The sequence below is a fragment of the Microtus pennsylvanicus genome, chromosome 7 (assembly GCF_037038515.1).
Source record: "Microtus pennsylvanicus isolate mMicPen1 chromosome 7, mMicPen1.hap1, whole genome shotgun sequence".
Classification (NCBI taxonomy): Eukaryota; Metazoa; Chordata; class Mammalia; order Rodentia; family Cricetidae; genus Microtus; species Microtus pennsylvanicus.
Window position 1 is genome coordinate 92,392,399 of NC_134585.1, and position 144,179 is coordinate 92,536,577.

A 144,179-nucleotide genomic window follows, 5' to 3' on the forward strand; every position below is an offset into this window, starting at 1 on the left:
GGTATCGTATATAGGCCTTGATCCATTTAGAGTTAGTTTATTCTTTTATATGTGGGCATCCAGTTTTCTCAGCCTCATTTGCTGATGATGTCATCTCATCTCTAGCATCTGCCTCTGATATCTTTGTCAAATACAAGATGACTGTATTCATTTGCACACACATTTGGCTCTTTGATTTTGTTCCACTGGTCTATATGTCTGTTTTTGTTCTAGGATCATATTGCTTTTGTTATATTTGTCTCTGTAACAGGTCTAAAAATCCAGAATGGTGCACTCTGAAGGTTGTTTTGGATTATGGGTTCTTTTGTGGTTCCAAATAAACTGTAGAATAGGTTTTTATTTTTTCATTTCTGTGAAGAATGAGATAAGGATTTTGATTTGGATTACCTTGACTGTATAAATAAGTTTAGATAGAATTAACTTCTCATAATATTATTTCTACCAACCCATGGGCATTAGATGACTTTTCATTTTCTGGAGTCTCTCTAGATATTTTTCTTCTTCAGAGATATAAAGGTTTTTTTTTTATTAGAGAAGCATTTCATCTCTTCTGTTTAGTTTAGTCCCAGATATTTTATTTTTTGAAGCTGTTGTGAATAGGACTGTGTCTATGATATATTTCTCTGTGTGACTTTTACTAGAGTATAGAAAATTGATATATTGATTCTTTTGTAAGTAGATGTAATATCCTGCCATTTTGTTGAAATAATAATTTATAGTTTTCTGGTGAAATTTTTGGGATATTTTTGCATAACACCATATCATTTGTGAATAAGGATGTTTTGATTTATTTTTTGTCTATCTGTATACCTTTAATTTTCTTATGTTGCCTTATTACTCCAGCTAGTACTTTAAGCTTTAATGAAATGTAGTTGAGTTAATGGATAGACGTGTCTTGTTCCTTATTTTAATAGTTTCTTCGAGATTTTCTTTATTTACGATGGCATTTCTTGTGTGCTTGTCATATATAACTTTTACTAATGCTGAGATGTGTTACATCCATTCCTAATATCTATATCACTTTTATTGCAATATTTTCAGTAATGAGTTGTTTTATCTTCATCAGATGTGTATACTAGAGATTTGTTTTCTGTCATCTTAAAGTTTTATGTCAGATAGGATACATTGAATTATTTCAGTCTTTCTGAAAATCTTAAGATTTAATTTGTGTTCCAGGATGTGGTCTATTTTATAGAAGTTGGGCTGCTATGTAGCATATATATAGAGATTTATAGATATATAAATATAAAATATGTATTATTATATATGTATATTATTGTATGTGTGCATGTAAGCACTTATATACATATGTGTGCGTAACATTTGGTGTTTGAGTGGAAAATTCCATAACTATCATTTATTAAATATATTTGATGCATGGTCTCATTTAATTCTCATGATTCTCTGTTCATATGCCTTGTTTATGGAAGAAATTTGAATTTTAAAAACATTTAATATTAGTGGGTTGATGTTAATCTGTGTATTTAATATCAGTAGTAGGCTTTTATCAAGTTTAGTGGGACAGAAACATAGCTTTGTACACATATTTTTGGAATGTAATGTCTTGCTGTTGATTGTTTCCTTTATTGGAATGAATTGTGCTTTACTTTTCAGAATAGTTTTAGTGGAAAATTTTCTTTTGCCAAAGTTTAGTTTGTCAGATACTAGGACAGTTGTACCTGTTTGCTTCCTGCTCCCATTTGATTGGAATATTTTTTCTATATTCTCATCCTAAGATGTTGCCGAAATTTGAGAAAGTTTTCTTCTATGATTATGTTGAAAACATGGTCTATGTCATTGTCCCAGAATTCTTTACTTTTTCTGTGCATATAATTTGAAGATTTGGTCTTTCCATGGTCCCACAATTCTGTCATATTCCTTTCCTAGACTTTCAAAAAATTTGATATTTTTTTATCATGTGGTCTTGTTCCTTAACTTTATCTTTGAGTCCTAATATTCTTCTACTTAATAATCTACTTGCAAGTCTTTCTCTTCAGTTTTCTAGATAGGTTACTGAGTTTTTCAATTCAATCTTTTTGTTTCAGTTTGAAATTTTTCAACGTTTCTCTTCATTAAAGTTACTTCTCAAATCATGTATTGTCTTCATAATTCCATTCAGCCTTGAGCATCTCTCTGGCATTTATTCTCTTTAAATTTTTCCTCCTTAAGCTTATTCAGCTGTCTCTTTGTGCCTTCTAAATTCCTTGAATTATTTGGTGAAGTTTATTGTTATTATTTTTAAGTAATTTCCCCCCCCCCTCTAGTTCATCTTGGTAATTCTCAGTGGAAAATATTTCCATAGGATTGGTGCATATGAAGGACATAGTGTCTTTCTTTAACCTTGTTATTATGATGAAATCTGCACATGAGAACTTCTTATATGGTTTGTGTGTCTAATGTGTAAATCGCAGAGTTCTCTGACAAACAGGATATACCACTTGTCTTGAACCTGGAGGTTAGGAAAGGCTCATATTGGGCTTACAAGCCTGGATTGGGCTGTTTGTATAGGGCCAGACATAGGCATGGGAATTGGTGAGGATGAAGTTAGGGTTGAGTCAGGTGAACTCACAAGGTAAGCCAGAGAGTAGGATGTGTGGGCCTTACTGAGTCTGAAGGATGGACCTGACCCAAGCAGCTGAGGGCAAACAGATTGGGATAGAACTGTGTTGGATAGCAACATTAGGTTATTTGTGTTTCTGCACCATGTGCTTGGGCAAAAGAATCTGGGAAGTATGCGTTTTTTAGACTGAGAACTTGTTGGACAATTAAGGGCTCATCCTTGAAGAAGACAGATTATTTCTCTCTCAGTATCTTTAATTATAGGTTCCAGAGATTGAAGTCAGGGTGTCAGACTTACAGTAGGCACGTTTATCTGTTGAGTGTAGGCAGATTTTTCCTGTTTCGGCAGCCACTCTCAAAACACCACTCAGAAACTTAACATTAATTGTAAATGCTAAACCAATAGCTCAGGCTTCTTACTAGCTAACTAGTTCCTTTTTATTGACCCATATTTCTTATCTATGGTTTTCCAGGCAGCTTGGTACCTTTTCTCAATACAGCATACCTATCTTGCTTTACTTTTCCTCTGCTGGTGTCTCAAGACTCTGCAGTTCTCTTTCCCAGCATTCTCAGTTTGGCTCACCTATCTACCTTACCCTGTTCTGCTATTGGCCAGTCAGCTTCTTTATTAACCAATTAGAGTAATACATATTCACAGTGTACCAAAGGATTATTCCACAGCAGCTGAGTCATCTCTCCAGCCCAGAAAGTGGTTTTTATATGAAAATGTTATCATTGTTCCTCACTGGTAACTTTACTAATACAGTCACCTGGTGTTTTCCCTTTTTTATTCAAAAGCCACAAAGCAAGGATGTTTAGTTTGTCAGACTAAAGCCTGCGAATAGACAAACAAACCACTACTATCCTGGTTGCAGTGGTACTCAGTGAGTGAGGTAGGAAATTCAGCTTCCCAGTGGCACTTGTGGATTCTCCATGGGAAGTGCTGGTCCCTTAAGACAAATTTGTTCCATTGATAGAAAAATATCAGTAACATTCAGAAAGAAGTGGGTTGGTGTGAGTATGAGGCCAAATCATTCTCTTCTTCCTATAGAGTTGACTGAAGGCCAGATGGGAAGGTAAAAGTGTTTGACATAATTTTCTATGACTCACTTAGAAGAGAAACCTAGGAAGGCACCCACCTCTGCCTCCTTTTTCCCTGGCATTAAAGATATGCACCATTATATCTATCTTATTTTGGGATCTTTATTGGAGTGCGGAAGGTGGACATGCCTAGACAAGTTGATATGGGTATTGATTGTGGAGGCCGGAAGAGGGCAACAGCTCTCATGCAGCTGGAATTGAAAGCAGTTTTGAGCTTCTAAATACGGGTTTGGAACCTAAACTCTGAACTTCTATGAGGACAGCAAATGCTCCTAAATGTTGAACCATCTCTCCAATCCTGAAACTGGATTTAAATCCTGCCTCATATCTATTCATTAGTGGTGTAAATATGCATTAAATAATGGTTCAAAATGTGCTAGATATAATTTTGTAATATATATATGATGCTAAATCTATGTTTAAAGAAATAAAATACTGCCGGGTGGTGATAGTGCACACCTTTAATACCTACACTCAGGAGACAGAGGCAGGTGAATCTCTGTGTGTTGGAGGCCAGCCTGGTTTACAGAGTTCCAGGACAGGTTCCAAAGCTGCAGAGAAGCTGTGTCTTGAAAACCAAAATAAAATGTACTTAGGCCATATGTAAGCTTGTATAATGTCAAGCAAACAAGAGATAATTACCATAATGGTAGCAGAAGAAAATATTATTTATGTTTCTATATCTGTACTTATATCAGGGAAGCCATTGGTATTTTCATTACTAATAGTTCTATATGTTTGTATTAAGATATCTTTATGGAAATTATTAACTAATCTTATATGATTGCCTATATAAAAATCATTCTTCTAATGTGTATTGGTGAAAGTAAATTTGCTAAGTGTGTCAAAATATTTAAAGATGAGTATAAACACAACTCAGTTGACTAAATTCTAGTGATAAGTAAATGACAACATTCAAGCAAACCTAGGGCCATATAAAAGCATTCATGTGGACACATACATCAACTCAGTGAAGATAAAAGCGAAATATTAACAGAAAATATAGGCAAGGATTATATTTCCAGATGTTGGGATTATAAAAAGCTTTAGTATGTACCATTAAAACATCCATCTCAAAATCAAATGTAAAGATTTTCTTTGTAAAATCTAGTTTACTTTACTGATTGCTGAACATTCAATATTTATTACAGTAAGTGCCATGATACATCAGATGAATCAAATATAGTCCCATAGTAAAAAAAAGTTTGTTGAATACAAAAGAGACCTTCTTGCACTGGTCAAGATATCTACACAGATTATATATATATATATATATATATATATATATATATATATCAATAAAATAAAGATAAACTACCATTTACTAAGCTAATCTGAATTTTTATTTGTAACCCAATTTTTTAAAAAAATGTAAATTTATATTATGTAAGCACTAGATAAACTAATATTTATATCTATACCTTAACCTAGATCTCTCTACTTGTCATCTATCTGTCTGTCTGTCCGTCTGTCTGTCTGTCTGTCTGTCTGTCTATCTATTTATACATGTGTCCATTTATCTATATAGATATATAGTCTATCAATTCATAATTAAAATAGTAAGAACATGATGAACAAATTACTAAAGCACATATAGAAAAATATAATTAGTAAATAAGAAAACTTCAAATTTCTAACAAAGAATCTAAGAATAAGTTATTGTCCTTGCCAACTAAAAATAACATATGCATCTATTATAAACATGATAGCTTGGGAGATTACAAAAGAATTAAGTTTTGCTGGATTTACGTCCTGGGCCTCTTGTTATATTAGGTCTTATATGAACTATTTGCCTGCCTCAACCTATTTTTGCAAATCTAGCTATAAAATTTTCTTTTGGGGATTATGATAAGAAACTAACAACATAATTTTCGTCTTATTCGTATCTTCTAGTATTTACCACATTACTGAGACTCACACATTATGCTTCTTAAGTAAATAATAAATGGATGTTGCTATGTATTGAATCTATGTGTCCACTCAAAAGGCATCGTATCAGAATTTGTGCTTTCTATAAACTAGCCTGTTGACAGAAGTTTCTGTTCCACCTGATCCAACAACCAATCAGTCTCAAAGAAACACACTGAGGCCTACATTAATTATAAACAGGTTGGCCTTTTAGCTCAGGCTTCTTATTAAGAATTCTAACATCTTAAATTAGCCCATAATTCTTGTCTGTGTTAGCCATGTGGCTTGGTACCATTCATCAGTGAGGCATTCTCTCTTGCTTCCTCTTGGTCTGGGTGACTACTACAGACTGAGCCTTTCCTCTTCCCAGAATTCTCCTATTCTGGTTGCCATGCTGATACTTCCTGCCTAGTTACTGGCCAATCATCCTTTTATTAAACCAATACAAGTGACAAATCATTACAGTGTAGAAGATCATTGTCCCACAGCATCCCCCCCTTTTTTGTTCAAAACAAGAACTCTGAATCTAATCTCCTTCATTTAGCTTTTCCCTGACAATTATCAATAATAACTTGTAACCAACACTCTAAACAAAGATAAACACCCATAATCTACTTTTTGGGAATGTGGGCATAGTTTTCTAGGATACTTCCTGCTGATTGGGGGAGCTAATAATCTTATGGGAACCTAAAGAAAATTTAGGATTATGATCAAGTGTTGACTTGAATATTCTGTGAGGCTTGATCATTTCAGCCAGCAGTCTTGAGGCTGTTGGGGATGCAGAACTCAGAGGAAACTCCAGCAGAGGTCCTCTGACGTGTTGGATCATCTGGGCCATCTGCTCCTACTGGAGATTTTTTAGGGAGTCTTCCTTGATTTTTCTTAATCCAGAATGAATTCACAGCCTCTCAGTTCTTGTGGAAACAAAAGCAAAATCTCTTCTCCAAAGTAACATATCTGTTGACTTAAATTTTGAAATCAAGGCATTTTCAAATACATATGTTGGATTAATCCAACAACATTTATAATCAAATGTCTTTTAGCAGCTGTTGCTTCTTCCTCAGCTGTCAAGCAATTCAAAGACAACACAAAATCATACAGTATCCCGATTCTCTGTGTATTTTCTATCTTTACATAGCTTTATTTTAAACTCTATTTCTTTTTCTTTTATTTTTAATTATTTTTTTTTTGAATAACGGTTTCTCTGTGTACTTTTTGTTGTCCTGGAACTCACTCTGTAGACCAGCTTGTCCATGAACTAACAGAGATCCGCTTGCCTCTGACTCCCGAGTGCTGGAATTAAAGGTGTGTGCCACCACACTGAACTACTTTCTTTCTTTGTTTCTTTCTTTCTTTTTTAAGGACTTTATTTTTTTCTTTCTTTTATATCTCAAGTCTACATATATTTTAATACACACTGTAAACTGTTTAGAGGGTGTTTTTGTTCTTCTGATTCTATCTTTATTGTATATCTCTCTTTTTTATGACCATGTGAGTCTTTAATTTGAGAAGAGACATGGCTAGAATTAAAGCCGTGGCTCTGATGGCTGGATCCACTCCATTCCTTAGTTTTCTGAGTGTCTAGCTTCATGGTGGAGGTACTGGCGGGAGCCATGTTTATTGCCACAACTCTATGGAGTTTCAAAGCTCCTCCCACCACCAAAAAGCATGCTGTCAGCTGTTCATAAACACCATTTAAGTATTTTGTGGCAGGGCCTCTTGAAAGAGCTGCAAGGTTTTGCAGCTAAAGCTAGTCAGGAGGCCTCTCTTAAATGAGATGTGCTTTCCTTTAGCAAACAGAGCCCACCTGAGAAAATTCTGCTATCAAGAAGCCGTGCTTAACTCTGTTCTTTTGTGTACAGATTTTCCTACAGCACTTAGCCAATCTACAGCTCCACAAAAAATAAAATAAAATCTATAGGACAATGTCCAGGACCTTAATTAACTAGTGATTTCATAGCACTCTCTTCTCAATCCTCAGTCACTAACTGAGCTCCCTGATATTTTTAGATTTCCTGTGGGCTCCACACAGTAGTACCCCTAACATATCCAGGGGAAACATAAGTTTCTCCTACTTCATGGTTTCACGTCTTCCTCGTTTCTTAGCTTTGTCCCATTTTCTCTGTCAAGATTGTCCTGGAAAATGAATGGCTATCTTCATTTACAGCTGTTCTCAAAGCCAAATTTAAAAAAAAAAAGAAAAGAAAGAAAACATAATAAAAGTTAAAATGATTGCTGTGGTGAATATCTCTGAGCAAGGAACTGTCTAAGCATCTATGTCTATAATTAAGGTTGATTCCTAAAGCTGGAGGTCAATGAAAAAAAGGCACTTCCTGCCCATCCTGAGGACTTGAGTTCAAACCCGGGAACCACAGGCAGAGGGAAAAATAGACTCCTTCAAGTTGTCCTCTGCTCTCCACATATGCACCATGTATGGCATGCATAAGTGTGCACATACATAAACAAACAAATGTAGTAAAATCATCTTAACGTAAAAATTACATTAAAATAGCTATTTTATTTCTGCAGCCTGAATGGAACAAGACTGATTACATGTGGATAAACAATCATGAAAAATGTAAGGCCAGTAGGAAAAATGTAATTCATAGTTACCCATATGATTTTTAAATATTGAAAAAGAGACTATTGTTAATAATAATGTATAACCATATAATATTTTAATTTGTTATTAAAATAATTTCAATTCTAGCAATACTTCCTCTAAAAACTTTGTCTTAAAAATTTATCCTAATAGGTAGCACTTTATACAAAAGCAAGTTCAATATAGAACTAAGTACAGCAGAGGAAAGTTAGGAAACTTATAAATACATCAAGTTAAAACTTACCAAGTGTTGTTATGTACAACCTCTTGAACTTTTTGTGGCCAGTTTGAAAGATAGACATGAGTGGCTTATCTATATTTAAAAATCTACTGTGTTTAAGTTTGTTCATATCTATCCATTTTGGCAGCATTTTGGGGCAGCTTATTAAACTTTACCAGATTGAGTTAGAAAAATTCAGAAAATGTAAAACACATACATGGGCATAACCATGGTCCGATAAACATAAAGTATAAAGTGTAAAATTTATGACTTCTGCACTGCTATGCCTGTCACCTTCCCCAAGGGTTAAGGGCTAACAGCTTGAGAAGTTGGTAGAAATCATAAGAGTACAATATTCTACAATATTGTTCAAGTACATGTCTGTTGATAGGGATTTAGGTATCAAAATGAGATCAAACCTTTGGGATGACTGGGATACGATGACTTTCAAACTTGCTTCAACAATAGCTACAATGGTTTTATTAAAGATGCAAAGTACACAAATCAGCAATGTCAATGCAGACCTAGATTAAGGTTGGTAAAGTAATTAAAATAATATCAAATAATTTAGATAATTTTTATAATTGTTGTTAAGCAATCAAAAGAACAATAAAACCAGCACAACTTTAATTATCCTTTGACAAGGATATATATATATATATGTAAAACATAATTGGTGATGAAAGAATTAACCTTAATCGCCAGATCAAATTTATGTTATTAAAAGTAATGTTCGCGTTTTAAAAAAGCCTCCCATTATCAGATATCAGGTTCTGAGGAATCGTTATTGCTATGATTACACAGCACAAGAACACTGAATCACGTAAAACTGCCAAGGTAACATACTTTAAATGATATGATAAACTTACATGACATTAAGTTATCTTTTTTATTGTGTGAATTTGAATAATTATAACTAAGAAGCAATGTTCCAAGAGAGGTAAAGTCTAGCTGTAAAGATAATACTAGAAAAATAAAACATAATAACCATAAAGGGTAGTTTATCATTGAGGATGTCAGACAACATACATAAAAGTGGGGAAATATGTTGACATATCAAACCAACAAAGACCATCAATCCAACTCTTAGAAAGTTCCTTATGCATCCTGGTTTGCAAAAGGTTTCTCATCACATTTCCCATGGCTGACTCTATGACTAACAGTAGCAACTAGAGATACTAAGATGCATGTTTGCTCACAGAGAACAAAAGAAAGGGTAACTTTCAGAAACTCTTCTCCCCCAACCAAGACTGCCTGGCTCAGGATTCTGAATATTCTCAGTGCCTGCCTCTGATGGAAACGCACACACACACACACACACACACACACACACACACACACACACACGCAGTGGGATTCGTGTTAGAAGTACCAGTCCCACTCCTAGAGCTTTCTGTAAGGCACTTATATGAAATAACTGAGCTGTCAGGAGAAAGAAGAAGTTACAGTCTCTTCAAACAGAAAGGTTTATGCTTTCATGTCCATTCACAGATGAGGGAAATAAAATGTACTATTCAAAGGTCATTTTCCAGTTGCGTAGTTTATTGTCAGAAGCTGCTGCCAAGTAGTACATGATTCAGATAGCTCAAATGCATGCTCATAACTGAGGGTTTCTAGGCAACAACTTCAGTGGGACAGTGAGCACACCGCATGGCCTGTTAATCTAGGCCACCTTTAATCTCTTTCTTTATATAGTTTCCAAACATCATCTTTGAGCATAATTCGTCATCTGATCACATGACACGGGCATTCTCAAGTGTAAGTGATGGAGACATTTGGATCAAACAGTATAACAGTCCATTATAATACTGGGCGCAATAATTGCTTCTTTGGATGTGGTGCTTAGACACACAGTCAAATTACTTGTACACATAACAACAAAATATTTTTTTAAAAGAATGTTATCTAGTCTTCTTTAATTATAACATATATGTGGTGGTTTGAAAAAGATGGCTTTCATAGGAGCATATATTTGAAAACTTGGTGTTTGGAACTCTTTAATAGGATTAGAAGGATTGGAGGGTGTAGCTTTGTTGGAGAAAATAGGTTACTTGAGGTGGGGTTTGAGGTTTCAAAGACCCATGCCAGACACCCCCTCTCTCCTTCCTCTCTCTGCTTTTGCCTACTCAATTACTTTTCCAGCACATGCTTGCTATACCTACCACCATGCTTCCACCATGATGACAACTTAAATTCTGTCTTTAAAACAATTACGTTGATCGTGGTGTCTTGTCACAGCAATATAACCATGACTAAGACAAAATGTGAGGCTCCCTAATCACTTGGATCTTGGGCAATTCTAAAAGTACTTAAATGGAAAACAAAATACTGATGTGAGTTTACGTCAGTCTCCACTGACATAATATTTTATTCTATGCCATTATCTTAGCTGCATGGTTTTTTTTCCTCTTATGTAAGTGTCCAAGAATAGTAGGCAAACTAGGCTTCATATCACCCAGAGACTGACTGTCTCCTCCAGGATATTGCGCTCATCTGCATAGTGAAAGTTAATGACCATGCCCCATGCCCTCTAGTGGGAAACATGAAGAATACAAAGGTTCACTTGTGCCAGAAGGATTAGTCTGGAGGTGGCCTGCTTGCACTTTATCATGAGAATTCAGTCATGAGTTTGCTGTGGCCATCAAAGTGGTGAGAAAGAATAGCCTGTGACCAAGTCACTCACCTTGGTTTTGATTTTTTATTTCTGTGGAGGAAGTACAGAACTTATATCAAAGGACAATCTTCGAGACACCTTTTATAAACTTCAACCTTTCAAGTTTATTTTCATACATCTGAATGTAGGAAACCAATTCACCATGAATATATATTTGAGAAATAAAAACAAATATGGACTCAATAATGGATTATTGCTTAATTTATAAGCAATTTTCTTAGATGTGAAAATGCTCTTCCATATAGGCTCTAAGAAAAGGTTGGTAGCTATTGCTCATTTCAACTTACAGGATCTCCAATCATTTAGGAAACAACCCTCTGAGCACATTTGTGAGGGAGTTTCTGGATTGAGTTGTTGTGGTAGAAAGGCCTGCCCTAAATGACTAAATGCACATGATATCATTGCACTGAACGTGGTCCCAGACTGTGTATAAAAACTAAACAAGATGAGCACCGCCATGCATTTCCCCTTGCTTCATGACTGTAGACTCAATGTGATGAGCTGCCTTCGTGCCTTCCCCTGCATAATGGACTGTAACACCAAATTGTGAGACGAAATAAATCCATCCTTAATGCTTTGGTCTGAAATTTTGGGCATAGCAATGAGAACTGTTAAAATGTTAAAATAAAAGATTTTTATAAATACAGAAAACTGAAACTAAGAAGTGGGTCTACTGTTATGATAAAACTGACCATGTGATTCTTAGTTTTTAGAAATGTGTAAATATATAATTTGTATTTTAATAAATAAAGCATGTTAGAAGTTCAGAGAGTAAACCAGCCAGGCACTGGCTCTTACCTCTACCTCAGTGTGAAATGGTGACCCAGCCTCCAGGATTCTCAGAATGAGAGCTGTCTCCTCCCTTTTTATATTCCTCTCTAGGGCTAGGATTAAAGGTATGTACCACTACCTCCCAGTTTCTATGGGAAACTAGTGTGGCTACTATGATTAAAGGTGAGTGTCACCACTGCCTGGTCTGCAAGGCTTATCAGTGCAGCTGTTTTACTCTCTGAACTTCAGGCAAGCTTTATTTATTAAAATACAAATAAAATATCACTACAGAAGTGGTTTGCTGCAAGAATGTAGAAGATTTTGGAACTTTTGCCCAGAAGAGATCTAAAACGCTTTAAGTAGAGCTTAATGGGTCATCTGATGGGAGTTCAGGAGACCAGAATGCAGAGAGAAAAGCAGGTAAGGTCCATATCGTGAAGTTTCAAAGGCAAATACGGACTCTACCTGGAGCTGAGTTTGAAGCTATTCACAGTACAATCTGGCAAAGAATCCAGCTTCATTTACCTCACTGTCCTGAAGCTTGAGTGAGGCTGACTCTAAAATTGACTAATTTGGTGGAAATTTCAAGACAGGGTAGTATCCAAGCTGTGCTGTGTTTGACTATTGCTTTCTGACTTTATCAAGAACTTTAGAGAAAAAGAAAAAAATAAAACAAAGATTTGCAAAAAATGCAGAAGAAATAAATTTAATAGTGCAGACAAGTCAGATGTGAAAGTAGCTCTAATTATCAAAGAAGTTAGCATTGTTAAAGGGAAACCTGCATCCCTACAGTAGGACAATAGGAAAGGTTTTCTGAGTGCCATCCATTAGACCTTACCTTGTAAAAATATCAATTCGTTAGGAAGGAAAGAGGGAATCTGAGAAATGGATCCCTACTGTTATACAAACATCCAGGGAAGTCTGAATGGAAACAGCACAATACAGCTAAAGTCGAATGAGGACGACTGTGTCTCAAGCTGGCAGCAGTGATGTCAATATGATACTGGTTTTATACACATGATACATAAAAGAATGAGGAGTAGTCATGGTTATAGTTTCAGAAGGCCACTGGTGGCCAACAAACATGTGGTAGGACCAGATTCTGCATGAAGGCCTTGAGGGACCACTGGGTTAATCTGTGAAGCTGAAACAAAGTTTTAATGGAGGCCCCACCCAGGATGTTGGAAATGCCAGAACCATGAACCATCTCACATTGAAATCTGCAGGTATAAAGTGGAATTGGCTCTGTGTACCTGAGTTGGGCAGAGCTGGAGGGGTGTACCTAATTAATTTAAGATCTTTACAGCCCACATGATTCCATAGTGAGCCCCAGATGATTGATGGGGAGCTATAAGGTTTGGTATTTCACCTGCTGAATTACAGTCTTGCATTGCTTCATTCTTGCTATTCTTTGATGCCACGCCTCTCTGTAAAACTGGAAATGTTTACTCTGTTCCATTGACTGTCGAGGTTATATAATCTTGTTTTGATTTTATAGGACCTGGCGCTACCGAGGTTGCCTGAGTTTCAGAAGAGAACATGCAGTTTCACCTTTGTGCAGCATCAGAGCAGTTGGAGACTGTTGAAACCTTGAAGCTGAACTGAACGTGTCCTGAATTAGGAGAGCACCACGAACCCACAAAGATGGGAGGAGAGATATGACTTTAAAGGGATATTTCTTATTGTAAATTTCCGAAGTGGTGGACTTGTGAGAGTTCAAATTGCTAATTTGATTTCATTGGGAATCAGCTGAGAGACAGGTGCTTGGGTAGGTACATGGGGGCATTTTGGGGAATAATTTAATGGAAGAAAGGGGGCCTTCCCTCATAGAGGTAGTCCCGATATAAAGAGATGCATGGAGAAAAGCAGACCTCCTGTGTTCTCACTTCTTCCTTGTGGGTGTGTCTGTCCCCCTGCTGCTACCTTCTTCACCATCTGAATCCAGCTTCTCTGAGTTCCAATGTGGACTGGAGACCAGCAGCTCTCCAGAAATCCTCCAGGCATTCCGTACCATATTCAGAAGGCTGAGACATCCAGTCTCATGGACTAAGTGGCTTCTCCAATCTTCAAAGAGCCATTTTTAGAATTCCTAGTCAATTATAGGCCATTCTGGTAAACTTTTTCTGTAGTATATGCATCCTATTGGTTCTGTTACTTTAAAAAAAAAAAACACTCCACCAACACAGGGTAACAATTGCATTGCTTATCAAAAAAATAATGCAAAAATTTTATTATGCTTTAAAAATGAGTGTACCCTACATGGATGAATCATCTAACTCCTCAAATAGCCACCATTATTCGCATCATGTGCCAGGATTCAGTCAGCTGTGGCAACAACTTCAAAACAAATACTTTAAAAACACAAACCATTTAAAATTTTCTGTTTCCCTTCCAACCTAAATTATTTTTTAAAAAGCTTGCTCCTCTCCAATATAATTGAATTTAGAAATTTAAATGATTGTATCTGTGAAAAACATCTTATTACATCTGCAACCGAAAAAGTAAACTAGGGCAGATTCCCTCCACAAAAGGTGGAATGAGGAAAAGAATGAAATAATTAGGAAAGTATGCTGAGTGGAAAATTGTGATGAGACATTCCTCTTGATTTAAATGTATGTGCATGTGTGGCGGAGAATGACTGGAAGCTGAAAGGATGCCAAAGTCAGTCAAAGAGAAAGAGAGAACATAAAGTTAGTTGGGTAGGGAGATGAGGAAGATCTGACCTATGTAATAAGGGATGAAGAGATCAAGCCCAGCTACAAGCTTTCCTCTTATGGACTTAGCATTCAAAGTGCTGGAAAGTATTATCACACCACCATAGAAAAATGTATAAATCTCACCCAGCTACCAACTCGGCAACCTACAATAGAGACCCGCCTGCAAGATATACTGCCACAATAGTAACATAAATATTATGGGAATAATAAACTACTTTTCAAAAATTTGATTTAAGGCACAGTCATGAGATTGAACCTACATCTGACACTGATGATGAGGCTCAGAATCTGGGGCTAGATAATGCTGCTACTTATTCTGATGAATGAACATAGCGAGTGATAAAATAATTCCTATTGATAGATTTCTATGCCCATAGATAATTACATCACAACCTTCATCAGAGATACTTCTTATTTCAATAGACGGAAATTAACACAATGACCCACAACTGGACAAGGGACATAGCATGAAAAATCTTAGAACACTATGGAACGTCTATACCAAATCTCTCTCCTCGGGGCTCAGGGACTTCTGTGGAAGAGGAGGCCCAAAGCCTGGAAGAGGTAGATGAGGGGGATGACTCCAAGGGAACTATATCCATAGCGGCTGCAGGGAGAACAGAGGACGCCCTGAGTAAGTGTGTGCAGTGCACATGACAGACGCACACCAACGTCCCCATTACCGCAGACTCTGTTGTGGACTATTATTTTAAGATGTGTTATCTTTGTTTATGCTGTGGAATATAATTAAAAATTTAAAAAGCAACTGAAGGGGGGACAAAACAAACAAAAAAAGTCAGGTTACTGCAGAGAATCTGTTTCTGTCCTGACTGCTCTCCTCTCCTTTTGAAACTTTGTAAAAATTTAATGTAATACATTATCATTGTGTGTGTGTGCTTGTAGGGTAGGTCAAAGGACAGCCATCATGAGTTGGTTCTCACCTTCCACTGTGGCATCTGGGGGTTGAAACTCGTCTCACTAGGTTTCACAGCCAATGCCTTTATCCACCGAACCATCTCCTCTGTCCTTTACTGTTCTCTTTATGGTATACTAGAGGTTTGTTGTTGTTGTTGATGATGCTTTATTGCATTTATTTATTCATTGCTTGCTTATTTGTGTGTGGAGGTTTGAGGACAGCTTGTGAAAATCAGTTCTATGTCCACAGCATTTAGTTCCCAGGGAACAGACTCAGGTCATCCTGTTTGGAAACAAGTGCTTGCACCCACTGAGCCATCTTACTTGCTGAAAACCTATTGTAAAAGGAGGCTTTTCTCTGTCCAGCCCTGTTTTGCAGCCACTTCCAAATAATCACTCTAAGGCTTATATTAATTATAAATGGTTGGCTGATGGCTCAGACTTATTACTAGCTAGCTCCTACATTTATATTTACCTGTATTTCTTATCTATGCTTTGTCACGTGGTTCATGGCTTGTTACCTCATTTTCTACACATCTTGTTTCCTCGGAGGCTGGCTTGTATCTTCCAGACTCTGCCCTTCTCCTGTATCTCTGCTGTGATTTCTCACCTGGCCTTATTCTGCTTTTCCATAGTCCAAAGAAGCTTTATTTATCACCCAATGAGAGCAACACATATTCACAACATACAGAAAGACCATCTCATAGCAACTTATTTTTCCTGTGCATATGCCACTTATAATAGAAATATTTAAAGTTTGAATGTATCTTTCTTTCCTTGAATATCTAGCATAAAAATATTCAAGAATGATATTAAAATATTTTCCCTTGAAATAGCAGAATTTTAATTATTTTTTAAGTGGCATATGCACAGTGATTGGTGAACACATTTTGCCATAATAATAACCCTGTGCTAAATTTTACTGTTTGTGAGCTATTAAGTCATGTGACTTTCTCCAAACTAAACAATTTCCTCTCACTGGAGTCTTGCTGCCTTTCCTCTCAGTTAGGAAACAGCCATTTCCACCTCAGCTGTGATCTCTTGCAAAATCATCATCCAAGTTTGTTTCATTAACTCTTTACATCTCCTCATGGAGCGCAGAGGAGAGTCATGAGATCCTCTCATGTATCCAGCCACTCCCTATCACCAGGAGTACACAATTTTGCCTTAATTTAATTGCACATGGCCTGGAGCGTGGGATAGAGTATATATTCTAGGGGAGATACGGAGAGGGAGCTTCCATCTATGTGGCTACATAAAAGCTCTCATCCATACTGGGTAAAGGCTTTCCAGGTTTAGTCTATAACCATGATTGCACCCACAGCAAGCAACCCCCACCTTATGCTCTAAACTCCATTTCCCTGGTCATCTTTTGGCAGAATCATGCCTCAACTTGTCATGGGGACTTTAGGAGAGGGTTAGACTCTGTTTATATCTCCCCCTGGGATGGAATTTTAAAAGTTCACATTTATTGCCTAACTATTTTATATATTTTTCATAACACATGGATCCCTTTTGAAGTATATTCTTATATTCTTAAATGCTATTTTATTAACTCTTTGAGAATTTCATATACTATATCTTGATCATATTCACCTGTCCTCCAACACTTTACACATCTATTCTTACTCTCACCCCTTCCACTCACCTAACTGTAACTTTTCTTTATATATGCCCCTACCCCAAGCCAATCGAGTTTGTGTTGCCCAACTAGTATTGGTTGTGAGGCCTAACCTGGAGTGTGTTCAATCTAACTGATGGTCAGAGCACTAAAGAACACTGACTCTTCCTCTTTCGGGAGCTAGTGTTAGTGTTTCATCATATTTTTATGCCTCAGTATTGGGGCTTTTGTTGTCCTGAGCTTGATCTTATCTATGTTGACACAATGGCTTTGAGTTTCTCTGTGTAACTGCCCTGTCCTGTTGTGTCTAGAAAGCACTGTTTTTTCCATGTTAACATACATGTTCTGGATTTTACAATATTTCTGTTTCCTCTGCCACAACCATTCCTGAGGAGGTTGTGGTTATACATGTCTCATTTATGAGTGGACACTCTAAAATTTCTTCTTTACATGTTAAGCAGTTGTCTGTTAATTGACATCTACTGAAGGAGAATCTCCAGTGGTGAAAGTTGGAAGACACACCAATGATCCCAAAGTAGTCTTTAAGGCTTCCTTCAAGTATTATAAACTAATTTAGAATTTTTTTCATTATTCAAAATGCGTCCCAGCTTCTTTGGAGAGTCTACATTCCTATGGACAATAGGATTACAATTTGCCTGATCTGACATGTCTTCTGAAAATTCAGAATCTTTGTGGTTGGAAATCTGTATTGTATGTAGAAAGATGTGCCAACAGACAGATTACAAGTTCAACAGGAAAATCTGTAGTTTTGTTATATTTCAAGATACTCTAGAATGCTTGGAAAATATTCTTAGCAAAATTTCACAGGGAGAAGAGACCTATCTGGACGTTCTTCAGTGCCCTCTCATTTGCTTTCATCACATTGGCTTGGCGCTGAATTACCAGGCAGAGGCTACAGTGACCTATTATGATGAAAAAGGATTCTCAAGGAAAAGATGGCTCATTTTACCAGTTGCATCATTTGTTATTTTGGATTTTAAAGGCTTTAAAAGTCACAAATGAAGATTGATTGTTTAGTAAAAAAAATAATAATAGTTACAAGCAGGATTTTAGACAGGCGGGGCTAGCTGGATTTACAAGTTGGTAAGGAAACATTTGAGTGGCGGTTCCTTTCCTTATCCCTTAAGACTAACCACATAGACTAGTATTTCCTCTAGGATAGCATTGGGTTCCCTTTCTGGGAGAGCCGCCTGACTGTTTAAAGGTGTGCCTGCTATGCCATCACCATCACTCATTTTAAACAAGTTCCAGGGAGAGTAAAACTCCACTGGCTCCAAAGAGATCATCCCAAAACTCTGGACAGAAAGAAGTCCCTGTTGCTGGAGAGCTCTTTGGTAAGTCTATGGGAATAGGGACTCAGGGGCATATTGGGATAGGAAGTTGAAAAATTAAGAAAAGAAAGACTCATTAACCAGCCTCATAATTCAAGAAGATATCTGGATCAATTTAAGGACCAGAATGGGCAGAGAAGAATAAGTTATTTGTAAATAACTTTTTTCTTTCAATATTGCAAACAGGTTGTTTCACAGACCGGAAATAACTATAAATAAAAATAACTGTTACAAAAACAGGTTAGAGATACAGCCTTGAACAAGAAAATGGGACTCATCAATCAGTCTCTTATCGTGAAGAGGGGATTTATATAAAACAAGATGTAGTAATGAGATAGACACTCCATTTTACAGTGGATTCCTGGGAGGTAGAACCCCAGAAATAGATGAGTTTATAGGCAGTTCTGAGAGAGGAAGCAGGGACAAAGACTCAAGCATCTGTTGAATCTGTCTTCCAGCGCTCTGAGAAGCTGCTTTCAGCGTTGGAGCTGCATCTGCAGCCTAGAGACCCTGGGAAGCAGACTGCCATGGGTTTTGAATACTAGAGGCATAGGGCATACTGGGTGAAAATGCTTCTGGTGGGGAGGGGACCACAGGCCCTGGCCAGCTAGTCCTCTCCTCACATGCTATAATTACAGCAAATGCTATGCTCAGTCTTGAGAATGACAAGGGGTAAAAAGAGAAAGTGGGTCAATCAAAGCCAACTTGAAGTGATTATTGCAAGGTTAAAATTTAGAGAGGGTGGAGGAATGGCTTCTTGATCCAATGCAGTTGCTGTTCTTTCAGAGGATCAGAATTTGATTCTGGGCACCCACATCAGGTAGCTCAGAACTGCTGATCACTCCAGCTCCCGGAGATCTGGTGCCCTATTCTGACCTCTATGGGAGTAGACACATGTGAGTACATGCATACACACAGACACACATGCAGAAATAAAAGCAAGTCTAATGTTTAAAAGATTGGATTGGGTAAGGAAGATGAGTCTGAAGCTAGACTAGACTGCTGGAAATGGCTTCTGAAGCAGTCTTCGATAACATTACAGGGCACAGGGCTCTTGCTGTAGGGAATAATGTGATGGATGAAAAGTGACTTTTGGTTTAAAGAGCTGGACTTTTGAGAGTGCCATGCTGACATCTGACAATTGAATGCAGTAATAGAATTTATATCACTACTTTCTACTTCCATCTTCAATTTTCCTTGTCAAAATTTCAATGTAAGTTATAACTTAATGTCTGCATAAGTAAAAATGGGTATCTTCAAATTGTATGTTCTTAGACTTAGGATTAGTAGTCTTAAGAAACTTTCTGTTTGGGGACATGGCTCGGTGGAAGGGCACTTGTCTATCATGCGCATGGGTCTGCTTTTGATTTACAGGACTGCAAACAAACAAACAAACAAACAAATAACTTTCCAGCTCAAAAACACTGTTATTTTATGAGTATGATTCATAAAATGTATGTGCCCTTTACTATGCTTGTCTATTCATAGAGTACTAATGACTGTCTTCTTGAATGCAATTTTTTTAGAGACCAATAGTGTATTTTAACCCTACATCTTATTCAATATGGGACTAACATCTAAATGCTATGCTGTAAATTAAATATATTATACACTGAAACAAAAACATAAGCTCGAAACCAGGACACATGTCATACAAAATATTGAATATCCTTTCCCATACATTCCTTCCCTTAAACGGCATTGTCTCTGTTAGGAGCTGATCCCATGAAAATTATTAAAGATACATTTTTCTAATGAAGTAATTTAGGGAGAACAATGAAAGTACTGGAAAAAAATTAAACCAAAGTGGAAAGAAAGTTAGATATATGGATCAATGTTATATAAAGGTCAGAAAATGGCTTCTGAATGAGTGTTTAGCTGGAATTTGAAAATGATTAAAATGATTATGGAATTTCCAAAGCAGTATGGAAAGAAAGTTCAAGGGAAAGAAACAGATTGATGAAAAGGAAAACCAGGCAGAGGTGCTGCATATGATGCCAGCTGAGAATTGTCTAAATATTCCCATCACAGTCATTGAAGATTCTAATACTCATTAGAACACTTTTAGAAAGAAACTTGCAATAGAATTTATTTTTTCTCATTTATATTAAATTACCATTAAAGTAAGTGGAGATTCTGGTTGAAAACTTCTGTCTTCCTTTAATTGAAAGCTGTAGCCAATTGGTATTTTAACTGTGCTTATTTATGAGATTTTTAAATAACATAATTCTTTATTGATTCTTTGGGAATTTCACATCATGAACCCGAATCCCTCTCACCTCTCCATCTCTCCATATCCTCCCTTACCATCGCAGCATCTGTTCTCCAAAATGAAAGTCCCCCAAATTAATTAAAAACAAACAAACCAAAACACTTCACTCCTTAAATTGTTTCAACACTTCTTTATTCATCCTCTTGGCATTGGGAGATACCTTGTGCCACGTATTATATATACCCTTTTATCCAATCAGCTACACCCACAAATGTTCATCACTGGTCTGATTCAAGGTCTCTGGCACACCATCATCCCTGGACCCTCACTGAAACTTCCTTGGATTTCTTGCTGTTGCCGATAGTAATGGAGAACTTGTAGCTACCGTTCTGCAGGACCAGTCCCTTCACACGTTCCAGCAGGTCACAGATTGGGTAGATGTTAAGGTGCACCACCCAGGATGTGGGTCTGGGTGGTAGCTGAACTGGTCAGTCTGAGTCACTGGGACTGCTCCTCAGGCAAGATATTTAGGCAGGTCTCCTAGGTCCATACTATTGGGACAGGCTCTCCCTGCTTATGTTGAGAGGTGGAGCCATCTCTTTGGAGTGTGGGAGGGGGCAACTCTCCCACCATGGGTGAGCCCGGTTCTTATGCTGCAGTGTCAAGTGAAGGGAGGGGGGCAATTATCCCAGGACCAGCAAGGAATGAGGCCTCCTTAGCATGGCCCTTGGATTTCAGCACACATGGTTCTTATGACCTCTTGTGGTAATAGGCACCATGGACATCAGCACAGACCCCAGCTGAAGCAGGACCATGGACACAGACATGGCCTTAGGCAGCAGCTTGGGATCTGGATGTCACCATGACCCTGGATGGCAGCACAGGTCACCCAAATAAGTTTGGCCCCAGTAGCAGGATGACCATTGGACACCAACATGGTCTTGGGTTACTGACCTGATACAGGGGATCTTCATGGCCCTCAGTGATAACAGGAGCCATGGACATCACTGCAGACCTTGGATGTAATAGGACCACAGACCCGGACATGACCTTCAACAGCAACCCTGTCCTGGATGACACCATGGCTCTGGGTGACTGCAGAGGCCACTTAGATCAGTGAGGCACCAACTTGGCAAAGCCCTTAGACCAGAGAGGTCAGAGGTTGTGTCCTAAACCCCAGATATCTGTGTGGTCTTTGGTGGCAACATGGGCTTCAGACATCAACACAGACCCTGGCTCTAGTAGATGCAGGGACTATGGGATTATTTTTCCTGAGTAAATTTCTAAAGATGACTAGATGAAGCAATGAAGAGAACTGGTGAAAATTTCCACGGTGAACAGAATTGTTACACAGTTGTAATAAAACCTTTCCAAGATCATCCATCCCAAACCAATGAGTTTTTAAAGAACTTCTGTTAGATTTTAAAACACTCTCTGTGTGTATGTCTGTGTGTGTACACACACACACACACACACACACACACACACACACACACGGGTGTGCCTGTTAAACACATTTTTAGTGGTAACGAATACTATATTGGGAAAGAATTTAACCTCATTTGGAACCAAACTGCCTGATCTAAAGTATGCTTCATTTGCTGTGGGCAGGTTGGTTAATCTCCCTGGGTATAAGCTTCCTTTTAAGTAAAAAGCAGATTAAAATAAATCGTACTCAGTAGGATGTTGATGAGAATAAAATGATTGCTGAGCCAGTCCCTACTACCTACCAGCAGAGTGGTATTCACTAGTTGTTATTTTTGCTATATAGTATGTAAAACCAACTACTGATGTAAATGTCTGTAACTAACCCCGTCCCCAAATCTCTGAAGTGTGTTTATAAACCCTAAACATTAGTGTTTCATTATCTTCCTTTTTTCTTCCTGGAGTTACTAAAACCACAGATGTTAGACTGCAAAGCCTATTCTAAACATTTTCAGGATTCTAACTGATTCCAATATTACACACTTCTGCACTTGACTTTCAGTTTTCTGAAAGTTTCCCTTTGCCCTCTTTTTAATTTTGTCAGATTTGTGAAATGAGTGAAATTAGCAGATATTAATCCTTACCCCATTATTGCCTCTGCAAGCTATTGGCCTTAAATGTTTACCTATCTTGGTGGCTTACTGAACCATCTGACCTAGAGATCTTCTGAGTTTATATTGTGAACCATTTATTCTACTCTTTAAATTACTGCAAAGATTACCTGGTTAAGTATTTCTAAAGACATGAAACTATATAGTTGAAAATTTGAATCGTTTTATATGGAGACGAAAAACTAGAACCTCCAAAGACTTGTGACTGTTCTTTTATGTCCACCAAATCTCTTCTAAGTAGCGCTGCTTTCAGATAAACTAACGCCTCTGTGGTTTTGCCAATCTCTGTTTTAATTGCCTCATCTCTTTCTAGTAAAGCATTCATAGGCAGCAATCAGCAGAAAACATTTCCTCATTTGAGTGTGTTATCTCTTCCTGTTCTGGCACCATTTAAACAAGAGATGGCACAAACAACACTACCAATGGGAGATGAGATTTTAACTTAAGCAAAGAGTGATTTAGGAATTTCATGACAAATAATTAAATTTACTTGTTAAGAGATTAAGTCAGCAGAAGAAGTGAAAGAGAGACAAGAAAGACTTGAAGGGGAGTGACTTCTATCCAAGGGCAGCACATACTTTTTTTCTTAAATCTTGATGGAGTATGATCAAGGATAGAGAATATGGTAATATTTAAATGTAGTAACATTAAAATTATATCTAGTCTCCTTTTGATTTACAGTGGCATATAATCAATAGCAGAATAGAAAAATGATCACAAACTTTTAATCACACAACAATTTACCAAATAGCCAATGAATCATTGAATCAATAAGTTGTTTTCAATCTAAAGACGAAGATGAAACATATATAAGCAGCACAAGATATCTGGTAATAGATGTTCTATATGAATATGAAAGACAATACCTTAAATAAACAAAAGAGACCAATCCCAGAGTTAGAAGGTAAAAAAGAGAAATAACTAAGAGCAGAAGTAAATGGAGAGAGTAGAAATAATAAAAAGATAGCTTCTTTGAGAAGGTGAAAAGGTTGAAAAGCCTTTATCTAGGTGAATTTAAAAAAATGAGGACAAATAAAATCAGATAAAAAAAAGAACACATAATATTGGTAAAATAATTGCAAACGGATCTGGTGAGAAGACTTAATATTTAAGAACACTGGCTGTTACTTCAGAGATCCCTTGTTAGATTCTGAGCACCCATAGGACAACTAATAACTGTGATCCAGCTTTAGGCAATTCTGGATTCTGGTTTTCTTTGCCATGCACACACATGATTCACAGATATGTATGCAGGCAAAACATACAAAATTCAAGAAAAATAATTATAAGTGATTATTGTGAATAATGATACATCATTAAATTAGATAATCTAGGAAATGATAATTCACAAATGCCTAAGAGTAAATTGAAATCCATAAAAAAACAGAAAATCTAAACAAATTGATCATAAATAAGATCAAATCATCACTCATAAATTTCCCGTTGGGGAACAAACATAAATAATAAACAAACAAAGGTCTAATGATTTCAATGGAAAATTCTAACAAGCTAATATTTAGAGAGTAGTTGCCATTGCTCAAATTAATCTGAACATCAAAAAGAAATAAACATTTCCAAATTTCTTTGCAGCCTCTTAAAACCAATATCAGACAGGCCACTACCAAAAATTAATCATAGACCAATATTCCTAATAAAACACAGATGTAAATATCCCCAACAAAATATTAGGAAACTAAATATAACAACACATAAATGACCCTACATCTTAAGTAAAATTTATTTCTGCTATATGAAAATGGTAAAACATAAGCAAAAGGTGAGTCACTATATCAACTGAAAGACGTAATAGAAGGAGTAAGCTAACTCCTTGCAGTTCTGCTTCTTCCTCCAAATCACTGGCTGCATTGGTCCACAAGGGTGCTGGGGACAGAAGCAGGGAACAGGGTTGAGGACGGCTGTGGGTACAGAAATGGCCCTCCCGGATACAGACTTTTTGAATCATCTTACACAGATAAGGGATGTATGTGGCTGTAGGTTCCAATTACAGAGCTCCTAGCACAAATCATCTTAGCAAAGATCTGTGTCAAGGGTCAAGCTAAAAATGATACAGGCATCTGACTTAGAGACAGTTTTCAAATAAGGTCAGTCCTCCAGACCCAGGGATATTCTTCAGATAAGGGCAAGTAGAGGCAGGAAGTACTGGTGAAGAAGGGAGCCCCACCTTGCTAAGCTATTGAGAAAAAGCTGCCAGGCCAGGTCACAGGATGCTGTGACCTCTATAAGTCAGTAAAAAACCTCTAACAACTCCTGAAAGTTGTCCTCTGATGTACATATGTGTTCTGTGACTTGAGGGATACCAAATCATCACATGTATGCCATACATACACACTCTCTCTCTTCCTCTCCCCCCTCTCAAAAATACACATATACAATAATATAAAATAAAAATTCAAAAATGGACCATGGTTCTGAAAATGTATAAGTGATTGACAACTTTATGAAGGATATTCCACATCATTACACACAAAGTAAATATAAATAAAAATGCCAATAAGACATCACCTTATACCCATTGGATGATCATTATAAAAAGAAAAATATAAGCTGGGCAATGGTGGTGTGTACCTTTAATCCTATCACTTCACTCAGGAGGTAGATGCAGCAGGTTTCTGTGAATTTGAGGCCAGCCTGGTCTACAGAGCGAGTTCCAGAGGTCACACAGAGACATCTAGTTTCTAAAAACAACCAAAAAATAAATAAATAAAAAGCAAATTGTAATAACAACTTCTGTTTGGAGTATAGAGAATAATGAACCTTTGTATACTGTTGCTTGGAATGCAAACTTATATAGTCAGTATAGAAAAAAAAGTGTTTTACTATAACTTGAGGTGGCTTAAAACAATAAAGCCTGATAATTTATTCAAAGAAAATAAAATCTCTATTTTGGTAATAATTATCACTTTGGTACCTAAGGCAGGAGAATTGCTGCAAGTTGGAGGTCAATACAAGCAACATAGTCACATCTTGACCTACTGAACTACAGAGTGAGATCTTGTCACGAACAAAAATTTCTCCATCTTGAAGAGACCTCTTCATTACCAAGTTCACTGTATCATTAGTCACAATAATCAATACATGAATATATCCCAATTGTCTTGACGGACAGATGGACCAAAAGAAAACACTGTATGATTATCTAATGGAGAAGTAGCTTTAAAAGAAGTATTTTAAAAATTCCAACTGTTTTATGTGGTAATGACAATCTGGGCTGGCAGAAGTCTAAGGGAATATCGTTGAATCCAGATGCAGAATGAGACAAACTAAAGAAAATCTCATTTATATGTGTCACCTTCAAAAGTTGAACTTATAAAAACGGAATGTCAAGGGGCAGTAATCGGGGGTGGCGGGCAGGAAAATGAGAATATGTTGCTCACAAACTAAAGGTTAAGAGAGGAATGATTCTGAAGACCTCTTTTCCAGCTTGATGGCTATAAATAATTATATGTTCTTGAAATTTGCTAAGATGAGGCATCGGTTACTTTTCAACTCTGACAAAATGCCTGACGAGAGCAACTTCAGGAAGTAAGGGTTTAATTCAGCGTGCAGTTGAAAAGGACCTAGTTTACCAAGGTGGCAAGTTATGAAAGAAGGAGCAGGAGGAAGCCAGACACAGCGCACCTGCAATCAGGAAGCAGAGATAAAGACATGCTGGTGCCCAGCTTGGTTTCTCCTTTTCATTCTGTCTGACACTCTCATCCATGGGGCGGTGCTATCTATTTTTCAGGGCGGAACTTCCCATCTTGTTAAATCTTCCTGGAAATTCCCTCAAAGTCAGACCCACAAGTTTATACCCTGGGTGATTCTAAGTAATTATCAAGATAAAACATCATAGAGCCTAATTTCACATATTTTCATCACTCATACACAAAAGGCAGCTGTGTAAATTGATCGGGAAATCCATTATGCCTCACTAAATCTGAAACAAAAGCCACACAACAAATAGCCATGTAAGATTGAAGAATGCCCAGTGTACTATAGGAATTCAAATAAAGACCATTTGATTTAGACTGTGGGTGCCTAAGGTTTTTTGTTTTGCTTTGCTTTGTTTTGTTTTTTTCCAGAGCAGATGACCTTTGCAGAGCTTTAAATTGAGACCTGGGAAGAAGAAATTGTTAGAACTAGGTAGGCAGAAAATACTTGTTAATGTAGAAAGAAGAAAATGGAATATTGGTAAATAACTGCATTGCTCATGAGTTAAAACAGAAATAGGTCCAATATCCTGTCAGATAGTGTAATTTGGGTTCCAAGAAAAGGAAGATGATAGAATGAAGACTAAAGACTCACTTGTTAGCTGTCTATCAATCCATGGACAGGACAGAACTGAAAATAAAATATATATATATATGATATATATAAGAGCTGTGGACCATTTTCACCTGCTTGCCCTTCTGCCAGTGTGTTGTTTTCTTTCTTTCTGCTCCAGAGACTTTAGGCAATGTTCCCTTTCCGAATTCTGGGTGATGTACAACAACTTAGGCAACACACAGAACCAGAGAGAAATTATGGTTTTCTATGTTGATTTAATTTTCTGTACTACATGGCAGCTTTACATTATCATGGTTACCTCTCTCCAGGTTGAACACATGAATCCACCAAAGTCATGCTTGTTATGTATCCGTCGTCTTTTTGGTTTGCCCCAAACGATAAATATTAAAGAAGATGAAGTGGAAAAAAGAACAAGATGGGAGCTGCAAGGCTGGACCTCAGCTGGTTTGGGCTGCATTGCAAACACCAGCTAAAAGATGTTGCTATTTCTCATCAAAACATAACACTAACTTAATTCTAGGAGGGCAGGAGATACTTCAAAGCAACAAAGAGTTTTCTGTCTAAATTATTTAAACATAGACAAGAAAGTAGCTTTTGCATGCCCTTTATCCTCCCACTGGGGTTGTAAAATGTGTTTCACTTGCAATTTAGATTTTCATCAGTTTTGCAATTATATTAAACTGAATTTTTTTCCATCATTTGAAATATATTTTTCAACAGGTAGTGAATAGCACATGGTGTTAAAATATTATACATATACATATGTGTGTGTGTGTGTGTGTATTGAGTTTTCACTTTTCTGAAGCCCTATTGTTCATTTCACTGACTCCTTGACTAAACGCCTCTGTTTGCATTCCGCTTCACACAAAGGCATGTTTTAGGGACCTACCTCTCACAAAGAAGTATTGATGGGCCAGGAATCAGACTTTGGACAAATGAACATTTCATGATAACACAGCCTAATTGTTAAAGCCCTCTGATTGAAAAGAATGAAAATTTCATTAGTCATCACTGTAGCTCAGTTCCAGGCCCCCTCTTTGTCTTTACAATGCACAGAAAGAGCCAGAAGGAACAGTCGCTTTAAGTTCAGCACAGAACTTTTGGTTCTTCCTTCTGCTCTATATGCACCTGTGGATGTTTTAGTAAGAACTGGGCCATTACTGTGGTTATAATCTTAAGTACAATTTTAAGTATTGTAGTGGTTTAACAGTTTTAGATACATGCATGCATGCAGTTCAAATTTCAAGCAGCCTGGAGTTTCAGTTGTTGAAAGTTTTGGACCTTAGGTTTCTTCTGTGAAAATTTTAGATATTTTTATCTTACACAAATGTAAAGGAATATAGTTTTCACTGATGACCATTATTGCCAGAGCAGTTTTTTGTTTTATTGTCTTTTTCATATGTAACAAAGATATATATTGATTTCTTTATTAAATGAAAAAAAAACCAGAGGGGGAAGTTCACAGGGGAATTTCATAGGGTTCATCTGAAGACAAAAATCTACCAGACAACTAAGAATTGCTAGGAAAGAGAATAAGGATGAGATTTGTAACTGGTTATTTAATTCCAAGTGGTCAGCCCTAAAATTATATCTACAAGCAACCCTGAATGGATCCAGTAGGCTATATTCCTGTATTTGTGTGTGTGTGTGTGTGTGTGTGTGTGTGTGTGTGCATGTGTGTGTGTGTGTGCAACAATAACAATAAAAAGTGGCCATGGATTTGAGTTTGGAAGTGAGTTTGGTAATATATGAAAGGGGTTATAGAGAAAAAAGTGAAGGAAGGAAATGATGTAATTGTATTTTAAATTTTAAAAGAAATTGTATTTTAAAAACCAAAAGAAGAAAGATACAGGGTGTGATTATACAGGATGAAAAGTCTTTATGTTAATTGGCTAAACTTGTTGAATATATTATGCAACCAAACAAACAGCACAAACTCTTGTTATCAGATTAGTAAAATGGTGAAGGAAGAATAGACAAGGCCTAGGAACACATGACAACCTGCAGCTTCACTTTTAGGCAGGTATGCTAATGGATCCTAGAAGTGTATGGGAGACAGCAAATAACACCCCAGTCCAAACTGGCTCTTATTCTCATTTAATAGGCTGGCACTCAAGATAATCTTTGAAGTTTTCTCATATTGTTACAAGAAGCTTTAGCTGTTACCTGTGATTCTAGATAATCTGTCTCTTCTGCTCAAAGCCATTTAACTCGGCATCTTGTTCTGGAAAACGTGCAGGTCCTCAAGCAATCAGTTCTAAATTGTCTCTGTTCTGCATCCCCGATTCCCTTTCAAATTCAGCCTCCTCCACCACCTTGGTCCCCAGACTGTTCCTCAAACACAACAAGTTTGCCACTGTCTCAGAATCTTTGCAACTTCGAGCCCCTCTGCTAGGAATGCTCTGCTCCAGAATTCTGAATGTTCACTCCCCTTCTTTTTTGGTCACTGAATTTAAATGACCTGAAAAGCAGTTGACAAAGCTGCAGTCATGAGCATATCTGGACCTTTTGGTACGGCTCCCATGCAAAAATAGTGTTTGTGGCTTTAATTGAAAAAAGAAAATTCCAAGAGAGAATCACATTCTGGGACACAGGAAACTCAAACTTCACTATTCATAAATACAATTTTATTGGGACACATCTGTATGCATTTGCCTTGATTTTATTCTATCATTAAGATATACCTTAGATTGGTGAGGTAAACCAGACCCAGAAAGACAAATACAGTATGTACTCACTCGTAAGTAGCTTTTCGACATAAAGCAAAGAATAAACAGCCTACAGTCCACATCCTAGAGAACATAGATAACAAAGAGGACCCTAAGAAAAACATACAGGAGAAAAAGACAGATCTCCTGAGTAAATTGGGAGCGTCAGAGTCATGGCACAGGGTAGAAAGGGAGACAGGAGGAAAGAATGGGAGCAGAGAAAAATGTATAGTGCAATAAAAGCAATTAAAAACAAAGAAAAAGAAGAGATTTTTTCCTGAAATATGGCCTGAGTTCCCTTCAGGGACCTCCATTCAGCCTTAGTGTGGGAAGTCCTTCTACACATGTGTTGCTTTTATTGGTTAATAAAGAAGCTGCTTTTGTGTGCTTATTTTGAGTCTGGGCAGCTGGGAAGAGCAAGCCTCTGCCAACACAGCCTACTGCCCAGTGGCACTTTAAGATTTCCTATATGACACTTTACTGTTGGATTCCTGAATCAAATGAAGTAAGCCAAATAGTAAATACTAAGCAAACTAAGTTAGCAATACAGCATCTTTGATTTTGATCAACTTACTCTATTTTTTCAGTGCTTCTTGAACAAGAAGTGAAAACTTAGTAACTGAAACTAAACCATCCCCAGTAACATAAATTGTTGTTAGCTTTTATAATGGTTAAAAAAAGATGTACCTTAGATTGCATAGTTCATGAGCAATAGAAATCTATTTCTCACAGTTCTGGAGGCTGAGCAGACTCCATGTCTGAAGGTGTGTGACTCATAGATGATGTCTTGTTACTCTAACTAAAAAGGTGGAAGGATTAGGAAGCTTCTGTTATGAAGGCAAAAGCATCACGCATGATGATGGAACCATGATGATCCAACCAATGGCTCTGCCTCTTAGTGTCACATTGATGTTTTTGTAAGCATCTGAATTCTGTCTCTAAAAATGTTTACATCCAAACCATATCATTATTTGTTGAAAGGTGGAAACCCCAGGGACTGAGAAGAGCTAACACAAATAAGCGTAGGAGGAAAAAGACATGGCCAACTCAAGAACTGTTACAGTCAGAGAAATGGGGAAAAGAAAGAGAAAGCTATAAAATCATAGAAACATTCTAATAGAGAAACTCAATTTTTAGCTTCTTAGTGAAATACCGTTCCAAATAATATTTCAAAATCCTACAGTTCCCCCAAATTCATGACCATCCAGTCTACCTAATTATGTAACTCATTTATTTATCCACTCACATATATTTATGAACAACTACCAAAAATCAAACTCGCAAAATGTCTAACCCTTGTAATCATATGTTTTATAGGGTGTAATGCAATCAGGGAAAGGTCATGTCTGCCAGAGCAAACACAAGTTTTATGGTGGGGTGGACAGTTAAGCTAGGGGATATAGATATGATAAAATACAATAGACACTCCAAGCAGCAGCATGAGTAAAGACTGGAGACAGATATTTCAGATAATAATGCAATATTTGGTAATTCTCATTTTCAAATGTAAGAGATAATTACCAAAGATAAATTCTGATTTTTCACCATGTTCTTCTCATTCCCTTGCAAGAAACTCTATTAGAATTATGCAAGATGCATCATAGGCTTTGCACATGCAATGAGCAGGAGGGGAGATGGTTCCATTAGCCTTACCATGTAGCTGTGTGTCTTCTGCTTGGGGAGTAGAATGCAGTAAAGGAGAAGCGACAGTCTGGCATGGGATCATCCCCAGAACCCAAGGTTTCTAAGAGATGTCAAATAAAACAAGAAGTAATGCAAGAGAAATTGAAATAGGTTGACTTGTATTACTTTGTTTAAACTGCTGACCATGGGTCACATAATTTGCATCAGATGGTCTACTTTGTGACACACCTGAATTCAAAAATGAATTATGAACTCCATCTATTTCCTTCTATGTAACTGACTTTACCAACTGACTTGTTTATGGAGGATAATTCACAAATATTTATTTAATACTTTCTGAGACACAGTCTCATTATATAGGCATAGCTGGCCTGAAACTCATTATAGGAGATCTGCTTGCTCTTGCCTCAGGAATGCTGCCATTAAAGGCATATGTCACCATATCTGGAGTGCTTCATAAATCTTATCACTAGTTACCGTGAAGCCTCCTATTCAGAAGTATTCTCCAAAGTTAGCTATGTACTTCTTCCATGATATAACAAGCTTGTTTTAGAGTTATTGTACTATTTCAGTTTATAAATTCAATATCAAGCATATTATAAGGACATAAATTTCTGGTACTTCATATGTGAGTGGGGTTGAGACATCTACCACTGGATGCCAATACCAGATGTATGAGGACTCACAGTATAAATCTCCTTTCTAGTCTGTCTCAGGGGAAAAGAAGAATGGGCTTACTGGCTAGGCGTAATTAACCGAATGATTAAACCATACCTGGTTGAAATGTCGATACCTTTAAACAAGAAAGGTATTTTAAGATTTAAGCATTCAGTTCTATGACCTCAGCATTCCTTTCTTTATTGGTGAGGGACTGTTTACAAAGGATCTGATCTGTTACATCTTCTGTGCTGGAAGTCAGGAAGCAAGTAGAGCAAAATCAGATATCCAGCATCTCTAAACCATGGCAAAGTAACCAATAACAACAATGACAAGGAAATTGCTTGGGACAGAGAAATACCAATCCCAGGCTTTGGGTATCAGAAATGACATCCTAGAAGAAATGCTACTTACTATGAGCCACAAATATGATGGTGGTAATGAGTTGATAGACAAAGGTGAGACCCATAAGCATGAAAACATAGATCTTTTTAGGAAAGACATACTTCAACCATGAATAATCATACCAAATTTTGTTCTTTTCTAATTATCTTTCAAAATGTCGTCTCCATTCATACATAACACTTAAGATAACACATGACTATATATATGACATGTGATTATGTATAATTCATTGTGCAAGGAGGTAAAGAAAATTGGAACCCTGTAGGATGATCAGAAAGTACCTACACTAAGCAGGTAGATTAATCATATAGAAAATTAATGTCTTTGTTTCTGGTCATGCAGAAAGAAATGACAGATTTGTTTGAGAATATTAAATTTATGATTCCTGTAGGCCAGGACTTGGATACAACCAGGAGAAATTTTTTCATTCGGAAATAAAGATTTTTGATCTATCTCTGAGCAACAATATTACACAGACTCTGAAAGTATCACTTGTAAGTTAATTCATCAGTTCATAAATGGAAAAATGAGCCATGGGGGATGATTTATAGTTCTGAAAAAATCATATTGGTTTTGAGCATCGTGAAAGACAAAATAATGGCAAAGAGACTTAAATGACAAGACAACACTACAGGTCTCTACATCCTAAGTTCATTTTCAGCTTGTTGCTGGGAAAAGCTTTGTGTTGCTGGTTTTCTTTGGGTCTTTAAGAGTAGGAACCACACATAGCAGACCACGTGATCTAAAAAGACTGACTGTGCCATACATAGAGTTTTACATGGATAATTGCCTTCTGCTTGCAATTTAAATTGTTTTATTCTGGTGGGCAAAGCTTAACAACAGACCCTAATTTTCTTTTAAAGGATGCTAAAGTTTTAGAATAATCATCCTGTATAGAGAGAAGACCACAGATCCTTGGATGCATTTTGTTTGGCTGTTTTAATATTCAGACAATGTTTTAAAGAGAAGTTTAATTCTCTGGGATTGTGCTTTGTAGACTAGTTTTCTTTGTTTTATGTTTAAAAACCACTTATGAGTGAGTATATATGATAATTTAATTTCTGGGTCTGGGTTGCCTCACTCAATATGAGTGTTTCTAGCTTCACTCATTTGCCTGCAAATTTCAAGATGTCATTTTTTTCTCTGCTGTGTAGTACTCCATTGGGTAAATGTACCACATTTTCCTTATCCATTCTTCGGTCTAGGAGCATTTAGGTTGTTTCCAGGTTCTCCATTCATTGCAGTTTTGAACAATGCTCCTCTGATTTTTTGAATCTCCTAGTAAATCTGACCATCACTATTTGAAGTGCCTCATTCCCTCAGTTTTTTCTATGGTTATTCTTCATCCTAATATTCAAACCAGCAAAATATCCAATTCCAATAAAAACACAGTGGAGTAAACAATATACTCTGCATTTTGACTTAGTTGTTTTTGCTTTGTTCTTTTCTAGATCAGCTGCAAATTCTTTCTTCCTCCAATATATTGTGTTATGTGGCCTTTCCTGGGGGAAATGCATTGTGAACACATGAAAACAGACTGGGCAGTCGGCTGAGATAAAAGACTGCCGTTTAAATAGCATAGACTGGATAAAAATCAACTTTAACTTTCCACAATTTATCTTGGTAGCAAAGGATGCATATTGTTTGGATTGTTTTTGGCTTAGATGAAAAAGTTCCATTCCCAGGATCATATACAATCTTTATGAGGTTTAAACATCACTACAGCTGAGACAGAAGCAAGACAAGCAGAAACAATAAAATATGGGTCAAATGAAAGGAAATTTGCCTTATAGTTAGTACATAACTCAATAATAGCTTGTGTGTTTATGTTTGAGACATGGAAAAGTTAACAGAAAAGTAAAAATAGCTGTGGGAAAATAATTACCAATACTATATAAAATAAAAGAAAGAACAATCAATTAAGAGAATCATTTAAAATCTATTGTAGAAAAATGTGTTAGGATAGAAAAATCATCACATTAGCGTAAGGCATCCAAATACTACATCCTTCCAAAAAAAAATATAAGATTCTCTCCAAATAGTATATCCTTACACTTAGTCCCCAAATATCAGGTTCTCTGCAACAATTTTATATTCATCTTTTGAATCATACATTTACTTAAGAACAGGAATTGCTTCACATCTAAGACCTATATTCAAAGATAGTAACATCCCTTTATTTTTATTTTATTTTTTAAAAGAAAACAATCTTTTTAAATTATACATATTAATTTAAGTTCCCACTCTCTGTCCTCCTCCCATTCCCTTCACATTCCCCTCCCAACTCACCTTCTTCCACTCCTCAGAGAGGGTAAAGCATATTGTTTTGGGGAGAAGGACCAAGGCTCTCCCTACTATACATAGGCTGAGCAAGGTATCCATACAAAGAGAATATGTTCCCAAAAATCCAGTACAAGCAGTAAATTCTGGTGCCACTGCCAACTGCCCTTCAGTCTGCCCCAACCACGCAACTGTCAACCACACTCAGAGGGACTAGTGTGAATCTATGCTTGTTCCTTCCCTGTTCAGCTGGAGTTGGTGAGCTCCCATTAGCTCAGATAGACTGTTTCAGTGAGTGTACCCATCATGGTCTTGATCTCTTTGCTCATCTTCTCATTCCTCCCACTCTTCAACTGGTCTTTGGGAGCTCAGTCCTATGTTTCCACGCGGGTCTCTGCCTTTGTTTCCATCAGTTGCTGGATCGAGGTTCTATGGTAATATTTAAGATATTTATCAGTCTGCTTACAGGGCAAGGCAAAATCGGCCACCCTCTCCGTCTATTGCATAGGGTCTTAGCTGGGTTCATCCTGTTGATTCCTGGTACCATCCCTTTCTTTGTGAATGAATTTACTTTCTTGCAGGAGTATCTACAATTAAACCCAACACTATTCTTAGATACATTACACTTATTGTTCCCAGTAAGCAAACATACCCCGTAAGACTTGTGAGTGGACACTAAAACTTCTAAGTAGCCATGGCCTTCTAATCACTTGCTTCAGTAATTATAACATATACAGTTCAGAGCAATGAATGCTCTTACTCTGGAGGGCTTTATCAAGCAAGGCTATGATTAAAATTCTATGTTCTTTTCATCGTTGCTACTCTTGCTTGCCAACTCCATGCACATAAATGTAATTCTGGACATCTGTGATCTACACTGCTTATAAAAACCAGTGAAGCTTCCCACAGAGAAGTGCATCTTGGAAAACAATAGTAGCATGCAGGATAAAATGCAAGTTTGTTATAAGCAGATAATATCTCCTTGGCTGAGCTTCCAAATACTCTTAAGTTAATAAGAAGGGTACATCTTCTGTCAGATGATATGAATTACTACTTCCAAACAAATGCTCTTTAATCTATTGCTTATTGGAGGTTGATTATGTAACTACCCTTTATAACCCACATTTTATGTCTCAAATAATATCTTTAATAATTGAAGTATCTCGCTTCAAGTTTACAGTCAAAAATATGAATTTTCTCTTTCATACAAATTTTATGTATAACAGTAAAAATGGATCTAGTTTGAATGTAGGCAACATACTAAAATTCGTCTCTGAAATCTCTTGACCAGACCCCCACAGTTCAAATCACATTCAACCCCACTATCTTTCCTGCCTCTACTAGTATGACCATTAAGCAGCACTCAAAGCAACTACTGCTTTCCTAACTCAACCTTGCAAGGTTCAAATTCCTCCACGCAAAAGCATGTTCAGGCCTATCAGAACAATACCCCAGTTCCTGGTACTAACTTCTGCCTTAGTTAGGGTTTCTATAGTGTTGAAGAGACACTATGGCCATGGCAACTTTTATAAGGGAAGACATTTAATTGGGGTTAACTCACAGTTTCAGAGTCTTGGTCCAATATCTTTGTGGCAGGGCATGGCAGCATGCAGACAGACCCAGTACTGCAGAAGGACCTGCGAGTTCTACATCTGGATCTGCAGGCAGCAGCAGAAGTCTGAGACACTGAGCAGAGCTTGATCATTTGAGACCTCAAAGTCCACCTTCAGAGTGACACACTTCCTCCAACAAGGTCACACTTACTCCAACAAAGCCACACCTCTTAATATGACCACTCATTTTGGAACAGTCCTCTTTAGTCTTTAGGAGGAGCAATCTAGGCTTAAGATGAGATTGCAGGAGTTGCAGCAGATGAAGAGGGCTCACAGACTCTCCCAGAGCTGAGATCCCATTCCTGGGGCCTGAGGTTGCCCTTATATTCCAATGCTTCAAACACCAGGACAGGCAAATGCCCAAGGTCTAATTTATAACTTGAAGATCGGCTGCCCTTTACCTGGAGATTCTGCTTTGGTCACCTTTGATGACCCCAAAGTTGTTGAGCAATTGCTTTGGACCTGTCTGTGGTAACCAACATCCAGGTGTCCAGCCAGCCAGATAGTCACAATGAGCTAGTCAGTGGCTTGGAATTAAGGTGAGTTAGGAGGAACTCCTGGACAAGTTGGACACCCGATGAATGTTTTGGTAAGACACGAAGATGCAGATGCAGAGTTTGGAGTCTGCCCATTTGTGTGTGTGTGTGTGTGTGTGTGTGTGTGTGTGTGTGTGTGTGTTGCTTTCAGTCAGTATTTCCACACTAAGCTCTTCCTTTATTTTTTGGAATGTTAAGGCTTATCCTGTGCCATTATACGTTCGAAGTTTTGTGATCTGCTTTTTCCTTTTGACTTTACAGCGGATTACATAAAGAGATTGCATGAATCTCAAAACATATTTTAAACTTTAGACTTTTAAATAAATCAGAGACTACCAAACTATAGTGAATTTGAAGTGGGACTGAATGCACTCTGTATTGTGATATGACCGCAAGCCTATGGGTGCCAGAGAGTGGAATGTGGTGGTTTGAAAGAAAATGGCGCCCATAAGCAGTAGAAAGGGAATAGCACTATTAGAAGATGTGACTTCGTTGGAGTCGGAAGTGTGTCACTATGGTGGCAGGCTTTGAGGTGTCATATGCTCAAGCTACACCAAGTGTGGCACACAGTCTCATTATGCTGCCTGCAGATCAAGATGTAGAATTATCAGCTCCTTCTTAGCAGCATGTCTGCCTGTGTGCACACTGCCATGTCCCGCCATGGTGACAATGGGATAAACATCTAAAACTGTAAGCCACCCCAATTAAACGTTGTCCTTTTTAAGAGTTGGTGTGGTCATGGTGTCTCTTCAAAGCAATAGAAACCCTAAGACAGACTCCTTTCCAGGTTACTTATTTTCCAACCTTTACAACAGAATCTTGACTTTCTTTACTGTGATGTGACAAGTTATGGTATGGATTTTAACTGATGAAAGGACAAGGTGACAAAATCTTTCCTCTAGTTCATTGACTGGTCTCATTTTCTCATTTGGTTACTAAAAAATAAAAATCCTGTCACCATTTTTGCAAGCTTTAAGGCTGAGTTATTGCTAAGTTGTGTGTGTGTGATGGGACTAAGTTCACACACATTTAGTAAAAGTAAGAAGTGAAATTCTGGGGCTCATTTCATTGAAATACCTGCTATGGTGTATTAGTCTGTTTAACAGGAGCCTATTAAGTGAAAGACTTCTTAACACAACATGAAAGATGTTTGGTCTGATGGATACTTTTGTCTGCTTGATATAGTACAGAATCACCTCAGAAAGACTCTTAATGAAGGGTCATCAGAATCCAGTTAAACCTGTAGATGTAACAGTTGGGGTTGTCTTGACAACATCAATGCATGTGAGAAGACTCAAGCCTAGAGTTGATAGCACCATCACCAAGCATTGTGAAACACAACTGAAAGTGTAGGGAGGATGGCAAACGATAAGGAAGCATGTGGAAATAAACTCATTCTTCCTCTCCTATTGATTGTGGGTGTGAGCTGCTGCTTCAAGCTCTTGCCTTGACTTCTCTATTATGGTGGGCTAAAGCTAGAACTGTGTGCAACATCAGCCTATCTCCCTTAAAGTTGCTTTTGTCATGGTGTTTTACTATGGCAGCAGAAAAGGAAGCTAGTAAAGCTGGTAGGAGTTTTGTGGAACTGGATACCTTTTGAGTAGTAGCAATTCACTTCTAAAGCACGAGGAAAGGCAGAAAACAGGAAATGCTGAAAGGAAGAGGAGGGAATGAAGAGAAAGGCAGAAATAATCTCTATCCTTTAATTATGGATTCTTTTCATTAACATAAGTAGTGCATAAATGCTGGCCTGGTCCACAGCAGCACGTCAGCATCAAACCTCAATGTTCTTTCATACCAACAGAGGCAGATTTTGTAACCCATATAGAATATTATTTCTGGTTTTCTCTTCATTTTACAGGCTTTAAAATTAGGCCTTTATTGACATCAAAATGCAACATCCTGTTCATATGACAAAGTTAAACCTACCAGATCTATATTACAGTTACATATGCTTATCCTTCCTCTGAGACAAGACTTTTTTTTTCCCAGCATGTGGTCCCAAAAACGGATGGTCACAGGCTTGCTAATGATCAGCCAAGTTCTGGTTTCCAAATATGCTGACAGCAACTTGCACTGGCAATTTCATGAGTCTTCCTGGAGTCTAAGCAGACTTTATTTTGCAGTGGAGGACACTGGAGTCACGCCTCTTACCGATGATGTTCACGACATCCTTGTGTCTGAGCGTGAAACAGCAGAAAGAAATAACCCACTATGTTGTACTCCTTCTGGTATTTCATCCTTCCTGTCCTTCTGGAACTCCAGCAGCTTATGCCAATGATCCAATGTATTCTTTGGTCTTTTAAATTTTATGTACACTTAAGTGTTTGTTCTGTTATGACTTTTTCAGAACTATCTTCAAAATTATTGTTTTTCACAACTGGGCAGAATTTGCTTCATACAATGGATTTTTTTAAAAGATGTCTATTTTATGTTCAAAAAATTTTTGTGAGAGAAATTGCTTCCAAATTCTTATGACTTTTAGGGGTCTATGGGAACTCACTGCTCAACAACTCCAAGGCAGTAGCCCATTCCTGGCAGTGTTTTGTTTTTGCTTTTTTATTATTAGCCTTTGATCTAGTTGGGATACTGCTGCCTTGTTATAGGATGAATACACTTAAATTCTTTTTAACTATTAATACATAAATATTTTAGAAAGTTTCTACAGTATTATGTTTCCATGACTTTTAAAAAGTGACTTCAGTGATATTTATCCCTGCTCCTCATAGTCTCTCTTCTACCCTGCCCTCCCATCTCCCACCTCATCAAACTTTTCCTGCTACATTTTTCGCTTTTTACCTGAATTAGTTACTTTTCTATTGCATGACAAAACACTATGACCAAGGCAACTTGAAAAAATCATTTCATTGTGTTTCATTACTTTAGATGGTTAGAGTACATGACCATCATGACCGGGAGCACGGCAGCAAACAGGCAGACTTGTTCCTGGAACAGCAACTGATAGCTTACATCTGATCCACAAGTTCAAAACAGAAAGTGCTAACTCAGAATAGCATGGAGTTTTGGAATTTCAAAGCCTGCCACCCAGTGACACACCTCTCCTGCAAAGGCCATACCTCCTAATTCTTCCCAAATAGTTCCCCCAAGTGAGGACTGGGCATTCAAATATATGAGGCTGGGGGCACATCCTATCTTCCTTTAAATTCCTGCTCTCCATGGACTCCTCATAATTTTCTGATCTCTGTGATCATTGCAAATGGACAACTGTATATAAAAAAAAATCAAAGCTAAAATCCACAAATAAGAGAAAGCATACAGCATTTGTCTTTCAAGTTTGGGATACCTCATTCAGAATTACTTTTCCAGGTACTTCCATTTATATGTGAATTTTCTAAGTTAATTTTTAGCTGAACAGTCTTAATAGCTGAACAGTCTTCCATTGTGTAAATATTGCTTACCACATTTTCATTATACAGTCGTCAGTCTATGGACATCTAGGCTGTTTGCATTTCCTAGCTCTTGTGAATAGAGCATCAGTAAACACAGATGAGCAGGTATCTAGTAGGATAAGGAGTCCTTTGGGTATATACTCAAGAGAGGTATAGCTGGTTTATGTGGCAGTTACGGTTCTAGCTTTATAAGGAAACTCCATGCTGGTTTCCAGTGGAAGCACCAGTTTATAGTCTCACCAGCAGTGAGTAAGTGTCTTTCTTTCCCCACATTCACGCTAGCATTTGGCATCATCTGGGTCTTTTGTTTTATTATTTTTTTTTATCATACTCATTGTGGCTATGCTTGAGTCATATGACACAGATAAATCACACTGTTACTCCACTGGAACCTTCATCGTGCCTGGCTAGATTTCGTAGTGCTGGAACACTGGCAAAGAGAATTAATCATCAGTCTTATCCTATTGTGAACCTTGAAAGCTGTAATGACAACCAACCGGGCAAGACCTGTCACTGGTTTAACAGTGAGAAAAAGTGGCATGGGAGTAACCAACTACTTTCTGCCCCAAGCATTGAAGCCCATATTTGGGAACATTATTGAGGCCAACAACTTGTGTCTAGATTGGTCAAAGGCACAACAGGAGAATCTACCTACTATACCTTTGCTAAATAGGTATGGTATTAAATCAACTCCTAATGATGGATTATACCCATAATCATAAGTAATAGAAGGTAGCCTAGAGGTCATGCCTTTAATACAGAGGACGGGAAAGTATGTGATTCAGCGTGCAGGATGAATTAGGCAAAGCACAGGGCCCAATAAGCCTGTAATACAGTACAGCAGCAGAAACAAGAGAGACCCTGCCTCGGCAAGGTAGAAGGAGAAAACCAACTCCCAAAGACATCCTCTGATCTCTCCTCGACCACCAGACACATGAGCAATCCACAGTTTCTCAATCTTTTCATCTTGACCATCATGGGTCTCTGTGTCAATTGCCATCGACTGCAAAAAGAAGCTTCTCTGACGAGAGTCGAGAGATGCACTTATAGGTATAATGTCATTAGGAGTTGGATTACTACTATACACATTTAGAAATATATTCTCTAGTCTGATAGCTATTTAAGGGATTTATCTATACTTGCATAACACACCATATTTATCCAGGAGGCCTGCAAACCATTATCATATAGAGGAAGATGTCCACTCTTGGTTCCCAAGAACACTGTACTCTTAGATTGGCCTTTGTTGCATGCCATATCATGGGGAGCATGCAATCTCTAGAGCGTGGAGGCATACCACCCCATACCGTATGAGGAAAGAAGCCATGTTAGGGTGTATCCCATGGGTCCTCCACCTTTAGACAGATCAGCTTGACTGCGTATGTCATCATTTATCACACGGACCATGCCACCCTACTTCTTCATTTCATCTTTGATTCTCTTGGTTCCTGCTTGAGTGCCAATGGTGTTATGTTACTTTTCCTGGGGAGGAATGACCAAGTATTTATTTCACCGTAGATAGGACATCAATAACAACTCAAAGAAATGACTTTACCCAAGTCTATTTTAGATAACCAATACGCTTATTGGAGCATCGAAAGCTCAACTACATTCACACTGCCAAAAGTCCTGCCCAGAATGTTTGATAACTTACAATATCTGCATCCATGGAGCTATTGCTCAATATGTAGGCAGCATTCCATTTTTTTTTTTTTTGCCAACAGGCTTCCTCCTCTCTCCATGATTTTCATAACCTCCTGGAAAGCTTCCTCACTTATCTTCCCTGTGTGCAGTGACTAAGATAAAAAATTCACACAAAGGGTGAGAATTGGACTAAACAGGAACTTCAGGAATTGGGAATTAGGGGTCGTCAAGATGTACCTGCATGCAGTTCTCAAGAGTATAACCTTTGGTCTCAGCTCTGTAGTTCTCTACTAATTCTAGTTTATAAAAATGTTTATCGGGCTGTAAATTTTTCTTTGTCGTATTATATTTTCTTTTTATAGTTTACCAGTTAATCTGGGGCTCAGAACTACCTAACTTGATCGGGTTAGACAAAAGTTATGAACCCTCATGTATGCTTCATATTAGGAAATATTTAACAAAATTGCATAGGAAAGGTGATCTGGTAGAGAGGATTATTTTGGTGTGTTAGGATAAGGAATTTGTAAGCACAAGCAAAGACCTCTTTCGTTGGATATTGAATTTTTTGAAAGTGATCAGTATCTGGTTTATGCGAGAATCTCAGATTCTAATTTTATACTGAAAACATTCACATGACTGACTCTGGTTTCCTCAACTTACAGAGGTATACAACTGAGAGACTTTTCTTGCTTGACATGCCTTGCTTTCTGTACTGAACACTCCTTTAGACAGTTCATTTGCTACACTGTAATTCTTTATAATGAAAAATAAGGAAGGCAGGGGAGGAAGAAGGCAAGACAATAGGGTTATTCAATACAAGGTTCCAATTGTAATGTAAAGGTAATGGAAAGCATGTTAGGGAGAAGACCTGAATTTTATTGTTTTTCACTTGTACAGTATTCCATTTCCTTTGTAGACTTTGGAAGGGTAAAGGTTAGGACTGACACTATGGAAAAAGCAATCACAAGTTTTACTTGGGAGAAAAAGTCTAACCTAATAAAGAGACATTTAAGTAACAGGTTTTTAAGAAAATTAAATCAAAGGGCAACAGATAATTGCTTATACTAAGCTTCTAGAAAAAAAATTTATCATTTTTTTCCCTTTCCTTCCCTTTTTTCATTGTTTTTGTGACAGCATCCCTTTACATAGCCTTGACTGTCCTGGAACTCATTATGTAGATCTGGCTAGCCTTGAACTCACAGAGATTTTTCTGCTTCTGCCTTCTGAGTACTGGGATTAAAAGTCATTGTCCTTTAATATCCAGTTTCTTTACTACTTTCTTCAAAGCAATACAATTTGTTCTTGATGTAAAAAGACTGAAGGGCATATCTTGGAAAGAATCATGGATTCTGAAGCTTTCTTATGAAGAAGAGTAATACTGTCTCAATATGAGTAAGGACATCATCTGGTAAATTATCATTTAAGAAGCAAGCATTTACTGATGCATATCACTACAGGAAAATATGAAGAAAATGTCATAAAGTTTTGACATTTTAACTATGTTTCTTGAATCTAGAAGCTGCCGTGGATGGATCAAGTCAAGCAGTTTTTAGCAAAAATTAAAGCATATGATGATCACAATCATATGCCTGCTGATTGTTGGTTGGAACTAGTTGATATTGTCTAAGGCTTACAATAAGTCTTTATAATAAGCATTAGTACAAAGTTTTTTTTTTTTTTTTTTTTTTTTGGTTTTTCGAGACAGGGTTTCTCTGTGGTTTTGGAGCCTGTCCTGGAACTAGCTCTTGTAGACCAGGCTGGTCTCGAACTCACAGAGATCCGCCTGCCTCTGCCTCCCAAGTGCTGGGATTAAAGGCGTGCGCCACCACCGCCAGGCAGTACAAAGTTTTAATACATTAGAAAACTCTTTATTGCCTGAGGGCATCACAGGTTAAGTATAATAAGTCCTGTAATAATAAGCAGTGTCCATAAAGTGGATAGGAATGATCCCGAGGGCACTTACTGAACTGAGACTTAGCTCTGATGTTCTGTGGGAGGCCTGTTCTCGCCTCTATAAAACTGTGGCAATAATTATTGTCAGAGACTCTTTATAGCCTGTAAAAAAAATCCAGTGCCGAGGACTTTCCAAGTCTGAAGTTCATCAATGATTATGTAAGATAAGTTTGATGTTACCATGTATTTCCTACAACTGACTAAACCTGGTTTATCACAAAATTTTAGAAATTATTTTAAAATAACCAACTATTGTGCTAGATCAAGAATCAGAGTTTTGTTCATCATATTTCCTAATAATAAAAATAACTCTGACCGTGATTATTGTCTTAAACATATTGACTCAACTGAAGTCTCCATTTTATCACTTTGTTAGTGAACTTGGTTAGTTGTTAGTCTGCAACCTCTCTACTGTATTTCCAACAAGGACAGTAACGGTATGTTCCTCCAGGACTTTTATGAGAAGTAAATGAGCTATTTTGCCTGAAACACACTATTAAGAATTTAAAGTAAACAACATACATTTCATGATTATTTTCATTTCGATGATCATTATTATTATTACTAATTAAGCTTAGTGATGCAAAGCAGAAGCCACAATTTTCATAATTATAATTAGATTTTAAGTGATTATTATTAACATCAAACTAGACTTAATAAATCTTTGTCGACATCTGGGCCCTGTTCTCCATCTCTTCAAACATTGGAAGGAATGAAGATCAGAGATACTTTATGAAGTTTACAATGTATGTGAAGCTGTAGTTATCCTCCCAGACAATATATTAAGACATTTGAGATTATTAATGAGGTGTTGGAATGTACAGGCACCCATACTTCTTCCCACAACAAACTTATTAAGTCATATGGCTTTTGCTATGAAATGCCTAGAACTTACGTAGATTTTTGAGGGTATTTTTTCCTTCTCTAGAATCATTTTCAAGAGATCTTTATTTAAATTTCATTACCCCGTTTTGAAATCTTTTTTTTCTTAAAATGTTAAATACCATCTATGGATCTAGACGTGCATGCACCACTGCCTACTGTTTCGTGTTTTTTTTTTTTTTTTAAGTAAATTTGTCTGTATTATTTCTATTGTAAAACAGGAAAAGAGTGATTGAATCAGTGGCATGATATGGATAATAATGGATGAGTTTACTAAAGGAGAAAAGCAGTAACTAGATTAGTCATTCTATTCCTTCTAGTAAAAAAAGTCCTCTATCTTGACCCATTGGTGTTTTATTGCTCAATCACAACAGTTCAAACGTCAAGTGTTTGTGAAGCCTTCTTAGACATCCTTACCAGTTTTCAACCTCCTTTGTGTCACTCCCATGCTTTTGTCATACTTAAAGCATCAATAATTTGATCTTTCCATTCTGAGTTCTTCTTGGGCAGAAGATTGGGCTGTGTTCACACCTGAAACAGGACTGCCGCCAGTTCTGCACCCATAGGCACTCCGTTGTCCACAGGGAGCAAAATGGTGAACTTTGAGATATAAAAGTTAACCTTTTATTTTTAATACCAAGCATTTTAAAGTAATAGGCTAGCATGTTTGTCAAGGAAGAACTAACAATAAGCTTTTCATTCTCACTCAAAATACTCCTCAGTTCTTGAAAAACTTTCTCTATTCTTGCCGTGAAACAAATAGAATCCCTTCCAAGACTCCTCATAACAAGTCTTGCACAAGTTCATTTCTCTCCCCTTCCTTTGTCTTTATAATGTGCCCCCTACTTAATTAATTTATAATTATTTATTATATATAATATATTTTATATAAATATAATATAATTTATAATCTATACCTATCTACTCATTTTCTTAAATGTTTGTAAGCTACTTCTCTCTACAAATAAGGACAGGATTCAGACAATACCTTGCTATACAATATCATAGAACTTTAAAGAGATAAAATGTTATACAGTTCTTAATAAACTTTCCACAAGTCGGTAGGTTAACAAATACTAGATGAGTAATGCAAATCTAAAGTTTGTCTTTAAAAATTCAGGGGCTTGAGTTATACGAAGAGACAGCACAAGGGGAGCTCAGAGTTATTAATGAACCTAAAAGTGCTCTGTCTCTATGTGCTGCTTCCAAGAATTAAAAAAAATCATCAAATTATATCACATGTTGGGGTTGTAGCTCAATAGCAGAGCACTTGCCTGGCATGTATGAGGCCCTAGGCTCAATCCCCAGTACTACTAAGACAAAGGGATGTCCTACAAAGGGGATTGATTCTCCTGCTGTTGGAATTACAGAGAGATAGCACGTAGTTAATATTTGCTAAACACCAAGGACTAGGAACTCTGTCCTGTCTAATCCATGTTTTATTTTTGGTAATTCTCACAATAACTTTATGAAATAGATGTTGTCACATTAATTTTTAAGATTCATTTTTACATATGTATATTATATTTTTTATTTTTAAATTAATATTATTATTTTTTTGGTCAGGGAAGGCATACACACGTGATTGCCTGTGCTCATGGAGCTCCGAGACCTCAGATTCCCCTAGAGCTTGTGCTACAGGTGGTTGTGAAGCCAGCCAACATGGCTGCTGGGATTCAAACTTGGGTCCTTTTCCAGAGCATTTAACCTCTTATGAGACACTCAACCGCGGAATCCTCTCTCTAGCACCTACACCATATCTATTTTATGAATAAAGAAATCAAGACACACAGAAATTGGTAACACAGTTAACAAATAACAAAACTCAGTTCGTGGTAGTTGTGTGAGAAAGTTAATAGTTAATGATTACCAGCTAAATTGTTATTTCTCACAAGTATTGATATTTTCCCACTGAAATCATTAGGGTCCAAGAGTCTCTAAATTATAACAACCATTTTAAATTAAGTTGTATGAACTAATGTGGTATGTGATAATACCGAGGCAATTTTATTTTACTTTGGCCGAAACTTCCTTCACAGATATGTTATCTAATGCAACGTTACGTAACCTGAACAGTATGGACATTTCCTGTTAATTTGAATAGGAACTTGGAGGATGGATTAAACATAAAATTATGCACCCTTCTTTGAAGGGAAGTAGCAAATGCCATTCATTTTACTCAACCATCCTGTCAGTAATGTTAAGTGCCAGTGGCTAGAGTATTTTAAAATGGAATGAAGTTTACTTTTATGATTTCCTTTATTGCTTTAAAGTACACAAACATAATTCAACTCTGATTTATGCAAACACATACTAAACTTAAATTTTGAAATGTCCTTTCAGTGCTGGCCTGTGGCATATGTGGCAAACAACAGCCAGATCACAGATACAAAATTCACGGATATAGGTACACGTAATATGTCATTTTTAACACCTGTAAAGTTTGACAGACATTTTAGAGTATTAGCTCTTATATAATATTATTAAGCACATGGATGTGGCACAAATTATAGAAAATATATAAAATCACAATTATTTATTACATTTCCAAAGTCAATTTTTACCAAGAATTTATGTACACTTTATTAGGACAATTGCTTGTGCCTGGAGCATGGTTTTTTGAAAAAATAAAGCTTTTGAATAAAATGCTTATATTCTCTATTGAGTATCTGTTATGTTTGATACTTGTTTGTAATTTTTTCTAGTGCAATTTAAATAAGTAAATGAATGAATGCACAGCATATTAATCTCCTTGGGTCAAGTAGAAAGATTTGTCCCTTACAAAGAAGAAAAGAGCATTATCTCCTTTGAAATAGGTATTTGAAAATTCCATTAGAACAAAGTTTTGGACTTAGGACCTTTGGACAGTATGGTTGTTTAATAGACTACTAATAAGAACAATGAATAATTGATTTTTCTTATATCATTACATAAAATTTCATTTTTTCTTTTGAGGGCAAAGTCCCACACCTGACTCTCAAGTTGGAGAAAGGAAATAGCATTAATGGCATCCTCTTTTCATCTCTGAACATTTAAACACAAAACTTGTCAGCATTTTCGGATCTGGAATTTATGTTCGACCTGGTTTTCGCTTTTCAGAAAGTTAGACCACATTCAGTTCTGTTCAGTTCATTTACATGTAGGCATATATGCACACATGTATGGCATCATGTGTGTGCTGTAGAAGGGACGACCTAACAGGTTTCAAATTATAGCAAGCAAACCTTTCCTAGATTTTCTGAAGCCAGCAGCCTGCCATTGACACTTAAAGGGCTTGGCCTCCAGTGGCGCACCAGAAGACACCCGCTCCTTGGGAAATGTTGCTTCCTGACCTGGAAGCCAACCTGGCAGCCACGCGGCTAGCAAACACGTTCAGTCAGAATAAGGAAGCCGGACCCAAGCAGGCAAAACTTTAAAAGGCCCTTTCACGAGAAGCCCCAGTTGGCTTTTTCCAGTCGGCCCGCGCTTCGCTGCGCGCTCTCCCCGTGTGCGCAGGCGTGAGCGCAGACCCACCGCTCTCCTCTCAGAGCGACTCTCGGGGTCTCTGACAGGAAGCGAAGGGGGCGTCCGTCGGCGCCCCGCAGGCTCCCGCTCCTCTCCAGTGCCTGAGGTGAAAAAAAACAGGCGGGCGGACGAGGCGCAGCCGAGCGCAGGCGCGCGTCGAGGGGGAGCCCTTGCGGCAGGTGCAGCCCTCCAGCTCCTCAGGTCGCCGCCGTCGAGGCGCGTGCGCAGCGGGGTCCCTGTCGCGGCGGGCGCGAGGCCCGGAGGCTTGAGTGGTGGCCCCGGGGGCGCGCAGGCCGGGGGCGCGCTCACGGGCCCGAGCGCGCTCCGGGCTCACTTAGCGGCGCGCCGGCCTGGTTGGGGGGGAGAGGGGAGGAGAAGGAGGGGAGGAAGGCGGGGCGCGCGGGGCTCGGCGGAGGAGCAGGCGCGCTGCGGCCCCGAGGGAGGGCACGGTGGAGCATCGCCAGGCCCCAGAGCGGCCGTCTTAAGCCGGCGGGCGCGCTGCAGCCTCCCCTCCTCAGGGCCAGAGACGGAAGGCGACCGTCCCGCGGCGGCACAGGCGCGCTCTCCAACTCCCGCGCCACAGCGAAAGGAGCGCGGTAAGCGGCGGCGGCGGGGGCGCGGGGACCGAGGGCTTGGGATCGCGGAGTGGGTCGCTGTTCCCAGCCCCGAGGTGAGTGAGTGACGCCCCCCCTGGCTGCCTGAGGCGGCCGGCGCGGGGGGCTGTGGCGAGCGCGCTCTAGGCACCCCTGAGCTGTCCCCGCGGCGGCCGGAGCGGGCGAAGGGGGCGCCTGTGCAGACGCCAAGACCTTGCGCTTGACCGGGAAGGGATGGTCGCCCGCAGTCACCGCCCGGGACTCTCTGGCCCGCCGGGTCCCCGCTGAAGGTGCGCGACGGGGTGCATTGGGGAAGGGGCGCTCCCCTGCTGCGCGCACACGTGTGCGCGGGACCTTTCGGTGACCGCAGCAGCGGTGGACAGACACAGCGCACGGTCGCGCGTGGACCCAGGAAAGGCGGACAGGGGTGCAGGGCCGGATCAGAAGGTGAGAGAATCGCGGGAGGGTGAGAGGGAGGGCGAGCGGGCGAGCATGGAGGGGTCGCCTGCTGTGGAGGAGCGGAGCGGCGAGGCCCCGGATGGGTGCTGCGGGGTGGCGGGAGGAGAGAGCATCGCCAAGCGCTCGCGGATGCAGTGCGTCCGGGCAAAAGGACGCCCGGAGGTGTCTCGGGGCAGGACCTGATCTGTGGGCTCCCAGGTTTGAAGGGTTATAAAGTTGGGCACTGAGAACTTGTCTCTCGGCAGCACTTTAGGGACGACGGGATGTCGCTGCTGTGCCAGTGCTGGTACCGTCCTCAGCATCTTTTAGAGTTCTGAAGGACGTGAGGGGACGGAGACCGAAAAGTGCTCCCAGCTCAGAAAATGAAGGGCTGTGGAAACTCCGAGTTGGGGGAGGCAATATCACAAGGGAAAAAAGGGGTGACTTTCTTCATCCTCACCTTATCTGGAAAGCCACGACCATTGTGATACAGTGTCAGGACTAGTCACGGGGGCTTGTTTCACATGATCGCCTTCTGAAAAGGTTCACAGAAAAGCACTAAGGTTTTTGGTCACCTTAGGCAGTCATTTTGTACAACTGTTTTTTTTTTTTTCTTCCAAAAGTAATGACAGGAATGTGTGGCAGTTTGGCTGGATGCCAAATATGCCGTTACTTCTAGCTGTAATCCCACGTTCCCCCAAACAAATATCCTCTTGGATGTAGGCTTCCTTAACCCTTGTGCCCAGACCCCCCCCCCAAAAAAAAACAACCAACCGCGTGTTTTAAAAGGCTAGAAAGTCTTCCTTAATCATTCTAATAGAATTACAAGTTACACATTGTCCTAGCTTTTTTATTTATTAATTGATAAAAATCATACACTTAAGTATATGATAAGGAAGAACAGAACTTTGTGTTAATCAAATTAAATGTGAGTCTGCTGTTTAACTTTTCCAGAAGAAACTATCTCTTGGTAGCTTGAGGCCTTGCTCGGACCATGTCTGTTCAGCAGCTCTTACCTCTTCTCGATAGGGTTAGAGATAAGGACCGATTTACCTGCCACCAGTAAGGTTAAGCACACATCTGGTGTTGTCTAATCTACAGCTAAAGGAACATTTTTAAACTAGGAGGCAGCAGTGTCGACTTCAACATTTAGAACAACAGCTCAGCTTTGTTTAGAGCAACTGAACCATACTACTGAGCCATACTACCGCCCATACTTCTGCTTTTACCTACCGTAGAGATCTGAGCTCTCTGAGTCTAAACTCCACGTTAGTGTCTACACTGATACTTAGAACACCTGTTATAGTAAACAAATCCAATACATATTTTTCATGAAGAGATTTTGTGAGAACTGTATTTTGAAGAGTTGTTTGATAGTTAAAGTTTCTATTAATCTAAACTGGGATATTTCAAGTTCCCCCCTGTGAGCAGTCCTGAGTTGAGTTATCATTTAAATATTGCTGTAAAACTTACCCTCTATTCTCAGACTCTGTTTCAAAATAATTTATGGATCTGTATCTCAAACAATCAGATTTCTTGATTGATTAATTTTTAATTTCCAGATAATACCTGAAAATTGCCAAGGTACACAAAAAATGTCTACTTTTGCCTGTTTATACAATATGCATTATCCTGACAACACATTATACTGCTTGGTGCTGATATTCATAGATATTTCCTGGGTAGTTCACCATATTAATCGAAATAGATAGCCATTAAAATAGACAGTTTGTAAACATTCAGAGGTTATTGGCTATGCTATTAATTTAATTTTATTTTATTATTCTATGATGTCTGGGTTATAAGTATGAACCTATCACGGACTCAACAGTGCCATTTGTTGCAGGGTAGAGTACCATTTTTGTTTACAGTTGCTGGTCTCTCTGCCTGCTGGGTTGAAGTATTAGAATGGAGACAGAGGTACCATTCTTCTTTTTATGCTTTGTCTGGGTCCCCTTTCTGTTATCAGCTATCACTTTCTGCTGTCAGGCTGGGAGCGGGTCCTGATGCTGTATTATCTGTTGTCTTTTTTTTTGTCCATTGCCAAGTACAAAGCATGTAGATTCTGTGACAGATAATTTTTGTTCATGTGCTTTTTGCTGTGGTATGGGCTGAATGCTTGAGATTCTCAGAAGAGTTCCTTGTATATGTGAGGTTTTAATATGTTTATATGCAGAAAATTTTGTATGAGAGAGCCTTAGAAGTGTATTCACTTTAGACAATTTGACTTTTTTTTTTTAAGTCAAAACAGCGTCTTTAAAAATATTTACTTTTTTATGTGGATTGGGTTATTTTTCTTTTGGAGTATGTTTTATGTACCTCTTTCTGCCAGTGAAACTCATTAACCTGGTATAGTGTTAATAGTCCCCTATCCTGGAAGCTAAGTAAAAGTGTAATTTGATAATCCTGCTAACCATACTGGATGCTTGTTCAATTATTTAAATGTTACTTTGCATATCTGCCTAAGGAGGAGCTACATAATCAAATCAGTTTGAAAAAAGTCTATTAGTTTTGAAAACTGTGTTAGTCTTATGTTCTTAGTGTGAAGCATTTCATGAACATATCTTATTTCCTCTAACAAGTATTTATTAAGAGCATACCAGTTGCCAGTCTCTGTGCACTGAGATTATGCAAACAATTCTAACTGAGGTAGTTTCTGTGTCTAAGAGGGAAATCTAGTGCTGTGTGATTTAGAGCTGTAGGAACTTTTTTTCTTTTTAAATTGTGGGGAAGCACAGTGTCTTGACATGAATTTGATACACTAGAACATGTTTTGCACATAGGAGACAAAACATGAAACTAATATTAGTCATCTAGAAGAGTGCTGTCCTGTAAGTGCTGTGTAGGACTGTGGTCAGAGTGCCTGAGGGGAGGGATTCGGGAATGGCTAGTTCCCAACTCAAGAAGACTTTAAAAGATTCCTGGAAGGTGACATACAATCAAGGTTAGCGGAAATAAGATCCTCCTGGATGCTTGTTTGCCATCCTGAGGAGTATGGGTCCCCCTCTATGCAGAGTTGCTTTTAAAGAAGGTGCGACATGGCGAGAGTTCAGCTTTCACAGCAGTCTGGAAGGATGATCTCAGAAATCTGAGATGGGAGCAACTGTGATGTGTTGGGATGACCTTGATAAAGGGACCTAATATATAACAGTTACTTGAGTGAAGAAGAGAGAGAATCAAGGTAATGAAAAGGGAGAGTCTATGAGAGCAGGTGATGGTGCTTGTGAAATACAGAAATTTGGGGAAAGAGACTGAGATTTGAGAAGCCAAGGTGTCAGGTTCAGCTTGTGACATGCAGTGTCGGAAGTGAGGTAGAATGTTCATTAGAGATTGTACTCAGGGAGTCATTCCACAACGGCTTGTGAAGAGAGGGCCTAGCTTAGATAGTATGTAGGTAGATTAGTGGATGGACGCATGGATGACAGATGTAGCATGCCGCATAAATGTAAACACTGAAAGTTGAGGGGCTTGCCAGGAAAGGACCGGGAGCTGGTAGGGAAATAGGGAGATCTGAAAATTTGATGAGATAGTGGAAAGCAAGAGAGTGTGGTAGAATGAGGGGAAAGGAGAGAACTTCAAGAAGTGAGCCATCAGGAGATGAAAGGAGTAGTAGACAGTCCTGCTATACTTCCACTCGGTAAGTTCTGTGTCCTGGGGTTGGCAGTTCATTTTCTACCCTTCATCTGCAAAACAGGGAACAAAACACGCGTTTTACAGGGCTTCTGTGAGATCAAAGATGATAGGTAGACATAAGGCCAGTGTCTAGAAGGTCACTGGTTTGTTGCTAACAAGCAGGAGATTTTTTAATGAAAATAGACCTTGGATTTGTGATCAGAAGACTCATAGTGAGTTTTAGTTTCCTAAAGTGCAAGCTGGCAGGACTGGGAGGTTATTTCAAAGCCATTTATGAGGTGATCCAATATTGTTTTGTCCGAGAAGGCAGTGGATTAGCAGACACTAAAAAACGTGAAGGAAGCAGAGAAGGCAGCTCATCCAAGTCCTAGAAGAGAGGATAGGAGTTGTCTTCAGAGTTCTGGGGGAATGCTGAGCTCCCAAAACAGCCTCTGTTCTGGCTGAACTGTGTTTAAACACCAAGTGTCCCTCACATTTAAATTTTTGGTATTCTAAATATGCCCTGGATGATCTCAAAAGATATTGACTGTTCATTTTAATAGAGCTTGAAACAGATACAAGACTGAAGATAGATATCAAAATTTAACAAACTATTTCCATCAGTTGCTAGGTGAAGCTGCTCTGATGACAGTTGGGCTAGGCATCAATCTATGAGTATAGTATTGTTAGGAATCATTTTCATTTACTTTTTTCTTCCAGTCCTGTGTGGGTCTGTCCTAGGTCTCTGGGGTATCTCACCTCTGGGTCCTGACCCTCAGGGGTGATCTCCCTCTCAGGGTATGGGTCTACACCAGTGCCAGTCAGTAGTTGGTCACTCCCACAATTTCTGCACCATCTTTCTTCCAGCACACCTTGTAGGCAGTACAAATAGTACATTAAAAACTTTGTGGCTGGGTTGGTGTCCCACTCCCTCCCCTGGACGTCTTGCCTCGTTATAGGAGATGGCTGGTTAAGGTTCGGTATCCCTTGTTAGGAATCTTAGCTAAGGTCTCCCTCATAGATTCTCAGGAATTTCCATTGCTGTAGTTTTCTAGCTTATCCCAGAGATGCCCTCACATTCCAGTTTTCTCTCCCTCCATCCTCCTCACACCTGATCCCTCCTGTTCCCATTCCCTACTCCTTCTTCCAGTTCCTATCCCCTTCCATTAGCAATGTCCATTCTATTTCCCCTTCACAGAGAGATTCATGCATCACTGCCTTGAGCCCTATTTGTTATTTAGCTTCTCTGGGTCTGTGGGTTGTAGCATGGTTCTCCGTTAAATCCACTTATGAGTGAGTGAATACCATCTACTGATGGAAACAGATGCAGAGACCCACAGCTAAACGTTAGGCAGATCTTGGGGAATCCTGGGGAAGAGAGGGAGAAAGGATTGTAGGCCCCAGGGAACCAACTAACATGGGTTGATAGGAGCTCACAGAGACTGAGCAGACAACTGGGGAGAATGCATGGGGACTAACCAGTGCCCTCTGCATATATGGTACAGTAGTGTAGCTTGGTCTTCTTGTGGGACTCCTAACAGAGGGAAGAGTGTCTCTTTCTGACTGTGTTGCCTGCTTTTGGGACTCATTCCTCCTACTGGAGCATTCAGCCTTAATCGAAGAGGAAGTGCTTAGTCTCACTGCAACTTGGTGTGTCAAGGCTGGCTGATATCCAGGGGAGGCCTTCCTGTATCTGAAGAGATACAATGGAGGAGGAGTGAATGGGGAGGGGGAGGAAGTGGAAAGAGGAGAGGGAGGGGAGACTTTGTTGGGATGTAAAATGAAAAACAAAACAAGCAAACAAATATAACAAGTTATAAGGTTGAATCAAATATTTCAGAAGGCATTTCATAGTTTTCCAGGGCCTTAAGGTCAACGTTGTGAACAAGTAATGATTGACCTGCGGAGAAATGGAAGGATGATTATGGAGTTTGCTTTTGTTTCCTGCCTCCCCTGAAGTTTATTAGAGTAATGTATAAATATCCTTAATTCTACCTTAGTCCTTTTTTCTACTTGGATGAAGTGATGATATTTTATATCCATGATAAATACTTAAAATTAAATTCGCACCATGCATGCCTACATATCTTGCTTTGTAACTAGTGAACATTTTGAGAGTAAAATTTTACATATATGAATTGTTTCAGCAATTAGCTTTACCTGAATGCTGTGCATATTGTTTACATATTAATTGAAAGGCATAATAGTGATTAATTGATTATATATAATTATGTTTAGCTCAAATTAGTAAGTCTATTAGTCCATCCTACCTATGATTAATTCACACTTTTTTATAGCACCTTCATTACTACATAGCTTTAGGACACATAAGTATTTACTGATAAATGAAATTTAAAATTTAACACTTTAAAGGTGAAATGCAATTCATTATGCTGATGGCTTTGAGAGACTGTAGCACTACTTTCTGTTATCAGTATCTCTCTTTGGCAGAATTTACTTCCTGTAATTTTTTTTCCAGTCTGTTTACCTTCTAGGTCCTGTCACTTGCAAGGGGTAGAGAACTGTGTGATTTCAGTTTAAGTTTTTTGTTCTATTCCACATTATATGTGCAAAAATCCAGTTTGTCTCACAAGACATTTACTGTCTTTCTCAATCCTCCTTTAGAAAGACTGCAAGGTCAAGTTGAAATTTGGTTAGAGACGAGAGTTACATGTAGGTAGGCGTTAAGCATTATTTAATAGCCAGAACAAAAATACTACTTTTGAATTGATGAGCTGTAGGGTATATAGGACAGTCTGGATTTCAGGTTCAAAATCAGCTGCTGGCTTCAGGCTGGAAAGTTGCCTAGGTTTTAAAGTATGTTATCACATGGGAAGACTGTAGGAACATTTTGGAGATCTTCATTATGGCCTTAGATTATTTATGTGAATTTTTAATGTTTGAAATATTTTCAAGATTCTAAGTCATATATTAGCTATTACATGAAGTATACCTTGTTTTAATGAGAGGAAATTATGGCACTAACACTTTTTCAAGTGATAAAAATGCAAGTGTATGCCCAAGTATTGGAAAAATAAAATTATTCATACAAATTTGCTATTATATCTGTATGATTTTTTTATATTTCATAAATTGAATCATATGGATTATAAAACTTCAAAATACCTGAAGGAAATAGGGCCAACATTTCAAATTTGTAAAAATACTTTTAAGGGCTAGGGAGACGGTTTAGCAGGGTAAGCCTTTCTTCCACAAGCCTCAACATATGAGTTTGAATCCTTAAAATGAGCCTACAGCCAGACATGGGAGTGCACCTGTGATCCCAGCGTTCCTATGGGGAGATAGGAAGTAGACAGCCAGACATGGGGGTGCATCTGTAATCCCAGTGTTCCTATGGGGAGATAGGAAGTACACAGCTAGATATGGGGGTGCATCTGTGATCCCAGCGTTCTTACGGGGAGATAAGAAGTAGAGAAAAGAGAAACCCTGCACACTTACAGTCTGTTAAGCCTGGTGTACACCGTTAAAAAAACCAAGAGACTTTGTCTCAATCAAGGTGGAAAGTGAGGGTTGAAACTCCAGTTTGTTCTCCACTCTCTACACATGTGCCTAAATTACCAGAACACAGGTACACATACCCTACACTACATATGTGCGTAACACAGGGTTTTAAAATTATATAGTTGATATTTTGCTATATTAATTATACACTTTATTGTATCATGTAAGTATTTTTTTTTCAGTCAAAGAGCCTGTAGCTAATGGTTTAAAAGCCTCTCATATTTTTTAAATAAACTAAAGGACTTTGCTATTCAAAGCAACATCAAAGAACATCCATGGGAAGAATCCTCTTTTGAGTAACCTGTTTTGCAAATTCAAAGTCTTTTATTCTTCTTAAGCATACACACACAATAAAAACATTTGGGCACACCTCTATAATTGAATGTAATTCAACCATCAGATATTTTTTACAGTCTTTTCGTGTAGCACAACTGATCTCAGATTTATAATCCTTTAGTCTCAGTTTCCAGAGTACTGTGTGTCCCCACACCTAGCTCCTTTATAAATCTTAATCACCATTTCAAATAGGCATACTATTATTCTGCCCCATTGCCATAGCAATATTGATCACATAGAAAAGTATACCAAGAGAATTTTTTTAAATATATTTCTGACAGTGAAATAAATGAGCATGTGCTGTTGTCTTTGTATTCTGAAAGATCTGCTCTACACTGGAGGTACTGTACAACTTTACCTATGAAAAACGGTCTGTGTGCTTTTCATAGCTTTATCCATTGTCCGGTTGGTCTTTCTACTGAGTAGGGTTTACAGCAAACTAGTCAAACAGGTTTGCCTGTTTATTTGACAGAGCTCAGGAAGCAGGGAAAGGTATGGATAAAGGCAAGGCTGAAGCTGTTTTAAGGAAATTAATGCTAATCACTAACTCTGTTTTCTCCTGACTTTGAAAATATATTGAAGATATTTATAAGAATGTGTCTTAATAGAAACATGATTAGGGTAAGGGAATCTAGAAGGGGAAATAAGAAGCATTGAATAAGAACAAAATGAGGACAAATGGAGAAAGAGAAAACCTTATTGGAACAACAAGAGAACATTCAAAATAGGCAGTCGTGCTTCAGTGTTAGACTCTGTGTTATGCTTTCTGTGAGCTGGCTGTGCCACATCAAGAAACCAGAGTATTGATCCGGGGGTGACTATAATTAAAGGAAAGGCTTGCCTGCGGTATTGGCATCCTACGTGGGACCTCTCATCCCAGAGCTGAGCTATAGTAAGGGCATTTATGGGTAGGATGTACTTACTTTCTCTGACTCTATAAGACACATATAATTTACGGAAGCTGTGGTTGCCTGTGTAAGACCTTCTCAACATAAAGCCAGACAGAATTTCAGAATGGATGGAGGAGGGGCTACCAAGGCCCAAACCATACTTGTGGAACTCTTGGAAGTTGATCTCTCTTGGGTAGGGAATAACTTTCCTTTGGGAAAGGGGGTGGCCACTGGTAGGTTGCTCATGCCACAGTAGACATATTGGCAATGCAAACTGGACTAAGTGCTCTTAAACAACAAAAAGTGCCATGTGCCAGTTTGATCATTCTTAATGGTCCTGAGGGGTATGCATTACTAAACAGTTATCCTTTAAGTCTGTTTTGGAATGTTGTTCCAATGTTTTAAACTGTGCACTAAGCATAGACACAATCTCATCTGGATATCCTTGCTTTGTTCATTTCTTCTTACCCTGTGTATCCTTTTGGAGAAAAAGTTCTTCTCTTTCCTAGAGAGTCCTTGTGCCAGATTTCTCACAGAGTGCTTATGCCAGATCTCACTGACGAACTTACAAATGGATGATACGGCTAAGAACATGGTCTAGGATCCTTTATAGTAGTTATGCATCCTTTATGGACCCTGAACACTTTATGATTTGCATATATATTAGTGTATATATTATATATAGAAATACTAAATATATTTCTCTCTATATGTATATATAGATATAGATCTTGGTGAAATGATTTTAGTTTAATTGCTTAAGTGCAACCCTGTTCCTATTATAACTCTTACTGTGTTCACCAAAGGAGAGTCTTTGTGAGCTAGGTATGACTTCTCAGAGATCTGAGAAATTTAAGAGGTAATCTAGCCACTCATTCAAGAAGCAGCCAGGTTCATGATAGAAATTTACCTTTAAATAAAAAGTATTATAATTTTGTTTTTAAAAAAGTATGAGTATTTGAGGTCTTCTCAGTATAAAGGTTTAAGAAGATTAGTTATTAATAAGGCTTTTCTCCTGTTTTGATTTTTGTATCCCAGAATTCAAGAAAATATGTAATCTGACATATGGTAGTGACAACTTTGGAATATCTTTACCTGTCACAGGCAGCTTATATGGGTCAAGATCAGGAAACCTGAGTGATAGTTTCGACTTTGTCAATGAGTAGCTATATCTCGGCTTGTAATGGTAGGTAACTACTTATTAGAGATATTGTCCCTTTGTCAAGGGGCAGAATTTGGACTCGGTTATATTTAGTACTTCAATTGGGATTCCGATTGAGTTTTAGATGAAAATACTTTTTAAATGTATTTTGAATTACTTTACAGAAAGTATATTATATATACTGTGTTTGAGTATATTTCTATTTCTATTGCAATATTGCAATATTTGCAATATTGATTGCAAAACCAGTAATGACAGCAGTGATATACAAAAGACTCCTCAGCACTTGTTCATTGCTGATATATTGGTGTAATCCTAGATGCGTAAAAGACACAGATTCCCCTGTTAGTAAAGGAGCATCAGAGGAATGCATTGTGTCTTATGAAGAGCCTACCCAAGTCTTTGGTCCCTAGAGACTATTATAAGTTTGCTGTTTTTTAACCTAAGGTTTATAAGTAGCTTCTAATGGTGCTTGTGCCTCAATTTTGTGACTACAGGCAAGCTTATTATTAGTTTATTAGTGAAGACTTCCACAGAGTACAGAAATACATAGTATTGTGGTTTTAGGTTAATATTTGGCTGGACTTAGGAACTCTTCTATTTGCTTAAGGATGAAGTCAGACTCAAAACAAAGAATTCCCGTGTTAGTTGGATGTTGATTACATGATGCAGAGACATGGAGATAAATAGTACCAAGCTGGTCAGGCCTTGGCAGAATTGTAGAAAAAGAAACCTAAGTTTTAGGAGCGTGTGTGTGTGTGTGTGTGTGTGTGTGTGTGTGTGTGTGTAAATTTTATAGCTGGGATGATAAACACCAAAAGTGATTTAATCACACCATTTTCTTTAATAAAAGGAACATTATTTTTTAACTGTATATTTTTATAACTATCACTAATTCTCAGAAAATGACTTTTGAGTCAGTACTTTCAGCATCACCTGTGAATTTGCTTAAAACAAACAAACAAACAACAACAGAAAAATTGGATTCTATGGCTTTTCCCAGATCGTGAAGTCAGGCCTTGTAAGGTCAAACCCAGAAGTCTATTTGCATAAGACATCCAGTTGCTTTTCATACTTGCTACTTTTGAGGCGGGGCTCACTACTCTGTGTTGCCAGATACCTACTTGGTTCATATTCTCATGATGAAAATTTATGATTATTTTGACGATGAGCAACTTGGCTTAGGTTTAAAGATTTTTTTGTTCAGTAGTTCCCCGATTAATTTTATAACTTAAACTTATGATGTAATGATCGCAGTAATTAATTGGCTGTGTAGATGAAGTCAGGTATTCTTAGTTCGGTTAATACGTACATACTTATGAATCCATCTAAAAACTGAAATACTTGTGTTGTCACTTTTGTAGACTTTGCTCTGATGCTGTCTTGCAGTTACCCTGTAGGGGCAGCAGTTCTTAATCACCTGGATAGCAGTAGTAGAACAGAAGTGTTAAAACGTCACCTCAGCTGGATAGGTGGCATATATACATCACTTTATAGGCAGAGACAGGCAAATCTCTGAGTTCAAGGCTAGTCTGGCCTACTAAGTGAGTTCCAGTTCAATCAGGGCTGTTATACAGAGAAACCTTGTCTAGAAAAACAAGAACAAAACAAAAACCAAAGACCAACAAAACAAAACAAACAAAGCAAAAACCTGGACCTGATCTTTTGATTGTGGCAACAATGAAGTTTTTAAACATCTTTAGGTTTTAAAAGCTAGAGATGTTTTAGCGTTGAACTGTAGCCACAGGATTAAAGATTGGCCATTTATCAAGCCAATTAAAACATTACATATTAAGGCTGTTGGGCACTCACATTATTTTAAGCAAATTGCTGTTGCGTATTTGTGATTGAACAGTAATCTGCTTCCTTGCAAAGTAGCATTGCTGACAGTTTGACCATGATCTTGTTTTGGCTGTTAGAGTGTTGGCTACCTCTTGGCCTACATGGACAGTTACTTTGTATAAGTACCAGCCTTCCCATGTCCCTAGGGAGTTTGTTTCAGAAATAAATTTATTGGGGACCCTCACTTTTGATCTATCGAAGCCTAGTTTTTAACATGTCTTATGAAGAGCCTGTGTACCCTAATTTGGAAATCAATTTGAATTCATTTCTTATTTCTAAATTTAGTATTCTAATGGTTTGATCTTTACTGTTTTATGATTATTCCATATCAATCTCATTAAACTTACCCCCTTTCCTCCTTTCCTTCTTTTTCATACTCCTCCCCCAGTAGGTTATTTCCCTAACTCTTTCTAAGCTTGTTCATTATCTAGTTTTGAGCAAGTTTTATAGTAGGGAAGGATGTTCAAGACCTTTCAATTTGATAGTCTCACTTGGCAGGTTAGATAATTAGTCTCAGAGAAAAAAAATACTTGGCTTCATTTACAAAGATTACTAATGACAGGATTTATGGATATGTACTTTCTCTTTCTTTTTTTTTCTTTAATTATAAATCAATTAAAAATTCCCAAACTTCAGATATGAACTAACTGAAAAAACAATCTTGAATTCTCAAATATACTTCCAAGCCAAAATCTTAAGTATTCATCGACAACTATTTTACTTATATATCTAAGTTGATCTTGATATACTTTACTAAGAAATTTCATTTTAGTAATGCATTAACAACATAAATTAGTTTAGAATTTGTGAAATGATTTAGGTGAGAGGGAAACCTCAGTCCTGAAAGGAAGGAATGACGGCGAGCAGGATGGCCGCGTGTTCACTGCTGGTGTAGTACTAAAAACTTTCCTCGTGTACTCTGGGAAACGGTAGGTAATTTTAGCTGAAGAAGCTTGCAGTTGCTTGGGATTGTTCAGCTGCTTCTTCTGTGCTTCTGAGGATGGGCGCTCTACACTTTGCTTTTACCTCAGGTATTTCAGGGTCACTCCTACATTTTATTCAGCTGTGCTCCTTGCATAACTCTGCACTGAAGTGTTGAGTGCCAGTTTCTCACGAGTCAGTCTGGTGGAGCATGACAGAGATAGCTCCAGCTGCTTATTTAAAATACAGATTCTCTGCTCCCTAAGTCGCAGGCCATTTGCTAAAGAGACCTTGGACTCTGTAATTTTACTCAGTATTTGAAGTGGAACTTTTGGGTCCTAAAATTTGAGGATCGTTTCATTTAGATGGTTAAATTATGTGTTTCATTATTTCTTATATAAAATTAGATTTATTAATATTGCTCATCATCATTTTCATTTTGAGTCCAGTTCTCATTCTGTACTAGGCTAACTTGGAATTCATAGTGATATCCCTACCTCCACCTCCTGAATACTAGGGCTATAAACTCTCCAACTTTGGTGTTTCAAATAGCTAAATTTATCATGATTAGACAAAAGTGGGTATGGGGTCCCGGGTGCAGTTTGTTGACATCTATATTGTCCTATTTTCTGTCTTCTCCCTAGCCTTGTTCTTGTTTTCCTTTCACTGGCTGGTTGAGGAGAAACTCTCTATGTGGACAGGGGCCAGCTATTGCTGATAAAGGAAAAGGGTTGAGTTTCTCATTACAGCTTTGCCACCTATACTGCAGATGTCAGCAAGGGGATGGATAACTGTGGCTGATTACAGTGCGGGCGTGCCTAGCTCGGAATGTTACAAGAGCAGCAGTAATACTGCATTCCTTGCGACCTGTGTTTGAAGGCATTGCTAATGACTTTTTATTTCATTTATATAGAGCCAGATCTGCCTCTTTGTACTACTCCCAAACAGCTCTATCAGTCTCACTCTCTGTAATGGAATATGTTAGTATAAGCAGTAATGCAATACGAATGTAATATTTTTATCATGATCTTCCAAATTAGTTGTTAGTCACAGGTATTCTTTTTCTTTTAGAAGTGAATGTGTTAGAAATTTTGAACTGAAACTTTTGACAGGGAGACTCAAATTTATGTATTTTTTAAATTTGTAAGTCCTGCTTGAGGAAACTCATAGGAGAGTTAGGTTTAGAGGGTGAACTTCTTATTCATCATGTCTGAACAGGTCCTGAATGGTAATCTCAGAAAGAAGTCATTGCTGGAGGGGTTGGGGGCTTAAATGTTTACTACCATTCCAGAGTAAGATTGTTAGCCCTAGACAATTGCCCTCATTGTATTTGACAGGAGGTCTTTATTTTATGTGGGAATAAAGTGGCCCAAGGATAGCACCTTAAGTCAGAATAAAGGAGACAGAGGGACTAATGACAGGAAGCAATGTTAGCTTTTCATCCAGCTTCAGTACTTTGTGAGCTCCAGTGGGGAGTCAACACTTTTATTTCTAGGCCCCTGCTTTACTTCATCTCCTCATCCTGTAGGAGAATTTATTTATGCAACTCAAACTAGATGCTGCAAATGTTCTTTTTAATCTTTTTGGCCACGAACCAAGTTGAAGTAGAGGACGCTATTCCTTGAGAAGAGAACAGAGGCCGCAGTCATCTTCTGATGCCTCAGTTTGGCATCTAGCACACCACAGAGTTCCCTAAGTACATTTCTCGCTGCTGTGATTGAGTGTAATGATAATTCTCTTAGTTGTTTATAACAGTTCTATGATTATTGGGGTTACCTAAGAAAGAAAAGTAGAACCTCTGAACTCAAAAAAAAGCTCTTAATTGTCAGTAGCAGTGTGTCTACTGGCTGGAGACACAGTTTGGCACTGCCTCTGTGCCTTAGGAGTTCTGTTCAGAAATATTTACTCAGGTGAGGCTGGGATTCTTGATTGTAACACAGGAAATAATTTCAGGACAAGTCAGGATAAAGCTCTGGTGGGCGTGGGCTTCTGGAGAGAGCATGCTTAAGTGCCTTTAGACTAACCATATGTATCATGAGTGGCTTCTGAACTTGCCAGTACTGCTTTGCAGCCCTATTCAGACTGCTGTGTTGGAACCGTTTGTTTGTTCTTTCACCTCATGTATGACAAATTACTATTCTTTCAATATAAAATGCCAAGTGCTGTCATGTGTCACACATTGGAATTGGTGAACCATATAGTTTATCTAAATCCTCAGGCAGTAGTCTGGAACCATCAGTTCTAATGTATGAATCAACCAATACCTACTCAAGTGTTTTGAGGAACAAAAAATATGTAATTATGTATAGAAAAGAGATTTAGTGCTACACCATGTTTTGTAAATAAAACTCCTACCTATAAAGTTGTTATTTTTTACAACGAATTTTAAATTATTATTTCTTACTGTCTCTTACACCCAAGGGTGGGTGGGGTAGGGTCAGGGGTAGAAGAAGGCTATGGGATAGAGAATGCTTTCTCAGACTAAGCCAGTAAGTGGGAAAGCAAAATGGAGAGATTGGCCTCACTGTCAAGGACTAAGCCTCAGGTTTCTCCAGCCCTGGGCTCCTCATTCGCCTGAATTGCTAGGATGAGACCCGGGACACCTGACCTTCCTATTAATATATTACATCATCACTTTGTAAATAGATATAGGCACAGGTTGTTTGACCCCCACCATTGGGGATATCTGTGCAAATGGGTGTGGAGATGCATGGGGAGAGGAGAGCACTGGGCCCTTGAACCTGCCCCTTTTGCGGGGAGCAGGTAAAGAGCGGGAAATAGTGCAAGGTAGAGCCCCATTCACAGTAGAGATCCAGCACCAAACTAGGAAAGGATAGGCTTAAGATTCTTTCCCACCTCAGGAGACTTGGTAGTTAAAAATGTGAAATTCCATTTCAACAAGACCACCAGAAGAGGCAATGTATACAGTGGGGGTGGACTCACTCCTAAGAAAGAGTGACAGGCAAAATCTAGGAAAGGATCCTTTTCCCCTAGGTTGGTTCTGCAATCGCCTAACCACCATATTGGCAAGGGGGCACCCATTCACAGGCCAGGATGTCTGGGTGTAATGCTAGATCATGAAAAATGGTCACTGGCCTGGGGTAGGGTGGGGATGGGGTGGAGGGTAGGGGTTTGGGTGGGGAGGGGAGGATAGGCCCACCCTTACAGGGCATGGCTTCCAGATGGCGCTGGCTTGGCCACTCCCTTCAAAAAGCTACCTCAACCCCTTACCCCATCCCACACCCAACACCCACCATCCCAGGGGATGCATTAGTGAGGGGCAGCAAGCAGCAGGGGCGTCTCAGCTTGTACCTCCATGGTAGGAAGATAAGGAGGAGTAAAGGGTAAGATGCTCAGCCCTCCCTGCTCTCTTGCCCCCAGGAAGGAGTGCCAGGAACAAGACATTCCCTGACCTGGAGGCAGGAGGAAAGAGGTGGAGAGCTCCCTTAGTTGGGTGGAGCACTCCTGCTACCACCTGGGGCTGGGCAGGTGAATCAATGAGGTCACTTTGCTGCCTTCTCCAAGATCCCAAGTCTCAACCTTGGAACTGGGTAGAGGGCCACTGGGATGGCTCATTTCCTCCCTGTTCCAGTCTTTCTGGCTTCCACCTTGTTTCCCTCACCCACTTTTCCTTTGCCACCCCTTTGCATAATTTACAGGGAACAGAAACCAGGAAGGGGGTGGTCTCGGAAGAGATGGGCAGTCTTTTACCTCACACACAGCCAAAACTCAGGGGGCAAGGCTTTGGTCCCAAGCCTTAGATTCCTAGAAACCTGCATAAAAGAAGTGGGACCCCACAAATCAAAGATAGATTATTGGTTCTATTCTCCAGTAGCATTTGCGGACAGAGACCTTTACTCTGTGTGTGTGTGTGTGTGTGTGTGTATGTGTACATACATAAATTTTTTTCATATATTACTCCTTGGGTGATCATCCCAGTCTAGAGAGCTTGTGCATCAAAACCTCAGCTTGAAATTGGAATGTAGATTCTTGGGAGAAAGGGTTGATTCTCATGCCATCAAGGCTCAGTATCCTTCACCCCAACTCCACTTGTCTTTGATGCTCCCTGTCGCTTAGCATGATGTCCCAGGCCTTGTGCTGTTACTGCCTGGCCATTCATCCCTCTATGACGAGGACTCTGCCAATGGCGTGGTAGGTGTCCCCTCCTTCTCCTCATAGAGCTCTTGCATAGTGAATGGGGGTCCTGCATAGTGACTGGGGAAGCCTTTTGCTCCCAGAATGGAGCCAGAGAGATCTGGAAGGTGTCCATTTGAGCACTGGAGAGGTCAAGGCCAACAGGGTCTGGTGGCTGAGGATGCTGAGTCGTTCAGTGGCATATCATCCTCCTTCTGGTGCTCCCCTCCAGGCAATTCTGGCCCATGAAATGGTGCTGCAGGTGGTCCTCCTTGGTGAAAGCCTTGTGGCACAGGTGGCACTCATAGGGCAGATCCACAGTGTGTAGGTGCATGTGGTTCTTGAAGTCTTACTATGCAGGAAGCTGGCTGGGCAGTGTGGGCATGAGTAGGGGCACTCTACTGTGTGCTTCTGCATATGGACCCTAAGCTTGTCATTCTTGGTAAAGCAGATATCTTAAACCTCACAGGTGTGGTTCCAGGGTGGCTTGGCATAGAAAACTTAGGTAGGCCATCAGGTCAAAATCATTGGTATCTTCATTTGAACCATCTGGTGATATTGGGGGCTCATTGCTCTCTGCTAGCCCATAGGCTGGGGGATATACCAGGTTTTCCTCTTCTTCGTCACCCTCAAAGACCTCAGATCTAGGGCTGATTAGGAGGTAAGGCAGCACATGTGGGAGGATTGTACCTGGTCACAAACCCACTGCTCCCACAGTTGTCTACTCTACCAACCACCTCTTCTTTGTAAGTCAAGGGATGGGTGAGTTCTATGGATGTATCAGGGACCAGGTGGTTTGCTCAGGCCCCCTTGGTTTGAAGAAAAGCTTTTAGGGACTTGCAGCTATGGCAGGCAATAGGTTGAACTGGTGGTGGTGGTGGTGATTGGAGGGGCACCTGTGGAGGACCATCTTCACATTGCGCTCTCCTGAGGTTGAAGCCGTGGTGGTGGCAGTGGCAAAAGTCTCCATTTATAGTCAGACTTGCTCACAGTCATCCTTATCGGAGCTGGGGGCTTCTAGCCCGCAGCTTGTAGAATTTCCATGTAGGCAACAATAATGCAGGGCATTTCCATAGTCAGGCATCTTGGAGTACAGCCAGCATGTTGGCACTGCTAGTGATCAGTGTAGCTGTGTAGGCAAATTCCAGCAGGGCACCCAGGGCCTCAGGCCCTATAAAATCCTGCTCACACTCACGCACACCAGCCTATGCTCTTCCAGCATCTGTCATGCCACCCCTGTTCCCATAACAGACCCCCACCCGACCATAAATAGAGCTTCTGGAAGTAGTTGCTGTTAGGCAGCCAGCACAGCCATGTGTGTGCAGTACTCCAGCCCCTGCATTCTGATGGTGAGGTCGCATAGATGGCCCAGCTGCCTCTGCTCCTTGAGGCAGCTCAGGAGCTCACTGTGTGGTCTGGGAATGAGATCTAGTCAGGACATCCACAGGAACCCCCCATAAGGGCTCCCCATCTTTTCCTATGAGCCTTCTGGGGCTGCAGAGGGACGAGTTGGGAAGCATTACTTCCCCAGTCAGCCCAGGCCCTGCTCTGGTTCTAGTGAGAAGACTGAGGTGGGTGGCTCACCTCTAGTTGCTGGGGAGGCTCCTCTTCCACCACCCTTTGCCTCCTCCTGATGCTCTGGTCCCTGCTGCGCTATGGAGAGCCTTACATTCACCTCATCTCCCCTTCCAGAGCCTGCCTCATCTGTCCTGTCTCACCTGTTGTCCTGTTCTGCTTGCTATCCCCTGATAGTTCCACACACACACCTACCACTTCCAAACTCCCCTTCCCTTTACCAACACTCTTGGTCACTTCCTGGATTTTTACCCCCTCTCCAGTACTCCCTCCCTCTGCCCAATAATGATATAAGCTTACACCTCCTCCAATAGCTAGTTCCCGCAGGAGGCTTAAGGGTCCCTCCATCCTTTTCATCCCTTTCCTCTAGCTCTTACTATGCTTCCTGAGCCTTTCTCAGTTGTTCCCTTTCCCTTTTTTTTTCTTTCTCCCTTCTGCTGCCATCCCTCTCTCTCTTCTCTGTCTATCATTATCTCCTGTAGTCCACCTTCACTTATACAGTTTTTGATAAACAGTCTTTCTAAAACACAAATGACTATTAGGACAAGATATAAAATAGCAGCAGATAATAATCCAGGGGATGTGATCAGATGACTGTGGACTAGGAGAATTTCAGCATTTGTTGCTAGCCATGGTCCTTCCTCAGTGTATGACTTTGAGTGTGATTGAAGTGCATGCTAATTGTCAAGACTAACAGAGTAGAATAGTAGCTGTCTGCCATGGACCCATCAATGAGCATCTTGTGTATGCACATGGTGACAGTAGACAACAGTATTTATGGCATACCTGCTATTACGTAAATTTCATCCCTAGAATTTATAACATGTGCATGCAAACTCTCTAATTTTTTCTTCTTTAAGCTGGAAGAAACGAACACTAGAGTGTCACAACTGGTATGAGGCCAAAATATAGTACATTAAAAACCTAGAAAGCATTTTTCTTCTCCAAGACTACTTATTTTGTCCTATATCGACCTTGTAATTAGAGAAAAATTTGCTGTGGAAACTGTGGGGTTTTGTTTTTGTTTGTTTGTTTTTATAGATTTTTTTTATTTATAGAATACATTGTTTTTATTTCTGCTTTGAGTGATAAAGGGAAAAATAGCTGAAAATATAGTGCATTTATTATTGGAAGAATCCAGTTTGTTTTCTGCGTGATTATTTTAGATTGCTTGCAAAATTTGAATATTGAAATTTGAATATTTGTTTCAGTTGAGTTTAGATGGTGGGAATTTGTCTAAAGAATTTGGCTAATACACAGTCATTAACAAAAACACGCATGTTCACCATCATTTGTAATGTATGTCTAAATATATTTTGGGTTGTTCCTTGAAACCAAAATGTCCAGTTTCCATGCATAACTCTTTAGACTGTTTCTCTACTCAGAGGTCTTCCCTAGAGCCTGATGATATTGGGTAGCTTTGTGTACAGCTATTAGTTCTCCTGAAAATAATGTGCTTATTTCCCACAAATGTCAGAGTCAGACTTTGTACGTAACCTATTAACATGAAAGGCTAGAAGAAATGTCTGTCTTGCAGTGTACATCCATGTAACTTGAGGTTGGTACTCTGCTTGAAGGTGGAATGTAGAAGGTGTGGTCTGGGACAGAGTCATTTGCAAAACCTTTCTTCAATATGCAGTTGACTTTCGAAAGTCATTCACTTGGGTGATGCCCTGAATTAACACATTACATAATCACAAAACTGTTACATAAATACAGACTGCCATGATATTTAGCATACTTAATGATGATTTTACCTGTGAGGGAAATACATTTTCTACAGAATTACTGAACTACTTCTTAATTATTTTATGAAGAGTGACCTCTTATTGGAAACCTTTACTCACAACTGGGAGTGTTACCACTAAATTAAAATGACTTAAGTAGCAATTGGGTAGTGATATACCTGAAAATTAAAAACTATCACTCTCCTGGAATTAACAATGATATGACATATATTAAGAATAAGGATTTTTAATACTGTTTCATAGATAGTGTTCAAACAAGCACTATCACTTGTCTCTAAGCCTTGCAGAAGTTATTATTTGGATTAAAAAGCTTTCATTTACTAATGAAATAATGTATTTTCAGATTGATCTTAATATGTATTGTGAGTCAATTTCTTCCAATTCTGTACTTCAATAATAATTTTTATCTAAGTGAAGGCTTCTTTGGTATATATATTGGGTTAATTTTTAAAAGAATTGGATCATCATATATTTTGGAAAGTAAAGTATTTGTGATTGTTTGAATGGCTAGCTTTCTATACTGTTTTAAGTTATTTTCTGGTTGTCTTCACAGCTATGAAGTCTTACACTACATATTTCATGCTCCTATGGAGTGCTGTTGGAATAGCAAGGGCTGCCAAAATCATCATCGTGCCGCCAATTATGTTTGAAAGCCATTTGTACATTTTCAAGACGCTAGCATCAGCCTTGCATGAGAGAGGCCACCACACAGTGTTCCTTCTCTCAGAAGGCAGAGACATTGACCCATCTAATCACTACAGCCTCCAGCGATACCCAGGGATCTTCAACAGTACCACCTCAGATGCTTTCCTGCAGTCTAAAATGCGGAATATTTTCTCTGGGAGATTGACAGCAGTTGAACTGGTTGACATACTGGATCACTATACTAAGAATTGTGACATGATGGTTGGCAACCAAGCCCTAATCCAGGGTTTGAAAAAGGAAAAGTTTGACCTGCTACTTGTGGACCCCAATGATATGTGTGGTTTTGTGATCGCTCATCTTTTAGGAGTTAAATATGCTGTATTTTCTACTGGCCTTTGGTATCCTGCTGAAGTAGGAGCGCCTGCTCCTTTAGCTTATGTCCCAGAGTTTAACTCACTCCTCACAGACCGCATGAACTTCCTGGAGAGGATGAAAAATACTGGCGTTTACCTCATTTCCAGAATAGGGGTCAGCTTTCTGGTTCTTCCCAAATATGAGAGGATAATGCAGAAGTACAACCTGCTCCCTGCGAAGTCCATGTATGATTTGGTTCATGGGTCCAGCCTGTGGATGTTGTGTACTGACGTAGCACTGGAGTTTCCGAGACCCACCCTGCCTAACGTTGTGTACGTTGGAGGAATCCTAACAAAGCCGGCCAGCCCACTGCCAGAAGTAAGGTTTGCTGAACATCTTGGTAATTTTTTTTTAAAATATAAGGGTCAGTTTTTATTCCTGAAAGAAAAAGTATTGATTAGTATCATTTTAAGAGCCCATATCTGATTAGTTCTGTTTATTTGTGGATCCTTCACCTCCCTGGAATTCATCTGCTGTGGGTGAGCTTATCTATAGTAACAAGAGGCTCTTTGTCCTGTGCAAGCAGTAGATTGAATGGAAAAACATATTTAAAAAAATAAATGTGGTCTATGAGTTGAATATACTTAACTGTTTAGTTTTAGCAAGCATGATTTATTTTGCTTTCAGTTAAACTGTCTTTCACAAATAGTGTGCAGAACACTGTGTTGAGTGAACTTAGTAAAAATGGAGAGAATAAATGTACTTCTTTGGGAATTTATAATGACTAGAATATTTCCATCCTATAGTAGAAATGAGTATTAATTTCAAAGTAGGAAATCAACTAATTTAAATTAATAGCAAATGTAACATTTTAACAAAAGCATGCTTTAGTGCAGTTTCACTTAAAAAACAGAATTAATGGTGCTTTAGAAATATCTTCCTCCTCAAAACTGCCTTCTTTTTGTGCTAGTTGAATCATCAGCAAATTCTTTCTTCAGAAATGTTTTTTATCCTATTTTATTTTAATTAGCCACCTAGTCTATCAGGAGTCATTTATGCATATATTAAAAATGTTTTCAAAGATTCTGGTAGCTCAGTACTTGATGCCAACTACAACAGTAGTAGAGTTTATATAACTTTATTTTCTTTCATCTCTGAAAATAGCCACCTGCACACATGGTTGATTTCCACTGTAGGCACTAAATAAAAAAAAATCTGTCAGTCCCTCAATGAAGAGAAAACTCAGATTGTCTCTCATAGGTATCAACATAAAAATGATCACTGGGTAGTATTTTTTTACAGCGTAATCAGGTGACTGAAATGTAGATGTGAGGCTTTTCTGATAGACCCATTCAAGTGATACTTAAGAAATGCCTTGGTGTAGTCCATGTGACACGGATGCACTGAAATAGCTGGCTCCGTGTCCAGTGCAGTGTTAGCAGCTTGAATTGATGCAATCACTGGAGTGTCAAGGGCACAGCTGCACTAGCTATTGTAGAGGATGACAACTGACCTTACCCTATCTCAGCCATTCATGAAGAGTCACCTTGGGATATATCACTCGCCTTCCTAAAGATAGTTAAAGGAAGAATTTAGAAGCACCTTCTCAAGGATTTAGTAAACAAAACTGACTTTACCTTGAGAAGGTCATTTCTAATGTCACAGAGATAACTTGCTCTTTCTGCAGCTTCATCATTTCCCAGGGAGACCGGTGCTCTCTGCCAGCTTTATTGGTCTTGGTATCAGTACTTTGTCTACTCTGTCTCTTGGTTAGAGAAAGATCTTCTGATCCCCCGTCTTCTTTCCATTTTAGTACATATTTCTTGAGTTGCATCACCTTGAACAGCAAATTATAGGCATATAAGACTATTCTATGCTGACTTTTTGTGTGCTTTCTGTCTTTATTAAGATACATAATACACATGCATTTTTCTATAGTTTGAGCTTATTGGTATTGCCTTGGTTCCCTCTGTTTACCCATATCTTAACTAGTTTTAATATTGTATTTTTTTAATAACATTATTTATTTTACAGGTATGGGTATTTTGTTTACATGTAGGTTGGTGCACCACATGCATTAATTACAGATGGTTGTGGTGGGGGAAATCTATTTGGGTCCTCTAGAAAAGTGGTCAGTCCTCTTAACCACTAAGCTTCCTCTAATCCATCTTGTTTTTGTTGTTGTTTGTTTTTGTTTTTTTAAAACAATACTAGCGGGTTTTACTGAGCCTCACATAATGTGTTAAAATGTCTTTAGACTTGGTTGACACTGGCTTGACCTACTTTATGAGCTTATCAGTTCTTCATCCCTCATTGTGTTTTCTGTGTGATTCTAGTGAAAGTATGCTTCTAGTTTAACAGCAGTTGTTCATGTCTATTGGTAGTGTTACACATACAGTTGAACATACACGGCATGTGTTATACTGTAACGTGATCAGTAGCATTGGATTTTAAATGAAGATTAGTCTCATTTCAGTGTACCATTCTTAGTATGGATATTTTGACAAATGTCTACCTTCTTCCTTCAATTCCCTTACTCTTGTAATTTTATATGCTTAGAACATGTATCTTCCTACTGTGATTACTCTTGTTGATGTCTGAGATAAGCTGCGCAATAGTGTTATAAAAGTTAATGAGTTTTTCAGGTGTTCATACAGTTCCTGGACCTGATTCTGACACTGAAACAAGAGGGTCCTGCAGGAAGCTGGTGAGAAATGTTGTTCAGTAACAAGTACCCACTGTTCATTGCCTAGATATTTTATATTGGGGACATACTTCATTTTCCATCTGTCTGGAAATGATTTGGCAGTGAGATTTGAATTATGCAGCATGGGAAAATTTCTAAAAGGTGTTTTTAGATGCTTTCATGATGTCTGAATGTGTAGAAACTATTGTGAGTATCTGGACCAGTTCCATTCAGTAAATATTCACCTTCACAATACAGACAGCATAGCCCATTACTTGGCAGATAGATGTAAAGACTTTGAGTGCCTCATCCAAGCCCATAGTCTGTCAAGGCCTTTGTACCATAGATTGCTGGGCTATTGCTTAGTTTGTCAAAAAGAGCTATACCCTTTTAACTCAGGTTATTCATTTACACATAGGTAATTGTGTGCAAGACTGTACAGAGATAGTTGTTTCTTCAGGCTTATTTGAGATCAGTGTCTGTGAGTGCTTAGTATAAGAATCATTTGAAACTAGTTAGACTCTTAGATTTTAGAGATTCTAGGATTAATAATAAAATGCTGCATTAATATAGTGGGAAGAAATTATTTACCCTGATAATTAAGTAGTTCAAGATGTAACTTAGAAATGTGGTTAGAGAAACCATCTCTGTTGTGCCATCAATGCCCAGCTGCCCACAGTAGGATTCTAAACACTTGAATTAAGGGGAAGACATCTATCTGGGTTGGGTCACATCGTTGCTCAGGGTTATCTACTGTTATTACAAATCAGTAGAAAATATGGATGCCAATTTTCTTTCCTTTTTTGAGGTAGAATTTTTCTGTAGCTTTGGAGCCTATAGACCAGGCTATCCTTGAACTCACAAAGATCTGGCTGTCTCTGCCTCCTGAAGCTGGAAGTAAAGGGATGTGCCACCTGGCTAAATGCCAATTTTCTACAGGCTAGTTTGCCTTTGCTAGGTCTTTACACATATCTCTATTTAAATGGGGCCCTTCAATATTAAACATAAATTAAATAATGGCAAATACAGTGAGTACAGTACATCTTGTAGTAATTTTATTGGATGCTATGGATATGATTATTTACGGAGTCTACCCATTATTAAATAGAAATTTTCCTATGATGACTTTAGATGTTTCCTCATTGACAGAAGTCCTCTAGCTCTGCCAGACTGTTGATGTCTGCCACCTTTCAGCTTCCACAATACTGAACTCTAACAGAACCTATTAGACTTTCACTGTTAGTTTGGCAAATTGTGTTTCCTTAACATGAGTGTGGGTACTTCACAGAGTGTCATTTTTGTAACACAAGTATCTGAACAATATTAGGCACTCAGTAGATGTTTTATGTTAGAAGAAACCAACAGAAGTAACCTTCAACGGGCAAAATGATTCAACTGGTAGCAGTGTTGTTAGATGTTAAAACCACTGTCTATTCCAAAATTATGTCTACATCTTAAACTAAAACTAAAACTTCCAGAACAGTTTATTTTAGTGAACAAGAATAGGTATACTAGTGGTTTTTGACTGATAAAACCCAATTGGTAGGTGAATTGGTTACGTCATGGTTTTAAGATGGAAACAGGATTATCGCCATTGTATACCATATTTATTGAAGTGCCAGGTTATAGCCATTCTATACCATCTTGATCGAAGTGCCAATTTTCATAAGTTACTTTGTCAATATGTATAATCACTATCACTTGGTTTCTAGGATGGATTCTATTGGTGCTATAATTCACACTGTTATGCTGGCATTTGGAAAACAGAAAGTTGAAGACTGTAATGTTTGAAGAGACTGGAATTTAATTCCATTTGTGCTCAGATGTTCACCACAAAAGGAGAGTCAGGCAGGAAATGGTGGATTCATGCTTTTATAGTTTTTTGAGTTAGTTATAACAATTTGGCATTATTTTTTAGTAATAAACCAGAAGAAGTCTTTTATATTCAAATCTCTAGAGAAAGTAACTTAGGAACTGTGGAGCAATCAGTGGAGCAATTCACCATTCATTTCGCAACATTGTAAGATGAAATAACTTGTCTGTTGCTCCTGTAAGCATTATGAACTAACAGGATTTATTGATATGATATGAGATCCAATTATATGACCAGATTTTACTGTCTGAAATTGATATCACAGGGCTTAGCATAATTTTAAAGTCCCTTGCCCAAATATCTATCCTTAAACCGTTATTGTGCTCTTGAGAATTGTGCAATGAGATATTGATAAAACATTGGCAATGTTAAGGGAAATATTTTAACTGATATTTCTACCAGAGACAGTTTTCATAATAAATTGCTGTTGGGACCATATACTTGCTGTATTTTTCACATTTCCTTATTCCAAGCCAGTTCTATTTTTAAATTAAACTGCTTCTGTTAATGAGTTTGACACATTTATTTCTTAGTGCATTTTTTAAACAAAAATATTATTTTTACATATTAAATAACATTGTAATAGAATCTTATAATACAGTTTGAAACACCAGGAGACAGAAAAATTTTCAGGTTCAAAACATGCAAACAAATTTTTCCTAAAGTAGTTTTTCTATATGGGTCAATTTGAATTTGGCACCTGCACTCAGTGACTAGTCAATTTCTTTTTTTTTATTTCCACATATGCAATCTTTTTTATTTTTATTGAGCTCTACATTTTTCTCTGCTCCCTTCCCTGCCTCTCCCCTCCTCTTCAACCCTCTCTCGAGTTCCCCATGCTCCCAATTTACTCAGGAGAACTTGTATTTTTCTACTTCCCATGTAGATTAGATCTATGTATGTCTCTCTTAGGGTCCTCATTGTTGTCTAGGTTCTCTGGGATTGTGATTTGTGGGCTGGTTTTATTTGCTTTATGTTTAAAAATCACTTATGAGTGAGTACATGTGATAATTGTCTTTCTGGGTCTGTGTTACCTCACTCAAAATGATGTTTTCTTGCTCCATCCATTTGCCTGCAAAATTCAAGATGTCATTATTTTTTTTTCTGCTGTGTAGTACTCCATTGCGTAAATGTACATTTTCCTTATCCATTCTTCGGTCAGGGACATTTAGGTTCTTTCCAAGTTCTGGCTATGACAAACAATGCTGCTACGAACATAGTTGAGCACATGTCCTTGAGCATCCTTTGGATATATACCCCAATATACCTCAAGTGGGTCTTGAGGAAGGTTTTTTTTCCTAATTTTCTGAGAAATCACCACATTGACATCCAAAGGGGTTGTACCAGCTTGCACACCCACCAGCAATGCAGGAGTGTTCCCTTTACCCCACATCCTCTCCAGCATAAGTTGTCATTAGTGTTTTTGATCTTGGCCATTCTTACAGTTGTAAGATGGAATCTCAGAATTGTTTTGATTTGCATTTCTCTGATGACTAAGGATGTTGAACATTTCCTTAAATGTCTTCCAGGCATTTTAGATTACTCTGTTGAGAGTTCTCTGTTTAGGTCTGCACACCATTTTTTTTATTGGCGTATTTGTTCTTTTGATAACCAATTTCTTGAGTTCTTTGTATATTTTGGAGATCAGACCTCTGCCTGATGTGGGGTTGGTGAAGATCTTTTCCCATTCTGTAGGCTGCCGCTTTGTTTTGTTGACCATGTCCATTGCTTTACAAAAGCTTTTAAGTTTCAGGAGATCCCATTTACTAATTGTTTCTCTCAGTGTCTGTGCTGCTGAAGTTATATTTAGGAAGTGGTCTCCTGTGCCAATGCGAACGTTCAAGTGTACTTCTCCCTTTCTCTTCTATAAGGTCCAGTGTGTCTGGCTTAATGTTGAGGTCCTTGATCTATTTAAACGTGAGTTTTGTACATGGTGATAGATATGGGTCTATTTTCATTCTTCTACAAATTGATATCCAGTTATGCCAGCACCATTTGTTAAATATGCTTTCTTTTTTTCCATTTGATATTTTTTTGCTTCTTTGTCATAAATCAGGTGTTCAAAAGTGTGTTGAATAATATCTGGGTCTTCGATTCAGTTCCATTGGTCAGTTAATTACGTGGTTAAAAGTGTACACACTAGGCACAGTACTTTGAGGAATGAAAGTGTTAAAAGAACAAGACAATTAAGCATGTTGTCCTCTTCCCAAAACGCTCTTCTAGTTTAAGGAGGATGTCTTGTTAAAGGGGCCATTGACTTTTAACTGTAGTGTCTTGTATGGTTTGTTTTTGACATGGGTACTTATGTTCAGGTTCAAGAGGAGAACCAAATGTCATTCAGAGATACTATTTTGCCTTTATTTCATTCTGGCTTTTTTTTTTCTTAACCCTTTGGGGGCATATCTATAATATAGTAAAATAGACTTACTGAAGTACATTGGCCTGATTTTATAGTTCAATGAATATAGCAACTGCTAAATAAGTATCTCTAGAATGGAATAGCTTTGTGTACAATTAGAGAAGGGTTCATTTCATAATAGTTGAAGATTTCATTTGCATCCCTCTTTAAGAAAACTTTATGTTCTATTTTTTCTAATTTTCCAGAAGGAATAATAGATAATGAAAATCAGCTTACAAATCTAGATTAAATTATTTTATCTCATTTTAATTACAAAATTATGATTTATTATGTGTGTGTCCATGTGTGAGCATACATGCTCATGTTGTGGTATATGTGTAAAAGTAAGAGGACAGCTTGTAAGAGTTGTTTCTCCCTTTCCGCTGTGTATGTACCAGTGATTAAGCTCAGATCACCAAGGTGGGCAACAGATGCCATTACCTACTGAGACGTCTCACTCAGGCCTAGTTTATTTATAATCAAACTGTAAATGAATCAGTAGTAAACCATTGTTTTTTCTGTTTGTCTTAGCTTACGACATGTGCAAGACAGTTTGTGACATTTACATAAGTGGTATATATAAGAACACCCCCCTCTCTTAGGCCTTAGTTACCCTCTCCCCAGCTGATTACCTCCTTCTTTTCTAATTTCTCTTTCCACTCATCTACCTTTTAATAGCCTCATCCACTTCAGATAAGATGGGAAAGAGAACATTTGGATCACCTTATAAGCATTCTTATTTCTTTTGGAGTTTTCATTGGCAAAACCAAAACCATGTACCCGTTCACTAATGAGTTCATAAAAGAGCTGGTAGGGATCAAGGAAATAGAAAAGCACTATTATAATTTGTATTTAGTGAAACTTTAATTATATATAAAAATAATTAGAAATAGCATTTGTTTATTAAAAACTAATAAACATTCCTTAGTTGACAGACTTCTGGGCTGTTTTCAATATCTAGCTATTATGAATAGAGCAGCAATGGACATGGCTGAATAAGAATATCTGTAGGAAGATGTAGAGTCATTTGGGTATTTTGCCCAAGAGTGGTATAGGTAAATCTTGTGGTTGATTGATTTTCAGCTTTTTGAAGAACCTCCACATTAATTTCCAAGGTGGTTGTAACAGTTTGCACTCCCACTAGCACTGACTAAATTCAGCATATGCTATAGTTTGTTTTATTGATCTTGGCCGTTCTGGCTATGGTAAGAAAAAAATCTCGAAGTAGTTTTTATTTGTATTTCCTGGTGACTAACTAAGGATGTTGAACAGTTCTTTAAGTGCTTCTCAGCCATTTGTGTTTCATCTTATGAGAAGTCTCTCTGGGTTTAGTTCAGTACAGCATTTTAAATTGAATTGTCTTTATGATGTTCAGGTTTTTTTTTCTTTTAGTTCTTTGTGTACTTTAGACCCCATCAGATGTAAACTTTAAAGAATCTTTCCTCCTTCTCTAGGCTCCTTTTCTGATCAAATGTTTGTGTACTTTGCTGTGCCAAAGCTTTTAAACTTTATCATATCCAATTTATTAATTGCTAGTCTTAATGCCTGTGCTACTGGGGTACTGTTCAGAAAGTCCTTTCCTGTGCCCATAAATGCAAGCCTGTTCTCTACATTTTCTGTGTCAGATTTGGGGTGAACTCAGACAGTGACAGCACACACAAGATCTGCACAGGCTCAAACTAGACAAAATCCCAGCACTGAGAAGGAGGAGAGGACACCAAGTCCCAACCATAACCAAAAACTTACAATTAATTCCTGCTTGGAAAGAGAAAATCAGCTTCCTCCAAAGAGTATGCCCAAAGCACACCCCCAGGGCAGGCCCCATGCCCAGGAATAGTTGGTTAACTTAAAGCAGACTCCGTGTTTTTGTATCCTATTAGTTTTGTTTTGGTATTTTTTTGTTGTTGTTTGTTTTGATTTTGTTTTTGAGAAGGAGAAAGAAGGACACGAAATTGGGTGGGTACAGAGATTGGGAAGAGTAGGGGAACAAGAAAGAATATGATCAAAGTATCTTGTCAAAAATTTTTTAAATAAAAAATAAATTTCAAATCCTCTAATTACAAATTGAAACTGTCAAGGGAACAACAAACCAAGATGTATTTAGGAAAACATGTGTGCACCAAACTCTAGCACACGCAAATTCATAAGAAGTATTCTACTGGACTTCAAGACAGAGTTAATTTAACTCAGTAACATTAGGTGATTTCAATACCCAACTTTCTCCAACAAACAGGTGATCTGGTGAAAAATAAGTAGAGAAACAAAAGGCATAATATGTCAAATGGACACAACAGGTAATCTACTGACTATTAAACCTCAAACTAAAGAATATATATTCTACTAGCACCCATGGAAGTTCCTCTAAAACAGACCATATATTAGAGCATAAATCTCAGAAAATATAGAAAAAATTGAAATAACTCAGTGTATTCTCTCTGACAACAACACAATACAACAAAATGAACAGTGGAAGAATTCCTAGTACATTGGTTCTCAACATGTGGGCTGTGACCCCTTTGGGGTCGCATATCAGATATCCTGCATATAAGATATTTACATTACAGTTCCTAACAGAAGCAAAATGACATTTTGAATTAGCAACAAAATAATTTTATGGTTGGGGATCACCACATGGGGAACTGTCTTAAGGGCCATAGCTTTAGAAAAGCTGAGAACCACTGCTGTAGTTGTTGCACAAACTCAAAGAGATGAAAATAAAAGAATAAAAATAACCCAAAAATCTCAGTACAGAATAGTGGACAGGCCAAAACGTAATCAAGAAAGAAATAATTTTAATTTTCACAACACAAAGGAGTGTGTAGGCATGGGTAAGTAACTCCTTGAGAGCTCACTGGTCCAGTAACCAAAAGGCTTTTGGCTGAATGAATTCCCACAACAGTAGTGTTTGTGAGTATTTCTTGAAATGTAATCTTATAAAATTTTAGAGGAGCTGGAGAGATCCCTCAGTGGTCGAGAGCACCAGTCTCTGAGAATTCAAATGATTCCCAGAACCCACACAGTGAATGCCCCAGAACTCCAGATTGAGGGAATCCATTGTCCTCTTCTGACCCAAGGATACCTTTGCACACAGATACATGGATATACAAATAAATAAAATAAAGATCAATCTTAATAGGGAATTTAAAACCTATCAAATTGCCGGGTGGTGGTGGTGCACGCCTTTAATCCCAGCACTCGGGAGGCAGAGGCAGGCGGATCTCTGTGAGTTCGAGGCCAGCCTGGTCTACAAGAGCTAGTTCCAGGACAGGAACCAAAAAGCTACGGAGAAACCCTGTCTCGAAAAAAAAAAAAAACCTATCAAATTATGTATGCAATTTAGTTTCTCCTTGGAGCAAAATGACTAGCTCAACAAAAACAATAAAAAAAACTATAGGAAGAAAAATAAATTGTATGTCTCATCTTTGTATGATGGAGGCTTTTTTGAATAAGATTTTGTGAAATATTAATAATTTTAATTTTTAAATAAATGTTAGGATATAGGAAAATGTTTCAAGCTTTTAAAAACTTAATTTCATTTAAGTAAATTTCTAATGAGTATTTTATTTTTATTGTACATATTTAAATTTAGTTTTAAGTAAATAAAGCTTGTCTATGAAATTTTTATATTTTTAAAATAGTAATTGATGTGATATATCATTTGGATCTTTTTTCTGTTATAAAAATCCTATTTTTAACAGTTGAGAGGTAGTTGTCATGACAAATAAGAAAGGTAAAGATAAAAGAATTCACTTCTCTGCTAGACTATATATGACTTTTCATTCCCTTTCAGCTGAATTCCTCAAACCCCTACTTTCATTTTTCAAAGTAATAATGATGCTTTAATGTAAATGATATAGCTTACCCCACTAGATTTACTTTTGTAATAAATTTAAATGCTTTTAAAATTAGGATCTAATGTAATTCATACTGTGACTTAGCCTATTTGTGATCTCAACAGAGTAAATTCTAAGCTGGAGTTACATTCTATTCCCCAGCAATTTTCAACAGTGCCAGAAAGTACTACATTAACTTTATTTGCATATTGTAAATATAATCTGTACTCACATTGATAACACCACTTTTTTTTCAGCTGAATGGGGCCTCAAAATAGTACGAATATTTGAGTAATTTGTTATCGCTTTAAGAAGGCAGTATTAGGCACTACTGGTTACGACCAGTTGAGGCTTTACACAGCTGTGCACTTAGCATTTAATCATGCAATGAATTCCTAATGAGAAAATCAGACTGGACAAAGCATACCCAGTGAATCTGATACAATGCCATTTTTGTTTGAGAAACATAAATAAATACTCTTCTTACATTAGAGGTTTCATTAATAGGTATTTGTGTTTGGTATATAAGGCAGACAGATGCTAACAAAATGTCTTCACCTGCTGATAGTAATTTATCACTTTGAACCTTTCATAGAAATCCAGGGTCTCTTTGAAACAACACTAATCTTAGTCGTATTTCTGTCGGCATTTGATATTTACCTTCAGTATTTTAATTTTTCTTTCAACAGCTTCCTTTTTGTACCTACATGCAAAGTATCTAGTGATCTCTTCCCCTCCCCTTTCTGTCACTCCTAGCCAGAGACCTGTAGCCAAAAATCCCACTGTAGCAACCTTTCTCCAGTGATTTTACAGTGTCTCAGGCTGCCAGTTGCTACACTGTCCACTTCCTTTGATCAACAACACCAATTTCTAACCCTTGAATGTAGTATGTTATAGCAAAAGAAATGGCAGCTAAATTCGTTTATTGCAATAGAGCTGAGAACAACCTAATGTATTACCTTTCTAGGAGTAGTGAATATTTCATGCTGAAATTCGAGTTGGAAGGACAGCAAGGTGTTAAGTCAAAACAGTTATACCAGCAGTGTAATTAGACAGAAGATAGTGATTCAGGGCAATTGGATGAAGTACTCTAGATGCCCTGATGCTAGTTTTCCTGACTGGTCAGAGGTGAGATTATCCCTGCCAGGATTAGAATTTACTGGAGGAAGTAAATTCTCTGCTCATGCCATTCACATTTGAGTCACTACAGCATGTGTGACCAGTGCGTCTACTTTCCCTTTTAGGCTTGAGAAGCAAATAGGTCACACACACACGCAATACTGAGAAGGTAATGTCTTCAGGAAGGACTGTGTTTGGGGTTTATCTGGAACTTGGCCCTTGTAGACTAACTGTGCTTCATTAATCGCTACTGTCTGGCCTATGTTCTATAAAGAAGAGGGGGAGCCTGAGCTCGAGATCTAGGAGTTTGAGCCTCAGGTCTGCCACCAAGAGCTGCTTTTATTTTCATGAGGCTAGAACATCAACATGACCTTTCTGAGTCAAGTGTTCTTTGTAATAAAAGACATATGCTAATCTTTTCAATATTATAGGCATTAGTTGTAGATAAATTAGAATATTTATATTTACAAACTATGGAGCATTGTTATAAAAATAAAAGATTACCATAGTGTGCTATGGTAAGTAGCATTACTATTTAAATATATATAAATAAATATTATGTACTCAATAAAGACAAGCTGTGTTTTCAAATATTTAGTGGAGAATAATATACAGTTTAAGTACATTTCTCCTATGAAATCCAGAAATAAGCCTTTTTAGAAGCCTTATTTGAATTATACCTAAGAACTTGAAAGTGAATCTAAACAATATTGGAAAAGCTGGAATAAATGTTACAATATCCAGGAGCTGAAACTGCTGTCTCTGACCCACCATAGCCACTTTGAAGCCTCTTTCACATTGTTAATTTGTTTTAATAGTATGTCTTCTAAATATCTTTGTTATTTTATTTCCAAACCCTTGGGAGTTTAAAACAATAACTCTATAGTAAAAGGAGACATGGGGTGGGTGGTGAAAAAAGGATAGCTTCTTTCCAGCTGAATTGTCAGAGGAGAGACACTCCTTTAGAATAACAAAGCAGTGTACACGATTCCAAAGGGCAAAGGGTCTTGGTCCGTTTACTACCATAGACCCAAAAGAAAGGCACTGACCACAGTGGCACAACTCATAATTATGTTGTTAATCTTACAACTCTGGGCATTCAAGGAAGGGAACACAGCACACTTCCTATAGGGGCTTCCTCAGTAATAGGTTGTAGTAGTTACTTTTCTTGTAGGCGTGGCAAAATACCTGACAGAAGCAACTTCTAGGAGGAGTTTGCTGTGACTCATAGTGTCCATCACGGCGGGAATGGCCTAGTGACGGCGGTTTGAGGCAGCTGGCCATGCTTATTCTCCTGTCAGGAAGCAGAGAGGGGAATGCTTGTACACAGCTTAATTTCTTTATTTCTATACAGTCTGAGATCTCAGCACATGCAATGACTTCATTTTTCCCCAACTAGAGTGAATCTTCCAAGCCTGATTTGTAACCTAATGTAGAAACCTACACACAAACCACGTCAAGAGGCTTGCTTCTGTTTTATGATTCTAAATCCCATCAGATTGACAATCAAGATTAATCACCACATAGGCTTCATGGAAACTGAAGGTTCTAGATTGGGGCAATCCACACAGACTTTGCATTTAGCTGAAGAAATCCAGACTTCCTCATCAACATAAGTTCAGAGTATTCATCTCCTAACTGAAAAGTTTGTGTGAAATTAGCCTTTAGGATTATAAGCTAACAATTATAGCCTTAATACATTCTTTCCACTAGATTAATATTATATATCTTAAACCTCTAATGGATTTCCTGAAATCACCTGTGACACAGAGTAGCATATGTATGCATTGATGCATAATGCTTGCTTTAAATAGCAAAAACAGCCTCCAGGTATGTTTTTGATTATCATAATTAAGCCAGAAAAATAACACTTAGAAGATTTGAAATCATTCGTTTATTCAGTAACACAGGATTTAGTGAAACAGATTAGTTTCGTTCTAAAGAAGCTTAAGCCTCATGAGGAAGGCAAACACTACTAATCACATTAAGTAAAATTTGGAAGCCCTGTGACATGTTAATCATGAACAACTGGAAGTAAACAGGGATCATAATGAGATTTTTCCGTGAGGGTCCCAGGATGTTCACTCTGGTACTTAGGCCATTGGCTTCTGTACCTGAGCAGTAGGCATGCATAGTAAGTTAAACAACCTCATCACAAAATGCTTGGTAGAATAGTTAGGTCTTGGAATGGAGTCATAATGACATCACCATCATCATCAACAACAACAAATACAGCCTGAGATGTTTTAGAGACATTGCTATATCCTCTCTATCTTATTCTTTCTTTTTTCTTTCCATCATTTCTATATTAACTCACGGAAGTCACTGTATACAATATTAGGAGGGACAGTATCTACCACAGGTAGAGAACCAATAAACCCACATTTTGTTTTGGAATAATTATAAAGCCTCACTGTCCAAAAGCAGGGTTTATATGGTTCGTTTTTCAAATGGTTATCAACTGATAAATTCATTACAAATTAATGAAGCCTCCTGTCTCAGTCCAGGATTAACTGTTTTCATAACCAAGGTTATACTTTAAGTTAGAATGTATAAATCATAGATTCCAGTTCTCGGGAGTAATGAGAAAGTTATTTTATAATTTAAAATATTAGACTAAGAAAATATACCATTTTCAAAATAGAAAAATAATTTCCAGTACTTTCACATCTTAGAGGATGTTTGATAGAATTTTTTCATGCCACATTGTGCCTGACTAGCGTTGCAGTACTGTTAAGACCTGTGGTACAGAGCTGGTGAGATTACTCGGCAGGATAGGCACCGGTCTCCAGCATTACACCTGAGTTCCATTCGTGGGACCCACGTGGTAATAAACTGACTCTTGAACGTTGCCCTCTGACCTCTACATGAGCACACAGCATGCTCAGATCTGAATACACACAACGTAAACACAGTGTACTGAGATGAGATTGTTTTAAGGACTGAGGGTTGTTTGACAGGCTCATAAAGCAGGAGAAGAACCACTGTGGTAGACTAGAAACAGATGTATTAAGGGATTGGAGTGAACTCTGAAAAGAAGAAAGGTAAAAAATGCAAAATTTTTTGACCCTGAAACATACAAAGTTGAAATTTGGTGCAATTCTTAGATTAGACATGTCCCTGTCCATCGCCTGAACTAGCTGTCCTTGTATTCTGACTGAAAGATCCATATTATAATTTTATGTCTACCTGGGCACTGAAAAGTAATACTAATCTAACTTATAACCTTAAAGTAAAATTTAAAAGTTGTAAGATAAATTTTAATGTTTTTAAGTACATGTAAACTCATTATATGATAGAAATAAACATTAAGGAAGGAAGCAGCAGGGCTCCTTATTGTCACATCGTAGAAGTGGGGAGATGGCTCAGTCAGTAAACTCCTTGATGCTGGAGTATGGACATCTAAAGTTGGATCCATCCAAGTTTTTTTTTTAAAAAAAAAAAACCATAGCAGTGCATATATGCAATCTCCATGCTGGGAGGCAGAGACAGGAGAAGCTAGTGTAGGCAAGTGGTGAGCATCATTTAAGTGAGTCATCCTGTTTCAAAAAGAAAAGATGAACTGAGAAAGACACCTGTTATCGATCCCTGGCCTCCGTGTATCACATATACACACAGGATCAATACAGAATTCTCTCTCTCACACACACACCAATACACACATGCGCGCACGCATGCATGCAGGCTTGCACTCATGCATGCACACAAGACCGCCTTTCTCAGAATACAAGAACAAAACTTTATTTATAAACAATTAATTGCACTCTATTTCTCTACGACTTATGCCTTAAGATCCATGAAAATAATATATGCCTTTTGAAATGAATATTTTCTTTATCATACACCAACAGAAAGCCAAGCAGTAAACTTAGAAAATAAATAGCTCTGACAGAAGGGACAAGCAAATTGAAGTTCTGCCTATTGAAATGTTCAGTGCCGAGTTTACTCAGCTGTCTGTGCAGGGTAGGTGATTCAACAACATGCTGCTGCCCTGTTGAGTGAAAATAAAGGAAGCAAAGTATCTACAGATCAAAACGGTGATTTGAAAATAGTACAGTAGCCTCATCCTGAGAAGAAAGCCTCAGTGAAGTTCTACGCCCTGATTGTACTCTCTCTCTATATATATACATCTAGCTGTAAGGTAGATAACAGCTGATTTAAGTGCCTAATGTAGTTTGGCCATGACATTGCCTAAAGTGATTATAACTCACTCTGTTTTGTTATGTTAAAAACCATAACAGTGCATAGTTGCAATCTCCGTGCTGGGAGGCAGAGGCAGGCGGATCTCTGTAAGTTCAAGGCCAGCCTGGTCTACAAGAGCTAGTTCTAGGACAGGAACCAAAAGCTATGGAGAAACCCTGTCTCGAAAAAAATCAAAAAAAGAAAAATATTACCATAAAGTAGACTGTGGCTTTAAAGGATGGGAATACAATGCTGTTTTGTGCTGGTTATTTCAATGATATTTTATTTTGTATGTTTGGTTACAATCAAAGATTATAAATTGCCAGGGCAGGACTCTGTTAGTAAGGGTCATAGTTTTTCTGATTTGTTTATATTAAATAATGAAAATGATGTTTGTATACAAAATGATGACAACGGCTTTGATCTACAGGTAGGCCTTCATAGTCAGGAAGACAGAAATCAATTATTAAAACATTATTCGAAATCTAATATTCTATTATTCTAAATAGTCTATCTAGATTATTAATCTAATAAATAATCTATTATTATTGTATAGCCAGGGATAGTAAACATGAATCACTTTAATTGTATTTGGAGAAATAGGCAGGAATATCCTTGAAAAGCAGCATTAAACCCTGCAATTTCAAGAAATTGTGAGTTTTTTTTTTTGCCTTTCATTTGGTGCTAATTAAGAGGGAGTTTATGAGGATTAGAGAAAAATGTTATGCCACATGTGAGACTAATAATATTGAGGGGCTTTTAGGTAATATTGTTTTAAAGTAAGGTTCTCTTTCATAAACACCAGTATTCGCCTATGTATTGCTGAGCTCTGTTCACATCCATAGCATGTGACCAGCAAATGCCTATTAAGAATGCATGTGTAATTTTTGCCAGTTTCTCAGAGAAACATCACAAGTGTTTATTAAGTTATTCTTGAGAGCTAGAGTTCTTAAGGGTTTGAGTGACAGAAGAGATAATAATACATTTCCTCCAAAGAATTCTTGAGAAGAGAATTGGGTGTAAACATACATGAATACAGAGATAATGTTTTGTCATATTTAATATGCATAATAATAAATATTGCATGAGATTCACAGTGGATCTCTAAAAGACAATTAGCTCAGCGATGCCTCTGGCAAATGCACTTAGATTTTACTGTTTTACAAAATTTACAAGTAAGGACCTAGAATATCGTTCGTGTGGCCTATTGTTCCTTTGCAGTCTATTATGATCATTTCCATTGCCAGGCTTTAAGGTTTACTTAGTACCTTTGAAAAGGCAAAGAAACACGTAATATGATCCTTTACAGAGAGTTTTACACTACCCAGACTCTGGCACATAACTGTAATCCTGTCTCTCAGAGGCTGAGGCAGGAAGGCTGAATCTAAGACTAGTTTGAACAGCAGAGTAAGTTTAAGGCCATTCTGTGCTCAATAGTAAGACATTATCTAATAATTAAAGGTAAAACAAAATAAAGAATCCTATGAAGTTTATTAATGACATAGAACAAAACTACCTGTTAGTGAAAAAAAATTCATTTATTTAATTTTTTACTGATAATAAAGAGTATAAATAAAATGACAAAACACATAAACTATGGGAAATTTGCTAGGAAAAGGGTAGCTCCTTATTTAATTGCACTGAATGAATATATACATTATTTGTATTGTGCAAAACAAGACAATACTCCAGCTTCAATTGTTTGTGAGTTAAAAAAAAATACAGTGCACAGAAGAACTGATGATCTTTGCTGAAAGAGCACCTAGGAAATCGTTGTGACTTAGTCATCAAAATAGAGTCTCAGAAGTCATACTTATCCCTAAGGTTCCATGGGAGAGTTGCATCTTATAGAAAATGATGTAAGTTACTCTTTTTGCTTCTAGTTTTGTGGGATTTTTTTTATTTTTTTGTTTTGTTTTGTTTTGGCTCTAAAGGTGGTAGAGAGCTAGCACCATCCCAGGTGCTTTCAAGGAAAGCCATTTCATTAAGTCAGATATTCTTGATAGGCATTAGCCTTAATTCTCCTCCAAAACCCTGGGGTGAGGAAATATCACAGCAGGGTTCCTATTCAGACTTGACTTCCATCATACCACGACATGGGGAATGCCCAGAAAGTAAGTGTGTGTGTGTGTGTGTGTGTGTGTTCGTATTTGTTCCAAGTGCATTTAAACAAAGTGCTGCTTAGATACCTTCCTGTTACCCAGTTGTTTGGGAAGTTCACAGGCCAACTTGTCACAACTGTAACGTGGGAATGTAGGTTTGCCACCATTGTGCACAGCCATTGCAAACCATCCAGAGTTTGAGATACAGCAGAACTCTTTGTAGCTTAGGAGCTTGACTATAAATTTAAGGAAAAGAAACATCTCTGTCAATAGGATTTATTCTGATCTCTTAATTCACAACTAGAAACAGGTAGTGTCAGTGATCATCCTTTTTATAATCATGTTGGTAGCTGTAAGACATTTCATAAAATATATCAGTTGTAATACATGAGATCTTTCAGAGGAGTGTAATCTGAGGTATAATGTTTCTGTCAACTGTTTCTTCCCAAAGACCTTTAGTAATAGCTTCTGAATTTATTTTCCTTTCTTTTTATGCTTACTTGTTTATGAGTAATTATTTATTTATAGTAGCTAGAGTCCCCTAACATTTATATACCTATTAAGAGCTGTTAAGACACGTTGGCTTGTTTAAGCTTCATAAGTTCTCTATCAGGCAAGAACTGCTATGGCTTCATTTTGCAGATGAGGAACATTAGGCTCAAGGTATCCAAGTAACTCTCCCAAAGTAATGGTAGACAGGACTTCAAACTCACGCTGTGGAGTCTCAAACACTACTCTCTCTTCTCTCTTACTCTCTCATCGCTCTTATTATATCTTTATTAATGATTTCCCACTTCCCTTGTCTTCCTCCAAACCCTCCAATAAACTTGTCCTTTCTCTCTTCCAAATTCATGTCCTCTTTTAATTTTGTTGTTATTACATGTATGTGTGCTTCTAAATATATAAATACAACCTACTCAGTTTTTATAATATTGCTTGTCTGTATATATTTTCTGGGATGATAATTTGTTATTGGATAATCTGGTGGTGTCCTGTTCTCTGGGAAAGATTGTTCCTACTATGTTCCTTTGTTCTTGTATGCTAATCCACTGACCACAGAGAACATTTTATGATTCTTAACAGATTGTCTTATGTATAAGGTAGTGATTTTTTTTAATTTTTAAATTTTATTTTATGTCTGAGTATTTTGCCTCTTGAATGTATGTGAACCAAGTGCAAGTCTGGTGTCAGGTCAGAAGAAGGGAGTCAGATATCCTGGGAATAGAAGACAACATTTATCATATACATGCTGGAAACCAAACTTGGACACTGTGCAAGAGCAATAAATGATATTAATTGTTGAAGCATCTCAAAGGGTTCTCTTAATAAGATAGTTAAGTCTTGCTTGCCTCTAGGGCGGTTTTCTCATTCCCAGAAGAATCTGTAGCATCAACTTAATGCCATCCTCCCCTCTCTCTCTCCCTCCCTCCCTCTTTCCCTCCCTCCCTTTTCCCTTCTTCCCTCCCTCCCTTCATGCTTTTCTTTCTTTTTCCTTTTTGTTTCTTTCTATTTTTGTTTGTTTGTTTGGTTGGTTTTGGTTTTTTGGGGGGTTTTGGTTTTTTTTTTTTTTTTTTTTTTGAGACAAGATTTCTCTTTTTAGCCCTTGTTGACCTGTGACTCACTTTGTAGACCAGGCTTGCCTCTAACTCAGAGGTTCATCTTCCTCTTCCTCCCAAGTGCTGGGATTAAAGGCGTGTGCCACCTTTCTTTTAGGGGCCTTTGCTGAGTGGTCTAAGATTTTTCTTACTTGAGTCCCTCTATTCTTCATTACATGGGATGGAGTGTCATTGCTACATATTTGAAGCTACTCTGAGCAGATCAAAGTGATAACATACATACACAAGGAAGATGATGTGTGTCTTTCCTGTGATGAGGAAGTAGTATCTAAATGGTTTACATATGCTATTTTATAGCAAGAATCTATACAAAATAGTCTGTTCCTCCTCTTCTTTCTCATTTTCGCCTTCCTAGCTTAGTCAGATCCAGATTCATAATGATTGCTATTTAGACTTACTGTAGCAGTTAAAGGGAAAGACATTACTTTTTAAATGTTACCATTTTGGCACAAAAATGAGTTTTACTTACTTAAAATTTTGTTCAATTTTTCATGATCTTAAAATACTTAGAAGGAACAATTTTTTTTTAACTCCAGTGATAGTATAGAAGGTAAAAAAATATCTGTGGACTAAAGTGAGAAGAAAACAAAACAAACAAAATCAAAAAAGCAAAGAGGAATACAGCCAGGAAATAGAAAAGGCAGGTAAATGTATCCATAGGAAGTGGTGCTTACTCCCTGCAGTGCTGTCTGAGAGTTCTCCCTGTGTAGCATTGTTTGCTCCTCAAACAATGCCAATAGGTAGGGAACATGTGCTCCTGAAAGTAAGTCATGAATTTCTTGTTACTGGGTGAATTTGAAAGGCCTATGAATTGGTTCAGTTTTTGTAACTTTAGTCTAACAAGAACCTTAAATAGCATTTGCATTGTAGAGTTTATGGCCACATTGGCATTTTAGAATAAAGGCTATTGGGCAGGAATTTAAGAGATGTACATCTTTTTCTAATGGGGCTCCTGTTAATTCATGACTTGCTTTGATTTCTTTAGTACTAATGTGGATAATTTTAGCTTTTTTCCAATTAATGGGATGATGCTAGATTATCATGCACAACTTCTGGTCCAATCTTTTGCTGCAAGCTATCAATATAATATAAAGGTAGACTACTTTAAAGCAATCCAAATGATCCAGAAATTAATATTAATAATTTGTATTCAGAATACACCACAGAATAATGAATTTGCTCAGCTGGGTAGGTCTAAGAAAACCATGCATTATTTACCATTTTTCACGTTCACGCCATACACAGACAGTCCTGAAATTAAGAAGCTATATAAAATCAAAGTATATTTGTGTCATATCAAGTGCTTTCTGAATCCCAGCGTGATGCAGAAGGTGGCAGTGCCAATAAGTGGGTAGGGAGTTGACTACATCCTCTTTCCTTTCCCTAGAGGGCTGCTTTCATCTGCAGGATCTAAACAGCTGTGATTACCCCTCCATTGGAAACCTCAGTTTTGCTTTTACTCGTTGGAATGAGCATTAATTAACCATGTTAGTGTAAATTAAATTAGCTCCAGCTTTCTAGAAAACAGCCCTTTTCTGGGCTGCAGTGTTTCCAGCTACAAGTTGGGATGCTAAAGAAGTAGAAGAAATGAACATTGCTGGACAACTAGGTTCCTTTTCCCACAGTGATACATGCCTCTGTGTTTTATATAAAATAAAACTTGCATTGTTATAACCTGTTTTATGATTAAAATGACTATTCTCAGAATGGACTTATAATAATTTATGTTCCATGGGACACATTGTTTTTTATCTCCACTTTGAAAACTGATTTATATGCAGTTATTTAAATTCAGTGAACAGTGATTTATTCAGTGAGTAATGGTTTAAAATTGTGAACTATTCATTTTAAGCAGTAGTGTTTTGGACCAGTGGGTTTTTAAGCCACACTTGATTGGTATGTAGTGGTTTTCCCAAAATGAGTTCATAGTAGAGGTTCTGCCCTCAGGACCTGAGGTTTTGGCATCATTGATTCCCTCTGCCCAGGGGGCCAAAGGATTTACAGTGACTACCCCCTGTGGTTACACTTACTGCTTTTGGAATTGTGTTATGCCTAAATGGCCTAAAATCTCACCTGCATAGTGTCCTCTGGAACCATTGTACTCTACGTGGGAATATTCTACATCCAAATCTTCCTTTTATATGAGATGTGTTTTAAAAGTTTGCATTCACTACCACTTATAAATATATGATGTAATGTTTTACATTAAAATATATGCAAGAGTGGAATACACTGAGAGACTTGATTGCAGCTAGAATAAGGAGCGCAGTATACGAGAGCCTTGGATGAACCATCAAAATTTTGTTTTCTCATAAAATAAAAAGAATGCATTGATATTGAGAACTTAAAAATAGGGCAAAGATTAATGATTGATTAGAATTATTTGGTCTTAGGCTATAAGAAGAGCAAATTAATTCACATTTTAGTGCTATAGAGATAGCTGTGCAGTATTTACTGTCAGATGTTCTTGCCAGCTGTTTCTCTAGGATACCCAGAATTGCTGGTTTGGGATACAATGATGTTGGATTAACTAGAGTTCATTCTTCATTTACGTAGTCACTATTCAATCCAGATAGAATTCTTTCCTTAACCTGATTGTCCTGTTATTTTGCCAATAGAGTGAAATTTACTATTTTCTTTATGTAAGGTTATAGATGAAAGAGTATACAGTCTGGCAGGCTGTTTTAGTGTTTTTCTGCCTGTTTCTGTCTGAGGCACAAATGCTGTCCCTAAAATGATCACCCTTAGATCAGTGTACCCACTACCCATACCATTTTGGGTCACTAACTTTATTGTATAAAAGTACTTATCCAATGAGGAGTAAGAGGGAGAAGGCTATATATAGCATATACACTGTTCAGATGAGGCAAAACAGTGCAGCTGATTGAGATAACCACGATGGAGTCATGGGTATGTGGTCTTTGTGCAGCAGAAGATGCACCATTCCAAAAACATTTGAGAGCAACTGACGTAAGTGTCATCATCAGCCAGGAAAGATATATTTGAGTGGTTTACTTTGGAAATTTTAATTTAGACCAGTTTTAAACAAATTATCCTCTTTCTGTTTTGCCCTATACTGGTTTATAATTTAGAAACACCAAATAGCAATATCATAATATTAGAAAAAGAGTTTCTAATATTTATGATTAAATTATTATCTAGTGCTTTTTTTACAATTTTATTTAATTCAACTCTAAATGCGTTTCTAATGAGTTCTGGAAATATTTAGCCTACAACCTAAAATCATTGTCCAATTATTTCTCTGTCAGTGCCACTCTGAAATCAGGGAAAATTAAGATATAATACCAGATATTTAATGTAAATGAACTTGCTAAAATTTAAAATGTATTATTTCCAGGGAATCCATTTGGTCAGAATGCAAGTAATACAGCAAAGGCAGTGTTAATTCACTATTAGTATAGGCCAGAAATCTGGGCTGGACTTTGAACTCCCTGGCAGGAAACTATATCGTGCTCTTTTATATTCCTGGCATGTAGTCCCTAGCACGTAAAAGGTGGCCAATAAAAGTTTGTTTAACTGCGATTGCATGATTGATGAAATGACTGTGCCTCCAGATACAGTCAATGCACTCTGTCCTTTCCCTTTGGACCATAAGCCATTCACCTGTCCTTTTATTTTTGGCACCATATTTTTGCCATTTATTCTGACAGGAGATTAAGGAGTAGTTTATTTCAGGCTGCAAGCTATACTCTGCACTCATTCAGGAAGAAAGGTGCCTCATCTGCATCTTGGTCTCTTCCCTCTTGTGCACATGCTCATTTCAAATCAGTTTCCAGATCTCTTGCCTTCTCACATCTCTTGAATATTTGCTTACTTCTATAACATAAGAAAGATTACATGTCATTTTGAGAGAGTTTTTTTTTTCTTTTCTGGTCAGTTTCCTGTTTGTGTGGTATCTGCTCTTTCCCTTATCTTGTGGTTGCTTTGCACAGCACCCAAGCACCTTGCTGTGCTCGTATCCTTGGGATGTCCAAAATGCTTGTGTGCAGTTTGTTGAAGGTCTGAAGAACCTTGAAAATTTAACTCTCTTCAAAGGGTTTCAAATTTTGCTTACTTCCATTGTAACTGCGCTAGTAAAAATTAAAGGCCGGGTGGAAAGGAAAAAAGATGCCTTGGCGTCTCAGTGGGCACGATGTGTCTTCCAGGGCTGTTTCGTTCTCTCAGATGTTCAGTGTTAGACTCAGCCCTCACCTTGACATTGATCTCTCTACTGCATCTTTAGCTTAGTTGTGGCTGACTCCTGGATGAACTTGGAAAACATCTGAATTTTCTACAAAACATGATGACTTGATTTGATACTGCATGAAAAAAATTGTACTATGTTTCCTTTATGTATTATAACTAACTTAGTTCTGAGGAATGTAGAATATGGTAACAAAGTGTAAAAGAAAATAATGACTGTCCTGTCTTCCCATTTCTTGGGATGCCTGTGTTTTGAACTGGAGTTACAGATAGGTGTGAACTGCCATGTAGGTGCTGGGAATGGAACCCAGGTCCTCTGGATGAGCAGTCAATGTTCTTAACTGCTGAGCCATCTCTCCAGTCCCTGGATGCATGTATTTTCATCCCATTATAATGTATGTCTTCCTTATTAGTCATCTTGGCTAGGGGAAAGAGGAGACCTGCTTTTAACGGACAGAGTATCTTTTAAGAAGCTGTACTCTCAATGTCCTGTGATGTAGGCCTGCACTTGTGGGGGTGAGGAAGTCAGACTTCCAGTGTCTTGACTAACATCACACAAGTGGGGGGACAGGACTTTAAGGAAAACCTTTTCCCAAGCATGAATAGTGTCGGGTACATGTTCATTTTGAGTAGTAATTTTTATATATCCATTCTTTTATTTCATGTGTGTGTGTGTGTGTGTCTGTGTCTGGACACATGAATGCTCATGGTATATGCTGGTGTGTGGAGGTCATCCACTGTCTTTTGTATTTTGAGACAGGATCTCTCATTGAGCCTACAGCTCACCGTATTGGCCAGGCCAACTTCTTGCTCCATGATCTTCCAGGACCTGCCTGTCTCTTCCCCTCGTGCTGGGGTCCCAACTGGGGCCTGGCTCATCTGACTCTTGCATGGGTGCTGAGACTCTGAACTCAATTATCCAGACCTACGCAGCAAGCACTTTACCCTATGCTATCTACGTAGCTCTTACCTCTACATTTTAATTGATATTTTTATTTAGTCAGTCTTGTTTAACTGTTTTGGCAATACTTAAAGATAATGTGATGCCTGGAGCTGTTTTTAAAAGATTTTGTATCAAAATATTTGCTATTATTCTACTTGCTGAATTTTACAAAATAAATACTTCAATTATTTACATCCCACCTGACCTAAGCAGAACATTCTTTATATCAAACATGGTAAAATGCAGAAAAAAGCCCTATTGATGCTGGTGTTGGGAACAACAAAAGCGGCCTCAGCGCCCTCCTCCTTGTCTTGTATCGCCATCTTTGTGTAGGACTTGCTCACAGTCCAGGCATTCTTTCCTCCAGAATGCATGGGGCTGACAAAGGATTCAGTGTTACTGCTTTCTTGTCTATGCTGGCCCTCTCTCAAGGCTCTCAGTTTTGAGTGGAGAAAGGGGTGTAGGTCTGAATCACAGGGTGCCAGAACGACATACCTAGAACTGGCTGCTGCAACCCAGTCTGTTCCCAAGCATCAGTCCTTTCTAAGTCTGGAAGATTCTGATACCCTCAGAATGAAGCCTTAGTGAGGGTGGAGACAGGACTGTGCCACCTAATCTTCAGTTAGATTTTTATCCTGTCCCTTTTATCTCAACATCCATCAGGTAAAAATATTCCCTAAAAATACTGAAATTGTTATACATTTGGATCATTTCTTTGCTGTATGCTTTATTTTCTTTTCTACCCCGGTCCCTGTCACAGACCCCAGCTACTCTACTCCTCCATGCTGAACAGGGGTGGGCTATTGGTCAGAGAATATACAGAACTACCGGATGTCTGCTTCCTCTGACCAAGTCAAGTCATTTGGTATATAACTGATCCAGAGAAAGGATCTCTCAGCTAGAAAACAAATCACCATCTAGTCATGTTGTGGCTGTTAAAGGAGGCAGATATTTTAACATACAGAATATTGAGATGATAAATGTAAATCATACATATTTTCCCTATTATGTTTTCTTTACTGCAAAAGACTTCATACTGCAAGAAGACACTATAACTACATTTATTTTGAGCTTCTCTGTTTAAAATACTCATATACAAAGAGAACGAAAGAGAGCACACATCTGGCTATTAAATTGTATAGAAATGTAATTTTTTATCCATCTATAGTTTAGTAACATCTGACATCTGTTACTATACGTTCATGTAGAACACTTGATTCACTGTTTTGATCTTTGGCCTTTGTTTATATTTCTATGATGGGAGAGTTATTTCAATGAGGTTGGATTCCTCCGAACCCTTAGGAATGAGTATCAATCTTGAACATAATGGTGTTTGAAGCCAAACATCTCTGCTCTGTACCTGCCATGCCACCTGGTGGTGTAAAATTCAATGCTGTGCTGACATCTAAATATAAAGGAATGGATAAGATTCTGAATGTACATTTTGAATAAACTGAATTGTGTATTCTGTGCATATGTGCATAAATACCCACAGTACACACAGGAAGTAACATTGTTAGTGGGAGCTTTGATTTGAAAAAGTAATTAAAATATAGCAAATGTACAAATAATCTAATTACAAAATAAAATATAATGAGATGATTTGAACCGTGCAAATATTTAAATTACATTATAAAATAACAGTAAAAACATTTCAGAATTATTAGGGATGACAGATAAGTGGAGCAGAGTATGATTTATAAGGCAACTAAGGTGGTGACAGTTTGAAAACCTGAGGAGATGAAGTGTTCAGTACATAGAACTGAGGAAGCTGACTCAAAGAATGGTTAAAGCTAATGATGGAGGCAGGGATGGTGGTGCACACGGAGGGGGAGGGCGAGTAAGGGATGGTGATTGCATAAGGATAATCAGGGCTACATGGCTAATATCAGAGTATCAGGAAGTATATAGACAGACCCTGACTCAAAACATGTCCATGTGTGTGCATGTATGTGTACAGGTGCACATGCATATGTGTCTGTGTGTTGATTTGTGTGCGTGTGTGTATGTATGTCGATGTGTGTGCATGTATGTGTGCAGATACACATGTATGTGTGTGTCTGTATGTCAATGTGCGTGCATGTGTGTGTTCAGGTACACATGTATGTGTGTGTATGTATGTCGATGTGTGTGCATGTATGTGTGCAGATACACATGTATGTGTGTTTATGTATGTCAATGTGCGTGCATGTATGTGTGTAGGTACACATGTATGTGTGTGTCTGTCGATGTGTGTGCATGTATGTGTGCAGGTACACATGTATGTGTGTGTATGTCGATGTGTGTGCATGTATGTGTGCAGGTACACATGTATGTGTATGTATGTCGATGTGCGTGCATGTATGTGTGTAGGTTCACATGTATGTGTGTGTCTGTATGTCAATGTGCGTGCATGTATGTGTGCAGGTACACATGTATGTGTGTGTCTGTATGTCGATGTGTGTGCATGTATGTGTGTAGGTACACATGTATGTGTGTGTCTGTATGTCGATGTGTGTGCATGTATGTGTGCAGATACACATGCACCTACATCTGTGTGTTGGTGTGTGCAGGTATACATGCATGGGTGTGCATGCATGTGGAGATCAGTCTCAGACATCAGGTGCTTTTACAGTCATGCCTCACCTTATTTGAGGCAGGGTCTCTTGATGACTTTGCTAGAAAGTCAACTAGCACATACCAGGGTCCTTCTATATATACTTCCTCACTGCTGGATTATAGACATGCACTGCTTTCCCCAGCTATGGATCTGAACGAAGTCTTTGTGTTTGCAGAGAACGGAGTTTGCCAATTGACATCTCCCCAGCTTCCTATTTTGTTTTCTGAAATTTTAACTTTCTTTTAATGTCTCATAAATTCTCTTGAAATATGTATTGATAATACACTAAGCTTATTTTTATAAATATTAAAATCATACCAACATTAACGTTTACAATGTTTCAGGCATTTTATTACTCTATCTTTATTCCTATTTTTCTTTTATTAGAGATTTCATGTGTGTTTATTAAAGTTTTATGTTTATTAAAGTTTTCTTCAAGTGCATTTTATACACTTCAGTTTAGTTTCTTCTATATCTGTTGATGCTGTTGGTGTTGTAAACTTTTAGTCTTTTTTTAAAAAAATCGATATTTTTTGGAGGGAGTTAGGAAGTTTCTAAATACTTTTATATTTTATAACACTAAATTTTTGCAGGAAGGGTTTTTTAAATATTACACATGTTATCTTGTAATTAATTTTATTCAAGAATTAAAATGATTTGGACTGTATCATTGATGAGTTAAATTCTGGGAGGTAGTCAGTGTGTACATAGAAAAGATGACATCTAGGGCTTCCCAGCCTATCAGGGATAGAGGCGTACTTTTTATGAAATTCCAGTTTCAAAGTCTTTACTATGGACTTAGCAGCCTTAAGATCCCTGTAACCTCTAGCTAAAATGTGTTCATGCTATCTGCATGTATTTCTAGCCAAACCCAAAGCTCAGCCCCTTCAGCCTTCCTATTGCCCATCGGTCAGTTAAATATTCTGTGCACCTGTGGAGATTAGAAACCAGGGCGGAAGGAGGATTGAATCAGCTAGAAGCCAGGTCTCCACGCTTTCCCCATCTGTACTCTGGACATTCTCCTCATCTGTTTGATCTCCAGCCCAGTGTGAATGTCCACTTGAAGCCGCAATGCCCCTTCTAAGCCAAGAAAGGCATTAAATACTGAAAATACTACTTTCCAGTAGGTAACCATGATGATTACAGCTTTTTCTACTTCTTTGCCTGTTAGTGAAAATTAAACAAATATATTCTTACGGTGGTTAATAATTGTGGTCAGAAAGGGGAGGGAAAAAACTAGATGTGTGGGCTTCATTTTACATCATGCAGAAAAAAAAATCTGGAGAAATGCTTATTACATAGAGTTCACTAAATCTCTACAACCTTTCAGGCCTATGAAAGAAAATTTAAATGATGTCATCACTGTCCGGCATCTGAGTTAACATTTTGCAGATGGCACTGATCCTAAAATTGAGTGGTAGGAGGTAAAAACGTGCAGGAAGGACATGGGGAAAGGTGCCGCTCTTCGTGCATTCTCCATAGAGCAGTTTTACCTGTGTTAGTGTTAGCTATATCTGCCTTAGAGCTGTGCAGAAAATTTACATTGTAAATAGCTTTTTTCTTCTTCTTCTTACTTAGAGTCTGCGGATCCCATATTCATATTTTCATCCTGTGAAATAAGGCTTGGTAAATGTAGCAAAAACTAAATTAGGAGTTTTGATCCTAAGTTGAGATAGCCTCTGTTTCTTTTATATACTTATAAATCAAGTTTCTTAGAAAACATTGTTTAAGATATGTGTCTACCCAATAATCATAGTGCGTTTTCTTCACTGGCTATAGGATCTACCATCTTAACCATCTTTGCTCTCTGCTTTGCAGGGTTTTGACTCTCTAAATCATTTGGGATATAAACTGTGGTCCTCCCCATCTTTCTCTAGGAATGAAATGTCATAAAGCCTCTTTATACAAGTATTGTTAAATAAATAAATAAATAAATAAATAAATAAATAAATAAATAAATAAATAAACGTTCCATGTTCCTTTTATATAGGCAAGCATGGTACCACTGTGATACAATTCTTAACATGTAGTGCTCTTTGGCTGTGGTCTGTGTGCTCTAGAAAGTGATATGAAGCCGTAAAACCACACTGACACAAGGCAACGATTCACTGATGCTGAGCAGAAAAGCAGAGTCTGTGCAGTGGCATTGACAGCACGCTCTGCACCACAAACACCAAAACAAAACTAGGTCAGGCCATAGCCTTGTGTTTAAGGCTGCCTGGGACATACCAGTCAGCAGCAGAGGGTTATCCTTAAGGGAGTCTTCTGTGCCATCAGATGCATTGGACCTCTTAGTGCTCACACAGTCAACAGCTTCCACAGCTTTGAGAAAGATTCATTCACACAGATGAGCTGCCAATAACTTAAGACTTGTGCTTGCAGAACCCAGCTGACAGGAGTGGCCCCTATGGATGGGACTGTTTTCATTTCTAGTACAAGTCATCCATCCTAGCCAAAACTGAAACAGTTGACTGAGGAGTTTAGATGCAGGGCTTGTCACTTGGTCTGTTTGGATATTTGCTCATACACTTCCTATTCATGGTTCAACTATTAGAATGTTCTGACTTTTGAGGTCTCACACTATTAGCTTTTGGTTTACTTGGGTTGTTACTCACTGAACTTAAAGAAAACAAAATTAAAAAACTTGTAATCCTAGTTAAATGAGCATTATCAGAAGAAATATTTTTAATTTCATTTACTTTATGTATATGAGTGTTTTTCCTACATGTGCATGCATGTATGGTCAGAGGTCAGAAGAGAGTGCCATATCTCCAGAAACTATAGTTATGGATGGTTATAACCTGTGTGTAGGTATTGGGAACTGAACTTAAGTTCTCTGCAAGAGCGGCAAGTGCTCTTAACGCCTAAACAATCTCTCTGCATCCTGAAATAAACCTTTTAAAGTTGTTTGCAGTTTTTAGTGGAAAATGCCAAGTACTTCTTTTTTTGTTTGTTTAAGGAAATTATATGAAGATTTTTTTTAAAAGCATATTTGTGATACCTTTGACTGAACTGTGTTGTTCTTCATAAAATTACCTTCCATTTTTCTGTTATAGGATCTGCAGAGTTGGGTAAATGGTGCTCAGGAACATGGCTTTGTCCTGGTGTCTTTTGGAGCTGGTGTCAAGTATCTGTCAGAAGACATTGCTAACAAACTGGCCGGAGCTCTGGGGAGATTGCCCCAGAAAGTGATTTGGAGGTAAGGTCATGGTCATTTAGGTGTTGAGTCTTAGTTTCTCCTTATTTAATCTTCGCAACATGGAGCACCGAAGCATGGGACATTGGTTCACTGGCTAGATTAGATGATCTTGAGGTTTCATTTTGTTTCTAATGCATTGAAATCAATAATTAATTCATAAAGATCCATGACTGATAAAAATAACTACATACAAAGAATATATGATGTGGAATGAGATAGTCCAGGTTGGATACACTTTTATGTTTCCTTCAAATTAAGCTGTCATTTTTTCTTATTTTAAAAATTTATTTGTAGTTTCAAGCCTGTCTATATTTTTCTTCAAATCAGTTTGAAATGAGTTAGATAATGATGAATGAGTAAATAATTTAAATACTTTATTAATTCAGGCACTTTGCACTCTCCCTGTGTTCTCTAAACTTTATTAATATTTCCAGGCTCTTAATATGAAAGACTGAGCTTCTGAAAGTCTCAGTAACTTACCAGATAATTTATGCTGGCTAAGATAGACTCTGAGATACATAGCAGCTTCCTGAAGGCATTGCAGCAGGGTTTCAGAACTGCATACTTCATTGAACATGCATCTCTTTGCATTTACACTGTATTGGGGATGTAATCGTGAACACAACTCCACAATAAAGAAAAATGTTTTCCCAGGCCATTATAGAGACTCTGAATTGTCTAGGTTTTAACCTTCATAATGTTTTGTAAGGCTGGGCTAGGACAAGCTCAATGACTGGGTTCTGAGCATACTTTCCTCTCATGACTCTAGCTCCGTTGAGATTTCCCCATCAGTCTTAACCCAGGTACTAAACTAAAATTTCATTCATAATAATATCAGTAGTTTATCATGTATCATAACATTTGTAAGTCTACAAAATGAGCCCATGTCCTAAGTCTTCATTTCTGAAAGAGTGATTATCTGGTATTCATTTTAGGTTTTCTGGAACCAAACCAAAGAATCTAGGAAACAACACTAGGCTCATAGAATGGCTGCCGCAAAATGACCTGCTTGGTAAGTCAGCGACTGCACTTAACTGAACTGATATGTAAACATGGTGCCAGTTCTTGAATGGTCTAAAAAATGTGTGCATGATTTCTGTTGGACTCAGTCTTAATCTAGTACTTCAAGTCTTAAAATTCAGACCTGTGGTTCAAAATTTTGTTCATTGGAAAATCATTTGTAAGTTGCAAGAATCTATAATTAAAAACTTTAAGCAATCACCATACAATTTAAATTTTCCATAAAACACACATAAAGTTGTATAGTAGTAGTAAATAAAGCTATTTCGGACTATGTTAATTGGTAAAAGTAGTAAAATTTAAACAACACAGAGCACAGACTGATGTTATATTCATCTACAGATTTATCTAAGTCCTAGATAATTGGGAGTTATTCTATTGTCTGAAACCAAGGAAAAGCCAAAAACCAGGAAAATAATTCACTTAAGTATAATTTGATCATTTGTTTTAATTCTTACTAAATTACTAAGTTTTGATAAAAAAAAACATTTGTTTTAAATTTTTATTTGTTGTGATTTTGGTCTTTAACACAAAATTAAAATACTATTTGTTTATCTTTGAAATATGCCTAAGTATAAAGTATTTTACTTAGTTTAGTGAGTACAGAAAATAAAATAAACACTTCTTTCATTAAATTTTTAGGAATACTATTTTGAGATGTTAAGCTCTTTTGTCTTTTTGTGGAGCCCGCCATCTAGCTACCAAATAAATCACACGGAGGCTTATTATAACCTATGAATGCTCAGCCATGGCTTTGCTTGTTTCTTGCCGGCTTTTAACTTAAATTATCCCATCCACCTTTTTCTTCTGGGCTTTTATCTTTCACTATTTCTGTATACCTTTCTTTCCTTCTTGGGTGACTGGCCCCTGATGTCTGCCTCTCCTTGTTCTTTTGTTCCTTGTTCTCTTCCTCCCAGAGTTCTTATCTGTATCCTCTCTGCCTCCCAGTCCTGCATATCCTTGCTCCTTCCTTGCTATTGGCCATTCATCTCTTTATTAGGACCATCAGGTATCTTAGAGAGGAACAGTAGCACAGCTTCACAGAGTTAAACAAATGAGCAGAAACAAAAGTCACACACCTGAAAATAATATTCCCCAATAGGCTAGCCACTGGGTTGTCATCCTTTAATGTGTATTAAAGAAATGATAAGAAACTGTTGATCTGAACAATATGGGACACCACTTATATGATAATAGTAATGCCAAATATCAAATAAAATAACATTTTAAATTTATTACTCTTAAAACACTGGAAATAATCCTAAAAGACTTCAAAATTATGACTTAAATTTGTACTTATTTTAAAACATACTTTCTAGACACTACAGTGGTTTTATGATTCAGACATTTTATTTTCTTTATCATTATTATTGTTGTTTTTAAAAATAAGCTATCATGTAACCCAAGTTGTCCTTGCCCTCAACTATGTGCTGAAAATTTAGGAGTGTACCACCAAATAGTTAAATAATTTGTGAGTCTGAGTGTGTGCGTGCCTGTTGAACCCAGGACCTCACACCTGATCAGCAAGCACTGTTGGCATGCACTCTACCTCCAGGCTACAGAACCAACAATTTCAATTTTTCATGATAATTAACTTTTGTGTATAAGTCCTCAGTTCCTAGCTCATTCTAAGTGTAGTAAATAAAACAGAGCAAAAATGAACAGAGCAGTTTTCTTTTCCCAATACTTTCATGTTTTCCTTCTCTTTGCTGTTGTGACCTCTGAATCCATACAAGGGTGGAAAAAGCAGAAAAATCATATAGAAAACTGACCACTTGCTAGGACAGTGCAACAAGGTGAAGGTTTCACCTAGGAAAACCTGATCTTTAAATGTGGGACCAACAGCAAAACACAGCAGTTTAGTGGTCTGTGAGGAGGACCTCTTCCAGGCTCCCCCAGGTTCTCCCTGTTTCAGGATTCTTACTTGTTAGCGTTTTGACATTACTCCAAGAATCACCTCTGCCGGGGTGGTGCTGGCTTCCCTAATCAAAGATTCATCCAGGACAAAAAGCAGGCACCAAATAGCTGTCTTCTCCCTTCACCCTCTAGTATCTCCTTTTCTTCAGATGCCATCTCTACTTGATTTTTCAGTGTTGGACATGGTAGTATGGATTTGCTAAACTAAGAAGTTCTGCTGCTAAGAAGTACTTTTAAATCTGATCCTTAATTTAATCTGAGATCAGGAGTAGGCACTCTCTATACAACACTTAGAGGCACAAACATACTGAGAGCTAATGGGTACTGCAGTTCGTACATGGTTCTGTACGTGGTAAGTATATGTCATAGATTTGTATTTCTGCACCCAGTAATTATTTACTGGACAATGGCACATTTTTCTTGTACTTCTTATGCAAATTTTTCATCCCTCTGATTAATACAGGCCTTACCTAGGAGGTAAACCTCATTAAATTTTTGACAAGCTAACCTTTGTTTTCCTGTGACTGCTAAATATTATATACTACATCTCTTCCAGTCAATGATACCCTCATTGACTTTATCTCTTCATTATCAACAGTTAAAGGGTGTGTTGCTAGTCATGAAATAATTGTGTTTGAGAGAATGTTGTCATATATTTCATGATTAACATTATATGTTTAATTTACCTAAAAAAATGGCTTTTAGTTGATATATGTAACAAACATTTTAATTGATATAAAGGATGGACCAGTGAAATTACCACTTTAAAAATTCACTTTCTAAAGTGTATGTTTACTATAGTGTTGATCTTGTAAGAAGTTATGGATGATAAATCTACAGTGATAATATCAGTTGTTTCCCTTTTAACTTTTAGGTCATTCAAACATCAAAGCCTTCCTAAGCCATGGTGGTTTGAACAGTATTTTTGAAACTATGTATCATGGCGTTCCTGTGGTGGGAATTCCACTTTTTGGAGACCATTATGATACCATGACTCGAGTACAGGCGAAAGGCATGGGGATCTTGTTAGAATGGAAAACAGTGACTGAAGAGGAGCTGTATGGTGCGCTGGTGAAAGTTATCAATAACCCGAGGTAAGACGTCAGCTGGGATAAGGCAGATGACAGTGTGCGTGAACACATTTACCACAGGTCCATACACAGGCACTTAGATACATGTATGTATGTACACAGTATATTGGCAGTCATCTCTAAGTCCATCACAGAGATATCCCTTACATTGGTGCTACATCACATATATATATATATTTTCTAAAATGTTGAACATAAATGTATCAGACATTTAGTCATCCAAATTGTGAGACCCTGAGGTTTTTTTGCCACCAAGATTTGTCAGAAAAACTAAGGTGGATCTCTCTTAGAGGGTCAGATTTTGTATCTTTTATTTACTATTGATACTTTTTGCACTAGTTACATTTGTCATGGCTGTGACCAAATACTTGACAGGATGTCACTTGGAGGAGGAAAGATTTATTTTGGTATGTGGTTTGAAGGTATATCCTGCTAGCCCAGGGGAAGGCCTGATGGCAGTAGTGGCTCCCACCTGTGGTCACATGAGCTTCCTCACACCTTGATAGGAAAGTCGAAAGTGGAAAATACTGGCAGTGTTCTGGTTTTCTTTTTCCTTTTCCTGAATCCCTGAAATAGGACATTGTTGTCATATTTATATTTTCCCTCCTCAGTCCCCTCCTGGAACTGTTCTCATACTCATACCCAGAAGCATGTTTCTCAGGGAATTTTAAATTCACTCAAGTTGACAGTGATCAAGTCATCACTCTTGCTACTACCTTGTACAAGAATTTTTGCTGTTCTTACTATAGAAATGAGGCACTTGAAGATCAGAGGCCTTTAGTGATTTGCCTATAGTCACATAGCTATTCTAATATGAGCTGAAGGCAGACATATCTGATGTCTAAGCAGAGCTCTTCATCCTGCCTGGCAAACACGTGCTGCTGGCTTTCCCAGCCCTCGCTGTTTCCGAGATGTGTTTGCTCATGTGAATGATGAATTAGAATCTTTATTTCGCCTTTTAAATTCCTGATGTGTCCTGAGTTAACCCACTTCACAAATAAGTCTCAGTGGGCAGCTGCCCTGGGTAGTGTTAAACAAAGCAGCGATTTTCTTCATTTAAAAGCATGATGTTTAGTTTATTGTGTGTTTCAAATGATATTAAATAGCTGAAGAGAGTAATTAATTTCTGTTTGTACCTGGGGGAAGACGGCTGAACCATGAGTTGAAAATTGTTGCTATATTCTAAGAAATGCCACATTGAAAAAAAAATGGCTTCTTAAAAAAATGTTAAACTTATATACAAAATTTTCAAATCTTCCAAGGTTCATTATGCAACTTTTTGTAGACTTAGAGATGGTACTTACCTGTGGTCCCTTAAAACAAGCAATATCTTGGTCACAAGTGTGGCACTTAGAGCAATATACTCTGTGCCTCAGGCACCTGAGCACTTCCCTTCTATAATTTGTAGTTTCCCTTGTTAGACATCATGCATTTCAAGACATGCTCTTAGGAAAATATTTTCATATAGGCCTGCAAAATCTCAAGGAAGGATTTGGTGCAGGAATGCTGGAGAGCCACTAATTTGGGGCCATTATATGGAAATATTTACAGAAAGTGGTTCAGCAAGGTAGTTTGCGTGTTTGTTTTGATTGCGGCACGGAAGGTTGAGCCCAGGGGCTTGCACATGCCAGGCAAGCACTCTTCCATGAGCTGTATTCCCAGGTCAGCCTAGCAGTATGCTCTGAGGTGTGAGCCAGCATGAATTAGGAAAAGATCAGGCTGTACTCATTATATTGCAATGAAATCCTAACTGCAGAATATTGAAGTTCCCAATACGTGAAGAGATGCCTTGCTAAAGAAAGAAATAGCAGTGATTTGTGCCACAAATGTGCCATTCCCTAAAAGTCATTCTACAAACTGGAGCAATTTACTTGAAATGTATGGGAAATGTTCCACATTTAAGGTGAAGTCATTATTTAAAAGGCTAATTTGTCTCATTAACATTATATTCTAGATATTCTAGTTTAAGGCAAGAAACAAATCTTGCTAAGTCTTCTTCTTTTTGGTTTTTTGAGACAGGGTTTCACGATGTAACAACCCTAGCTGTCCTGGAACTCACCCTGTAGACCACACTGGCCTCGAACTCACAGAGATCTGCACGTCTCTGCCCCCCAGGTGCTGGGGTTAAAGGTGTACATTACAACTGCCCAGTACTAAAGAAAGTCTTTGGGTGATTTTTTTTTTAAACCCAAAACCTATGTGATGTTATAATCCTACTTCCTTTACCTACTGCCTTGATTTTGCTTAATGAAAACCCACTGCTTTATTTATGTGGAAGAACTCTTCTAACTCTGGAAACACTATCATTTTAAAGAAAGCCATAAACAAAGGTGAACTGATCTTTACAATTTCAATTATCTAACTATGAGGAATTTTTTTTTGTAATATAATGTGATTTAATTACTTTCAAGGAGGGAAAATATCTAGAATATTCTGGTTCGTTTTTTCTATTTGAAGAACAATCTTTTCCACATATGCGTACACACACACACACACACACATTTCTAAATTGAGATAACAATTAGCACAGAATCTGTGTATACATGATCATATGATTTTCCCCACTGCAGCTATCGGCAGAGGGCTCAGAAGTTATCGGAAATTCATAAGGATCAACCCGGCCACCCTGTCAATCGGACTACTTATTGGATAGACTACATTCTTCGCCATGACGGAGCCCATCACCTCCGCTCGGCTGTGCATCAGATTTCTTTCTGCCAGTATTTTCTGTTGGATATTGCCTTTGTGCTTTTGCTTGGTGCTGCCTTGTTCTACTTCATTTTGTCCTGTGTGACAAAATTTATCTATAGAAAAATCAAAAGTCTGTGGTCTAGAAATAAGCATAGCCCAGTTAATGGACATTACCAAAATGGAATCCCCAATGGCAAATACAAAGGAAATGGCCATATTAAACATGAGAAGAAAGTAAAATGAGCCAACAGCCCAGGTTTTGGGAACAAATCTGTTCAGTCATTGAGTTTGTATTGCTATACTTTAGTCTAACAGCTACCAAAGCTAAATGTCAGCAAACAATTCTAATACTCCTCATCAGACCTTACTAATGAAATGCCATGGAGAAGATATCTGTAAAGAGCACAACCCTAAATGCAAAAATGTATTTCATTCAAATACTGATGCAGAAAGTTGGCACTGAACCATTTAGAAGCCTTAATTATTGAAATCAATTAAGTGATTGTGTCAGACCTTAGTTTTAAATGTTACACGTGTATTATAGGTGAGGAATGGTGTCTTTTCTCTTAATAAGATAAGTGTGTGTGTGTGTTTCCTATTCCTATGTCAGTGAGTTTTAGCTTGTATTTGTTGAAAGTACAGCATATTCAGGAATGGAGTAGGAAAAGACAGGACCCAAATGTTTCTCTGCCAGTGTTTAACATATGTGCACTTCCAATTCTACCTTCAAAGACTGTTTCCCTCAAAACTCCACGCAAAGGGGCAAGTAGAAAGATGGGTGGCACAATTTTTGTATTCTTGTTTATTATGGATTTTTTATTTGTTTGTTTTGTATATGTCCTTTTCTTACCGACTATGGATGCTTGTGGAGGAAAATGTAATGAAGCAAACGACGGAATTGGTTTTCACATGTTTCTTATGATTTTCTCCCACCAATGATTTTTCTCTGGAGGAATTCTCTAATTGTCTTGTTTTAGTAAGTAACATGTCAATTGATATGCATAATTAAGACAAAGGAACAGAGCTCTTAATTTTGTTCAAAGTATGGAAGACTGTTGCTTCCATGGCACTTGGAAGCAGGCTCCTTGTTTGAGTGTTTATGTGACTACTGGATTGTCTAATATAAGTTTGAATATTCAGGTGTCACTGTTCTGAAATTCTAACTTTAAAATAGCACCTGTTGTTCCTTTTATTGTCTGAGTCACACAATCTAGTACATAGGTGCCAACATATAATTCTTCTAAGCAGAACACTTGTGATTCTCCTGATTGGTACCTGCTTTGGCTGCAGGGGTTTGAAGTTTTCTCAGCAAGTCAGACTTTACATGCTACACAGAAGTGACAGGAATTGTACCACCCATTTGTGCAAATGAGTTTCCATTCCCTCACTCCATTAACCCAACTCAGCAGCCTTTATGTCATTGTGTCTGACATGGGACAGTGACAGTATTCATTTGGAACAGGGAGATGGGTCACAGCCTTCACAAAATCAGGACCTCCCTGTCGAGCCTCTTACTAGATGACAACTACAGACCTGTTCCATGTCACTCTGTTTACTGGGCATTTGCACTACACATGCGGAGTGTGTGCTTTATTTATTTGTGGTTGGAAATCCCACATTTGACACTTGAGAGTAGAGAAATGAAATCTTAACGTCATTCACTAACACGGAAGAGTTGTGAAAAATCTAGAATGCTGTAAATCCTTGTCATACACGATGACATACAACTCTATGACACTCCCACCAGGAGCCACTCTCATACACTTAGAAGTAATATCATCAGTAGTTTTCTAATGCACAATGCAGAAAATGTACTGCTTTCTGGATACTTGAAGATATGGTATATATATATAAATAAACCTGTTAGTTCCACCTTTTCACAATCTTATCACAGTATTGCCGTTAAAAGGAAAAAAAGACAGGCAATGAATGGTGGGATGGTCACAGGAAATAGAGTGTATGAATGAGTTGATTCTACGTGTTGGCATTTGATGAAGTGGACAATAGGCACTAACTGGATGAATAAGCCTAAGTTAATTTCCACTGTGATTTCAAAAAAAAGACTTAAACAATAAACAAAATTGAAAATAGAGCAATGTTGTTGGAATAAAATTTTTATTCAGATTTTGTTTCACAGTATTATATATAGGTATATTTAGATATAAACATGTTTCTAAGGCCTCCCTACTTTTGTATGTGTATATGGGTGTGAAAAAATGTATTAAATGTGAAAATATATTTAATAAAAATTAAATGCAGGGACTTATTATTTCAAGTACATCAACATTAATCTTTAAATTATATCCCAGAATTAAGAATGTTAAGTACAATTCTTAATTATCATTTCTTTTTTATTTTGTCTTTTATTATTGTTGTTGATGTTGTTCTCCTCTACACAACCCCTACCTTAGACTCCCAGGAAGCCTATTAGCCAGTTTTAGTAAACAGGCTGACTTAAAATTATCTATATTTAGGCCAACTTCTCTCATGAAGTAAATTTTTCAAAAAGGTGTTTGTTCACTTACTTTTAAAGAAGTCTGTGACAGCAAGTGCTCTGTAGCTAGTTTCATCAAATGACAATTGTTTTTCCCCCTTCTAAGTCAGTAACTTTGTAGTGTCTTACCAATAGCAGAAGGCAAGTATTTTGATAACCCAGACTGGAAAGAGCTCATGTTTTAGTTGGAACAACACTATTAATTAACTTGAAATAAACTAGACACCTCTCTCAAATCTCAGCCTCTCACTAAATCCTCAGTTACTAAGAAAATTGAACTATTCCACAGAAATAAAAGGGTTGAGAAGGTAGCGCCTTGAGACTGGCATATGACTCATGATGAAGATTTGCTCTCCAGAACTCCTCACCCCACCCTCTCTTCTCAAAGAAGAACCAAAGTAGGCTGAAAAGTAACCTGGAGTAATAATTTAGCAATTTGTTTTATTGAAAGTATTAACTAATTCATTTTTTATTCTTTATGCTGAAATTAATTCAAGTTTGTAAATGACACATTTGACAATGTTTGCCATCATCAATAATCATATGAAGGAGAAAACTTTCAAATCTTAGAAGTTAAAGTAGGAAATTACAGGAATTCTGTGGCTGAAACCTCCTCAAAATATGCCTTAGAGAATTTCTTATTCAGCTTTCGAGAAGACCACCTTAGGAAGCTATTAAAGAAGTGTGTTGTGTGTAAATATGTTGCTCATATTTTTGGTAGACAGATAAATTTTTTGACATATTTTAGTAAGAAGTTATTGAATTTCACACAGTCAAACCTTCCAACCATTATTTAGCTGAAAACTCCAAACTGTTCTGGGTTTCCAGCTGCTTGGGTGTTTGTGGAATGAATTTAGGAATTTACTCATAGATGGTAGCACAATGTGGGTAATTTTTTTAATTATGCAAATTAAAAGGCACATGATAGTTTTATCCCACCCTTTCTTTGGTATGATTCAGATATCTACTGTGAAAGAATTCACATTGTTGTCTGAAAATCTAATGGTATAATACAACAGGAGTTCTTAGAGTATAATCCCTGTTCAAAATGATGAATCACAACTACATGCAAAATTCTACTATAATTTTAAATAAAAGTATGTTAATATAAGTCCATAATATATTATCTTATGAATTAGAGCACTTCTAATATCACAGAGGATTTTATTTGTGAACCAATACAGAATTTTCCATTGATTTGCATTATATTCCTACTTCTACAATCATTTTTTTTTTTACTTTTCAGATCCTATTTTGTGTAAGTGATAATTCTCCATTGCAATGAGCAGAATTGACTTAGGTTTCACTGAATCAGTGTTACCCAGTTTCAAATGAGTGCTCTGTCGAACCACGATTCCTTAGTACCAATATTAGGATAAGATTTCTGTTTAAAAGAAAAATAAATTTTAAAAATTCCAGCAACCAAGAAGAGTTTTGTTATTGACATTTTTTAGGCAAATAGAAATCTTTTAGTTGCAGGAACTATTATGCTGTTAGGAGCATAGAATGCCGAGTGTGTGCAATATAGTCTCTAACCTATTTGAAACATGCATTCTATAGTTTCTTGAAAATTATGCTTCAGTTTTTCTCAGAAATTTTATCTAAAAGAACATTCAGTTCCTTGCTTTTAGCCCAAAATGGGAACATTTGGACTTAAAGACATTGGTAAATAAAATGCAAGTAACATTCAAGTCAACAATGATTTATCCTGAGGTTCCTCTGAGTGGCATCCCTCAAGACAAGCAGTGTTAGGAACCATCACTTCTGCATCTAATTGTGATTCTGTCTTCTTTTTTTTTCTTTTTTCTTTATTTATTTTTTTTAAATTTATTTATTTATTAAAGATTTCTGTCTCTTCACCGCCACCGCCTCCCATTTCCCTCCCCCTCCCCCAATTAAGTCCCCCCCCAGCCCGAAAAGCAATCAGGGTTCCCTGTCCTGTGGGAGGTCCAAGGAACCCCCACCTCCATCCAGGTCTAGTAAGTTGAGCATCCAAACTGCCTAGGCTCCCACAAAGCCAGTGCATGCAGTAGGATCAGAAACCCATTGCCATTGTTCTTGAGTTCTCATTAGTCCTCATTGTCCGCTATGTTCAGAGAGTCCGGTTTTATCCCAGGCTTTTCCAGACCCAGGCCAGCTGGCCTTGGTGAGTTCCCGATAGAACATCCCCATTGTCTCAGTGTGTGGGTGCACCCCTTGCGGTCCAGAGTTCCTTGCTCATGCTCTCTCTCCTTCTGCTCCTGATTTGGACCTTGAGATTTCAGTCCGGTGCTCTAATGTGGGTCTCTGTCTCCTTTCATCACCTGCTAGGTTAATATTCAGGAGGATGCCTATATGTTTTTCTTTGGGTTCTCCTTATTTAGCTTCTCTAGTATCACTAATTATAGGCTCAATGTCCTTGGTTTATGGCTAGAAACCAAATATGAGTGAGTACATCCCATGTTGCTCTTTTTGGGTCTGGCTTACCTCACTCAGGATAGTGTTTTCTATTTCCATCCGTTTGCATGCAAAATTCAAGAAGTCCTTGTTTTTTATTGCTGAGTAGTACTCTAATATGTATAAATTCCACACTTTCTTCATCCATTCTTCCATTGAAGGTCATCTAGGTTGTTTCCAGGTTCTGGCTATCACAAACAATGCTGCTATGAACATCGTAGAGCATATACTTTTGTTGTATGATAGGGCCTCTCTTGGGTATATTCCCAAGAGTGGTATTGCTGGATCCAGGGGTAGGTTGATCCCGAATTTCCTGAGAAACCGAAACACTGCTTTCCAAAGTGGTTGCACAAGTTTGCATTCCCACCAGCAATGGATGAGTGTACCCCTTTCTCCACAACCTCTCCAGCAAAGGCTATCATTGGTGTTTTTGATTTTAGCCATTCTGACAGGTGTAAGATGGTATCTTAAAGTTGTTTTGATTTGCATTTCCCTGATCGCTAAGGAAGTTGAGCATGACCTTAAGTGTGATTCTGTCTTCTGAGTAGCTCAAAAGATTGAGCATACAAATGCAGGGAGAACAGTATGAACAGTTAGAAAAAGGCTTATGCGACTCAGGGCGTAAATGAAACATGCAGGACTCAGAAAGCTCCTGAAAGTTACAAGGCTCACAAGATGCCTCCCCCAAGTATATAAGCAATATTTGCTGGGGAAAAGAGATGCATCTGCAAAGCTGTCTGCAAGCTGTATAGGAAATGGAGATTTGTGGGCTGTCAAACCATGCTAGGGTGGGTTTGGGGTACTGCCTTCAGGACACTGTGATTTTGTTAGTAACCACAACAAACTCATTAATTGGCAAAGTTAGACATCAGTGTCCTGTGATGATGATTGGTGGATGGACATTTATTTATATTTCTCCAGGAAAAGTTACATAGTGTGTGTCCAAAGAAGTAAAATACTTATAACATTTATTGCTGGTTGGTATGTAAGTTCAATTATTAGTTAGTTACATTTTCTGAATTCAAACAATAAATGAGTTTGCTTTTTCATGAGTGACAAATCCATCTCAGCAGCTTTTAAATTAGGAAAGGTGGAGAAGAACTAACAAATTTTGGAAACGTTTGGAGCTCTTCCTAGAATATTTTTAATTTTTTGATTTTATTTTTTTTAAAAAAAACAACATCTTTTTTCATTTCACATACCAATCCCAGTTCCTACTCCCTTCTCCGATCCAACCCTCCCCCCCAAGGGCAAGGCATATTACTCCAAGGAAGGATCAAGGCCCTTCCCACTATATCTAGGCTGAGCACAGTAGCCATCCAAAGAGAATGGCTTCCAAAAGCAGTCTGGTGCCCCTTCCTGTGGCCATGCTGTCTGCCCCAGCTGTACAGCTGTCACCCACATTCAAAAGGTCTACTTTGGTCGTATGCTGGTTCCTTCCCTGTCTGGATGCAATTGGTGAGTTCCCATTAGATCAGGTAAACCTAGAATATTTTTTAACAATTATTGAAGAGATAGTGTTAAAGAGTCACAGAATTAATGCACCACCTTCTTTGCATTATTTCATGCCATTCCATCTTCCTAGTTATTCTACAATTAAAACATTTTTAAATTAGAGTTTGACCTACATGTAGATTTGGTTATAAATAATATTTTCTTAACTGTGAATTTGAGTTATAACGAGACCTACTCCCCCTACTGATTTATAGAAAATTAATGGAAGGAAATAATTTATTTTGAGTCCTCAGCAAATTTCAGGAATCCAAGGGAATGAAACCGACAGTTTGTGCTGTTTTAGAAACCAGTTCTGAGTTTTTTGAGGGGCTCTGGCTCAGATCCTGTGCTGTTGATTGACAGTGCCCAATCTTCCCATTCTGTTAGCTCCTATTTTCCTGCCTCTGGGAGTTATGTTTTCTGTCTTAGTTTGCCACTTACAGAAGCTAAAAATTTCATAACTCACTGGCAGTCCCAAGTGTAGAGTGCACAGATTGTGTGCGCACATTTTAAATGATGCTTTTAAGAGAACGTGATAAGACAGCTAGAAACTAAAACATTCAAAAATACAGACTGGATTGAGCAAATGCCCATTTTTTACAAAATGCCTGCTCCCCTATTTAAACTTCACCCGTGTTCTAACATCCCATGAATAGAGGGAGGGAATAGTCCTGTGGGCACTGGGAGGAGGGTGACCTTTCCAGCAGGGATCCATGGGACCCTTTTAATGTAGCACAGGGCATAGCTCCATGATCTCTAAACAGTCAGGCCACGTGCATCAGTTAAGATGGTGACATTAATATCATGTACAAGTCAAGACCTTACTCCAGTGAGGCCATCCTTACATGTTCATCGTGCTTCTATAAGAGAATCCTGTACTATGAACTGTATTCAGTTCCGATTCTGTAACCCTCCCCTAGCCTCACTCACATCTCCAGTGTTAACAGAAGGTGCTGGACACGCAGCCAGCAGTCAGGAGAGCCCTCGAAAAGCCTAGATAAAAGGCAGGCGTTCAAGACTTACCCAAACCTTGTATTTCAGGAGGGTGAACTTGTGTGTAAAGATGAATAGAAAGGGATGGATAGGAAAGGCAAGAAGAGTCTGGGAGTGAAGCAGTATTAATGGGATTTCAGATCCACTGTCAGTACACATCACGTTCCTTTTTCCACTGTAGTGAAGATGGAAAATCGGACACATCAAATTCCTTTTTAAAGGTGAATATGGAATCCAAAGAGCCTGAAGGGATTCAGCAAATAAACACATCTCTAGGTGTATGGGTCCTGTTGCATAATGGGGGTTTTAAAGATAAAATTGTCAGTGTAAGTGAATGTGATCTCTGAGAAAGGAGTTAACACGCTTCAACAGGGTCAGGTAGAGACCACACATGTTTGTGAATGCAATAATGGACTAAGGATTATATTCTAGCTGTCAGTGACTTAAGACTGAGGGAAGTAACAATTTAATAAATTTTTAAGTTTGGTGCTCGCTTCGGCAGCACATATACTAAAATTGGAACGATACAGCATGGCCCCTATGCAAGGATGACACGCAAATTCATGAAAATAAAAAAAAATTAAGTTTAATTTTTAAATAAGTGTATTAAGCATTTGGTTATATAAAAGTTTGTTTTATGTCAAGTGCCAGCTTTCAGATTCAAGCCCAATGTGTCTACTGTTTTCATGTCACTGGCTACAAATGAGGTCGAGAAAGAGCAGGAGGGAAAAGTTCAATTTCAAACAGCACTTTAAAAACTCAGTAAAAATGTCATCTAATTCATATTGCTTTATTTCTATAAAACAGATACCCAGTTTTCTTCTTACATAACTCTATAAGTTTTATACTTCGAAGTTTCACTATATTTAGTCATTCCCCAAATGCTATAGGAAGTACAAAGGAGACCAGGTAATATCAAAACAATTAAAAACTAGGTAGCTAGTTCTTGACTGACACTTGTTCTATGCTGCCTATGACATCTGAGCATCTTTTTTTAAAAAAATGCATTTATTATTTTGTGTATGTGCATGCACTTGCATGCCTGAGTTCCACAATGTGCATGTAGACGTCAGGACAATTTGCCAAAGTAAGTCTTTCCCTTCTACCATGTGGGTCCCAGGGATTGAACTTAAGGTGTCAGTCTTGATAACAAGCACTTTTACCCATTGAGCCCTCTTGCTGACACTACCATTTGCATATCTTTTGATTTTTATTCATATCAGATCATTTTTTAACATTTTTGAGATTGTTATGTAATTATAGCATTTCACCCTCAAATTCATGGCCTTTTATTTCACTAATTGTCATTGCATTCATATATGTACATGTGTGTGTGTGTTCCTAAATGCAACCTGTATAATGATGCTTATATGCGTGTTTCTAGGAATGACCATTTGCGTGACCATTTGCCACTGAAAAACCAATTGGCATGCTCTTGCCTGGGAAAGACCACTTCTTCTCCTCCCAGATTTTCTCAGTTACACATAGTTCTTTGTGTAGGATTGATACCTCCTGGGTTTTTCCCCATCCACTTTGACATATCCATTGATGAAATCCTTATTAAGTCATGTTGATGAGTTTTGTTTCATTTTTTTCTCCTGTTTTTTCAAGACAGGGTTTCCCTGTGTAGTTTTGGAGCCTTTCCTGAAATTCACTCTGTAGACCAGTCTGGCCTCAAACTCAGAAATCTGCCGCCTGGGTGCTGGGAATAAAGGGTTGCACCATCACTACCGCCTGGCATGTTGGTGAGATTTTATGTGTGTATTTTCTGATATTACCAGGAGACAGAATCTCATAACAAAATCCTTGGTCCTCCGAGTCTTGCAATGTCTCCGTCTCTGCTGCAATGCTCCCGAAGCCTTAGGTACAGGTGTGATTTCTAGATGATTCCACTTGGACTGGGCTCCACAAATCTGCGTTTTTATTGGTTGTGATTTGCTATAGTGGTCTCCATCTGTTGCAAAGGAAAGATGTAGCCAACAGTCCTACTCAGCTATGGTATCTATAAAACACATTAGCAACCAACATGGCACAGTAACCCTCAGGGTGCAGTCGTAGCATGTATACCTTATCGGTAAACAAAATTTCTCTAATTGTACGTAAGTCCTGCTCAACAAGAAGGAAAGCTAGTTCTGAAGCCTAGCTAACCTGCAGGAGAATCTGCAACCACTAATCCATTGCCTAACGTAATCCTTTAACAACAATCTATAAGTATTTGTCCTTAAACCCACAGATAAGTATAGTCTTCATCTCTGACTGTTACTTTTGTTCCTGTTCTTGAATTTCCTTAGCAGCCAATCTAATTGCTCCTGCTAGTTCACACCAGAAGTACATCTGGGTGTGATCAGCATGGGATACCTCTTATTGCTCAAGTTCTGGGATTCCTCAGAATATCTTAGATTTTATTGCATATTAAATATCCATTTTCATTGGTATCAGAACCATAGAAATATATTTGAAGATGTATGGCAATGAAAACCTTTGTGTATTTCAACTTAAGTTTGAATATCAACCTGCATATTTGTACCCTTTAAAACAGCATTTTGCCTTTGTTAAGTGAGCCTTTCTATTTCACAGACATACTAAGGCCATCTAACATGCTGGCTTTTGTTGTCCATCTTCCTTGACAAGAATTTGTGTCCTCTTTTTATTCTAGTCTGACTGATCCTTTGCATCAGTAGATGTCTTTAACATTGTGTTCTTACGGTGTTTTAATATTAAACCATTGTGTTTTATGGTTTTCTATTTTTTCTTAATATTATACAAAAATTTTAATGAAACATTCTTTATTTACATTGTAAGTTTTGACATGTTCATCAGCTTTATTTATTTGAAGACAGATAAGTTCCTAAGATCTGATTCTTCAGGTAACTTTCATCCGAGATATTTACTTTCCTTTCTTTCGTTTCTACCACCTATCTTTTAATATGTTTTAAATTTTACACCACAAGTGCTAGTTAGGAAAAAGAAGAGTCCACAGATGTGAAAGAAGAAATAAGAGAAGGCAGTTGGGGGAGAAAATAGTATTGCAATATAGTCTTTGCAAAGTACAACACTAAAAACAAAACAGTGATCCCTATTTATTTTGTTTCCATTTTAAACATACTAATATGGCTAAAGCTCTTAAACTGGATGTCATCTGTAACATTTATTTTTAGATCACAGATAATCAAACTTTATTTCTTAATTTATGACACTCCCAAATAATATTCCTTTGTCAGTATTGTTATCCATTTGGTCTCACTGCTATAAGTACAGCCTTTATTAAAACACAAGCAAACATTGTTTTCTGTGTTTCTAAAGTGCCAGGCACTGTATGTGATACTAGGGGTGTGAGGATGAGGAACTATGGCCCCTGGCTTCAAGAGGACAATCCCAGCAAATAGGCAGTCTCAGTAATCAATGGAGTAGTTGTTGTAATATGAGTATAGAAGTGTGCTGTTGAAACAGAGAGAAAGCAAAGGGGGTTTCCGTATGGGGATTGTTCCAGGTGAATCATGGGGAAATAATGGGAACCAAGGTGAAAATGGGTGGAGGTGATCTAGGAATAGCATGCCCTACAGTCAACGGCACTGAGTTATGGAAAAGTGTTAGATACTGTAACCTGCAGCTTGTTTGGTCTGACTGGAGAAGGCATGGTGATGAGGAAGTGGCCACCCTTCTGAAGCAAAGGCCTGCACTCTCATGCATTTCAGCATATCTTTTGGCTTTGGTTTTTCACTGTGCAGCTCAGTCTCCCTTGTATTGTCTCTTCAGTACTTTCCCCATGTGGCCCATTTAAGGTGCCTGTATCTCGTGCCTGGTCATATGTCGTGTAATGTTTAAAGACTGTTGCTACCAAGGTTTTTGAATTGCTGGCCATCTGAGCTCACTTAACTACCTTTCATTCACTCTACACGGGATCAACAGAAGTGCAGTACTCATGTTTACTTCCGCTGGGTTTCAGAAAACTGCAAAATAGTATTACAATACAGCTTCTTAGTGGGAAAAAAAAGATGAGAAGTTTTCATTTTTCGATTTGAAAATATGCAAGTGTAAGCTTTGGTGATAAAAGGATTCAGCAAAAGCAATTTCTTTAACATCTCATATAGCCTGGCTGACCTCAAACTAGTTCTGTAGCTGAAAAGAACCTTGAATCCTCACCCCCTGCCTTCCCTTCCTAAGTCCTGGGATCACAGGTAAGTTCCAATGCTACAGGTTCTTTATGTTTCTGGAGACCAAAAAGGGTCTCCTCTATGCTTAACAAATACTCTACAAATATATTCCCAGACCCCAGACACAATTTAATAAACCTTTCTTTTCACTTAACATGTTCATAAGAAAATACCTGGGAATATCGACTGCTACCAGGTTTAAGACGAACAGCAACATAAGGAGGGCATGATGAAGGCTCATGCCTCCTGCAATCTCAGCACTTAGAAAACTCATGTAGGAAGATAGAGCCAAGTCCACCTGGACGGAAGAGAAAGACTGCCTTAAAAATCAAAAGACTATCAAGATGGTTTAGTTGGTAAAGAGACTTGTTGTGCAAATATCTTGATAACTTGAATCCAGAAGGGATTATGAAATACCGACCAGGACCTCTGGGGCTGAAATGGATAAATGGATAAATGGGATTCACTTTCAGATAAAGGAGAATTTGAAATGTGATAGGAAAACAAATGGCTGCCACTAAACACTCCACAAAACCAGGAAATACTCTACAGTCTCCACAATGCTGGAAAACACTTCTTCATATTGATTTCCCTAACACTTTCATCTCTGTAGCATTGTCTCTTAGCTCTCGCTCTCTCTCTCTCTCTCTCTCTCTCTCTCTCTCTCTCTCTGTCTCTCTCTCTCTCTCTGTCTCTCTGTCTCTCTGTCTCTCTCTCTCTCTGTGTGTGTGTGTGTGTGTGTGTGTGTGTGTGTGTGTGCGTGCACATCTGCTCATGTGCCAGAGGTGCATGTAGATGTCAGAGGATAACCGACTGTCAGTCCTTGCCTTCCACTCTGTTTTGGACTTTCTCACTTGAGTTTTTACTTTTGCTTGAGTAGCCACCACTGTATAGCAAATGAAAACCCTCTAATTGTTCACTTTTCACTTGCTATCTGCTCCCTCCCTTCTTGGAGGGGAAATTGAATGTCTCACTTACAATCTGTTTTCTTTGCACTTACAGATTTATTTGTCTAAACACTGTTACCATTCTGTCTCATCTTATTCAGTCTTTATGTAGTTGCTTCTTTACAGGGGGTACAAGCTTGGTCTAGTGCACAGATTTATTCTGTGGTGCTTGACTACATCCTCAACCCCCTTTCCTCTTATGGAACCTTTCCCTAAACTAGAAACAACTATTTGCAAATTCTCATACACAGTGTGCTCTTCAGTGACAAGGGAAAGCTTTGAGTTTCTCCTTTCTGGAAATCTCACTGCACTGGATCTTCCCTTCATTCCTCTCATGCTGCTCCTTCCTCCTTTCCTAAGCTGAAGTCCTCCTTGGACTCACAGCTTTCAGAGAAAGACTACTCAGTCTTTTATGTCCCCTGCTGTGCTCATGGCTATTCATCGTGGGTTCATTGTGTATTCACTTCTCGACTAGTGACCTGTGTTATTGACTTTTTTATCTGCATTTCTAGCACATATAATAGATGTGAGACATAAAAAAATACACATAAATTCATTAGCTGAGTGACAAAAGGAAGCATTTCGTTTCTTTTATTGTGTTACTAATTCCATGTCAGCATATGTTAGGATAGGTGATGATAACTGAGTATATGAATAAGCCTAAATTTGTGTGTGATGAGAAAATATAGATTTATGTTACACGTTGCTCACCTCAACTCAAAGGAGAATCCCTGGCTAGCTTTCTCTTGCTCTCGGTGCTTGTGTGCTTTCCTTTCTTCCTCATGGGCTTTGAGTCGCTGCCATCTGGAATGAGTTGGTCTGGTTCATTAATGTGCAGTGGCACAGGACCAGCTTTCAACAGAAGCTGGAGGATTTATTATCCAATTAAGCGATTTCCTTCCAAGGAGGTTTGGGAGAAGAGAGGGAGTGGCTCTGCTTCTTTCCTGTGTTCCTAGCAATCTTGGTCCTTTAATGATAACGTCATTTTTTTAGACTCTCCAGTCCTCAGTTGCCTTTCCTCTTGGCTTCCCAATGATACATGGATATTGCATATTAAAGCTTGAGTACACTGGTTTACTATACTCATTTTCACACACATTCTAAATACTATACACACAGTAGTATATATACACCTACATATTCATGTGTACATATGGATGTGAACTGTAGGTCAGTAAAGATGCTATTTATAAAACATAAATCTATACAAATACGTAATTTTACCCCAATTTGCAACTCAAAATAATCACCGCATACATGCCTGTAAAAATCAGCCAATGGATATTCCTTCATCAATGTTTCCACATCTGAAGGTTTGTTAGGATTGATGAGTTAATACTGACATGTTGAACATGGGTTTCTGTATAGTGTAGAATTCACCAGGAACTCATAAGTAGGCAATTTTTCCTCCGACCTTCAATGGACTTTGATTTTTATGCCTCTAGATCTTGGGCACTAAGGACTTCAGTTCACGTGCTTATTGCTTTCACTTTATAGGATAAACTGTACAAATGAAGAGAACTGCAGGATAATAGCAAACAAGTTTTTTTTCTTAGTAATCATTTCCTAGAATTACAGTAAATTTAAATAGAAAAAATACATTGAGTCATTTGGCAATAAAATAAGTAGCTATTCATATACTTCCACTACACTTCAGAACTTCTACCTTAAATGGACTCTCAGTTGCGACTTACACACTAGCCTTCTTGGTAGGGTTGCATTCTTTTCATTACTCATTTGGTTTGATTCAGATGATTACTATAGATTTACTTCTTTAGTAAGAGAGAAATGAGGGACTGGGAAGATGGTTCAGTTGGCAATGTGTTTTACACACAAGCATGAGGATGCAAGTTCAGTGCATATGTGCAATCCAATTAGTGTTAGTGATGGGTCAGAGAACAGTGATTCCAGAGCTCCCTGGCGAGCTGGTCTACCTGAATTGGTGAGCTTCACTTCAATGAGAGACCTTGTCTCAAAAAATTGAGGTGGAGAAGAACTGAAGAGGACGATAGACACTGATTTCTGGTCTCTATCAGCACAAATATAGATTCATATGCATATGAATTCACATGTACCTATTAAAACCCACACGCATGTGTGCGCGCACACACACACTAAGTGGTCTTGATCTTTCTTAGAGTCTCACTATTGAACCTGCAACACTTTTGAGGCTATACTAGCTTCCTTCTATGCATGTGATGTCTCCACATTCACCAAGTCCATTTCTCTATTTGTGTGGTCTGAGCCTTGTTTTTTAAGTTTTACTACTGTGACAACTCATTATCTTCCACATGTAATGATTTATAACTATATAATTTCCTGTGTATTAAGACATTCTTGATAGCCCTTATATTAAGAGAAATTTAATGTCATATTTCTCTCTGATAAATTTGTTTATTTTCTTTTGTGGCAAGACTTTTCAGTAACCTACCCGTATTCTTTACATACTTGTATACGGATCTTCTACCCTCATCTTTCTCTTGAAATTATTTTTCCAAGATCCCAATAATCTCCATTTTGTCCCCTGTCCCCTTCATGGACCAACCAATATTATCTTTTTGACATATTTGACACACTTTCCTCTTTCTTAAAACATTTCTGTTTCTTAATTTCTATTGAGAATCCTCTGTTTAGTTGTGTACTGTATTTTTTTAATTGGCTTATTTGGAATATTGAGAAATAAAGGAGAGAGTGACCAAACTTCCCTTGCCCTGTAGTCAGACTGATAAATATCTTAATTATCAAAATAGAACCTTCATCCAGCAACTGACAGAAACAGAGGCAGAGACCCACATTGGAACACTGGACTGAGCTTCCAAAATTCAGTTGAAGAGTGGCAGGAATGAGAATATGAGCAAACAGGCCAAGACCATGGTGGAGATACCCACTGAAACAGTCTACCTGAGCTAATGGGAACTCACCAACTCCAGCCAGACAGGAAAGGAAACAGCATAGGTTCAAACTAGTCCCTCTGAATGTGGGTGACAGTTAGGGCAGACTGTGGGGCCACTGGCAGTGGCACCAGGATTTTTCCTTACTATTTGTACTTTTGTACAACCTATTCTTTTGGGGAACCTATTCTCCTTGAATGGATACCTTACTCAACCTAGATATAGTAGAGAGAGCCTTGGACCTTCCCCAAAGCAATGTGCCTTACCCTCTCTGAGGAGTGGATGAGGAGTAGGGTGGAGGGATATGTGGAAGGAATGGGAGAAAGGGAGGGCGTGGGAACTGGGATTGGTATGTAAGATTAAAAAAGATAGTTTGTTTTCTTTTTAAACCAATAATAATAATAATAAGAGAGAAAAATAAATCATGTAACTTATGATCCCCTTTCTTGCCAACACTGTCTGGCTTCCCACACCTCTGTCTCTTGCTGCCTGTTAACATGCTTGACTTTCTAGTCCTTTTTTTCTCTTGGTTTGGCAAGCATCAACCCAACTAGATTTCCTTTTAAGTTTGTTCTTTGGCAAACTCATACATTTAAAGACTCTCTCCCACCTCATTAGCCCCTCTCCTTCTTACCTGTCCTTCCTCAAGATTGGTCAAATGTAGTTTTATTTAGTGATCTATTTAGTTTGCCCAGGGCCACCTGCGTGGCCATTCGATTGGGGTTGTTCATTGGAATCTGGTGGAGTCAAGTGGGTCCAAAATCAAAGGCAATGCCTGCCCAATCAGTACTAAATAGTGATAAGCAAGGTTTTAGGCTCCTTTCAGTCTGTGTCTAGCTGTTCATGGGCTCGATCTTGTGCCATTTTTATCTTTATCCAGAGAAGTCTCTCAGTGAACTGCATGGTCACACACGGTTCTGAGATGGTTAGTGTTCACCACCAAACAAAACATTTATACTTCTGCTTCTAAGGTTCAAAGAACTTGGAGAAGAAGAAGAAGTAATATAATACAAGGCCTGGGGATAGGTACAAGCTCTCTAAAAATGCTGCATTGCGAGCAATAGAGAGGTAAAACACTCATGAATTGGACTTTTATTTCCCTTTTATCTTTTCTTTTACTATTGCACTAAATTCTTTCTTCTTCCTTCCTTCCTTCCTTTCTTTATTTTCTTTTACTAATGCACTAAGTTCTTTCTCCTTCCTTCCTTCCTTCCTTCCTTCCTTCCTTCCTTCCTTCCTTCCTTCCTTCCTTCCTTTATTTTCTTTTACTAATGCGCTAAGTTCATCTCCATAGTAGGGACCTTTGCACTACTCTTCGCTACACTTGGAGTGACTCTTTCAGATCTTGTTGTGAATGTCCTTAAATCTTCTGCAAGGAGAAGTTATTTTTGCCCAGGGAGGTCTTTCTTGATCACTCATTTTAAATCAGCCTTACCCAGAGGTTATCCATTTGATCTCTCTTAATTTCTGCTTAACACTTTCGATGACTAACCGTCAAATATACTTATTGTGCATTTCTTTTCATTTGTTTCATTCTCCTTCCTCCTTCTGAGAGTGCAGCCATCCTGAGAGCAGAACACAGGAAGCTTGAGTCCCTAGTGACCAGGCCCCTGCTTGACATGTGATCCTTACTAAATAAGTACTGTTGCAGCAAACCAAAACAAACGAAATGCTGAGATGGATTATTTCCATTAGGCGATGAGAACAAAATGTTAATCCCTTCTTCTTTTTGTTGTAAGTAAATTATGCCTGCCTTAATGCTAACAACCTTTAAACGTTAAATCTGGCCAACATAGACTTGAGTACTATAAAACACTGAGTTTTAAGGAATAAGACATATCATACTAAGGTTTCAAAGAAGGGTTTCTTATTTATAATAATTGGCCTTTCCCTGTCTTTATGTTAGGCTACTATGACAGTTTCTACAATTACCCAATTTTCTCCATGCATGCATTGGTGATAACAATCTCCACCTCTTTGTAAATGTGACTTGCAGAAAGAAAGTATTGCATACTGGTTAGCTTTTTATTTTAATGGTCACAAGCTAGAGTCACCTGAGAAAAGAAATCTCACCTGAGATAATGCCACCTTTGAGTTGGTCTGTATACAAATCTATGGGGCATATTCTTGACTAATGATTGATAGAAAGATCCTGCCCATTGTCAGTGGTTTCACCTTTGGCCAGGTGGTTCAGGGTTGTAACAGAGGCAAACTGAGCGACCCAAAGGGTAGAAGCCAGTAAGCAGCACACATCCAATGACTCTGCTCCAGTTCCTTCCTCCAGGTCTCTTTTTGAGATCCTGCTTTGAATTTCCTTCATGATGGACTGTAATATGAAAGATGAAATGAACAATTTCTTTCCCAAATTGCTTTTTTTTTATTTTGAAAGAGGGTGTTTCTGTGTAATAGTCCTGATTGTTTTGGAACTAGCTCTTTGACCAGGCTGGCCTTGGGCTCACGAAGATTCATCTGACTCTGCCTCCCAAGTGCTGGGATTAAAGGCATGCACCACCAACACCTGGTTCTCAAATTGCTTTTGGTCATGGTCTTTATTACAGCAGACTAGGACACACTGTCAGCATATTATAGTTGTTAATATTACCCATGGCTTCTGAATTTACTGAATTGGCGATTAATGTATAAATGTCCATTAGATAATGGCCATGGATCATTTATGAATTTATTAATGTCTTCAACAAAGACATACAAGGCATCTGTGTGTCACAATCTATGCCTGAAAATGTGTAATGAATCAAGTAAACCTTGCTATTCCTCTCTGATCAATGGCACCAAAGCAAATTATCAGTGTAACCAAACCAGAAATGACATAATTTCAAGTGGACATTATATATACGACAATCTGGAAGCATGCTCCTTGTCTTTTACTTGGAAGTGTTGAACTGGTGATTGAGTATGTGATTTTAAATGGTCTATCTGGTCATAGAAAATATGTACTTTCTTTTTTTATGATTTTTTTTATTTTTATTGAAAAAAAATTTCCTCCTCCTCCCAGCCTCCTATTTACTTTAGAAAGTACATATTTAGAAAGAATATGTACTTTCTAAAGTAAAAAGATTACCTTTAGATTGGGAAAGCTGTAAGATTAACTCATTCAGGCCCTAGAGATCCAAGTATAATCAGTGAGTGTTTAAAAGGGACCAAACGCGCTCTGTAAAATAAAACAAAACAAAAAGGACCACTTGAAAACAGACTCTCCAGAGCACACTACAGGGAAATATTAATTACTAACTGAACTGTGAAATAGTACATTATGAAGATGGGCATCTAGTTAAGAGAATATACTCATTACTTTAATTCTATTGTTAACTTCCCTTCTCTGATCTTCAGTTGAAAGTCTGTCAGTCAGGTAGACTCCCTCTGAGTCATACTAATCAAAGCGAGAGATTCAGTGAAGATTTCAACATGCAGATTGCATGGAATTTGCTCTTAAAAGGAATTCCGACATAAAACTTTATGTAGCAAATTATCTCATTATTATTTTTGTGAGAATAAACCTAATTAAATTTTATGCCTTGATAACTCAAGTCAATTAAATGAAAAATTAAACTTCTGCATCTTACAGCTCACAGTGGTGTTCATTATGATGCAAGCAGGTCCAACTGTAAATAGTGTTGTAGTTACCTTCAGCAGCGAAGTGCCCCATGGGTAAAAGAGGCTACGTTGTGATTATCTTATAAACAGCTTCATTGAAATCATATATATATATATGCACACTATCATTATATATGAAATAATTCTGAAGGCTGTACCATTTGTCAGCTTTGTCTCAAAAATTCTGAAGGGATAATGTATGTATTTGAGTTATTTTGTATCATTTAAAAACTCTTCAGACGGTATAAATCTTTCGCTTTTTAAAGACTGTTACACATAAAAACATACGAGTGAAACACTGCGGAGTCAGACACTGTTAAGAATGTTTTTTATTAAGGTTGTCTCTTCTTGATTAAGTTGAGAAAGAAAGCAAAGGTTTATATGACAGGAGTGCAGTGCCTACGGTATGGTAAACAAACCTTTGGTGCCATCTAGTGGTGAATTACAGGTTTAGCTAGTTACACATATGTACCAAAGTTTTGTGAAGTGCTAACTTCCTGAAAGGGAAATTTAGGAAATTTACTTTCTTCATCAAAAATACCTTCAAATGGTTAAGAATAAATTGAAAATTAAAAAAGTGGCAGAAGCATCATTTACAAAGTGTGTAGACAATTTATCATGAGAAACTGTTGAGAACAAATTTTAAATAACTTGCTTCTATTCCCATGCTTAGCTGTACTTCAAATCTGGGCAAAAGGGCAACACTCTGTTCTTCTAAGATCTTTCTAGTGACTTTGATTTAGTTGGTATACCTGAGTAAACATTTCCAGTCTTCTACAATGCACCGGTATCCACATTTTCTTACTTGAATTATAAAGTAACCATTTCTATAGTCGGACTATTTCATCCCACCTGCCAGCTCCCAAATAGCCACACAGAAACTTATTAATTATGAAAAGTCAACTGATAGCGTAGGCTTGTTACTGACTATCTCTTACTACTTAAAAGAATCCATATCTTTTCATCTATGTTATTTTACATGGCTCTTTTATCTTTACTTTGTAAAGCCCATGCTAGTTCCTCTCCATCTGGCTGGCAACTCTTTGCAACTCCTCCCTTCTTCTTCCCAGCATTCTCTGTGCCTGGAAATCCTGCTTACCTATTGGTCGTTCAGCTCTTTATTAAACCAATATGAGATTAACATCTTCACAGTATACAAAAAGATTATTCCACAATACATTTTCATACAATTTATGGCAGGGAATTATCTTGGTCTAAGTCCCCAATACATATATGATTTATATAAAGCTGCTTGACCAGAAAACAGATAAGATAAAATCTTTTTATATTACAACACTGCAAAGAATAAAATTCTTTATATTTTTAACAAATGAAGTCACTTAGTCCTGTGGACACATTTCGAAGCAGAAAGAGTATTTTGGCTGGAGTTTTAATAATTATCAAGTTAGTCTAATTACTCTATGTTTAAGTACAAGCTTTTTTTTCATAGTGTCATTTGCCTACATGAATGTTTCTGTGTTGATTAAATTAAATGTTTAGCTTCTACTTTGCTATGCTGAGTTCATCCTGCAAAGTGACAGACAATACAAGGGAAGGTGAGAATGTAAAATATTGTATTCTCTTGGCCAAAAAAAGAAAATGTGGGATTTTTTTGAACTAGATAAACACCATTGTATTAATCATACTGTATGTACAGTGAAATATTTGAAATGTAAGGTCAAAATTTTAGGTGAATTACAAATATAATTTAAATTGCATTAGTTATTATATATGATTTAATATAAATGAATTATGTTACTTATATATTTTTAATCATGTACAAATTAAAAAATAAATGTAATACCAAAGTCTCTACTAAGCTGCTATGTATACCAGGTTTAGTTTGACTTAATTTCTGTCATACATTTTCTTCCTATTGCTTGATATTGGGAGAATGCTTTCAGAGACACCTTGATGTTTAATGACTCGGCAGTATTTGCAAATTTCATTAGGGCAGGGCTATAGAGTTGAGATTTAACTGATTAATGGATACAAATATCTTATGACTTACTCTTTATAAGTATTGTCAAGTGATTTAAAATATACTTGAATAAAACTTTTGCTTCCAATAGTGCTAGTATGTATTTGCCTATTTTATTAGGAATTAAACTCTTTTGGTAACTTTGGCTAAAAGAAATTTGTATCCTGTTTTCTTTGAGGCTTATACCTTTAATATATAATGATCCGAGTGCGTTCTCTTGTTTTGACGTGTGTGTTTTCAGCATCTGTGCAAACTAGTGCTTTAGCGACTGTAGCTCCCATCCTATCACACCCCTCTAAGGTTCATGCCTCTGTTCCATCACCAGCTCTCTCTTTATCTTCATACTTCCAGAGTCACCTCTGTCCCCTCGAGACAGTTGACATGCAGCTGTAGATTATTTTTGTGCTGTCCCACTTTTCAATTCTTTGTTTTTATGCATAAGAGTTTGTTTTCATGTACAGCGTGAAGGGTTTCCTTAACCCATTTGCAATTGTCTTTTAAAGGATGATTATGATTGCAGAACCCTTTACTACATTATGGTCTCTTTCACTCTAATGTGGTTACTTTCTTTATCTATAAAACATCTTATGTTTAAAACCAGCGTATGCGTCTTGTTTTGGACTTTTCTTCCTGCTAAGGTAGTCACAGGCTTTGAACACCATTGATATTTATTTATGGATAAGTGTCCCGTACACTGATCGACACTCAGATCTTTTGACCCCAAGTCTAAGTGTCTGTCTTCTTCATTTTGTTCTCCTTAAAATTTTATTACAATTGCCTACTAAGTATACTGATCTTGTGGGAACTTCTGAAAACCTCACTCTTTCACAAGGTAGCTCTTATTCTGAGAAAAGTTAAGTGCTTGCATGATTTGATGTTTGGTTTGGTTTGGGTTTTAGTTTGGTTCTGAATCTCTTTAGTATTTTAATTAGTAGAAAGTCCTGGACTAGGAGCAATAACAATAGTTATTTATCAATAGAACTTTTTCTACTTACTCCACCACCGTTTTTATTGTAATTGAGCCAAGACAGTTTCAAAGATCCTCTTCCACAGCATCATCCTTTGACACAGACACACTGTAACCATTGTGAGGGGCAACTGCTAATATCCTGAAATAGTAGAACAATTCAAGGACAAGAGACTTTGGTACCCAGGGTTTTATGTTGAATATATATTTTGTATGTATGGTCTTAATATGAGTTACACGTTTGAAAAGTAAAACAGAAAAGGCATGAATATAAATTCAGTTATAAATATGACCCATGTCATTAAACACAGACTGTTTGAAAACATTCACAGGGTATAGGCAGTGATTTATTTGTTTGTGTAGATAGGCATGGAAATTCGTCCTCACTAAATAATCTCATTCAAATTCTCCATGTTCACTAAATTCTAAGCACTGGGGAATACATTTTCCTTCCTATAACTCAATGTGGTTTGCATTAGTTCTTAATAAATATATTATGATATGCTATATACCTCCGTTTGCAGCTTTAGAAATCATTGCGTAGCTTCCTGCCAGCCGCCTCCAAGATCAACAAACAGGTTGTTGCACACAAGGTGAGTAACTGTGTGTCTTTTAAAATTAAATTATTATCCTTTTAAAAATTAACCACCTTCAATTGTGCACTGACCCAGGCCTGGTCCAGATGCAGTTTTGAAGGTTATTCAAAGAGATCAGGTAATTTTTTAAATGACTTCAAATACATTCATTTTTGAACCAACACTATTCTGAGTTCCTAAAAGAAAGACATCACAAAAATATTTAAGCCCCCCTCCCGCCATAGACAATGATATCACAACTGGGTTGTTTCAGGCAAAGCTTTGCATTTGGAGTTACTCAGTAAAATGTCAAGTCCTTTTCCTGCAAGGTAGGAATGCCAGCAATTTTTTTTTGTTGTACAGCCCTGGTGACCAGTGACGATGGCAATTAAACCTTGTTTATTCCTTTTAGAGAAATATGAGCCCATCACAATATTCCCGAGTAAACTTCCACATCGAGGAACTGGTTCAGTTTTAAGCCATTGAAATTCATATCCCTATAGTGTCTCTTCCAAACAGCCTTCCAGTTTTCCACAGAGGTTCTGGGGTGCATGGGAAGTTTTCTATTATTGTCCCTCTCTTCGAAAGGTGTAAACTTCTTGTTTCCTTGTTCATCAGGTAGCAGTCATTGTTGAAAATGCCATTTATCTACACATGGTAATATTTGTGGCATCAAAATGAAACTGTTATTGAAGACAGCCAGTTATTGTAGATTTTCCCACATTATTTAATAGGTTCAGGTTGAACCAATGTTGAGTTGATTTTCCTAAAGCTACATATTATATCTGTTATAATAATTTTACAAAAGAGGTCAAGAAATACTGGGAAATGAGGACATATATAAATGAATACCATATGAATAGTTCTTAAAAGTCATGAATTCTCAGGACAATCAGGACTGAAGGCAATCATTTTTATATACAATGAAGATTCTGTCCTGCAGGGCTGAGTGGAATCTTGTTCCAACAGAGTTCTGACTAGAGATCAGAAATTATATTGAAAACAACTGGGGAAAAAAAGGGAAAAGGAAGGGGAATTGTATGAGCGCTCTCTCTCTCTCTCTCTCTCTCTCTCTCTCTCTCTGTGTGTGTGTGTGTGTGTGTGTGTGTGTGTGTGAGTGTGTGTATGTGTGTGTGTGTGTATGTGTGTGTGTGTTGCACTCACACAGGGAGGAATATGTGTGAAGTATATGCTCATATATGTGACATATGTGAGGGTGTGCATACCCATGCACACATGGAGACCAGTTGTATATCCAGGTCTACCAGACCTCCCTTATTCCCTTTAGACGAGATCTTTCACTGACCTACCTTATAGCTAGATTGGTAGCCAGTTGCCTACAAGTCCTCTTATCTCCAAGTTTCAGGCATTTTCACAGACACGCTCAACTATTTAGATGAATTCTGGAACTCCTCATGCTCAGTAAGCACGCTTACTCATGAAGCCCGATTTCTCCTTGTCTGTTTGATGAGAGATTTTAACTGCAGAGCACAGACCTAACTCATGTTGGGTACCTATCAAGCTGGTATGAAGACTACACTTACTAGTGCCAGAATGCCCTCTACCCAAAGCCAATAAAAACAAAACAAGACAAAAAACCCGCAGGCAAACAAAAAGGAGAAAAAAAAAGAGAGTAAAGGAGAGAGACAAATATAAAACTGAGAACAAAATCCCTAATACCCCTAGCTAAACTCTAAATTCTTCTTTTCTTATACAGAAATATGTACAATTTTTGTGTTTGTTCTACTTTTTCCTCTTCAAACAGTGCTTTGGATTTTATTAAATTCAAGATTTTATTACTATTTTTGCATCACCTAGTGGTTAGTGATGTGGAACATTGTTCATTTGTGTTTTTAAATTGTTTTTTATTGAGCTATTTTTTTCTGCTCCCCTCCCTCCCTATCCCCTTCTGCATTCTTCCATGGTTGCCATGCTCCCAATTTACTCAGGATATCTTGTTGTTTTCCTTTTAATTAATGATCATAAATGAGTATTTTAAATGATAATGTGCTAACTTTAAGAAAATGCACAGTACCTTGTGAAAGATTTAAAGAAAAATAAGAATGTAAGACAGTGGGAAAGTAAGAATTGCTTGGTTGTTTACATTGGAGTGTGTTTAGAAGATAAAGTGCATTTCTTTATTGACTTGTTCAAGGACTCATTGATCAATCCACAGCTTTATGAATCATTACTGTGCACTTCATAGCACTAAACAGTACATAAAATTGGAAAACAAAACAACTGGACTGTGGGTTACTAAAGACAAGAGCAAATGGAGGACATTAGATGGTTTCAAAGATGATTTTAGGTTTTATATTTTTGTTCACTATCTTGGGAATCAGTACACAAATCGGAGCTGAACAAGCTGGGGTTAAGTCATCCTGAACACCAAGAGGATAGAGGCTTACCAATAGTGTTTGAGAGGAATCATAATATAAAAGTTTTGCAGACGCTTGAAGAGCTGTCTAATTTCACCTCCATAAAGGGTCAATAACCTAAATTCTTCTTGAAATAAGCTTTAGATATGAAGATATTAAAGTATGTGGATCATATATTTTAGAAAAGTATGAATCATATAAACAAGTTCGACTTCATTATAATACTATAACTAGTTGATTGTTGATAGTTCAGGACATATCAAGAGTTTGTGGTTCATAATTATCAACAAAAATAATAATTATAATGACAGTGTCCTAGAAAATTGACAATTTCAGGTTTAGTGTCTGATCTTCACAACACTACGCACTCAAGTATTTTCTAGCCAAACTAGAAAGCTAATATAAAAAATACAAACTGGAAATAATCTCTTGAGGTCTAATATTGGAAAAATAGGTATGTTTGCAGTTTTGCTACAAATATTCCCCCAAATTTAATGGTTATACTTGAGAGGGAAGGTAGACCAGAAGGCACCTGTCAAAGCTCACACTCTATAGTCATTTAATTTTCTTGATATATTGTACCATTACCAATATCCAGATTCTTGGTGACTCTTTTGATCAGCTCCCAGATGCTAAGTTGAAATAATCAGACTGAGTCTAATAGCATGCCATTTACCAGAAGACAGATATACTGGAATTTCTTTCTTCTATGACCATTTAAAAACTTTTCATAACTGATTTTTATTTACAGTATTTTGGTGTCCTGTTAACTCTGAATGTAGCCTATCATATTAAGGGGACTCTGCATTCTTTCATCATGTGTGTACCCACACACATGTGTCTCAGAAGACAACTAACTTTCTAGAGGGAGTTCATTCTCTCCCACCGTGTGAGTTCCACTTTGATTGGCAGGCTCATCTATATGTGCAATCTCACTGTTTGCGCTCTCTCTCTCTCTCTCTCTCTCTCTCTCTCTCTCTCTCTCTCTCCCCCCCCTCTCTCTCACTTTCTGGTAATTGTTTCAACCAGAATCATCCATTAATATTTCATATTGCAATATGTCATTTTCTCATTTGGTGTGATGACTTGTTATGTCACACAAGTATCTTGTAGGATGGCAGCCCCTATCATGCACTATTCTAGAACTGGCCACAGTCATATTTAGTACCACTTTATTGCTAGACAATGCATGATAATCCAAACCTGATTCCCTGATTCATTGATTCACTGATATCTTCTCAGCCTTTAAACTTGTGGGCAGAGATATTAAGGATTACATCACACTTGGTATGATTGATGGTTCATAATGTTCAAAGATTTACAGTGTAATATGAGTAAGGAAATCAAAGCCTGTAGGGATGGGCTGTTAATGCATGCGTTAATGCCTTCCAAAGGAAGGAAGGCAACAATGCATTCTGGTCACTCTCTTTCCTTATTTCAACTCATTCCATAAATATTTTATATATCAAGATGAATATTCATTCCTCTACTTGTAGCAATTGAAAGGTAACATCTTATATAAAAATGAATTACGTTTATTACCAGGATTTAATAAAGGACTTAATATAAAATAGTACCAACTATATAATTTTTGGCAGAAAGAAAGTATACAAATAAAACATTCTAAAATGAAAGTTATTATTTCGAGTAAAACTTTTATCTTATTTATGACAGTTGCCATGTAGGAGGCAGAACATGCAGGCTCCTTTTGCTATGATGCAGTTGCAGGCATACTACAGAGCTTAAGACTGTGGGGCTTGCTTGCCTGTTGTTACTGTACAGGCACACACTATAAGTTGATATCTGATGATGTCCGTCTTACCATAGTGTGACTCAATTCAGTGAATAACGAAGTTTAGCAGCTCTCGAGTTATGCTCATATCTGTCTCAGCGTTCTTTTACAAAGGGATGAGATCTTGCTCTGCATACAAAATGCAATTTCCACAGCAAAAGCAACTGTACTCAGCGTCCTTCCTTTTTTTTATTTGAACGTTTTTTTTTTCCATTTTAAATTCCAACCACAGTTCACCCTCCGTCTCTTCCTCCCACTTCTCCCCCCACAAACTTTTCCCCCACTCAAACCCCCATCCACTCTTCAGAAAAGGTAACCTCCCATTACAAAGTCTGACCAAGGCCCTCCCCCTATATGAAGCTGAGCAAGGTATACCTCCATAGAAAATGAAGTCCAAAAAGCCAGTTCAAACACTAGGGATAAATCCTAGTTTCACTGCGAGTGACCCTACAGACTGCCCAAGCCACACAACTGTCACGACCTTCAGAGGGCCTAATTGGGTCCTATGCAGGCTCCCCAGCTGTCTTTCCAGAGTCAGTGAGTTCCCACTAACTCTGTGCCTCTGTGGGTTTCCCATCATAGTCTTGACCCCTTTGCTCATACAATCCATCCTCCCTTTATTTGATTGAAAATTTGATGCTAGGGAAACTCCTAGGAATCCACGGGGATGACCCCATATCACCAGATATCCCCAGAAAAGACTCCTAACAATAGTGAAGCGGGTGCTTGAACTGACCTTCCCCTGTAGTCAGATTAATGACCACCCTAACTGTCATCTTAGGACCTTCATCCAGTAACTAAGAGAAGCAGATGCAGCGATTCACAGATAAGCACAGGACCAAGCTTCAGGATACTTCCATAGAGTATGATTTTGACTTTAATACCTCCATTTCTTGCAAGAGGTTGGCAAGGTTGTACAATAGTTGTAAAGTCTACATCCATATTATATCATTTATTCATTCAACTAGATCTGTGTTTTAATACCTTTTATCTGTTGATTTTTCCCAACATTTCAGTAAATAAGATGTATACAAAAAGGAATCTGAAGGCTCCAAAACCACAGAGAAACCCTGTCTTGAAAAACCAAAAAAAATTAATAATAATAATAAAAAAAATAAAATAAAATAATTTTTTAAAAAAAGGAATCTGAGCTCTGGACTCTTGAGTCCCCTGATGTTCCCAGAGAAACCCAAAATGACGTGATGAGGAGTCTGAAAATAGCCAACATGACTTGATTGATGGTGCATGCTGATGTTCTCGAGGGAGAGCTCAGATAAAAGTAATGAGCCTGAGTCACAGTTCTAGGTGTGTCTCTGTGCTTATTGATATGAAGAATATGCATACATCCAAACTGAATTAAGTGTGATTTGTGTGAAAAATACATCAACTTAATTTTAGTGAGAAGACTTTAATCCACATGACATGCTTTCTAGAAACATCCCTCATATCCTTGCTGCTAAGACAGACAGTGATTCTCCATCTACTAAAGATACCTTTGTACCTGAATGTCTGGAACACACCTTCCTAAGCTCTATCCAAGATTTACTAAAACTAAAGTATTCTATCTGGCTTTCAAACCAGGATTGTGTTAAAATTAGACTATTATCAAGACAAAAAAAAATGCCTATTTTTGAGCAAGTCAGCATAACAAGGCAGCCTACTACAGAGTCCAGAAAAGCAAAAAAACTTTGGAGACAGTAAAATAGTCAGTGTTTGGCAGTTGGTTAGGAAAGAAGATGAGCAAGGTGAACATGGTGGAGTTTCAGGGCAATGAAATAACTTTTCCATAAATTTCTGAAGACCACTGAATGTATAACTCTAAATGAATCATACAGAAACGCATGAACATTACATGACAGTATGGCAGTGTGGGTTCCCTGTAAGAGACTGCTACTGTGGCACAGGAGGTCACAGTGGGAAGGAGTCCTGGATGAAGGAACCGGCTTCTACACAAAGATGTACTCAAATTAGAGATACATTATGAACAACAAACTTTGAGTATTGCTGGTTCAAATGATTTTTTTTCTTTTTCTCTGTGTCCTATAGAGTTAATAAAAATTATTCCCGACATATGGTCTTGGAATAGTTTTACCATGCAATTTAGAAAATATTCAAACTGCTATGACTTCTGGAAGTGGTTTTATTTGCTTCTTGGTGAGAATGTTAAAAAGAAACTACAGCCAAAGTTATTGGTTTTAAACTTTTTTCAAGTGATCACCAGTTTAAGACCTTGAATTATCTGTTGATTTGAAGGCTCACTTAAGTTCTCAGTAGCTAAATTTTCTTTATTTATCTCAGTTATTTTTATCATCATTTATATATATATATATACTTTTTGCTTGTTTGTGTTATTTTAAACACTCATGTTGACTAGTGACCTACTATATCTAAAAACTAAATGCATTATTTAATTTTCCTGAAATCCAGTAATAATTTTAAGCTAGCAAATAATTTTATCATATAATTAAGTCATCTAATACAGAGGAAATAATTATCAGAGCACCTGGAACATAATCATGGCCCAGTAACTGTTATTTGGCAATGACTACTTTATTATTCAAATAATATACACCAATATAAGAGTTAATTAAATTAATGAATTCTATTTTGAAAAGTGATAGCTTTATCTTTTATTTTATTGCCTGGTTTTTATTTTTTGAACTATTATGAAATAGATTATCAAATCATTACATTTCATTTCAAAGTGCTTCTGATGTGTGTCTTCACCCAACCAAGAACACATACCCTGGAAATGACACTGTAACATCTGGGAATTACAATCCCTTTTATCAATGAGTACTCTCTCAACTCTCAAACTGTGACAATTATCTTCAAAATGTCTTGTATAGTTTGCTTGTAGAAAAGCCAACAAAACACTTTCAATGTAAAACCATTACTTAATTGCTTTCTACATAATATAAATATCATTTGGCAATTTCTAGGCAATAAGTTTTATTCAAGTTGGCTGGTGGAAGAGAACAAATGTTAGGCAAATGGAAAGGGCAAGAGAAAGACTGACCCAGGCAGGCTGTTGCGTATGAGCAGACAGCTGAGCCTGCTGTGTACAGCAATTGGTATTTTTGCAGTTGGGCTACACTGCCATGAGATAGGGAGCCAAGATTTCAGAATTCCAAAGTATAAGACTGCGAATACTAATATAAGCCCGGAGATTGAAAATCCAGAACAAAGAATCCATGCCTCTAGAGAAAGAAGCTGGTTTGATAAATTATGCATGTGCCTGTGCAACTAGACAATTTTCCTTTTACTCCATGAAGTTCCAGTGCATGGACGGATACATATTCATTGTGTCAATTCAAATAGCATACATTTAAATAGCCAGGGTGTTTGTTGTGGGGAGGAAAATTAAAAGAACAGAAAAGAGAAGTGTTTATTTTCTCTGAGTTAGTTTACCAACTATTCTGTGAGGAATAATCAAACAAAAAGGTAGAAGTACCTGGAAATATCGGTAAGAAGGATTGAGGAGCTGGCATGATGATTAAGATTATTGCTACTTGGTTTTGTTCCCAGCACCCACATGGTGGCTCCCAACCCTCTCTAAAGCTGGTTCCATAGATCTGGCATCCTCTTTTGGCTGATGTCATGCACAGACATAAATGCAAGCAAAACATACATATACATAAAATAAAAGTAAATAAATGTTTTAAAGGAATTTTAGTAAAGCCAACGTGGCTCACATTTTTTAGTAGAAAATAAATGGAATATTCTTCCCAAAGCCAGGGCTGAAATGTTAGAATTCTTTGCTACTATGTATCTTCCAGAATAATTAAGTGTTTGTTTTTATTTACTTCTTTATTTGAGGCTAAGTTTTTCAAATTCCATAAAATTTCTATCAGATGTATTAGTTGTAGTTTTTTAAAAAGAAGTTTGATCTTTTGTGTGTGTGTGTGTTTGGTTTTTCAAGACAGGGTTTCTCTGTAGCTTTGGAACCTGTCCTGGAACTAGGTCTTGTAGATCAGGCTGGCCTAGAACTCACGAAACTCTGCCTGCCCCTGCTTCTTGTGTGCTGGGATTAAAGGTGTGTGCCACCACTGCCCAGCACCATATCCCACTTTAAATGTAAACAAACATTTATAAATAATCATTTAGGGAATTTGGGCTTAGCTCTCTCCAAACTGCTTCCTGCTTTTTGTTGGGTGAACTATTTTCGGGGTGTTCATGGCAACATTTCAGAGGGTCTTGGTCCGTAAAACCACATAAATCTGGAATTAATCCAAAGGCACTTACCTTCTGTGGAAAAAAAAAAAGCAGAATCTCTTTTCCAAAGCAACAAATCCTCAGACCCAAATTTTGAAGTCAAGATATCTTTATGTTGGTTGGTTTATCTTAGCAGCCTATACAATGAAATATATTTCTATTCTTAACTCCTTCACAGTCAAATAATTTAAAGAAAACAAAATAATATACATAATCTAGACTCTCTGTGATTATTCTATCTTTATGTGGCTTATTTTTCTTACGCTTTACTTTTTCTACAAGTTTAATATTTATTTTATTATCTTTACTCCTTTAATCTATGACTGTCTGTACTCTTTTATATTACACCTACTGTAATATAAAATATATTACATTTTATTTACATTGACAATATATAAAATATATTACATTTTATTTACATTTACAATATATAAAATATAAAATATATTACATTTACTCATTTTCTTCTCTCTCAAGTTTACATAAATTTTTTTTAAACACACTGTGCCTTTTCTGTCTGAATCTGTTTTATCCTGTACATGAAATCCTTTTCCGTCCTGGAGATCTTTTCAAATGGTAAGCAGCTTGGTTGCAGCAGCCCTGGGTGCTAGCTCTGCCTCTCTCTGCCTTTCAAAATGGCAGGGGAACCATTAGTGTGAGCTCTGGGACAGCCAGGAAGGAGCCGCACTCACCACATTAACTCTGAGAAGGAGCATGCAGCACATAAACTCTTTTTATGTGAGTAATAGCTAAATATGCTATGCAGCACACTGTGCGTCCAGGGAACATCTCTGTGTATGGTGCCAGGAATATGCCATGTTCTCCTGCCTGGGCTCTCCTAGCAGTCCTGATCTGGCCACCTGCCCTGGCAGAGGGTAGAGTGGGGGGGGTGGCACTGAGTCCCAGGCATGGTCTCAGCTACTTTCTCCCGGCCCTGAGTCAGCACAAAAGCATCTGGACCAGAAGTGGGTAGAGGGCATCAGCTCCAAACATTTTAGATCACGTTGGTGTGCCAATCTGTAACAGGAATCTGCTTGTTTGTTCTTGGCTTCCAGACCTGAAATAATCACTCAGAAACTATATTATTTGCAATACTGTTTGGCCAATAGCTTGAACATATTGCTAACTCGCTCTTACGTCTAGAATTACCCATCTCCATTATTTTATATTTTACCAAGAGGCTCATGATCTACCACAAAGTTCCAGCTGACAGCTTGTATCTTTCCCTCTTTGATAGCCCCATGGCTTCTCACTGACTCTACCTGCTCTCTCTATATATATTTCTTCCAGCCTGGCTATATTCTGTTAAGCCATTGGCCGAAAATAGCTTCTTTAGTAACCAATAAAAGCAACATATATACAGAAGGACTTCCCACATCAGTATACCAGTGTGTACATGTTCATAGATCTACAGATATGTGTTTTTGGACATGTGTATGCATATGAGGTCAGAAGTTGACACTGGTTATCTTCCCATATCCCTTACTGCCTTGTATTTTGACATAGAATTTCTTACTAAAACTGGATGTCATTGATTTGTCTTAACTGACTGGCCAGCAAGTCTGCCAGCTCTGCCTGTCTGCACTTTCCCAATGCTGGGATTAGTGGGCTTTTTGCCAGAGATGAAAGCAAAGTCCTCATACTTGGGTAGCCAGCACTTCCCGGACAGAGCCATCTCCTCATTTTTTTTTATTAATTTTCTATTTTCCAGAGGCTGCCCCTCATTTCTTTGGATAAAGAGCTCCTCTCGTTTTCATAAAAGAAATATTAATCTGCATTTTGATCAAGACATTATCTCTCTTGTTCTGACTCTTCTGCTCCCTTCTTCTCTAGTTAGGCACTGTTGCTTCCACTTAGATAATTTAGGGCTTTACATTTATTTTATATTTCTTTCACATTATCTTATTTTTGATGTCCTGGGCCAGAATTTAAAGACAAGGCCATATTTGTGCATGATAGGTGTGTTCTATACCTGAAACACAACTCCATCCCAATTTCCATGTTTTAAAGATTGACTGAGTAGTAATTTAATTACATTTATACCATCAGTTCCTGATGTCATGTTTCAAGAATTAAAAAGCAGACATTTTGGGGGCCTATTATTATTACTGAAAGTAGTAGTAGAAAAAAATGGAAGAAATTGAAAAAAATATACAACATGACAGGTCATCAGAGAATGTGAAGTTTCACATTGCTTCTTGTTGTCCAAATGTCTAGAGCTTTATCATGGCAATGAAGCATCTTCAATAGAATTAATAGTTTGAACAGCTGGGTAGCCAGACTGTTAAAAAAATCTTTTAAAGGGCTTATTTCACCATCTGTTATACATCAGAAAAAAATAACTTGGAGAGTGCCACAAGGAATAGAACTTATAGAATCTATCTATCTATCTATCTATCTATCTATCTATCTATCTATCTATCTATCTTCTATCTATCTACTATCTATCTATCTATCATCTATCTATCTATCTATCTATCTATCTATCTATCTATCTATCATCTATCTATCTACTATCTATCTATCTATGTATCTATCTATCTATCTATCTTTCATCTATCTATCTACTATCTATCTATGTATCTATCTTTCTATCTATCTATCATCTATCTACTATCTATCTATGTATCTATCTATCTATCTATTTATCTATCTATCTATCATCTATCTATGTATCTATGTATCTATCTATCTATCTATCTATCTATCTATCTATCTATGTATCTATCTATCATCTATCTACTATCTACTATCTATCTATCTATCTATCATCTATGTATCTATCTATGTATCTATCTATGTATCTATCTATGTATCTATCTATCTATCTATCTATCTATCTATCTATCTATCTATCTATCTATCTATCCATCTATTTATCTGAAAGGGGCCTTTATAAAAATGGCTTAAGGCTGTGGTCCAGCTAGTACAGAAATGACTGTCTACTAACAGAAGGTCCAGGAATCCAATTGTTTAATCCAAGAGGCTGGATGTCTCAGCTGTTCTTCAGTACACGCCAGAATCTCAGTGGAGTAGGCTCTAATGCCAGTGAAGGAGTACCCAGGAGTACCCAGCCACTTGGGTTTTAGTTAAGTCCAGATGCAGTCAAGTAGAAAACCAAAAGTAGCCACCACAAACTGTAGGATCTATTAGAGTGGGTCTTCTTCCTGTTTAGCAAATGTCAATCTATGTATTGCACTTTGCTTTGAATGATGGAATGTGTAAATAAATGAAAGCTCGTTTTGGATGGAGATTTTAAGGGTTATACAAAGTTTTGCCATCCTCATGGGTGTCTTCTTGACATCTGTCACAAGAGCTTTATGTAAATATTGCAGCCACTCATTCAGCTGGGTCCGCACATGTAGTGAAACTGACCTGAAAGCAATTAGCAGCCTGAACTTAAGCTAGATCTACCCAGCTCCACCTCATTAAACTAATGCCGTCTTCCAATAAATGAGTGGGTTTGTGAACAATGAGGTTGAGGGTTTATTATTATACAGTATTATAGAGTGAAGACTAATGAATGTATCTGTAGATGACAGGAATACGCCGGACTCACGGTGAACATTCTAAAGATAGGGGATTTCAGGCCTATTCTTTTTCTTTCAGGAATTAGGGAGGCAAAGTAATCTGGAATCTATAATAAGAAATAGGACTTTCCTCCACGCGAAGGTCTTGGATGACAGGAGCAAGAGATGTAACTCAGGTCCTGCATTAGTTTTCAAGAGAAGCAAGGCACACAGCTGACATCTGCATTAATGGCAAAAAGGATGGGGCAGCTTGGAGGGAGTTGAGGCTGTGTAGAAATCTCTAGAAATGGCTCCATGTAAAGATACCTACTTTGCTTGTTCTTATTTGCAGAGCAAATTTTCTGTTGTTTGGTATATATCACAATATGAATAAAGCCATTTAAACCAAAATAACCAAGACTGAACTCATGATTCCTATATGGGATTATGCTATAGCATCTCCCAAGTCAAGATAGACAGACATTCTTACTTTTTAACATACATGCCATGGATGCCCAAGTCTTATATATTATGCTTTTAGTGTATTTCCCAAATGCATTATCAATTTTTTCTTTCCTTATAATTATTACCTGGTCCGTACCTTTCTTCTTGCAAAAAAATGTTTAAATAATTTCATAAACGTCTTCATATTTCTAATATTACCTCCAATTAATCTACTTTTCTAATAAAAAGAACATGGTTTCTGAAATCTGATATGTCTCAGTTTGCATATTAGCTTTGAGACTTACTATAGTCCAAGAGAAAAGATAATTAAAGCTTTATGAGCTTAAACTTTCCTCACCTGTCAAAATGGAACACAATAAAAGTACCTAATTTACAAGGCTGCAGCTACAGTTAAATGAAACAGCACCTGGCTAATTTATGGCACTAAATGCTGCCCAATTAATGCTAGTTTCCAGTTTCCTATTATAACTCTACAGTATCCTTCTATACTAGAGCTGTGGTTATGTGAAAAGAAACCTCAGCATCTCTTTCACTTCAGAAAGAAAATGTTCTTCCATGGTATAGAACATCATTAGTAGGTCTAAACTCCATAGGCGGAAAAGCTGCAGGTTTGAGTTCTAAGTGGTACAGCACTCTGAGGTCTATTAAGGCAGAAACAGCCAATTGCTCACTCAAAATCGTTTTTTGAATATGTGTGTGTGAGAGAGAGGTCAGGGAGAGTTACCACCTGGAGGTAATATTTATGTTACCTTTCTCTCTACACCCTTTAGGATCTTTGTTTCAATTTTTACATCAAGGTGAGGCCATATTTCTGAGTGATGGGCAGTATAGTGGGCCTGACCCTTTAGGCCTGACTTACTTCATGTTCGTGTTCCCTTCCCTACCCTGCACATGGAGATGATAGATGATATGATACAGTAGAGGACTCTTAAACTCTAAGGATAGCAGAATCATGAGGTGAGATACACTAGGATTCTGATTATGTGATTTCATGAAGCAGCCCACCCAAGTGTGATGCCTCAGACTGGGACATAAACAACAAAGATACTTTAAATGGGATACTCCATGAAGCTTAACTGTTTATTACAATAACTATTAGCTTGCATATTTAGCATAGAAACTATAAGTAATTAGTGCTATAATAAAACCTAAATAGTGTGCCATTGGGTGGGTGGCTGGGCAATGGGCTGTAAAGAGCAGGGATAAGAGTCCAACAGTAGAGAGCCATATCTTACTGTGGTCAAACCTGGTAAACATGTCATTTAAAATGATTGGTAAGAACAGCCATTAATACCACAAACACAAAACAGCTTTAGGAAAGAGAACATTATTTTTTAGCTATTGGTTATAAATGGATAAATTGTGAGGAAAAGAAGAGCTTCGGAAATAGTTGACCTATTTTATTTGGGGTAAAAAGAAATAGGAGTTATCTGGAGCTCTTTTTAAGGTAGTAAAGCCAGTTGATTCTGAACTTCACATGAGTCTCTGAAGGCAAAAATGAGATTGAAAAAAAAAGTATTTGGGAAGAGAGAACCCAATTAGAGTTTTTACTTGGGTAAGTTTTTCAACAATATTTGAGAAATCAAATTGAATATACCTTTGCCTCCAAACCCCTTGTCCCGCCTGGCATCAAGATGCCACATTAAGATGAGAGAAGGAGTCTAGAGCAGGGAGCACACAAATAGCAATAGAACTAGCTAAGTTCTGGGTGTGGCGATGGCTTAGGAAGGTGACTGGAAGTAAATAAGTGTGTCAAATGGA

At 37.8% G+C, this 144,179-nt stretch overlaps 1 protein-coding gene and 2 pseudogenes across 3 annotated transcripts; 2 read left to right on the plus strand and 1 right to left on the minus strand.

Moving 5' to 3' along the window:
* Positions 1-48,243: 48,243 nt before the first annotated feature.
* Positions 48,244-109,607, plus strand: Ugt8 (UDP glycosyltransferase 8). 3 transcript variants are annotated; one of them, XM_075981448.1, is made up of 6 exons: positions 48,244-48,377; positions 69,598-70,421; positions 100,654-100,796; positions 101,732-101,808; positions 104,608-104,827; positions 107,395-109,607. In XM_075981448.1, exons 2-6 carry the CDS (start codon positions 69,600-69,602, stop codon positions 107,756-107,758), a joined length of 1,626 nt encoding a protein of 541 aa, XP_075837563.1. In that variant the 5' UTR covers positions 48,244-48,377; positions 69,598-69,599; the 3' UTR covers positions 107,759-109,607. The 3 variants fall into 3 exon arrangements, with proteins under 3 accessions (XP_075837563.1, XP_075837564.1, XP_075837562.1); XM_075981449.1 differs by lacking the exon at positions 48,244-48,377 and adding an exon at positions 48,716-48,867; XM_075981447.1 differs by lacking the exon at positions 48,244-48,377 and adding an exon at positions 49,010-49,311.
* Positions 65,712-66,795, minus strand: LOC142854032 (zinc finger and BTB domain-containing protein 7B-like; annotated as a pseudogene).
* A 5,811-nt stretch (positions 109,608-115,418) lies between the features above and the next one.
* LOC142855246 (U6 spliceosomal RNA) lies at positions 115,419-115,515 on the plus strand (annotated as a pseudogene).
* The last annotated feature ends 28,664 nt before the right edge of the window (positions 115,516-144,179 follow it).

Excerpts from the sequence above, each read along its gene's own strand:
- Ugt8 (XM_075981448.1), top strand. The coding sequence starts at position 69,600 with ATGAAGTCTTACACTACATATTTCATGCTCCTATGGAGTGCTGTTGGA. Across the intron at positions 70,422-100,653 it reads CGGCCAGCCCACTGCCAGAA|GATCTGCAGAGTTGGGTAAA; the intron begins GTAAGGTTTGCT and ends TTTCTGTTATAG. Across the intron at positions 104,828-107,394 it reads AAAGTTATCAATAACCCGAG|CTATCGGCAGAGGGCTCAGA; the intron begins GTAAGACGTCAG and ends TCCCCACTGCAG.